General features: G+C 43.0%; 1 protein-coding gene across 6 annotated transcripts; it reads left to right on the top strand.

The window, feature by feature from the left end:
• Positions 1-37,183: 37,183 nt before the first annotated feature.
• HBT (CDC27 family protein) lies at positions 37,184-125,911 on the top strand. Of its 6 annotated transcripts, none has more exons than XM_086780049.1 (19): positions 37,184-37,503; positions 50,285-50,357; positions 60,523-60,632; positions 72,272-72,318; positions 72,843-72,940; positions 105,289-105,581; positions 105,664-105,837; positions 106,555-106,819; positions 108,119-108,354; positions 120,255-120,320; positions 121,037-121,156; positions 123,425-123,501; positions 123,582-123,701; positions 124,238-124,321; positions 124,395-124,530; positions 124,630-124,911; positions 125,004-125,136; positions 125,420-125,474; positions 125,568-125,911. In XM_086780049.1, exons 1-17 carry the CDS (start codon positions 37,399-37,401, stop codon positions 125,055-125,057), a joined length of 2,340 nt encoding a protein of 779 aa, XP_086636175.1. In that variant the 5' UTR covers positions 37,184-37,398; the 3' UTR covers positions 125,058-125,136; positions 125,420-125,474; positions 125,568-125,911. The 6 variants fall into 6 exon arrangements, with proteins under 6 accessions (XP_086636175.1, XP_086636170.1, XP_086636172.1 ...); XM_086780044.1 differs by having other exon boundaries at positions 124,374-124,530; positions 125,004-125,053; XM_086780046.1 differs by having other exon boundaries at positions 105,283-105,581; positions 125,004-125,053.
• The last annotated feature ends 18,268 nt before the right edge of the window (positions 125,912-144,179 follow it).

Raw genomic sequence — 144,179 nt, 5'->3', positions numbered from 1 at the left:
GTTTTGGCATTGGACATAGAAGCTCTTTCTCTTGTTGGTGAAGATGGAGTTGGAGGAGTAGATGCTATATCAGAGTCGATCATTGATGCAAATGGTAGGTCTTTATGTAGAGGGGCTTCAAAGGAAGAGGCTTGTAGATTTTTGCATTCACCATCATATACATCTATTAGGGTTGGATCCTCTTCCCTACAGTATGGTATTGTCAACTTTGTGTCATTGATGACCATCATGATGACCTTATTGCTAGCAAAGCACAATGTGCTTGGGCAGCAATAGTCTTTTTATGCCCTAAGATCAAATCTGCTTCCAACACATACTCAACCACAAAATTTACACATAAGGGGGTTAGTTTCAATATACGTTGTATGTCCAAAGTACCCCAAACTTAGCATGTTCAAGTCTTGTGTGAATGGAATTCTATCAAGAATGAGCCGTGAGTGTTGATTGACCTAACAAATCCCATAACTCAAGGTCGTGAGATTGTGTTTTCATTGTTGTTATGGATGAAGCTGTGTTTGGATTGTGGTGGTTTTATTCGAAAGTTCTAATCCAACCATAATTCTTGGGATATTCTAAGTAAGATATGTTGGAATTTCTAGCTCCTCCAAGGTCTCTCCCTCCCGTTAATAGCAATTTCACAACACAATGCCTACAGGAGTGTTCGAGGGGACTGTTTACATGGATTCATCAATTGAATACAACTAGTCACATACCCAAGTTACACCAAGAATGACATCATGCTCAAGGGAATCTGGGGTAGCATGGAATCTAAATTCCACATTTCCACCAATCGTTTGAGTACCATAGCTAAACCAACCTGGAACTTCAATGTTTTGTCCATTGGCACACCTATCGCAAGACCATTGTCTTTAGGGATGATTTTAGGTTGTCCCAATGTCACCCAAGTGTCTATAGTCATGACATTATTACTAGCTCAAGGGCTAATCGATGCGTATTTACGCTTAACATCATTGCCCGTAAGAAAATCTAACCATACCATGAGAGAATCTTCAAGTGGAACCATGGATAATTCAGTTTTTGTTTCAACTTTAAATTTCGGTTTCATATCCCATTCACATTCATCCTCTTTTTGGCTCTCAGCTTTTTTGTAAGGTTCCCCCCTTCCAAAATAGGGGAAACACTTAAGATAGTCTACTAAGTCACAGAGGTGTCGGGTCTGGGAGTACCCACGAACCAAAATAAATGGACTATCTTCAACTTTTCAATCCAATGAATCCGCTTTAGGTTGGTGGTAAGGTTCCCAACTCGATCTGCTCTGAGGAAGAAATATCTCGGCCCACGACTCCAGAAATCTCTACCCCATCCTCTTTCGATATACGAGATAAATGGGGGACGGACATCTTCTCTAGTATTTGCACCATGGTGTCACAGAACTCGAAATTTGAAGAGTGACAAGTGCACTGGAAAACTAGAAACTTCGAGTAGGCATCTTCCTCTTCCTACAATCATTCAAACATCAATTCAACTTGTTCATTAAAACAGTCTCTTTCCATAGTACAATAATGCAAAAGACAAGATTTATTTAAAAAAACTTTATACAAGAATCAATTCCATACAAGCCAAACCGACTCTCTTATTCTTTTCCTTTATACTGCCCATGATCTAGAATTCGGCCTTCTAGCCTCTACATGCTCGGCAAAACCCTACGAGACCATATACCTCGCGTAAGCCTGGCGAGGACTCAAGCCAGCCTGTTGCCCCCTCAGGCTCCATCACTCGATCCTCCCTTACCTCAGAGGGATGTCTACGTGCTAGGGTGGGCTTATTCACACCGCACTAGCCTGGGCCCTCAAAACTAGACAGCATCACAATCACTCACCTCAATCAGCGAACCTCATTCTCCCAATGTTATGAGGGATACCATGGGTTGATCTCGGGCTTTACTAATGACATTGCCCAGCAACATAAGCACAGAAATGGAGGTAGCATCAAAGCCAAGAGACAAAAACAAATACATGTACTCTTTCTCTTAAAAATGGCAGTTTCAATACAAACCATTAATTACAAAATGCAACATCACTTCAAATAGCTTCATAGAATTTCTAACATTTTTCAATGGGAAAGATACGCGTCCTCTTTCTTGATTTATTGATATTAATAAACAAATAATAATTTAAAACTCCTTTTAAAAGATAATCAAGCTAACCTGGCCCCGCTCCCTTGTGGAGCTTACAACAAGGGAGGGTTGGAGCTGCATTAGGAGCATCTTCTCCAATCTCATTGTTGTGTGCTTCTCTCGAGGCGATATTTTGGTGTTTTTGGGATGGGGCCATCTTGAACACTGCCTTGTATTGCTGGATGCTGCGATCACAATGCTTCAGTCGGAGATCTCGATTTTGAGCTCGTTTGCTCACTCTATGAGCCAAAAACTATAGCGTGCGCCAAGGTAGAAAACCTCTTGCTAAAGTCCACACAAATGGGGGGGATTGTGAGATGTCCTAAAGGGAAGGGCAAAAACGTTTTGTTGAAGGGTGAGGGCCGCTCTATGTCTCCACACAAGGGAGGGGGGGAAAGAGCTAAGGACACCCTCTCCTCCTCACAAGGGTGGGCTGGGCTTATCTGAGAGTTGGCAGATTAGGGGGTGCGTAGAGGAAGGCTGCAGCTGCAAAGTACAGTATGTAGGCGTAGAAGGGCAGTACGGACTGGCGGTACAACCTTGTGCACAGTATACTTTACGCAAAATGGGTGCTGGCCATGGAGTACCCTGGGGGTTTATATAGCTGCAAGGTGTGGGTGCGCGTATTGATGAGCAAAGTACGGTTGAAAGGATGGTGTATGTCAAAGTGTACCAATCAGTGGTCTGCATGGGCCTAGGGAAAGGTACGGTGGTGGTACATAGGCAAAGATGTGGTACGCATGTATCGTTTTGGTCAGAGGCAGCATGGATGTCTATGTGGCGATACATGTGGACCATACAGTGGGCGGTCGGCCTTTGGTCCTTACGCGGCCATGCCCTAGTGAGTGTGTGCGATCCTTTTTGGGGTGAGGTCCCCAAATTTGGGGCATCGATCTCGATTTGTGTGTTGGACCACTCGGAGGGGTGGAAAACTTTTTTCTGTAAAAATGTTCGGGATGTTCTCCTGGTCGTTGGGGTGCACACTGTCCGTCAATCAAACGCCTAGTCGTGCATTTGTTAAGGTTTAAAGGCCATCGTTTTTTTAACTAAAATTTACGTAGTATAAGCTTGATCCGGTGTCTATTTTGGATGTTGTGAAATCTTATATTAGGATAAAATCTACACCTTACGGGTTCACGTCCCCAAAAAAATAAATTTGCGTGAGCCACATGGCTCACGCCATGAACCATGTCTGCAGTCTCACACCTTAAGGATACACGTCCCACTAGACTCCCAAAAAAAAATCCGCGTGAACCACGTGGCTCATGACGTAAACCGTTTCTGCACTCTCACGCCTTAAGGGTTCACGTCCCAAAAAAATAACACAAATACAAAATTAAAAAAAATTCGCGTGAGCCACGTGGCTCACGCAATAACCATTTTTGCATTCTCACGCCTTAAGGATTCACATCCAACTAGACTCCAAAAATAATAATCCACGTGAGCCATGTGGCTCATGCCGTGAACCGTTTCTGCACTCTCACATCTAAAGGATTCATGTCCCACCAAAAACAAAAAAGCACTCCCCGTGTACCAAAAAAAATAATCAGTTCACGTTCTAAAAGCATTTCACGGCATGAACACTTAAATGTTTCACGTTGTGAAACAGCCCCCGTGCAAAAAAAAAAATCAAATTTGATAAAATCCGTGAAGTCTATTTCACGTCGTGAACTGCACCCTACTAGTTCACGTCGTGAAAGAGGTCCGTTCATGACTCTGGAAAACAGCCCTGTTTGGAGGCTCATATCTCCTAGAACGTGAGTTTGATGAATGTGCTCTAATGCTCGTCAAAAAGCCGGCATCGAGCTCTTCGAATTCGGTCTTGACCGTCCGAGGTCAAAATCGATCGTTTTGGCCTCCGATCAACTGCCTCAAAATTCGACCAAAAATCGAGGTAAAAATAGCCCGAAAAGCATTTAAAATCATTTTTAAAAAAATAACACAAAAATGACTATGAATCATATTCCGGTTACTTTTTGAGAGTCTAAACAACAAAATCATGAAAGTCTGAGAGAGAGAAAGTTCTAGTGCTCCAAAAATACTACAACTCTCTCATATAGAGTTTTCCCAAATTCCTTTTGGAACACCTCTGCGAAACATGAAAAGAATTCTCGGGAAAAAAAAATCATCTTCAGACAGTGATGGAAAATAGGTTTTGAGACCTCCTCTTCCATCTGGGAAGCTACTAGCATACACCTTTTCCGGAAAAATATCTCTAAGATCATTCACATGCATGTATCACCTAAGCTAATTAGGGCAAACAAACACTCATTTGATCCAACAAAGATTACGCCATGCCTCTTGAGGCTTGAACGGGCTATGAGAAAATCTAAAAAGCAAAAAAAAACGCGTTTGCTTGCTCATTAAGAAGCAATTGACACCGTAAAACATGGCAACGATAGAGGGACGATGTGGACCGACACTCTCACTGAACCCAATGGCTGACATCTTCGAGCCATTGAGATCCATGCCACAAATGCTCCTCCCAATACCATTCGTCATGCCAACAACAAGAGTGTCATTGGGTTTTGCACCCCCTGTCACTTCAATCCCACCGAGCTTTGGTCCTTTACCTAACATTTTCACAAATCCTATAGGTACCAACCCTTTTTAACCCTGGATGCCCACACCTTGGGCATATTGAGTCCCTACCCATAAGAACACTCACATATGGCCTCAATTACTCATACAAAAACACGGCCGTACAAATTTCCAAAATCATGGGAAAATATGATGGAACAACTAATCCTATTCAATTCATACAAATGTTTGAATAGAGATGTGAAGCCTTTGTAAATCCAAACTGTCTCACCAACAAGGTACATGCATTGAACCTATGTTGAGTGAGAAAGGCTAGTTGATGGTTCATCACATTGATGAACCAGACGGCAATCAAGACCACTAACATTGATGGAAAATAGGTTTTTCCAAATTCCTTTTGGAACCTTGAAAACAACCTTTATCCATGGCTTTTCAAGACAATGTGATCAGTGAAGTGTAGCAAAAGAACTCTATTCAATTGAGCGTAAACCAAATGAAACCATTAGAGACTTTATCCTTCGGATAAAACTCTTGGACTCACGATGTGAGTCATGGGAAAAATTAAACGATTCTCAATTGAAGAGATGTTTCATGATGGGCTTAAAGAAAAACAGCTTACATAACTTGATCATTATATCCAATCCAGAAACATTTGAACAATGTTGTAAAGAAGCAATATGTTTAGATGACACCATGATGGAAGATGATCATGCTACGAGATGTTCCTCATCTAAACCAAGTGAAGCAATGTCAAAAGAAAAATTGATCTTCGAGTTTTTATTCCCTGAATTCTATGCAGCCTTGCTTAAAAACTTACAACCAACATCTCTAAGAGAGGATGAGCACCTCCAAAACCAAACATCCTTAATGCCTCTCCAAATGATAAGCAAGATGCCTTCTGTTCAGTGCAATCACTAACAACCATCCCAATCTCCATTGCGCGTACAAGGCACCTGTTTTTCTATACTACATATATTGCAAAACCTTTGGTCATGACACTACCCAATGTCCCAATTCATCTACAAATAACTCAAAACCTCCATCTCCCGTGCACCAAGCAGAAACAGTCCAAGAATAGAAACTGCTCAAGAAGTAGTTAATCGAACACTTCAATGTTTCTATTGTCGTGGACCACACAAGGTGGCTGATTGCACAATTTGGAATACTTCCATACCCACAATCACTAACACTTAGCGACCCCTGTGTGAACTCTGTGGCATCGACCACATGTTCTGAGATTTCCCAAGGCAAGTTGCTTCACTGCAACCTGTCTCACAGAATACAACTCTAAACATCTAAAGTGTACAAAACGGGCAATTGTCCACAGTACCCTTAAATGTGCTTACACGATTGCAAGCCAAGGAACGAGAAATGATAAAAAAGAATGCAAAATATAACACTTTGAAATGAGTAGAAAAACATGTCTTAAAGTGACCACGGCACTTCCAAGTGTAAAAGCATATCCACTAGTAGACCTCCTATCATATGCGCTACCTACCCAATCAGCATCTGTGTAGCCATGTATGTCCAAGCTTTTACCACTCTCATAAAGTAGACCATAATGTGCTGTGGTCTTCACATATCTCATGATGCGTCTCACTGCATCCAAATGTGGTTTTCTGGGGCTTTACATAAACTGGCTCACTAGCCCCACAGCATAACTCAAACTCGGGCGAGTGATAGTCATGTATATGAGACTACCAACCATCTTCCTGTACATAGAAGGATCATCCAATTCCTCGCCATAATCAGCCCGCAACTTCACATTTTGCTCGAAAGGTGTACTCATAGGCTTACACCCTGTCATGCCATACTTTGCCAACATATCCAATGCATATTTGCGCTGTACTAACCAAGTACCTTCATGATCTTTGACCACTTCAATTCCAAGAAAGTATCTCAACCCACCAAGGTCTTTCATATCAAATTGCCCACTCAAAGCTTTCTTGACATGCATCACATCTGCACCATGATCACCTAATCAAGTCATCCACATAGATGACGAGTAAAACAATCCCATGCTCTGTCTTCTTTTCACATAGAGTGAAGAATCTACTGTAGAAATCTGAAAACCAAGTGAGATAAGATAGCTGCTCATCTTATCACTCCAAGCACGAGGTGCTTGCTTCAGACCATACAATGCCTTTTTCAATCTGCATACGTGAGTGGGATATCTTGGGTGTACATACCCTTCTGGCTGTGCCATGTACACTTCCTCTTGTAGATCTCCATTTAGAAATGCATTCTTGACATCCATTTGATGCATTTCCTAGCCATTAGCTGCAGCCATAGCAATGACTGCTCTCACTGTGCCCATCTTAGCCACTGGACTAAAGGTCTCATCATAGTCCAAACCTTGGGTCTGTGCATAACCCTTTGCTACCAATCTTGCTTTATGTCTCTCAATAGAACTATCAGATTTGCACTTCACTTTGTAAACCCATTTACATCCAATAACATTCTTGTCCTTTGGTAATGCAACCAAGTCCCATGTGTCATTATGGACCAATGCGTCCATCTCTACATCCATTGCTTTCTCCCATACATGCTCTCCAATAGCCTCTGTATAGCATGTAGGTTCCACATGCTTCACCATAGATGTCATGTATGCATAGTGCATAGCAAAATCTCTATATGTCAACCTGTCAAACGGGATATCTGACTCTCTGGGATCTCCGCAATGCCTACAGGTCACTTTATACACCTGTAACTCTAGCATGTGGTGGCACATATCTATCCTGCCTAGCACTAGGTGTGCGTAAAACAGGTATGCCAAGCTCCTCATCCAAACTCTCAGAACTAGATGACTCATAATCTGTGATTTCAATTCCTTCGACTTTCTTCTTTCCTTTATCCATAGCAGTACTCCCAGTGCTCACACTCTCATGCCTCAAACGTCCTGACCATGGACGTACACTGCTACTCTCAGCTTCTGCTGGCCCAGACATAGTAGTAGAACTAGAACTTGCTTGTGGCAAGTTCACAGGCACATCAGCCTCAAGTGACTCAATGACTCCCTCATCTTTTGCTTTGTACCAACTACCAAGCTCATCAAACACCACATCTCGTGAGATGACCACTTGTCTAGTTTGTGGGTTATAACATTTGTATGCCTTTCGATCCTGTGCATATCCAACAAATACACATTTCTCTGCCTTAGGATCCAACTTCCTTCTTCTTTCATCAGGCACATGTACATAAGCTATGCATCCAAAAACTTTAAGGTGTCCAATGTCTGGCCTATAACCTGTAAGCCGCATCTCTGGCGTGCTTCCATGAATGGTTGCTGTAGGTGTTTTGTTCAATATATACACTGCAGTAGCACATGCTTCTGCCCAATAGTAATTTGGCATGCTCTTTTCATTAAGCATCACCCTTGCCACTTCACATATGACTCTATTCTTTCTCTCAGCCACACCATTCTGCTGAGGTGTATACCTGCAAGTCAATTGTCTTCTTATTCCATGCTTCCTCAAGAAATGCTCAAAAGCTTTTGAGGTGTATTCACCACCTCCATCTGTTCTCAAACATTTAATCCAACAGCCATCTTGCTTTTTTGTAAAAGCTTTGAAATCCATGAACTTTTCCAACACTTCACTCTTCTCCCTGAGAAAGTATATCCATGTCATCCTGCTGAAATCATCTATAAATGTCACATAGTATAGACTGCCTTTGATAGATGGGTTTTGTGCAGGACCCCATACATCACTATGTACGATCTCAAGTGGCCTGTTACTCATATTTCCTTCTCTAGGAAACCTCAACCTTGCCTGCTTTCCAAACTGACAGGCTTCACAAACATGCATATGTCCATCATATTTGAACCTAGGCAATCCATTGACAATGCCTCTTATTTGCATGTTCTTTAATCTCTGTATATTGACATGTCCAATCCTCTTATGCCACATATCAATGTCATGTACCACATTTTTACTTTTGGAGAACATGGCTGATTTTAGCTCAGGAATTCCAGCATCCAGCTTAAACAATCTGCCTTCTTTCTTGCCTTTAGCAATAACTCTACATCCATGTTTGAAGTCCTCAACGAAGCAACCATGCTCGTTGAAGCGAACCTGTAATCCCTGTTCCACCATTTGACCAACTGAGGCCAGGCTCTTTGTGATCGAAGGCACATACAATACATCAGACATAGACTTTGTTTGACCATTGTGCATGACCAATGGTGCACTTCCAACATGTGTAATGACATGCTGGGTATCATCACCTGTTTCCACATAGCCTTTTACATCCATAGGCTTCATATGCTCAAACCATTCTCCATGACATGTCATATGGTTTGATGCTCCTGAGTCCATATACCATGTGTCATCCTTCTCAGCATTTGTCGTCATAGAACCCACAACATGCTTCATGGCAAACAAATGATTTGATGTGCCATCATTACTACTTGATGCATAGTTTCCACCATGTTGTGCATAATTTCCACCATAATGACCACCACGTTGTGCTCTTCCCCCTCTCAAATCATTCTGTTTGCGGAAACAATCTCTCGCCATATGACCATATTTGCCACAGTAATGGCATTCCACATCTTGCATAGAATTTTGTTGGCCTTGCCAACGTCCTCTACCCCCACGGGGGTTACCTCTGCCTCTCTGAGGTGCATATCCACGACCACCTCAAGCACCATATGAAGGCTGAAAATTCTGTTGTGGAGGCTTGTCCTGCCATCCACGACCATTACCACCACGTCCACGTGATGCAAATCTCCCCCTGCCTCTAAAGCCTCTCTGCAAGTAGAAAGCCTGATTTATGCCATCATCATGGCTAGTAGATGCATCTAGAAATGAATCACTGAGCTTGATTTCCTCAACCAACAAGAGGGAAACCAACTCATCGAAGTCTGGTAAACTTGTACTCCTCACTGAGATAGATGTATCAAAAGATTTGTATTCCTTGCCAAGACCATGCAAGGTAATATCCACCAAATCATCATCAGGCATGGAGGCATTTATTGTGGCCAATGCATCTGCAAACTTCTTGATTTCTTGCACATAATCATGTATGCTCCTTTTATTCCTTTTCACATTATGTATCTGCTGTCGCAACTGAGACTTGCGAGCACTCGTATCTGTATCAAACATCTTGACCAAAGTATCCCATGCATCTTTGGGATTCTCAGCATCCTGTATGTGTATGAGCATAGCATCAGAAATACATATAGACAGATAATGCATCACTTTGAATGCTCTCTCTGACCATTGCTTATGAGCAATAAGCTGCTACTGTGTAGGTTGTCAAGGTAGCTCAGGCTCTGGCGGCTCAGCACCTGTAATGAGATTCCAAAATCCTTTTCCTTTCAAGAAACTCTTTATCCTGTACTTCCATGCCTGGAAGTTCTTCCTATCCAGCTTTTCACCAACAATCTGAACTAGATTATCCGACATGTTGCTTAATGCATACACCTTCCGCACACTTCAAATCTGTAAATGAGCCTTCCTCAGCTCAACACACTCCAATGAATGTTCCAGATACTCCAAGGTAGCCAAAAAACTCCAAATTTGATGTAGAAAATCAACCTGTAATCATCCAAGATGAACTGACTCACGCAGTCCGAGATACCCTATTTTGATGCGCTTCCATGGCTCCAAATCACAATGTAGTGGTGCAATCAAGTATGGGAAACTTGCATTGACACCTCAACAACCTCAATGTAGAGTATCAACACCATCTGACATGTGTACATACCAATTTGAAAACCCCTTTCTCTGTTTTGGGAAAAAAACAGAAAAACCAAAAAAACCAGTAGGAAAATGGTTCTAATTTCTTCAATATTTGACCAAATTGAGCAACCAGGCATTCATTAGCTTAGCAATAGTGTCCATCAACTCCATGTAAGAGGAATTTGTCCAATTGTATAAGACCAAAGATTAATTGCTCAATTACAATTGCTCTTTTTCTTTGCAACCAGTGGACAGCCTGTTTAATCAGCTCATTCCCAGCTCAATTAGGCATAATTGACCAAAAAAATCACATAGCCCTCTTCTCCAATGTGTGTAGCAACTAATTGCTAAAGCAAACTTGAAACGTATCAAGCAACCAATGATTAATTGGCCTCCTCGCTCCAAAATGAACACAAACTGCCCTATTTTCTCTGTGCTGGCTGTGCCGCCTACATATGAGGCCTTTGGGAGTGATTAGATTGCTAATTGATGAGCTAAACAAGTCCCCAACACACTTGGGTATGTGTGCAATCCACCAATGGTTGAATTTTTACCAAAAACACACTCCAAATGCTTCAATTTTGGGCTTCCTTTTCTTTGTTTTGTGAGAGCTCAAAAACCAGAGATTTTCATACATCCAAATGCTTCCAAAATGCTCCAAAATCACAGTAGGGCTTGCATAAAAGTTGCCAATACATCTCTCATTGTGAGATACATGTTTGCTTTGCCAGATTCACATGTATTTCCACCATACATCAATGTTTCCAAGCTTTAATGGAAAGCTTTCAAAAACCAGAATTTTGCTTTGCTTTGATTTGCTTTGTTTTTGCCTGTATCACCTGCAATCCGCTCAAGGATGTTTAGAAGACCTTACCCGGTAGGCCAAGCTCTCAGATCTGATAGTATTTGGTGTGCTCCAAGCTTCACAGCTCCAATGGCAAGCTTCTCAGCTTCTCTTCACAGCTTCTTCTCCCTCTTCACTCACTCACTCATAAACCCTAATAAACAGCACAAGGCTCTGATACCATGTTGAAAGAACGGTAGAGGGGGAGGAGACACACACACAGGAGTAAACCCTAATGTATATTTCAAACCCTAACCATAGAGGGAAGCCATCTCCACTCTCACACAAAGCATAATGCACTAATCCATAATCCACACAACACACTATGAGTTGTGTCCACACTCATCTAACCCTAGCTAATGTCCACACACTATGACTAGCTGGACACGCGATCATTTATGTCTCACACATGTTCCTACCTAACATGCTAGCACATAGCGTAGCTGGCTCACACTGACATCGAGCTTGAATCTCAACATGCTCACCAGCCAGCAGCGACAATAAACTAGACATTCACACCGTCGATAATCAGCACACAGGGTGCACAATGCTGTAATAGAGGTCCTTCTAGAGGACACCTCGACGACGTAGCTCGTTCTCGACATCGACATTGCATCAAGCCAGTACACACGAGAAATCTGGTAATCCAACACGTGTTCATTTTTGCATCATTCTTTTTGCATAATTTATCATTTGCATTGTAGTCAGTATATTTTTACGAAAAAGATCTAACCCACATAACCTTAGGCATACACCTAAGGAATATAGAGCAGTTGAGACTAGCCTGACTTTGTCAGGCAAGGCATACGAATGGTGGATGAGCCTAGCTGATAGTGCTAGATAGCCTCATACTTGGGTCAAGTTTGAGAGAAAATTCCGTAATGAATTTCTACATATGAGATCAATTTCAAAACTATCTCGTGATAGTTTGAAATATATTGTGTAAGTGTTATGCACCTCATGGAGCGCATATCCCACTCATGAAAATATGTATTCCAAATTTTGAGCAGATTTATACATGGTTTAGAACCTGAATATGAAAGCTATGTGCAACCCAAAGAACCTAAAGACCTCAACAAAGCGATCGAGTATGCTCAAATATATGATGATATATCTCATAGATCATAGCTAGTTTTCAGACAATAGTCTGGGGAGGGTGAGACATCAAAATTTTAGAGAAATTTTTTTCAGAGTGACAAGAGACAAGGGGGTCATGGAGGGCAAGAGAGCAAAGGGAGACAACGGGGGCACTAGACCAAGAGATAAAAAATCTCACAAAGAAAGGAACCCCACACACATGCAAAAGAAAGAGAAGTATGAGAAAGCAAAAAAAGGATAATCTATGCTTTCACTGCTTCAAATCTGGACATAGTAAGGCAGCTTGTCCTAAGCTAAGTGCTCGACATAATTCCAATGAGGCTAAGAAGGATGATAAGCTCTCTAGATGTAAAGTTTAGGGAGGTGAGAATCTATCACACACTGATAGCACCCATGCATGCAGTGTCACGTAGGTGCCATCACATTGGGACCACATGATTTGATCTGAATGCACGATTCCATAGAGTCTTCATAATGATTGATGACAGTGCCACACAATTTTCTTAAATATGCGTTGGTTAAGAAATTGAAATTACCTAAAACCCGTAGTGTGATCATAAGTACATGGTCTCATTGGCAAATGGCTTTGATCAGACCATTTGGGACATGGTGGTTTTAGAAGTGCCTATCTCATTCCAAGATTATGAGAACAAACTTGACTTTCAAGTGATGCACTTGACTAGAGCTGATGTGATACTAGGGGGGAGTGGTTATTCCACTTGGGCCCTAGTGTGCATCATAGTTACCAATATAACAGCTTTAAGTTTATGCATGAGGGTAGAATCAATGAGCATGATGTGCCTATCAATCATCGTTAATTTCTTCCATAGAGTTGCACCATGCCATCGAGCTTGACCAGTTGATCGAGTATATTTTTGTACTCTTTGTTTTGATGATGGTATTGTTTCCATAGAGTTGAAATAGAACATGTTAATAACTTTGGCAAAGACCCATTGTTTGTAAACCATGTTTTATTTGCTTGCGATCAAAACATAAAACACTCTGAAGTTGGAACTGAAAATTTGAAAAATAAAAAGTATGTAATTACTTTAAACTTGTTAATACAAGAATAGGAATGTTTTTCTCAAGACCTGCTAGATGGTGTTTACATTGAGGCTATTGATTATACTATTGAGGTATTTCCTAGTTCAAAACCAATAAGTAAGCCTTCTCATTGCATTAGCCACTCTGAAGCCTAATAGGTGGAGCGACAGTTGACTGACTATTTAAAGAAGGGTTTTATTACTTTGCCTTGGGCATCACCCATTCTTCTGGTAAAGAAGAAAGATATATCTATGCGGATGTGCATAGACTACCATGATCTTAATCAAGTAACGATTAAGAATAAATATACAATGCCCAAAGGCTAGTATTGATGAGTTATTTGATCAACTCACTAGAGCCCGATATTTTACTAAGAGCTTAGGTCAGGTTACCATTAGGTCTATATATAGAAGCAAGATGTTCCCAAGACCACATTTAGGACTCGCTTTAGGCATTACAAGTTCTTGGTTATGTTGTTTGGCCTAACAAACGCACTAGCAACCTTTATGACATTAATGGATAGTGTTTTATGTTCATACTTAGGAAAATTCGTAGTAGTTTTCCTAGATGACATACTTGTTTATAGTCACAGAAAGAAAAATTACAACATTTGCCTCTAGTGTTTGAATTACTTAGAAAAAATTTACTATTTATAAAGAAAAACAAATGTTACTTTTTTTAATTAAAGATATTCACTATCTACACCATATTGTGTCCCACCGGGGAATTCGGATGGACCCAGAGAAGGTTGAATCCATTCTCACATGGCTAGCGTCTAAAAAATCTAGAAGAATTACAAATTTTTCTTAGTTTATCAAGATTTTACCGATAGAATATAAAGGACTATGCAAAGATCATAGTCACATTGATTGACCAGTAAAAAACAAAAGGTAAATCAATTTGTTGGGAAGAACTCCAACAAAAGACTTTGAAAAGCTTAAGGTTACGATTGCAGTCACACATGTGTTAAAAATATTCAACCCAAATGAGTTCTTTATCATAGAAACATACGCAAGTGGGGAGGCTATTGGGGTGGTATTGATATAAGGGGAACGCATCTTGTTACGTTTGAAAGCAAGAAGCTTGACCGTGCCCAGCATAACTACTCGGCCTATGAGAGAGAGTTACTAACTATTGTTCATGCTCTTAAAAAGTGGCTCCATTATCTTTATGGAACCAAATTTGAGATTGTTACTGACCATGAAAGTCTAAAATGGATTTCTAGTTATAAAATGAGTTGAAAGGGAGGAAAGCACATTGGGATGAAATGCTCCAACAGTTTGACTTTCAACTTCATTACCAAAGAGGTAAATTTAACGTAGTAGTGGATGTGCTGAGTCACATGCAAATGGGATTAACATCTCATTCAATTATGCCTTTTTAATGACCCATTGCAATGAATAAGGCCATCACATAATGAATACGCCATGTATAAGCCCATCACAATCGATAATGCCATGAATAAGGCCAATCACAATGAATATGGTACCATGAAAGCGAATAGATATCTTACAGTATATTTATTTATATTTTCATTACATAGCTTATATAGAAATATTATAGACATAAGGGTTTTATATAAAAAAAATACACACTTATTAATACAAACTAAATATAATGATATAAATCATTAATGTACATATGTTTATTATCACATATGATTTAATTAATAATATATTACATATTCCATTAATATATCCATGTGTGTGTATATACTCTCTCTCTCTCTCTCTCTCTCTCTCTCTCTCTCTCTCTCTCTCTCTCTATATATATATATATATATATATATATATATATATATATATATATATATATATATATATACACACACACACACACACACACACACACACACACACACACATATATATATGTAGGAAATTAGCCGAGAGAAATCAACCGTGAGGTCAAGTAAATGGCCAACTCGTAAGGCTCATGACCTGAAGATTGCGGGTTCGAACCCTGCCCCCGCACACATAATGCTGTCAGTAGTAAAAAGGCAAATAAAGATTATCATATAATAATCCATGCTTAAGAATGGGAAACATTCTCGTCTTGCAGTTTGGTAGGAAAGCAGTAAAAAAGCAAACGAAGATTATCGTATAATAATCCATGCTTAAGAACATGAAACTAATGGGTAATCCTTCATGGTTGGTTACAAGTGGTGCCGTTATGAGTGGTGTAGAACCCATTATCATAGAATCTACAATTGTACTAACAGCATCTTGGGTTGGCACCTCTCTACTACGATCTTGGAATGTGAAGTCTATGCTTGTATATTCTTGGAGTCCTGTGTAACCTAGAGAAACAATAGAAATAGTTGGGGCTTGGTCCATTGTGTAGATGGGTGATACTACAAAAGCAGGATCCACTTGGCTCACCGTTACCATTTCTCTCATCATGTGCATGTATAGATGATTTTTGTGAATGAGGCAGTAAATCACATACGGACTTAGAAATTTGCAATCCATGGGCTTTTTTGCACTTGCAAGTGCAGTGTATGCCTTCAATCTAATGGAAATGCCAACAATGGATGCCTTGCATCAAAAAATACAAGTAAGAGTATCACAACTCTTTGGGACTCTATACTCTACCCAATGCCTCCAAGAAGTAGCTTCTATAGGTACAAAAGCATAATGGGAACATGTGATGTATGTGGTGTAAGGAAAATGGAGATTTGTCCAAGAGAAGTTGATAAGCAAAGTATGCAGGCATCTATTAAGTTCTTTGAAAATATAGTGGGTACTGCTGGATCGAAAAATGAAGGCAGGAAGAGCACTATCAAAGATATTGTCCAGAAGAAAATGATACCTAGAGATCTTCTACAGGTGTACAAGGACCACTTGAGAAAGTTCATCATTCATAATTTCATATTCAGGTGGAAAGCCCAGTGGTTCAAGGACTACATCTCTCAGTTTTTCCAGATGACGTAGTTGTCTCTGTAGTAGACTTCACAGAGAACTCCTCCTTTAAGGAGCAGAACGAAATTCAATCGATGCATTGGTTCACTAAGCAGATCACCATTTTTGTGCAGATTATGTATTTTCGCATTGCACATCAGGTGTAATAAAGAAGACCATGCATTTCTTTATCTCAAATGATAAACAACATGACACCTTATCTATGCAACATTGTTCCTCTTACATGCTCAGTGCTTGAAAGATCAAGGGTTGGCATTTAAGAAACATTGGGTGTGGTCAGATGGTGTAGCTTTGCAGTTTAAAGCAAAGTAATCGTGTTCTTTGTTGCTAGATATTGGCATCTCACGGGTATGGAGATGAATTGGAATTTCTTTTGTTCAAGACATGGGAAGGGGAAACATGATGGCGGCGGTTATTAAAAGGGCTCTAACTCATAAAGAATTGTTACGAGACTTGCGCCCGAGGGGGACCCTTGAGTTTTTTCTTGTGTTTTCTTCTTAAGTTGGTGCCCACGTCTCAACGATGTTGAGACGTTAATGTTTATCTATCTGATGAAAACTGTGAGTTTGGATTATGTCAACTATGCATGGATATATGATCTTTTGATATGATGTCTTGGATGAGGTGAATGAGTGTGTTTGATTTAAAAATCATCTGTATGTGTCAGTGTGGGATGACTGGTGTAACTAATTCTACTTCAAATGAGTGACATCTGGACATCAGATCAGTCAGCTGAAGGAGCAGAGGGTTGGCTTTTGCTTGTCTGGGCTTGAGGGATTTTTTTTTGAATTAGATCTGACAGTCAGAGGACTGTTAGCAGTCGCCAGAAGAGCTTGTTGTCTGAGTGGTCCAATGTTAGTTGAGTGACAGTTATAGTTAGATTAATGTCTATGAAGTTCGTTTTTTGTGTGGATAGAGTGTTTTAAAGGTCGAGTGGTTTGTTGACTTAGAGGGGAGTATTTCTGATTGCAGGCGAGTTAGTTGAGTCATAATTATCAGAAGGGTTTGAATTCAGTTAGTTGCAGTCAGTTGTGAGTCCTGAGGATGATGTCTCTTTGAATTTGAAGTAACTTGAGAGTCTGGGAAGGTCACAGTTTAGTCAATTGCAATCAGCAGTCCTGAGGATGATATCTCTTTGAATTTGAAGCAGCATGAGAATCTGGGAAGGTCAGAGGACATGTGAGTGAGAATCCCTGCTTCAATTGAGTCTTCTACCTCAATTTAGTCTATTTTTGTCAATCGGGTTTGGATAAGCCAATCCAGTTAGAAGGGTGTCAGCAAAGGGTAGCAGGCAGGTTCAGAGGCTCTAAAGTCTAGAAGGTGAGGTTAGATGGTGCTGGAGGAAAGGTGTAATGCTTGGAGGAGGTTTGTCTGACTGAGGATTGGCATCAACATTCTGCGTCAAAATTTAGACAGGAGTGGATCAACTGGGGCATATATAGGTCATCAAAAGGTCAATAGAAAGTCAATAGAGGAGAGCTGATAAGGTAGGTGAACCCCTGAAGCAAGTTTTTGAGGTGTGCTGATGATGAAGGACGATTTGTGGGCTAGTCGGATATGTTTCTGTGTGGGATCAACAATCTACTTCGGAAGTAGGCATATAGGCAAAATCAGGCTGTTCTATGTCTGCTGTGCTGGGAGCTAGTTTGGTCAGCTGAAGTCAGTCATGAGAGCCTTATAGATGGGTGTTTAAAGCTTTTGGAGATCAAAGGTGATCTAGGAGGATAGTTTGAGAAGCCAGCTAGACCTGATAGGGAGCTTGGGAGGTGTAGAGGTGTCCAAGTGAGCAAGCTGGAGGGTTGTGGACAACAGGTGTAGGTTTGATTGGTGCCCTTGGAGCTGGGATTTTAGCATTCCCCAATTCTAATCCCTTTTCTTTTTTCCTTATGTGCCTGTTGGTGGTGTATAGAGGCCATCACCTAAAGACCACACAATGTATAATCTCATCTTCAAAACTCATAGATTACAAATAGTTATGCACAAACATTACTAAACATGCATATATTAGTTTATATAGAGATTACAAATAGTTGTGCACAAGCATTACTAAACATGTATACATAACTACATATTTTTTTACATCAAACACATGCACACGATATGTATAACGTGTGCATAAAACTTCAAATGTGCATACATAACTACATATCGTGTGCATCAAACTTCAAATGTGCATACATAACTACATATTGTGTGCATCAAACACATGCCATTGCAAGCCTCTATAAGTTTTATTGAAAAATAAATCACAAGGGCATGGGGGAGGGGCATGTAGGGCATGAACCCTCCCACTATGCCCTTGGGGCTTTTTTAAAACTAAAATTTTAAGGCAAGGATTCATCAAACATGGGCATGGGCATGCCTTGTTATGGAGAGAGGATTTTTTTAATGACATGGATTTCATTATGTGGATCAATAATTGGATTTCATTCTCTATATGGATTTCTTCATAATATATATGGATTAATACACACACACACACACACACACACACACACAAAGTAATGTACTCTGTGTGTGTGTGTGTGTGTGTGTGTGTGTGCCAAATGGCTTCTCACATACTTATCTAGCGTTACAAGTGGTGGCTTAACCATCTTTAACGATGTAGATCATTTGGTTTGGAGAAACGTGCTCTAGTCTTAAACGATTAGCGTGACTTATCTAGTCTTTAACGATTAGCATGACTTATCTAGTCTTTAACGATTAGCGTGACTTATCTAGTCTTTTAGTACTCCATTCAGATCGTACTACTTATCTAGCGATTGCATGACTTATCTAGTCTTTAACGATTAGCGTGACTTATCTAGTCTTTAACGATTAGCGTGACTTATCTAGTCTTTCAGTACTCCATTCGGATCGTACTAGTTATCTAGCGATTGCTTCTTAGCGTTGACACAGGTTTACCTCTTGCAGACATAGATCTACTTCTTAATAGTGAATATTCTTTGCATAAAATCCATCAGTGCCTCGTGCATCGGAAAAGGCTATTCTCACGAATTGTTCGTGGTTCACCTCGTGAGGTTACTTATTTCCTTTCTAAAAACAAACAGTTAGCATCCTTCAGACCTGTATCTGCTTTCTCTAAACACATATCAACAGTCAGTTAAGACTGCATGCTCATCAACATATATACCTTCTATTACTGACTCAAACAAACTCTGATCTAACTCAGCTTCCTCATCTGATTCATTAGAAGACTCTGCCGCTTTCATAATAGCTCCAGCAATACTCACATTATTAAACTGATTTGAGGGTTGCTCTTTGATCCCAATCAACTTCCAGGATATCCAGCATAGCATCATTCAAAACTCCAACCTTCTCAGTCAACCTATGTACCTCTTGATACCAGACCACTTTGCCCTTTACTTAGTTTCACAACCCTTGGGTCTTCCACATAGGTCTCCCTTTGTACATGTAAATTCATTGGCAAAGCTGCCACCATAGGCCTACTTGCTTCCCTCTCTTTTCTTGCCAGCTCCTCCTGCTTCCTCATTTTCTTTTTCCATTGCTCAATTGCTACCCTCACAGCTTCAACAAAGGTTCTTGGATCTTTCAATTCCACCTTCACTGATGCTTTCATGTAGCACTCCAATGAATCTTTCTTTTCTTAGAAAATCAGGTAGCACCTGATTTCAAAAGCTTTCTCCAAACAGCCTAAAACCTACTAACCAAATTAGACATCCCTTTATCCTCTCCATATTTCAGCCTTCTCAGCTCTCTCCATAACTCTTCTAGACTGTCAAGTTTCCCATAATTTCTTCTCAAGGCTCCCTTCAAACTATCCCAGCTTTCCCTGTCAGCATCCAGGGCTTCATATTCAAACCATTCCTTGGCTTTATCTTCCAACATCAAATCTACCATCCTCAGCTTATAGGCATCTTCCTCTTTGCCATTGCTCAAAGCCACCAATTCAATCTTCCTCAGAAACAAAGTGACATCCTCACCCTTCTCACCTCTCAATACATCATATCCAAGATAATCCAATGGCCTTGAGTTGATCAACAAATGGACTCCAACCTGCTATGACCAAAGCCCTTAACAAGAACTATTCGATCCTTAATGGGAGCACCAAAACAATGTGTGATCTCTAGGTGATGGACTCTATACACCACCAACACGCACACAAGGAAGAAGAGAAAAGGGATCAGAACTGGGGGATGTTGAAATCCCAGCTCCAAGGGCACCGCCTCAACCCCATATGCCATCTTAAATGGTGTGCAACCAATTATAACTTTGTAAGAGATTCGGTAAGCCCATGAAGCTAATGTGAGCTTGAATTCCCAATCATTGTGTTGAGCCTCAATAGTTTTTGTCAATATGGAAATGAAAACTTTGTTGGTGCTCTCAGATTGACCATTTTCTTGTGGGTAGTATGGAGTGGACTTGCAATGTGAGATCATGAACGTTGTGGTGAGATGTTGGATTACATCATTTATAAAATGTTTCCCCAGCTCAAAAGGACAACCAAAGTGGGTAATGATATTCTCATAAAGAAATTTAGTTGTTACCATAGCATTCGCTTTTCTTGAATCTCTTGCTTCGGCCCATTTTGTGACATAATCCATAGCTATTAAAATGTATCTTGCTTGGGTGTAGCCGAACTAATGGGTCCCACAAAATCAATGCCCTATTTGATAAAGGGTTCTAGAACTTTAATAGGGTGCAAAGGCATCATGTTCTTCTTTTGTGGTTTAGCACATCATTGGCACTCGTTACATCCTTTGACATATAGTGCACAATCCTTGAAGAGCGTGGGCCACCAATACCTCGATTGGAGTATTTTTCTTACCGCCGTAACATCTCCTATGAAGTTCCATTGGCTACCCCTTATTGTGCTTGTTCGATGATGTATAAGCATTCATCCTCCCTGGGGCAGCGCCTTAATATGTCATCCTTACCTCTTCTATAAAGAATAAATTGGTAAGGTTCTGCTTCTTTAAGGAACTTCCTTGCTAGATATTTCCTTAGCTTCTTTACCTCTAACCATTAGCTAGAAAGGTAACACTTTTCTCACTCCACCCTCGTATAGCCTCAACTTTAAAGAGTGTAGCGTCACGTAGATCATCATCTATTTCAGTTGGTATACCATTCCTAATCCTTCACGCTCCGTGGTGGTATAATTTATCTCAACCTTGCATAACTATCGTTTGGCAAAATTTTTGGGGTAGTTCAGTTTATGTTCACCTGGTTGGACGCATCCAATTGCAAAGCTAGAAGTATCAATATGCACATGGAAGATAACACCCCAGTTTGGCACTCATTGTATGGGAGCACTAGCCAAAGCTTCCTTCAACATGTCATAGGCTTGATGGAATTCTTATATCCACTCAAATATAATGAGAAGCTTGTACAAGGGACATGCAATCTTGGCATAGAAGAGAACAAATCACCTGTAGTAGCCTATATGTCCCATAAACCTTTGGACTCCTTTGTAGTTCATTGGTGGGGGTAATTCCAATATAATTTTGATTTTACTCTCATTTGTGAGAATCCCATTTTTGGACACTAAATGTCCTAAGATGCCTCCATGTTTTGTTGAGATGCCAAGTTCAACATGAGCTGACACTCATGAGGCACCTGCATGACCGTTCAACATTTATATCACTGGTGGGTTTGGTAACTAGTACCGACATATCTTCGCCAAAGATTCTACAGCTGGACTACACCGACTAGACCACACCTACCCACTCCTCTTACCATGTTCACATTATGGACTGCTTGTATATACTCTATTATGTGTGTTAGTCACTTTATCTTCTTTGTAGACCTCTTTTGTTGTGTGAACAAGAAGAAAAAAATTTTAGCCTCTCACCTTGTGTGTTCTCTTATAAGGTTTGTGTGAGTGTGTGTGCTTGCAAGAGCTCAAGCTCTCTTGCCCCCTACGTCTTTTTATGATATCAGAGCCTGGTTCATGCTAAGGGCTAAGCAGCAAGCAAGAGAAGAAACAAAGCATGTATTTCCACATGACAAAAATGTGAGCAAGAATGTACTAGATGTCGTGCATTCAGATGTATGGGGTCCTGTGAAGACTATATCTATAGGTGGCAGCAGGTACTATTATGTAACATTCATTAATGACCACAGAAGGAAAGTGTGGGTGTATTTCATGAAGGAGAAGAGTGAAGTGTTCACTTATTTTCAAAATTTTAGAGTGATGGCTGAAAAACAGACAGGAAAGCATGTGAAGTGCCTAAGGTCAGATGGAGGGGGAGAATACCTCTCCAATGAGTTCTCTGAATTCTTGCGAAAAATTTAGAGATAATTTACCTGTAGATACACTCTGTAGCAAAATGGAGTTGCTGAGTGGAAAAACAAGCACATTGCAAAGATAGCACGAGCATTGATGGCATAGAAGAATATGCTGTGTAGCTATTGGGCTGAGGATGTGTCTACACCAATCTATATCATGAACAAGACTCCTATTGCAACCATACATGATGTAACACCAGTGGAGAAGTTTACTGGCAAGAAACCTGATTTGTCTCACTTGAAAGTTTTTTGATGTATTGCATATGCGCATGTGCCAAATGAGTTGCGTACTAAGCTGGATTCAAAAGCAAAAAAATGTGTGTTTATTGGGTATTCCCTTGAGCAAAAGGGATATAGATGTTATAATCCTGCTACACGTGAATTGAGGGTAAGCAGAGATGTTGTATTTGATGAGATGAGTAACTGGTATGCTGTTGAAAAAGATGATGTTGGGGCTGATGTAAGTGGAAATGTGGTTGCATAGAATGCAAGTCAGCACAATCACAGTCATTGAGTGGACCAAAAGAGTCCCTATCCAGTGGTTCTGTTGATAGACCATGGAGTGGCAAGATGCGTCATAATACTAGTCCTGAAAATGTAGTTGGTACATCACATAAAGGAAAAGAGAAAGTGGTTAAGCCCCTTGGTATGCCAGATATTTATGCAAGGCATTCTCTTGTTGATGGAGATTCTAGTGGATCGGAGATGAGCCTTGATGAGGAGTTTGGGATTCCAGCAATGAGGACACCTGGTGTGGGCTATGGAAGCCATGAATGCAAAGTTACGAAGCTCTGCAAGAGTCAAAAAGCCTATGTAGAGGTTAACTTATGATGGTTATGTGCACATCACTATGTGCATACTTCAATGACCAGATATACATGCATTGCAGAAACAAGCCAAATTTCTTGTTTTCAACTATGTCGGGTCTAGTTTGCAAAACCCACACACATAATGTAGGGATTGTGTCCCCTTGAGTGTTACACATCCTCATGAATTAGAGCTCATCATGTGCACTTACTAACCAAAACTTTTGGTGAATCTAGGGACCATTGCTAGTACTGCAGGCATTCGAGCTACTTGCACCATGAGACATAGTTTCCGTTTAAGAAAGCTACAACGTCGTCTCAGCAGCATTTTGAAGAACTACACCATCAGACTTGAGTTGTTTGTGCGTTAATGTCCTCTTCACTACTGCACCATTGTTGAAAGAACGGTAGAGGAGGAGGAGACACACACACAGGAGCAAACCCTAATGTATATTGCAAACCCTAACTATAGAGGGAAGCCATGTCCACTCTCACACAAAGCATAATGCACTAATCCATAATCCACACAACACACAATGAGTTGTGTCCACACTCTACTAACCCTAGCTAATGTCCACAAACTATGACCAGCTGGACACGCGGTCATTTATGTCTCACACATGTTCCTACCTAATCTGCCAGCACATAGCATAGCTGGCTCACACAACAGCCCCTCTCAAGCTCATGATGTACTGCCGATGAAGATGTAGATGAGCTTGGGATATCAAGACTCTCAACACTCCCCCTCAAGCTCATCCCATGTACTCCTAACATAGTCCGGAAGTACTCAAACTTCTCCCTGCTAAGTGGCTTCGTAAAGATGTCTGCCACCTGCTCATCAGTCTTCACATAGTGAAGATCAACTGTACCATCCAGCACTTTTTCTCTGACAAAGTGATAATGGACCTCTATGTGTTTGGTCCTCGCATAAAACACTAGATTCTTTGCCAACTGTATACTGCTCATGTTGTCACAATCAATGACAACTTTCCCATCAAGAGGCTCACATAAATCTGTCAAGAGACTCTTTAACCATAGAGCCTCACAAGTAGCAATGGCTGCACCCCTGTACTCAGCCTCTGTACTGGATAAAGCAACTGTAGGTTGCTTCTTGCTACTCAACCTCACCACGGCACTTCTAAGTGTAAAAGCATATCCACTAGTAGACCTCCTGTCATAGTTTGGATGAGGAGCTTGGCATACCTGTTTTACGCACACCTGGTGCTAGGCAGGACAGATATGTGCCACCACATGCTAGAGTTACAGGTGTACAGAGTGACCCGCAGGCATTGCGGAGATCCCAGAGAGTCAGATATCCTGTTGACAGATTGACATATAGAGATTTTGCTATGCACTATGCATATATGACATCTATGGTGAAGCATGTGGAACCTACATGCTATACAGAGGCTATTGGAGAGCATGTATGGGAAAAAGCAATGGACGTGGAGATGGACGCATTGGTCCATAATGATACATGGGATTTGGTTGCACTACCAAAGGACAAGAATGTTATTGGATGTAAATGGGTTTACAAAGTGAAGTGCAAATCTGATGGTTCTATTGAGAGACATAAAGCAAGATTGGTAGCAAAGGGTTATGCACAGACCCAAGGATTGGATTCTGATGAGACGTTTAGTCCAGTGGCTAAGATGGGCACAGTGAGAGCAGTCATTGCTATGGCTGCAACTAATGGCTGGGAAATGCATCAGATGGATGTTAAGAATGCATTTCTGAATGGAGATCTACAAGAGGAAGTGTACATGGCACAGCCAGAAGGGTATGTACACCCTAGATATCCCACTCACGTATGCAGGTTGAAAAAGGCATTGTATGGTCTGAAACAAGCACCTCGTGCTTGGAGTGATAAGATGAGCAGATATCTTATCTCACTTGGTTTTTAGATTTCTACAGCAGATTCTTCACTCTATGTGAAGAAGATAAAGCATGGGATTGTTTTACTAGTCATCTATGTGGATGACTTGATTATTACAGGTGATCATAGTGCAGATGTGATGCATGTCAAGAAAGCTTTGAGTGGGCAATTTGACATGAAAGATCTTGGTGAGTTGAGATACTTCCTTGGAATTGAAGTGGTGAAAGATCATGCAGGTACTTGGTTAGTACAGCGCCAATATGCATTGGATATGTTGGCAAAGTATGGCATGACAGGGTGTAAGCCTATGAGTACACCATTGGAGCAAAATGTGAAGTTGCGGGCTGATTATGGCGAGGAATTGGATGATCCTTCTATGTACAGGAAGATGGTTGGTAGTCTCATATACATGACTATCACACGCCCGGATTTGAGTTATGCTATGGGGCTAGTCAGCCAGTTTATGCAGAGCCCCAGGAAACCACATTTGGATGCAGTGAGACGCATCATGAGATATGTGAAAACCACAGCATATTATGGTTTATTCTATGAGAGTGGTAAAAGCTTGGACATACATGGCTACATAGATGCTGATTGGGAAGATGACTCATAACCTGTGATTCCAATTCCTTCGACTTTCTTTTTGCCTTTATCCCAGTGCTCACACTCTCATGCCTCAAACGTCCTGACCATGGACGTACGCTGCTACTCTCAGCTTCTGCTGCTGGCCCAGACATAGTAGTAGAACTAGAACTTGCTTGTGGTGGCAAGTTCACATGAACATCAGCCTCAAGTGACTCAATAACTCCCTCATCTTTTGCTTTGTACCAACTAGCAAGCTCATCAAACACCACATCACGTGAGATGACCACTTGTCTAGTTTGTGGATTATAACACTTGTAGGCCTTTCGATCCTGTGCATATCCAACAAATATACATTTCTCTGCCTTAGGATCCAACTTCCTTCTTCTTTCATCAGGCACATGCACATAAGCTATACATCCAAAAACTTTAAGATGATCAATGTCTGGCCTGTAACCTGTGAGCCGCATCTCTGGCGTGCTTCCATGAATGGCTGCTGTAGGTGTTTTGTTCAATATATATACTGCAGTAGCACATGCTTCTGTCCAATAGTAATCTGGCATGCTCTTTTCATTAAGCATCGCCCTTGCCACTTCACATATGACTCTATTCTTTCTCTCAGCTACAACATTCTGCTGAGGTGTATACCTGCAAGTCAATTGTCTCCTTATTCCATGCTTCCTCAAGAAATGTTCAAAAGCTTTTGAGGTGTATTCACCACCTCCATCTGTCCTCAGACATTTAATCCAACAGCCATACTGCTTTTCTGCAATAGCTTTGAAATCCATGAACTTTTCCAACACTTCACTCTTCTCTTTCAGAAAGTATATCCATGTCATCCTGCTGAAATCATCTATGAATGTAACATAGTATAAACTGCCTTTGATAGATGGGTTTTGTGCAGGACCCCATACATCACTGTGTACTATCTCAAGTGGCCTGTTACTCATATTTCCTTCTCTAGGAAATCTCAACCTTGCCTGCTTCCCAAACTGACAGGCTTCACAAACATGCATATGTCCATCATATTTGAACCTAGGCAATCCATTGACAATGCCTCTTGTTTGCATGTTCTTTAATCTCTGTATATTGACATGGCCAATCCTCTTGTGCCACATATCAATGTCCTGTACCACATTCCTGCTCTTTGAGAACATGGCTGATTTTAGCTCAGGAATTCCAGCATCCAGCTTAAACAGTCTTCCTTCTTTCTTGCCTTTAGCAATCACTCTACATCCATGTTTGAAATCTTCAACGAAGCATCCATGCTCGTTGAAGCGAACCTGTAATCCCTGTTCCACCATTTGACCAACTGAGGCCAAGCTTTTAGTGATCGAAGGCACATACAGCACATCTGACATAGACTTTGTCTGACCATTGTGCATGACCAATGGTACACTTCCAACATGTGTAATGACATGCTGGGTTTCATCACCTGTTTCCACATAGCCTTTTACATCCATTGGCTTCATATGCTCAAACCATTCTCCATGACATGTCATATGGTTTGATGCTCCTGAGTCCATATACCATGTATCATCATTCTCAGCATTTGTTGTCATAGAACCCACAACATGCTTCATGGCAAACAAATGATTTGCAGTTCCATCATTGCTACTTGATGCATAGTTACCACCATGTTGTGCATAGTTTCCACCATAATGACCACCACGTTGTGCTCTTCCCCCTCTCAAATCATTCTGTTTGCGGAAACAATATCTCGCCATATGACCATATTTGCCACAATAATGGCATTCCACATCTTGCATAGAATTTTGTTGGCCTTGCCAACGTCCTCGACCACCACGAGGGGTACCTCTGCCTCGCTGAGGTGCATATCCACGACCACCTCGAGCACCATATGAAGGCTGAAAATTCTATTGTGGAGGCCTGTCCTGCCATCCACGACCATTACCACCACGTCCACGTGATGTGAATCTCTCCCTGCCTCTAAAGCCTCTCTGCGAGTAGAAAGCCTGATTTCTGCCATCATCATGGCTTGTAGATGCATCCAGAAATGAATCACTGAGCTTGATTTCCTCAACCAACAAGAGTGAAACCAACTCATCGAAGTCGGGTAGACCTGTACTCCTCACTGAGATAGATGTATCAAAGGATTTGTATTCCTTGCCAAGACCACGCAAGGTAATATCCACCAAATCATCATCAGGCATGGGGGCATTTATTGTGGCCAATGCATCTGCAAACTTCTTGATTTCTTGCACATAATCATGTATGCTCCTTTTATTCCTTTTCACATTATGTATCTGCTGTTGCAAAACTGAGACTTGCGAGCACTCGTATCTGTATCAAACATCTTGACCAAAGTATCCCATGCATCTTTGGGATTCTCAGCATCCTGAATGTGTATGAGCATAGCATCAGAAATGCATATAGACAAATAATGCAGCACTTTGAATGCTCTCTCTGACCGTTGCTTATGAGCAATAAGCTGCTGCTATGTAGGTTGCCGAGGTAGCTCTGGCTCTGGCTCAGCACCTGTAATGAGATTCCAAAATCCTTTTCCTTTCAAGAAACTCTTTATCCTGTACTTCCATGCTTGGAAGTTCTTCCTATCCAGCTTTTCACCAACAATCTGAACTGGATTGTCCGACATGTTGCTCAATGCGTACACCTTCCGCACACTTCAAATCTGTAAATGAGCCTTCCTCAGCTCAACCACACTCCAATGAATGTTCCAGATACTCCAAGGTAGCCAACAAACTCCAAATTTGATGTAGGAAATCAACCTGTAATCATCCAAGATGAACTGACTCACTCAGTGCGGGATACCCTGAATTGACACGCCTTCCAAGGCTCCAAATCACAATGTAATGGTGCAATCAAGTCTAGGCAACTTGCATTGACACCTAATGAACCTCAATGTTGAGTATCAACTCCATCTGACATGTGTAATTATCAATTTTTGAAAACCCCTTTTTCTGTTTTTGGAAAAACCAGAAAAACCAGTAGAAAATTTGCTCTAATTTCTTCAATATTTCACCAAATTGAGCAACCAGGCATTCATTGTCTTAGCAATAGTGTCCATCAACTCCATGTAAGAGAAATTTTTCCAATTGTAAAACACCAAAGATTAATTGCTCAATAAAATACTCTGTTTCTCTGCAACCAGTGGAAAGCCTGTTTTAATCAGCTCATTCCCAGCTCAATTAGGCATCATTGACCAAAAAAATCACATAGCCCTCTTCTCCAAAGTGTAAAGCATCCAATTGCTAAAGAAATTGTGGAAGATGTCAAGTACCAAGTGAGAAATTGATCTCCTCGTAGGCAAAAAACCAGAAAAATGCTCTGTTTTCTCCTGTCTGGCTGCGCCGCCTGCAAATGAGGGATTTGGGAGTGATTAACTTGCTATTTGATGATGTATTTGAGTGCCCAACACACCTAGGCATATGTGTAATCCACCAATGGTTCAATTTTTGCCAAAATCTCACTCCAAACGCATCAATTTTGGGGTTCCTCTTCTCTGTTTTGTGAGAGCTCAAAAAACCAGTAATTTCACTCAATCAAATGCATGTAAATTGCTCCAAAAATTGTTCAAGGCTTGCACATGGGTTGCTAATACATCTCTCATTGTCAGATACATGTTTGCTTTGCCAGATTTAACATGTATTTCCACCATACATCAATGTTGCCAAGCTTTAATGGAAAGCTTCAAAAACCAGAATTTTGCTTTGCTCTGATTTGCTCTATTTTGCTTTGCTTTTGCTTGTATCACCTGCAATCCACTCAAGGATGTTTAGAGGACCTTACCCGGTAGGCCAAGCTCTCAGATCTGATAGTATTTGGTGTGCTCCAAGCTTCACAGCTCCAATGGCCAGCTTCACAGCTTCTTTTCCCTCTTCTCTTCACTCACTCATAAACCCTAATAAACAGCACAAGGCTCTGATACCATGTTGAAAGAACGGTAGAGGAGGAGGAGACACACACACATGAGCAAACCCTAATGTATATTGCAAACCCTAACCATAGAGGGAAGCCATGTCCACTCTCACACAAAGCATAATGCACTAATCCATAATCCACACAACACACAATGAGTTGTGTCCACACTCTACTAACCCTAGCTAATGTCCACACACTATGACCAGCTGGACACGCGGTCATTTATGTCTCACACATGTTCCTACCTAATCTGCCAGCACATAGCGTAGCTGGCTCACTCTGACATCGAGCTTGAATCTCAACAACCATCATGCTCCAGCACTAGTGTGTTAATGTCCTCTTCACTACTGCACCAACACCATCATGCTCTCCCTTGCCATGGCCTAAAGCAAAAAAAATTCCAAGTCATCCACAACTGTCAGTTTGTAAAAGTGACCAACAAAATAGAATGGTCGGGTAGCTTTAAATTGTGAAGCCGCACCATCATACCACACCCAATGATTTTGAAATTTCAAACCCTAGTCTTCAAGCAACCGATTTGTGAAGTTGGAAGCAATGCTGCACAAAGAGAAGTATATATGTAAGCTTCGTAAGGCTTTATATGGGTTGAAGCAAGCTCCATGAGCATGGCATGACAAGATTGATGAGTATCGCTATTGGTTTTCATATGGCAGATGCAGATCACTCTTTGTATGTGTGCAAGAGTGATAAGGGTATTGTGATCATCACCAGATATGTAGATAATCTTATTGTTGGGGGTGACAACTTGGATGAGATTCAGCATGTGAAAAGTTTTCTCAAAAGGAAGTTTGAAATGAAGGATTTGGATCTGTGCTACTTTTTGGGAATTGAGGTCATTCGCACACCTGAGGGTATTTGGTTGTCACAAAGACAATATGTATTGGACATGTTGTCCAAGTATGGGATGGCTGATTGTAAGCCAATCTCGGTGGCATTAGATCAAAATGACAAGCTTAGTGTGGATGCAGGTTATGTGTTGGAGGATCCCACTACGTACAGGAAGATTGTGGGGAGTTTGATATATGTCACGATCAACAAGCCAGATTTGATATATGTCACGATCAGCAGGCCAGATTTGAGTTACACTGTTGGCTTAGAGAGCCAGTTTATGTAGGTTCCGCGGCGCAAACCACATCTTGATAGTGTGCAACGCACACTTCGGTATTTGAGGGCCACTGTTGATTATGCATTGTTTTATGCAGCAGGTGTATCATTGGAGCTATACGGGTACACAGATGCAGATTGGGCAGGTAGCATCTCAGACATGAGATCTACCAATGGATTTATGTTTTCATTGGGGAGTGCTACTGTGATATGGAGCAGCAAGAAGTAGCCCACAGATGCCTTGTTAAGAAGTAGCCCACAGATGCCTTGTCAAGTACAGAGATAGAGTACAGAGGAGCTGCGAGACGGTGACAGCGTGTGAGGTAGCTTAGTTATACAAGCTACTTGTTGATTTGGGGTTGCATGTGGAGAGAAAGGTTGTCATATATTGTGACAATCTTAGCAGTATACAGTTAGCCCAGGAACCGAGTTTTCCATGCATGGATGAAACACATTGAGGTACATTACCACTTCATCAGGGAGAGAGTCTTGGTAGGCGACATCGACTTGGCCTACGCTAGCATACAGGATCAGGTCGCTGACATTTTCATGAAGGCCTTGGGAGCTGAGAAGCTCCACAAATTTCGAGATATGCTTGGAGTTCATGAGATGGAGTTGAGCTTGAGGGGGACTGTTGAGATGTCAAGCTCAATATGAGCTGACACTCACGAGGCGTCTACATGACCGTTTGACATTTATATCACTGGCGGGTTTGGTAGCTAGCGCCGATATAGCTTCGCCATAGATTCTACAGATGGACTACACTGACTAGTCCACACCTACCCACTCCTCTTAGCGTGTCCATATTATGGACCGCTTGTATATACTCTATTATGTATGTTAGTCACTTTATCTTATTTGTAGACCTCTTTTGTTGTGTGAAGAAGAATAAAGTTTTTTCAGCCTCACCTCATGTGTTCTCTTCTAGGGTTTGTGTGAGTGTGAGTGTGTGTGTGCTTGCAAGAGCTCAAGCTCTCTCCTCCCTTGCATCTTTTCATGTTTAACCCAGAATTGGCATTTGAATGGGTTTAGAGATAGGGGATAAAGCCTGCATTATTCAAATACCTTTCATAAGCAGGATAAATTCTCTTTCCATGACAAATGAATGCACAAATCATCTAAGAAAGCTTCAAGAAACATCCTTAGAAAATATTTAAAGGTAGTGTTCATAAGCCGTTGGAATGTGGCTGGTGTAATTGTCAAGCCAAATGGCATAACTCTATAAGCATAAACACCATCTTCTGTAATAAAAGAAGTTTTAGATTGATCCTCCGAAGCAATTAAAATTAGGTTATATCCTGAATACCCATCTAAGAAGCTGTATGCTTCCTTGCCAACTACTCGGCCAACTACTCGTTCGAATACGTGTTCTGAATACGACATAGGGTTCTGAATACAACAAGGGGTAATGATCTTGTCTTGTTTACTACATTGACCTTTTTGAGACTGATGTAATAACTGCCTTCCTCATTCCTTCTAAGGGGAACAATGACCATTGAACACCATTAAGCATTAACAAAATATCTTCTTGGTTCTCCCCACAACAAAGTCTTCTACTTGATCATAATGATGCAATCGATAATAGGAAGAGGGGAATGTTTAACCCATTTTGGGGTTAACAAGAGTTGCCATTATAATTCTACCTTTAGCAAGATGAAGACACCACAAGCATGTATGATCGATCTCTGAAGTAATGATGTATGTTGATCTTGCTCCAAGAGCATGTGGCAACAAGCTAAAATGGATTCTCTATGAATACACTTCACGCATGTAATATGAGATTAAGCATTGTACAAGAAAAAGGTCACTTATGAGCCTTAGGCGCCTAGTTGGCTCTAGTTTAAGCGTGTGTGAACACTTATGGCCTTGATATAAGTCTCTCATAATACAACATACTCTCCCATTTTTTAATCGAGCCTTGATCTTACCAATCCTACCTCTTATATTCTTCTTTAATGTATGCTAGTGAGTGTGTGTGTGTGAGTGGTGTGAGGTGAGAAAGGCCTATGTCTAATGTGACGGTGTGAAAATGTTTGCAGGAGAGATGGTGACGAAAATTGCTACCCAAGGAGGCATAGAGCTCTTGAAGTGGTGTGCTCAAGCTCGGCCATTGGAAACGTCCCCAACGACAGTTGTAGCTTGCTAAGGTAATCTCTTATGAATGTGTTTCTAAGAGAAGTTGAAGTGAGCATTAACAACGGTTAGCATAATTAGTGCAATTAGCTCAAGCTCTCTCCTCCCTTGCATCTTTTCATGTTTAACCCAGAATTGGCATTTGAATGGGTTTAGAGATAGGGATAAAGCCTGCATTATTCAAATACCTTTCATAAGCAGGATAAATTCTCTTTCCATGACAAATGAATGCACAAATCATCTAAGAAAGCTTCAAGAAACATCCTTAGAAAATATTTAAAGGTAGTGTTCATAAGCCGTTGGAATGTGGCTGGTGTAATTGTCAAGCCAAATGGCATAAATCTATAAGCATAAACACCATCTTCTGTAATAAAAGAAGTTTTAGATTGATCCTCCGAAGCAATTAAAATTAGGTTATATCCTGAATACCCATCTAAGAAGCTGTATGCTTCCTTGCCAACTACTCGTTCGAATACGTGTTCTGAATACGACATAGGGTTCTGAATACAACAAGGGGTAATGATCTTGTCTTGTTTACTACATTGACCTTTTTGAGATTGATGTAATAACTGCCTTCCTCATTCCTTCTAAGGGGAACAATGACCATTGAACACCATTAAGCATTAACAAAATATCTTCTTGGTTCTCCCCACAACAAAGTCTTCTACTTGATCATAAGGATGCAATCGATAATAGGAAGAGGGGAATGTTTAACCCATTTTGGGGTTAACAAGAGTTGCCATTATAATTCTACCTTTAGCAAGATGAAGACACCACAAGCATGTATGATCGATCTCTGAAGTAATGATGTATGTTGATCTTGCTCCAAGAGCATGTGGCAACAAGCTAAAATGGATTCTCTATGAATACACTTCACGCATGTAATATGAGATTAAGCATTGTACAAGAAAAAGGTCACTTATGAGCCTTAGGCGCCTAGTTGGCTCTAGTTTAAGCGTGTGTGAACACTTATGGCCTTGATATAAGTCTCTCATAATACAACATACTCTCCCATTTTTTAATCGAGCCTTGATCTTACCAATCCTACCTCTTATATTCTTCTTTAATGTATGCTAGTGAGTGTGTGTGTGTGAGTGGTGTGAGGTGAGAAAGGCCTATGTCTAATGTGATGGTGTGAAAATGTTTGCAGGAGAGATGGTGACGAAAATTGCTACCCAAGGAGGCATAGAGCTCTTGAAGTGGTGTGCTCAAGCTCGGCCATTGGAAACGTCCCCAACGACAGTTGTAGCTTGCTAAGGTAATCTCTTATGAATGTGTTTCTAAGAGAAGTTGAAGTGAGCATTAACAACGGTTAGCATAATTAGTGCAATAGTATGAAGATGACGACAAAGTAAGCACTAGCATCAACAATGACAATCATTAACTGCAGCATTAACATTAGAGGAGCGGCAATATCATCAAAAGTAGAATCAACATCAAAATGATAGCATGGTGAAGGCATCAACATCATCATCATTAGCAGTGGTAGCAAGAGTAAAACATAATGATGATGGTGACTATAGAGCCCCGAGTAGTCCAATAGAAAATGCACCATGGGCACATAGTGCTCCTTTTACTCAACCACTTGCTGGCAGCACAGTGTGCATATCCTCTCCTCACGAGGTATTTGCATGGCTCTCCCTGTCTCTATCCTCAAGCGGTGCGATGACACCCGCAACTAGCCCACTGCAATCCGCATGGCATGTGACATGTATATGGAGAGAGAGAGAGAGAGAGAGAGAGAGAGAGAGAGAGAGAGAGTTGTTGCATAGCACAAGAATGACTATGATAATACTTCCACCAAGTACAATGCTTTTATAGGCATCAAGCCTCATCTTATGTTCTCTCAAGAAAAGAACATAAGATGTTCTCTATAGGCTTCAAGACTTATCTTAATAAGAGAACATAAGATGTTCTTTTATAGGCATCAAGCCTCATCTTAATAAGAGGGTGGTCACACCACTCGACACACTACTAGACTCCAAAAATATCCAACACTCATCTATTGTGGAATTCACGAATATATTGCTACATACATACCATAATTTGGGTGCTATAGATGTAATGATACAATGGGGCATATTTATCGATAACTCATTGCCATAGATGTACAAATAATCAAGTTTAGTGGACATACTAATTCATTACCACTGGCATTGCCATATACGTACCATTAGGGATTGATGAGCATATATCGTTTTGGCTTTATAGATATACTAATGCTTAATGCCTTGCATACCACTATAGTGAAATGTGTACAATAGCAAAATATGGATGACAATATAATGTACACAACACTCCATGTGTACCAGCACTTCGCTACCTAATAAACTTTTAGAGTAGCTATTTTGCACTCAAATGTTCAAAAATGATCATCAACTCTACACATTCTAAAACGTTTGCATTAAAATTTATTTTTTATGAAAATGGATTTTATTTATTTATTTATAATTACAAGTTAAAAGTTGGACTCTGTCAAAAAAAGGGTAGTTGCACAGTCATGCATAACTCCCATATTAGGGAGTGCATAGACTAAAAGACTAAGGAAAAAGTGGCCAAGAGGTTTTAAGGAGGTCAATTAAAGAAGGCACATAGACCTAATCCTAAGCACTCACATGCACTCGATGCACCCACCTTTGCTCAGTTGGAGTTATCAAGAATGATACCCAACCCGACGAGAGTGCATCCAATGATGTTAAAGCGAGGTTGAAGACAACTAGCCTGACAGTGGAACCACATTATCGAAAAAGATCGATTTCAAATATTTAGCAAAGGTTCACAAAAATGTGAAGGTTGAAGGACCTTATATATATGAAGGTTCTAACAAGAGATATGGGATAATTTATTTAAACTACCCTATCATATAATTAAGCTATGATAAGTACCCAAAACATTGTTTTGCCTCGATTAATAAATGAATATAGAAAATCTACAATTAAGTTATAGGATCTATTTATTTAAGTTATAAGATCTATCTATCTATACAAGATTAACCACAACCCCACCTCCCTCCACGTGGGCAAAGGAGGTGGGGCTAATTCAAAATAACCACTCCTCCTGCAAGCGTGAGGAGGAGCCAAATCTCACATCTTCCAATGCAATTTTGAATTTGAATCTAAGAAGATCTCATCTCACATCTTTCAATGAAATCTTTGTACATATGCTTACATACCTATAGATACACACACGTATATATATTATGTATGTATGTGTATCTATAGGTATGTAAGCATGTATATATAAATAGATTTATATGTATGTCGAAGCACACACATGTATGTTCATGCACACACAAACACCAGCACACGATACGTACACACACACATACACACACTCGCACGTATGGACACACGTGCAACATAGAGAGAGAGAGAGGATTTCTACGTAGGAGATAGTTTGTGTGGGAGGAGAGAGTGTGCATTTAGATTAGTGTATGTCCGGTGTGTACATGTGTGTGTGTGTGTGTGTGAGAGAGAGAGAGAGAGAGAGAGAGAGAGAGAGAGAGAGAGAGAAAATAAAAAGTAGCTTTTAATACAATATAAATTAAATAGAAAACATATATGTATATGTGTGTATACATGTGTGTGTGTGTGTGTGTTTTTATTTACATTTATATATACATACATACATACATATGTATGTATGTATGTATATGTATATATGTGTGTGTGTGTGTGTGTGTGTGTGTTTAGATGTGTGTATGATATATCTATCTATATATCTAAAAGTGACCACAACTAATCACCCATCTCTGTATATTAAAATTTAATATTAATTAAATTATGTCGATGTTTGTATTTATATTTTTAAATACATGTTTATATGTATAAGTATATGTGTCTATGTATAGGTTTATGTATATAAAACAGAATGTTGTATATACTATATATTTACATGTGTATGTGTGCGTGTGTGAGAGAGAGAGAGAGAGAGAGAGAGATTGAAAGAGAGAGAGAGAGAGATCGCTTCTATGTGTGGGAGAGTGTAAGAAGAGAGAGAGAGTGTGTGTGTGTGAGAGAGAGAGAGAGAGAGAGAGAGAGAGAGAGAGACAGAGAAAGCAGGTGTGTATATGTGTGTGCATGTGAGAGAGAGAGAGAGAGTTTCAATATTTGAGAGTGTGTGTACGTGACAGAGAGAGGGAGAGGGTCATGTGCATGTGCATGTGTGTGTGTGTGAGAGAGAGAGAGAGATGGTTGTAGAGAGGGAATAGTTATTTTCTGGAACCTTGGTAGGCCGCAGCAATGCGCGGGTGCAATACTAGTTTATTTTATTACCGATAGGTGTAGTTGATTAAAATTTTTCAACACCCCTCTTTAGCTTTGGCGCTCCTCCACAACGGACTCTCACATCTTTTTTCAAAAGAGGGTTTTTACACACTCTGTCCTGGCACCCGACAGGCACACACAGAGACGCACGACATGCTCAGGGTAGCAGCGTAGCAAGCACAGGAGAGCTATGGAGGCCTTCTTGATCGACTGCATCACCTCTTCCCTGCAGCTCTACATGTACCGCAACGCCACTTTCCTCTGCGAGCGTTTGTACGCAGAGTACCCATCAGAGGTGGAGTGCCCTAATGGCCTTACAGAATCTAATTATATGCGTTAATCTTACCTCTAAACTTCGGTTTAATTTTCTCTCTCTCTCTCTCTCTCTCTCTCTCACACACACACACACACACACACACACACACACACACACACACATGCCCTTCTTATACTCGATCATCCAGTCGTATGTTGCCACATTGCCCTAATCCATCAACACCCATAATTCACATCACCTGGACGCCTTGTCCGATCTGGCACCTTATTTCTAAGCCCAATTCATTTGGACATTGTCCAAATCTTTGTTAACCACACTCTGTGGGCTATATTGTTCTATTTTATTTGACTACATATGTGCCAAAGGGATTTAAGTGTGCTCCAATGGTGTACAACTGTATGTTTACTTACCAGAACCCCTTTCTCTTATAGAGGTGGAGATGCTCTCACTGTCCTTGGATACCAAACATCAACCACAATTCAAGACAGAAATCCACACAAAGCACATGCCAGCAGGTCGATACGTGCCACAAAACTATCTTGAGGTCCTCCCATTGTCCTTTGAGGCTGTGAATAGTATGAATCCATGTTGTGCTGAGTGCCCATGGGCCTTGTGGAGGCCCATGCACTGTCACTGCTCCTCTTTAATTTTCCAGTTGAAACACACACTAGAAGATTAGAATTCATTCTTATCTGTATATTATGAGGTTCCAACCAGATTTACGATGTATCCATTAATCAAACACTGTTAGGAAAATTTAAGACTACCAAAGGAGCACATCACCCATCCGTAGCTCCACTTGGGAGCTCGCCTAAGTGTGAGGCTAGATCAATACATAGCTGTGACTCCTTACCGAAGGTCTTGTGTCCCAAACAAAAGTGGCATGATTGAGCCCTTTTAGTTGTTAAAAATTTTTACTGAGTAAGGTATCCTTAATTTAAATGTTACGTGTCTGCATGATCTTGTTGCCGTCTAGAGGTCATCCTCCAAGAGCTTCCTTTGAAGTCGAGTTACTGTCCTGCTGGGTCAAAAAGAGACTCAAAAGCTTTGGTGAACTCCTTGATAGAAAGGTGTAGGAGATATTAATGCCAAAGGATAAACTTATGTCGATAAGCGTAGAAGATATTCAATATGGAAGTTGATTGAGCACCTTTGGTGTGCAATTGAGGAAGATGAAAGAACGAACTCGGGCATTAACACGATCCCATAACTGTGCTTGTGCCTCCCGTTCCTTCCGAATAGAGGGTAACTCCCCTTCTTCCAACTCCAGCCGTGGAACCCCAACAACAATGAAATTAGCCAAGTCATAGGACTCCAAAACAGATTCCATCATTACCTTCCATATGTCGTAGTTGTTCTCGTCCAATTGGCGGTCCACCGGGAACGTGGGGGGTGTCGGGATCTTCATGTGCTTCTCAGCCATCTCAAGCAAATCTGCCATCTCAAGGGTTCACAAGGTCTTGTGAAGGGAGGGTGGGTGGGAAAAAAGAAGAAGAAGAGGCTGCAAATAGAATGCAAGGTGGCTGTCCAACGGTGATGGTCGCCTTCTACCTGATCTCGAAGTCCCGTACAGTCCAAAATAGTCTCCAATCAGCACCTCAATTAGCAAACCCTCGACATCCCACTGTCTCCAAGCTTCAAGCCACATGGGGCTCTGATACCATGTTAGAATGCACAACGGAAATGAAGACAACTGCTGTAGAGAGCAATACACAGATGAAAGAGAGAGAGAATCTTGTGTAACTCTGCTATATACACCAATAAATCCCGGAAATATACAATAATGGAGTGTGTGTGCAAGGGGCCATTTTATATGGCCCCTGGTTGGTCGGCCAGCTTAGAGACAACCGACAGCAGCCCATGACCAGAAATATCCAGTCCACCAGATCAGAACCAGCCGATTGTAGCCCTGGTGCCCACGACTTGTAGAAAAACTCAGTCGGCCATCAAATTTGTAGTCGGCCAGCAGTTGGATACAGTAATACGGAGAGTGAGGAAAATGGGAGGACACCAAAAACGGGCGGGCACACCCAAACAGAGGCCCTGACATAGTGTACAGATAGGAGATGACTGCTAACACAACCCTAATAATAATGTCCAACTAAGTGTGTTCACACCAACCCAATAACTCTATCCACACTTGGCTGCTCATTGAGCCTCTGCACTATATCACAATGAACTGGCACAATAGCCCTTACAAACACATGAATGTGGCCATGTACTCGACCTTTGAGCTGGCCAATGGGTAGAAGCAAGTCCATGTCACACCTGGTAAAGTGTGCCTGTGACACGACATCTGCTCTTGCTTAACTTGGAGCATGGGTGAAAATGATGCTCTATCTCTCCAACTTGGTACGGATCTTTAAGCGAACACGTTCTTTGCTCCACACATTGATACAAACTCCAAATAGCACGGCTATTGGACTAGATGTCTCCAATGTTGTCTCTGCCATTGCCTCCTTGGAAATTGTGGGCACTGGCACTAGCCCCTTATCTTTGGATGCTCGATTACTAGCATGGTAGACACCTCTGCTGAATTGCTCACCACCTCCTCCTCAATGGATTTCGATAGAAAAGTCTGAAACTCATATTTGGGATGGGTTGTCTTGATCACCTCCAAGTTAGGCAGTGTATGCTCCTTGGGCTTAGCCTCCAGAATCTGCTCCTTGGGAACTTTGTCATTGCTACCACTTCCTCTCTTGATAGCTTTCCAGCATTCTCAGACACTCCCTCTTGTTGATCGACATCTATGGATGGACTCACCTCTGTATTTGTTGCCTTTCTTGCTTGGATCTTGTGTCGGCAAGTTGCCAACTTTGTTGCATGCGCGGAAACCTTTGCTATAATGATCCACATCCCTAAGCCTGATTAAGAACTAGATGCTGAATAAACATGATTAAGACATAGGAGAGAGAAGGGAGAGAGACTGGTGTTAGGGTTTTTCTTGGATTTAATATTGTACAAAAAGGTTGTTGAATGTATGTACATGGCTTAGGCCCTTGGTCAGCCCCAAAGTGGTTGACCTCTGGCCCTACATATGACGTCTACTGATGGCTTGATGTATGAATGATGAATGAATGACTTGCTTACTGCTGAATGATGCCTTTTTCTTACATATGAGTGGAAAATGCTGGTTGACCAGCTATAGAAGCTGTTGGCCAGTAGTGGACCTAAATTAAAGGGATTAAGTCCCATTTAAATGCTGCGACTTGCCTTTGATGCTGCCCACTTTGTTGCCATGCCATCTGTCGCCTGCCACCTATTGCCTTGGAGCTCTGCTGGCTGCCGACTGGGTCTTGATGGCTGTTGACAGGTCTCCAATGCCCTCCTATTGATGATGATGATGATTATGATAGTGATAATGCCGAAGATGATGATGGTGCTGATGGTTCTGCTGATGATGATGATGATGATGCTGATGCTACTGATATGATACTGATGGTAATGCTCCTACTGTTAATAATGCCCTAAATGTTGAATTAGAGCATATAGAGATACAATATCACTTTGTTCGAGAGAAGATTTTGGATGATGACATCTTGCTAGCCTTTTGTTTGACGGAGGACAATGTGGCGGACCTTTTCACAAAGCCTCTTCCTTAGCAGATGCTTTGTCAGCACTCTAGCTCACTGGGATTGGTTCCACATCCAAGAGCTGAGAGGGGGTGTTAGCATTCATCTCCTGTCTGTACCATACTATATTGTAGGGAGTGAGGGCGTGTGATGTGGGTGTGCCCCGCCCGCCGCGGGAGGAGTCTCTGTTTTTTCCATTTCTTTCCCTAGTTTTGTAGGTCATGGGGGGTTGTGTTTTCTCTCTGGTCGGCTTGTAGGAGTCGGTTGGCCAGGAGGGGCCAAACTAGGGGTTGGCCAACCAGGTTATGTTGGTCATGGAGAAAGCATCATTCAGAAGCATATAGTTGTCAGCCATAGTAGTATTTGCATATAGGCATTTTAGGTCTCAGAAGGGGGCAGCCCCAAGGCAGCCCAACATGGGCTAGCCTTGCAAGGGGCAGCTAAGACCCTTTTGGATTCATTCGGCCAGCCCACGTGGCCTTGGCCATGCAGTCGGCCAGCCCATGAGGCTTGGGGTCCAGTCGGCCAGTGTCTGACCAGCCCCACAGCAGCCGACTAGGCACAGTTAGCATCTGACCACGCATTGGATCAGCCGACAGCACTCGACCAGGTTTTGGAGCAGCCGAGTGGTCATTTCATTCAATCGTGGGACCTTTGCACCAGCCGACAGCCTTCTAAGGCAGCCGACTGCTGTCCAGAGGTGGTATAAAAGCATGACCTCAGCCCACACAAATTCCATTCAGGTATTCAGCAAAGTACCCTCAGTTTGCAGCATCCAATCACTCTAGGCTAAGAAGGAAGATGCTCTTCACATTCAGCCAGCATATGTGCAGTCCTACAGTATCTGGACTTGCATTAATGGCCAAGGAGAGTCTTCAGCAGAGCCTCGGGATAGGTGGATACTCAGCCGACATACGGTCTTCCTCGTCCTTGTGTTGGCCATTCATATCATTTGTACTTAGCATTGTACAACATTTCTCCAAAGAATAATATAAGCAAATACTCCTGCTTGCACCGGGGGGGGGGTGGGGAGGGGGAGGGGGGGGGGCTTTTCAGTGGGTATTGGGACCCAATACTGTGTCGTCTTCTATATTCTCATTCTCTTCTCTCTCCCTACTTTCTAAAGTTGATGCTAAAGATTCTCACCACATAAAGGTATAAAGAAGGCCTTGTGCGTTATCACGATCAAGCTCAGTGCATGTAACACCTAAACCCTGTGGAGCTTCTCTGTGCCCAATGCCTTCGTGAAAGACGTCAGCCACTTGATCCTTTGTGTTGACATATACTAGATCTAAATTTTACATCACGTGCTAGAACCTTCTTTCTCACAAAGTGATAATGCACCTCAATGTGCTTCGTTCGAGCATGGTATACTAGGTTATTGGTCAACTGAGTGCTGCTCATGTTGTCACAAATGACAACTACCCTATCCACAAGCTCACCCATATCACCAAGTAGCTTCTGAAACCAAGCTACCTCACATGCTACCATAGCAGCACCCGTGTACTCGACAAAGCAACTGTTGGCTGTTTTTTACTGCTCACAACAGTACTCCCAAACGAAAACATAAAACCACTAGTAGACCTCCGGTGTGCGACACCACGAGCCCAGTCAGTATTTGTGTATCCATGTAGTTGTATCTCTGTACCAGCCTCATAGAAAAGTCCATAATCAACTGTGGACTTTATGTACCTGAGAACCCGTCTAGCCACAGTCAAGTGTGGCTTCCTAGGGGCTTGCATAAACTGGCTTATAAGTTCAACAGCATAACTCAAGTCTGGCTTAGTAATGGTCATGTAGATCAAGCTACCCACTATGTGCTTGTACGTAGTGGGGTCCTCCAAAAGCTCACTTGTATGTGTGGAAAGCTTTGTGTTTTGCTCCAATGGCACTAAAATAGGCTTACAGTTTCTCATACCATACTTGGACAACACGTCCAAGCCATATTGTCTCTGCAATAACAAAATGCCATTAGGTGATCTCACCACCTCTATGCCCAAGAAATACTGGAGCTCACCCAAATCCTTCATCAAACTTTTGTTGCTTCAAAAGCCTCCTGACATCATGTATGTCAACATCACTATCACCAGTGATAATCAAGTCATCCACATAAATAACTAATAGCATGATCCCTTTATCTGTCTTTTTCACATAAAGTGAAAAATCTGCATTGGATATCTGAAATCCAATGGTAACAAGATACTCCTCAATCTTGTTTGACCATGCTCTAGGTGCCTGCTTCAAGCCATAGAAGACTTTGCGTAACCTGTACACAAAATCTGGGTGTGCATCACTCTTATAACCTGGTGGTTGCATCATGTATACTTCTTCTTACAAATCACCATGCAAGAAGGTATTCTTTATATCCATCTGATATAAAGACCATAGTTGCAATGAAACACGTTTCATTCAATTTGAATGAAACGAAACGTTTCATACGAATGAAACGCGTTTCATTCATGTCCACCTGGGAACTGTACGATTTAAGCGTTTTTAACCCAGATTCTTTAGTTTTTACTTGAAAACATGTTTTAATGTGTAAATGATGCATGTTTAATATTGTTTTGGAGGGAAGGCAACATATTTTTTACATATTATAAACTTATATATAAATTTTGGGGCCTGTAACCCCCCTGTTTTGTATGAAACGTATTTGAAACTTCTGGGATTTGAAAGAAATGTTTATGAAACGCGTTTCATGAAACGCCTAGCAACTATGATAAAGACCAACTCTTTGCGGGAGCCATAGCAATGACAACTCTCACGGTTGGCATTCTCGCAACCGGGCTGAATGTCTCCTCATAGTCAATGCCATAGGTTTGTGCATAGCCTTGGCAACCAATCTTGTCTTATACTTGCTCACTGAACTATTTGCGTTATGCTTGACCTTATACACCCACTAATATTCAATCGTCTTCTTTTCCTTTGACAAAGGCACCAACTCCCATGTTGCATTTGCATCCAATGCTGCCATCTTCTCATTCATGGCATCTTTCCATTTTTTATTTCCAAGTACCTGCTCAAAACAAGAGGATGTATTGCATTAACCATATAAGCATAATGATAGGATGTATATCCATCATATCTCAACTTGTCAATAGCCCTAATCCTCGTAGACTTGCGTACACCTGGATCATTGCCAGGTGTCCTCAAAACAATCCAAGTTCTCTTTACACCAGGAGTAACCACAGATGGAATGCCAAGCTCCTCATCAAGGCTCTGCTTAGAGCCACTAGAGTCACCACCCACATATGAGTGACCTGTTGACAGATCAAGTACAAAAGGTTGATTTACCTTTTCCTTCTCTTTGCGTGATACATGTGTACGTACATCTGTCCTTAACCTGCGTGACCATGGACTAACACTGGATCCACTACTAGAGGACTATCCAGGTCACTAAGCACCTGTGATTACTGCTCTACATGTAGTGCAGTATCAATACTTCTTATATCTGCATCTTCTGCTGCCTTCACTGTTGGTGCATACTAGCTACTCATCTCATCAAAGATAATATCTCTGCTTACTCGCATCTCATGAGTGATAGGGTTGTAACATTTATAATCTTTTTGCTCCAAAGCATAATCAATGAAGATGCATTTCTCTGTCTTTGGATCCAACTTTATTCTCACTTCACTAGGAACATGTACATATGCAATACACCCAAACACTTTTAAGTGAGACACATCCGGTTTTATGCGTGTAAACTTCTGATCAGGCGTCATACCATGAATAACTGCAATGGGGGTTCTATTCATACTGTATCAACAATTGCTATTGCTTCTGTCCAAAAATAATGTGGCATATTCTTTTCAGACATCAAGATTCCTTGCTTTCTCAAGAAATCACTGAACTCATTGGAGAAATACTCTCCACTATCACAAAATTCCTCACAGCTTCTGTTTTTCTATTGTTCATGTGTGGCATGTGGAGCATGACCTGACATACATGTATGGCTGGTGGAGCCTGACATGGTGTGTTTGTGTGGCATATGGAGACTGACATGACAGTACATGTGTGGCTCATGGAGCCTGACATGATGGAACATGTGTGGCTTGACATGGTATACATGTATGGTTGATGGAGCTTGACATGATGTGATTCCGTGGGACTAGCTATCCTAGAGATTTTCTGTATTTATGTTTTGGGAAGGTTCCGGAAGGATCATGAGCCATGGACAGTTTAGCTTATACAACTGAGCAGATGGGTGTTTCTTCTAGTCTAGTTGCACTCATGTGTGTGCATGACTTTGATTTTACCTTTGGATGACTTGTTTTGTTTGCCTGGACAATGCTAGAGATTTCTGCCTGTGTTGTCCATGGGGTCGGGGACGCGTGGACGTGTACGTGCACACCTGTTTGGGACTGACAGGTGGTCTACATGTGTTTTGCAGGTGGTAAGTGTCCCCAAAAACCCAATTTGCAACTTTATGGTTTCACATACTATTAATTATGGGTGCAGGTTCACACACACTTATAAGTGATCGGACAACTTATAAGTTGTACACACTGGACAAGACTTATTTAATACATGTGGCAGCCATAAGGCGGGCACCGGACTAGATTTGTACCAACCACATGTAGGCGCCCCCTTTTTCATCATCCTTGATCTATATCACCTAATCCTAGATTGTAATGCCTGGACAACCTCATCATACCTACAATCTCTAGAGAGAGGAGGAGGAGTGAGGTGGTGCGTTCTCCAATGTAGGTGGCAGGCAGGTGCTTTGTGGAGCAAGCTAGAGTAGACACATGGTTGGTTACTCCCTTTGTACAAAGGGGATAAGGTCTGGGCGGTGGACATTGGGTTATGTCCACCTCGGGACATTAGTGTGTGAACACCGGGTTGGTCATAATTTATAAGTGAGTTTTGGTCGCCCAAAACTTAATGAAGTGTGTACACAATCACTTATAAATTAGTGCTAACTCCTAAGGCTAGGTTTATGACCAATACTTACCACTTGTCACATGCCACATAACCATGACAGCAGACAGTTTCACACACACGGTTCGCGGGCGGGCGTCCCCTTACCCGGAGTGTGGTGGTGGTTGGGCTCCTTTTCCTTATCTCTTGGTTCGGGTGGACGACTTCTACATCCCTATCTTTGCAGATTGCCTACTAGGTCTAGTGCCTCGCTGGCAACACTCATCAAAGATGTAATGTCTAGTCCTGTAGAGATGGTCATGAAGCCATTGCTCTTGAGACCGATCATGAATCGGTCAATGAGCGGTTAATGAGCGATAGGTCATCTAGCCTTTACTTGGGATTGCATCTCATATGGAGATACTTGGCGCTCACAATGTAGTCCCGGATGGTTTCCCCTTCCTCTTGCTTGAGGTTATGGACTCTATCCGGCTCCACTCGGTGAGAATCCCTCAATGAAATTATGTCGCAAACAAGATCTCATAATTGGCCTTTTCAAGTGGATTTAGTATCCTAAACCATTGGCTTGCTTTGCCTTCAAGGCAAAGTCTGAATGAGTAGATCTTGATGGGATCATTGATCCTTGATGGGATCATTGATATTTACAAACTTCATCGAACTCTCTAGGTATTGAATGGGATCTCGAGTTCCATTAAATTTGGTCATCAACCTTGAGATGTGGATTAGCTTGGTTTCTCCCAGATTTGGGCTCGTGGGTGCTACATTCATGGCAACCCCCCTTTCCATTTCAAACGCCATCCTTAGCATGCCTTCCGCGTATTCATGTGGTGGTGGAATGTAAGGGGATGGTTATACGTAACCTTTTGTCAATGGGTTTGGGGTTTCATGTTGTCGGAATGCACAGTGGAAAGTGAGACAAGTGTTGTGAGAAACAAAACGCAGAAGTGTAGAGAGAGAGAAGCTGTATAAACTCTGCTATATACACAAGGATCCGATACAAAATAGGTGTGGGGGGCTAGGGTGATATTTATACCACCCTCCAGTGCTGGTCGACCAGGTCTAAAACAGCCGATAGGGTGCAGATGATGTCCACGACTGAGAACAAGTAGTCGTCCAGCATATGTACAGTCGGCCAGCACACAGGATAGCAAGTTGGCCAAGACAAAAGTAGTCGGCCAGCACAAAATTGCCCCCATGGCCAGAAAAATAGGGAGAAACAAGGAAAAAATAGGGACCCACAACAAAGGCCCTCACTGAGTAATATGTATAGACAGGAGATGAGTGCTAATACCCCCTCTTAGCTCCTGGATGTGGAACCAACCCGAGTGAACTGGAGTGCTGCTGGAGCATCGCTTGAGGTAGGGACTTTGTGAAGAGGTCCGCCGCATTGTCCTCCGTCGAACAATAAACAAGCAAGATGTTACCAGTGGAAATCTCCTCACGAACAAAGTGACTCTGGATGACCTTAGGTTTCGCCAGTGGAAACCCAATCTTGCCAAGTAACCTTTGGAACCTCACCACTTCGCAAGTAGCACCACAAAAGCCCGATACTCTGCCTCTGTAGACAACAAGGCAAAAGTTGGCTCCCTCTTGCTCCTGTGCCAAGGGTAAAAAAGTAGCCTGATGTAGATCTCCTCGTGTCTGGATCTCCTCGTGTCTGGATCACTCCAACCTTGGAGTCTGACTCCATCCGTCGTTCCCCCTCTAGTGTCATAGAAGAGTCCAAGCTCCTTCGTGCTCTGCAGATACCGCAAGATCCGCAACCTTGCGTCCCAATGAGTCTTCAAGGCGTCTGCATGAATGAGCTCAATAGCCCCACATGAAAGCTCAAGTCCAATATGGTGTTCAGCAACCAAATCAATGAACCAACAAGCTTCCGATACAGAGAGGCATCAACCTGCTCACAAGGATTAGTAACTGTAACTTTGGTATGCCAAGTCCTGGGAGCTTGCTGAGGACCATACAAGGCCTTCCGTAACCTGTAAACCATCCCCTTTGATCTCGGAACCTCAAAGCCTGGAGGTTGCTCAACATACACCTCCTCCTGCGTTTGCCACTTGCATAGCTTTCCTCCAAGTCTCTTGGGAAAGAGCTTTCTCAACTGACGTAGGCTCTTTGTCGCAAATGATACGAGACATCAAAGCATAGTTCACCTTTAAAGGCTACTCTGATTGACGAATGCAAGAACTGGTATGTCCCTGCTTGCTGCCACCATTTGGCAAGCCATCCACCATCTGGTCCCGGAGAGCCTGCCGCCGTAGCGTAACCATCTTTAAGTGGTCATGGGCCTCAGAACCTCTGCCCTGTGGACGGTTCATAAAATGCTCTTCCTGGTCCAAGACCATAGGCATAAGCTCCTCCCATGTGATGGTGCTAAGCCTCCCACTGGTGATCGAAGAGGAATAGAAAGCTGAGTACTGAGAGGTCAGATGAGACAGCAAAGTGATGGCCATGTCCTTTGAATATATCTCCTTCCTAGCATGAAGGACCTCCTGCTAAAAAGCCTGCAACTTGTTGATGTGCCCCCGCATCGTCGAAGACTTTGCAGGATTAATCACCCGCACTGCACTTCCAAGGAAATCCGCTTCATGGGTAATACCCTGTTATACAAAGAAGCCAAATGCTGCCAAATCCCTCTGGCCAGCGTCATATGTTTGATATGATTAATCACCTATGGTGTGCAATTAAGGAAGATGAAAGAACGCACACGGGCATTGACAGGATCCCATAACTGTGCCTGAGCCTCCCGTTCTTTCCTAGTAGAGGGTAAAAGCTATTCGTCCTCCAACTCTGGCCGTGGAACACCAACCACAATGAAATCAGCCAAGTCATAAGACTCCAAGACACACTCCATCATTACCTTCCACATGCCATAGTTGGTGGTCCCGTCCAATGTCGATACACTGGGAATGTGGGGAGAGTGGGGATCTTCACGTGCTTCTCAGCCATCTCAAGGGTTCACAAGGTCTTGTGAAGGGAGGGTGGCTGGGAAAAAAAATGAAGAATAGGTTGCAAACACTATGCAAGGTGGCTGTCCAACAATGATGGCCACCTTTTACCCGATCTCCAAGTCCCGAGCAGCCCAGGAAATCTCCAATCAGCACCAAAAATCAGCAGACCCTCAAGCTCCCATTGTCTCCAAGCTTCAAGCCACATGGGGCTCTGATACCATGTCGGAATGCACATCGGAAAACGAGACGAGTACTGTGAGAAACAAAACGCAGAAATGTTGAGAGAAAGAAGCTGTATAAACTCAGCTATATACACAAGGATCTGATACAAAACAGTTATGGGGGGCTAGGGTGGTATTTGCCCTCCAGTGCTGGTCAGCCAGGTCTAAAACAGCCGACAGGGTGCAGATGATGTCCATGACTGAGAACAAGCAGTCGGCCAGCATATGTACAGTTGGCCAGCACAGGACATCCAGTTGGCCAGGACAAAAGTAGTCGGCCAGCACAAAACTGCCCCCACGAATAGAAAAATAGGGAGAAACATGGAAAAAATGGGGAAAAATAGGAAAAGCTCCTGGGCGGGCACACCCACAACAAAGGCCCTCACTGAGTAATATGTACAGATGGGAGATGACTCCTAACACATGCCCCATGGGGTTGGGCTGTGCGGTTTCCATTGGCACTGGTCTTGCGCCTGCCTGGCTTTGAAGTTGCGGGGTTGAGGCGCGTAACTAGAGGCGATCAAATGCGGTTGTAGACCACAAGTTTTGAAACAGGGTATATGAAAAGGGGGGAGAGGAAAAAAACTCGAGAGGCAATGAAGGGGACCGAATAGAAGATATAAAAAATGGAAAAACCTTAAAGCTCAAGGAATGCACTGCATGGGCCAGTAGGCAGCGACAACGATCATATGGGCAGTGGTAAAGGGGGGGAAAATGTGATGAGTTGGGTTAGGAAAATTGAACTGAGCTGGCAAGACGAGGGGGAGGCAAGGAAGGGAAGCACATAAGGAGGGGGAAGTGAGCTGAGGCGGAAGTGTTGTGAGCATGACAAGTGCAGCTGGGAGAAACTGGAGAGAGGTGCAGCTTGGAAAAGGGCAGAGCAGCATGCATGCAATGCGAGGAGGGGATTGCTTCAGTCCTTTTTCCTTATCTTCATTCTGACTTCGGTTGGATCCAAAGGAATTCAATGTACCCCAATGATGTTTTCAGTAATTAAAGCGAGTTGAATTCAGTAATTGTTAAGCTGTGGGTAGGGGTTTCTTCTGTTTTTTGAGCATGTAGGATGCACTAAGAAATGACACCAAGAAATGCCAGTACATGTTCAATTATTGTCTTTTTTCTCTTTTTTCAAGTAACTACTTTGACATGACTGACTTTTGTGTGTTATTTCCAGAGCAATCTACATTTGCTTGCAACATGCTACTTCAGAAGTAACCAGGCGCACCGAGTCTATCACATCTTGAAAGGCAGGTTCTGATACTTCTTTGTCAGTTAGACTGCCTATGTGCGAAAGGAGCTTTTAAGTGAAATGTTTCTGTTGTGCCACCATTTTCACAGTCCAACAAATATGTGTCAAATGAACAATATGAAGTGGTTTGTTTGGATACATCTGCCTTTTGTTTGTAGGGAACTTGCACTGATCCTTGAGTAAGTAGGCTTTTGTTCCTGCACAGTAAATATTGGCATTAATGCAAGGCTGCCTTTAGTAGGGCTTCAATCTTTTAATGGCAATCTGCACAGGAGTTTGGTGCTCAAGGCTCAGAAAAGAGCTAGGAAAGATGTGCCTCAATCAGTCTTTCGAGAAATGAAGGTAGTCATGGATGCCCTACTTACATGCTTACATACGAGAGAGAGCATAACATGTCATGTTATGTGGGAAGTGTTCCTGTGATGACCAATTGACACTGCCTTTGTTAGTATAACATGCATGGTTCTCAGGAGATATGGGACAGAGGCTCTGATGCAGCAAAATCAAAATGTCAAGGGAAGCTATAGTTAGGGTTTGGCCTAGTTGCCTTGTGTTTTAGGGAACTTTTGCGCTGATCCTTGAGTATGTAGGCTTTTATTCCTGCACAGTAAATATTGGCATTAATGCAAGGCTGCATGTAGTAGGGCTTGAATCTTCTAATGGCAATCTGCACAGGAGTTTGGTGCTGAAGGCACAGAATAGAGCTAGGAAAGATGTGCCTCAATCGTTCTTTCGAGAAATGAAGGTGCAGAGAGAGAACAGAAAGAAAGAAAGACACATATATTAAGCGTCTACTAAATAGTAAAGACCCAATGGGCCTGTGAGACCAAAGTGATACAATAATGTCCATGGCATATCTCATCATGGAACGGAAAATAAAATAGAACAAATCAAAACTATCTCACTGGAGTGATACAAAACTGTCCATGGAATACAAGCAACATGAAACATGAGAGGATCATCACCACCCAATAGATGGTGTACCACTCTCCAAAATATAAAGCATAAGGCTAATGAGTATGGCCAAGAGGTCTCCCTCAGCTAAAGGTAGCTCGATGGCGATGACGCATGTCCTAGATCTGGAGCTGATAAGGGGATTGTGGCAGACATCTGGGGGCGTTGGGCATGTTGGAATGCGGAGGCCCGATCCGAGGTAACAACTCTCGGGCGAGGTGGGTCCCCAGCAGTCCAAGGTGAGTCTGTGAATCCACTGTATGGGTGTCCTTCTCTTGGGTCTGGAAGAATGGCTAGTTGGCAAGGGATGGGTTGAGGTGGCTGGGGCCGAAGCTCTCTCAAGAAAGTCTCCTTGTGTCTGTGGAGCTCGAGCAGAAAGAGCCCTAGGCAGCGTTGGTCTCTAGGAAGTCAATGATCCTGGAAAGTGGGCCAAATCCCTCTGGAACACAGTGAAACCTATTGCGGATCTCATAGTATACTGGGCAGCAGCGACATATGTAATGCTCCTCTGTCTCAACTTGTGTGTGGCATAATTGGCAGATCCTCTCCTCCTTGGGTCTCTATATGAGCTTCCCGGCTTTGAAGACACGCTCAGCTCTCCCTATCTCCACTCTAAGCAGTGGGATGAAACCCGTATCTGGCCAATCGCAATCCTCATGGCATGGGACATGTGAACACTCAGGTACCCTGGCTGCTGCTGGATGAATCCATCCAGAGTGAGCGTGAGGAAGTGATCTCTATAGAAGTGCATCTTCGGTGGGAGCTTCGAAGGTGTGATCCATGTGCAGTGGGTGTAGAGGTTGAGAAAATCTAACCGAATAACCCGGTTGGTGTCCTCATGAGAGAGCTGAAGAAAAGAGGAGTCCAAATTGTATAGAAGGGTGGGAGGCAGTCCATGTGGAGCCCATATCCTGAGAATCAAGTGGAAACACAGGCATACCATACTCTAGGGTGGCCCTCGAGCGCTAGCTGTTGCGATGGCGATCTTTTCGACGATTTTGTTTCAAAATCTGATTTTCAAGAGTTTGAAGTTGCTTTCGAAGCTTCTTTCTCGGAACGCCAGGCACAAGTTGCCGCACAGATGCAGGCTTTACAGAATTCCATCTCTTTATTGACCACTACACTATCTACTCTCTCTGGTATGGATACCTTGGCATCTGCTTTGGGCCCCAACATTACTCCGGAACAGTTTGGGGGCGAGCCAAAGCAACGTACCAAAGATATAGTGTAGATTACAAGAGATTGAACAAGCTGACAATCAAGAACCGTTATTCTCTCCCTAGATCAGATGACCTGATTGACCGATTAGCCGGAGCGAAGTATTTCACAAAGATAGATTTACGTACTGGCTATCACCAGATACGTATTCATGAAAGGCATGTCGAAAGAATCGCCTTTTAGACTAGGTATGGCCATTACGAGTTTCTCGTATTACCTTTTGGGTTAACCAATGCTCCCGCCACTTTTCAGCAAATGATGAACGATCCTTTTCGGGAACATTTGGAGAAATTTGTGGTTGTGTTCCTAAATGATATTTTAATATATAGTCGTACTCTTGAGGATCACGTTAGACACCTCACGATTGTCTTAACTATTTTAAGTCAGAATCGACTGTATGCTAAATAAAGTAAATGTGAGTTTTTTATGACAGAAGTTATTTACTTGGGACAGAAGATCACTAGAGACGGGTTGAGCATTGACTATGACGGAGTTCAGAAGGTTTTGGCCTGGCCTATACCGTAGATTGTCTGACAACTTCGTTCTTTTCTCGGTTTTGTTGTTTTTCTTCGGAAATCTGTGCGGGAGTACTCACAGCTCACACTATCGATGACCGACTTATTGAAAGGTCATGGACGTAAGTCGAATAAGCCTATCACTTGGAATAACGATATGGATATGGCCTTTAGACTTTTGAAAGATAAAGTCAAGAAAGTACCTATCTTAGTACTGTCCGATCCTAGTAGGCCTTATGTTCTTGAGACTGATGCCAGTGACTATGCAATCGGAGCTGCTCTATTCCAAGATGGTAGACCTGTTGCTTTCGAGAGTAGAAAGCTGCACGACTCTCAGTCTCGTTGGCCAACCCTTGAGAAGGAGCTTTACGCTGTAATTCACGCTCTCAAGGTTTGGAGACATTATTTATATGGCTCCAAGTTTGTGGTATTGACTGATGATACTGATCATCAGTCAATCAAGTATGTGTGTGATGCAGATGATTTGAGAGGAAGGAAAGCTCGATGGGCTGAGTTAATGCAAGATTTTGATTTTGAGATTCGTTATCGAAAGGGGTCCATGAATAGTGTTGCAGATGCGCCTAGTCGAATTAGAGAGGTGAATACTTTGTCGTTCACCGAGATTTTTACTGACTTATTTCAGTCATTGAGAGGGCTTTGCAAGACTGATAGTTATTTTGGTCCATTTTGGCAGAAGATCCAAGACGGGAGCTCATTGATTGACCAAGATTCAGTGACTGAGTAGCCTACCATTCAGGTTGCAGGAGGCCAGTGGATGATTCTGAATGGTTTACTATTCCGTAATGACAAAATTTGTGTACCATAGATCCCGGACATTAGGTCCAAGATTCTTAAGGAGTGTCACGATGTCCCTTCTGCTGGACACCTTTGGGTACACAGGACATTAGCTTTAGTGAAACACATTTTTTATTGGCCAAAGATGAAAGGATATGTAGAAGATTATGTTCTCAAGTGTTAGGTTTGTCAAACAAATAAAGCTGAACGCTTTCGACATCCCGGGATGTTGCATCCTTTGCAAATCCCAGGTAATAAATGATCAAGTATTTCCATGGATTTTATTATTGGATTACCAAGAACACGTCAAGGCCACGATTCTATTTGGTTTGTAGTGGATCGCTTGACAAAAATGGCTAGATTTTTACCGACAAGGAAGACCATTACAACTACACAATTAGCAAGGCAATTTATCGAGCAATTGTTTAGATTGTACGGGTTACCGCAGGACATAGTCAGTAATAGGGACTCTAAGTTTATAAGTGACTTTTGGAGACTTGTTTTTGAGAAGTTGGAAACAGCTTTGAATTTGAGTTCCTCGTAGCATCTTCAATCTGATGGCCAGACTGAAAGAGTGAATCAGATTTTGGAGGATATGCTTCGAGCATGTGTCTCCAAAAGACAGAGTTCATGGGAGGATTATCTTCCTATGTTAGAATTTGCATATAATAGTACTAAGCATACGAGTACAGGTTTTAGTTCTTTTATGCTTATGTATGGTTTTCAACCTAGATCACCTGTTACCGTGGGATTTTCAAGATTTCAGCATGATGCAGTGTGTAATTTTTTGCATATAATAATACCAAGCATACGAGTACAGGTTTTAGTCCTTTTATGCTTATGTATGGTTTTTAACCTAGATCACCTGTTAGCGTGGGATTTTCAAGATTTCAGCATGATGCAGCGCGTAATTTTTTGCAAGATATGCAAGAAATGTTACAAGTTGCGAAGGAATCTATTAGAAGTGCTCAAGACAGAGACATATTTTATTCTAATAGACATCGTTCACCAAGAGAGTTCTCTGAAGAAACGATGGTGTATTTGCGAGTTCCCAACGATTCCGAGACTTTACGGACAGGTTGATCTCCGAAATTATCCCCTAGATACTGTGGGTCATTTCGTATTACACGACGGATTGGTTCAGTTGCATATGAATTGGATTTGTCTTCTCATGTGAAAGTTCATCCCGTATTTCATGTCAGTAGACTTAAGGAAATACTGGGTGGAACAGACCAATTAGTTACTTCTCAAGAAATCATAGATGTCGAGAACATGACATTTGTTCCACACGAACCGGAAAAGATCCTTGGATTTCGTGAAAGACGATTGCGTAATATACTTCTCACGAAATACAAGATCAAGTGGAAGGATCGTGTTGAGGAGGATGCTACATGGGAGACATTGACTACCCTTCAGAGGGATTACCTTGGGTTTTTAGTGAGCTCAGGAGTGAGCTTATAGAGGAAGGGGAGTATGTCATGTGCACAGTGTGTATCTACCGTGTGCTACACGCACACAAGACGAGCTTCGAGGCTTGGGGAAGCTTAGAGCTAGGCAGGCTGATTGGCGAGTTGGGCTAGGGATAGAGTAACGGGCGGGCACCCAAGTATGGACGGGCGGGCGCCTAAGTGTGGACGCTCGGTGACCGGCCAAGAGCCTATAAAAGGGTGGCCAAGGTTAGTCAATAGTTCATAGAGTCTCGCGTGTCTTTGTGAGAGCTCTATGGTCAGGAGCTTGGATCTAGTGCGACGTGCATTTGCTTTATGCAGCCAAGGCCGGCAGTAGTCTCGAGGCCCGCGAGGGTAGCTTCGTGCCGGTATGGGACGTCATGAGGTAGAGATTGGTCGGTACGTCCAACTAGTTAGCTCAGCTCGTGGCTCGGTGGGGAAAGCCAAGACTTGTGGGTCTTGCTCACGGCTCTCAAGGTTGGGAGGTGAGTTAGGCCTACATCCCCTTCACGTTGGTTGGCTTTGTTTCGCAGGTTTCGAGTCTTGTATCAAGAGTGTTCAACGAGGTGATCCTTTGGGGATTTTACATAGCCTCCGTGCATCTTGCTCTCCAGATCTGCCATGCTGTAATATTGGCAACAATCTCCCAATTGGTGCTAATCCTCTGTCTGGGGGTGTATAATTAGAGTGAGGGACATGCTCTAACGAACCATGCTAGGCAATACCTCTATGAATGAAAATAGCAGAGTCAAAATAGCAAGAGTCTGTACCACTGCCCTAAACACTTTTCTAGGAAGAACTTGATGCAAAACGCATACAGAAGATGGAGTGAAGAGAGAGAGAGAGCTGTATTTTCAGTATATTAATAAGGTACAAAAAGGGTGCAATCTTGGCAAGCCCCAGGCTGCCCCATAAAAAAGGTAATCGTGACTCTACAAAATCCGATCCTATGATCCAGTCCCTCTGCAGGACTGAGATGATCACAATGAGCCTAGCCTTTTGCTATTTATAGGCCTTGAATGATCGGTGAACTGGCTGACCTGTTGTTGGTGTGACTTGGTTGAACACAATGCTAATCAATACACTTAAATACACCAAGATTTAGTAGACAACATGCTCAATACAAGAAGTCATTTGCTGAATTGACAAGAGATGCACAGTGAGCCGGAATGGCCGGCTCCTCCCTCAAACAAAGTATATTGATTTTGGGAGAATCAAGTATAAAGTGTCATGGGCATTTTTGACCAGATTTCCATACCAATGCATGTGAAAACAATATTGCAAACAACGTAGTTGTTGGTGTAGACTTGCAACTCACACTACTCTCTCAAGTGCCCATGTTTCCTACCATCTGCTCTCTATTGTTCCACCAACACATGGTAGCAACAATCTGCAACAAGAGAGCTCGTAGGACAAGAGAACACTACACAAGGTATGTGAACATGGAGTCCGGTTCCTCCCTCTAGCTACTTGCTTCCATATTTAAGCATCAAAGCTTACCAAATTGCAAGTAGAGTTGGTGATAGCAGAAGTCTTCGCGATGGAAGCGTTTGGTGTGTTGAAATCTTCGATTTGTTGCGATCCTTCGCGACAAAAGTCTTCAAGAGGATGATGGGAACCTTGGGAAATGGTTTAACTTGAGAAACGAGGCTGAAATTAGGGTTTTTCATATAAAAGACCAGAAATCACAGCAAAAATAAGAGCTATTTTGCTGAATTTCAGTCATTGGGAGTGTGTGGAAGAGTGTACACCACTTGGAAACACTCTTGGAAGCTTGGAAAACACAGTAGCAAGCTTGGATATGGAGTTGGAAAGAAAGTACAGAAAATACAGCCAAAGAGGCCTCATGAAGGGGGCGCCTACTTCTAGAGAGAGAGAAGAGAGAGAGTGAGTTGTCCACTCTGGGTGTCAGGTAGAGAGGACAAGTGGCTTGTGGTGCAAGTTAGAGCGGACACATGGCTGGTTTCTCCCTTTGTACAAAGGGGATAAGGTCTGGGCGGTGGGCATTGATTTTTGTCCACCTCGGGACATCAGTGTGTGCGAACACAGGGCTGGTCATAACTTATAAGCGAGTTTTAGTCACCCAAAACTTAATGAAGTGTGTATACACTCACTTATAAATTAGTGCTAATTCCTAAAGCTATAAGTGTTCTCAGCCAGTTCTCTTTAGCCACTCGAAGGTCTCATTGGCAGGCTGCCTTGAGAGTTCTTCGTTATCTTCGAGGTACTTCTGATTATGGCATCAACTATTCCAGTGGTGCTGATTTGGTTGGTTTCACTGATTTTGATTGGGCAGGCTGCATTGATACTCGGCGGTGTACATCTGGATATTGCTTCATGCTTGGTACTAGATTGGTTTCTTGGAAGTCTCAAAAGCAGAGGACTGTTTTTGCTTCTTCCACCGAGGCTAAGTATAAATCCTACCTTCTCTCCTCCATTGAGGCACGTTGGATTCATCAGATTCTGGAGCATTTGTGCTGTGCCGACACTTCCCCGGTTACTACCCTGGTTACTATCTTCTCGGATTCTTAGAGTGCTATTGCTCGACCTCAGAATCCTGTGATACGGGGACGATCCAAGCATATTGAAGTGCATTATCATTTTGTACCCGACTGAATCGAGTTGGGACTTCTTCGGCTGGCCTATTGTTCTACCAAGGACAATGTGGCTGATCTCTTCACCAAACCACTTCCGAGAGCTACTATGGAGGTGTTACTTCAGCGTGCTGGTATTGAACTGCCCCTCTGACGTTGAAGAGGAGGTGTTAGATAGATTATATATCATCTCCAGAGGGTCTACTGCATCATTTTCATGCTTGTACTGGCCATTTATGAGGCCCTGCATAGGCACATTTATTTAGGCATTTTTTCCATTTTTTATGCCTTTTAGAGCATTTTTATGCTATTATTGAGCTGTCAGCTTGCTATAGCTGGCCGACCAGCTCTCATGAGGAGTATATAAGAGTGGCTCCCCGTTCGCCTCATTTCACTTCATTTTTCAGCATCCTCTTGAGGTCATTAGCAACTGCTTCTGCTTTTGCTTCTTATCATTGTACAACACCTACGGGCTTCCCTCGTGCTTAGTTTTCAGCAATAATCATCAGTTTTCAGCATTTACAGGCCTTGTACCTGGGCCTACACCTGTGTTTTCTATTTGCTTCACTTTTTTTCAGGTTCACGGGCGGGCGTTCCCTTACCCGAAACTACACATTGGTTAGGCAAGCATGAAAACAACATGCAGTTTCAATTGCAAGCAAGCACATAAAGATGCTATGCAATGCAGCATTGGTATGGACAATCCCCGTTCATGAAACTATACCAAAATAGACGTGCTCCAGGCAAGTACACGAGGTACTAGACCCAATGGAACACCAATCCTCCAGGCATTTCTGGGCATGCACACACAGGCACAAGTCCCAACGGAAAGCCAAGTCCACAGTATCACATGAGTGGTATCAATCCCCGGCATATGCAACTGCCATGGACGTCAGTCCAATGTACATACATAATTAGAAAACACGGGTGGACCAATTGGGTGGCCCAATGGTGACAGTCGGCCAGTTCTCTTGGACATAAAATCACTCCTAGCTGCAGCTGACACCAGAATGCTTTTTTTTTCTGTTGGCCGACAGCACCTGGTCCATCCCAATGCTTTCCCTGCCAATAATAGTTGCTCCTAAATCCGGTCCTGAATTTGGTCTTTATCTGTTGCCCTTCAGGGATTAGCATGTACATGTGCATGCACATGACAAGTGCACATGCATATGGAGTGCTCCTCTGACTTGACCTCCGTTGGCACATAGCGCATAACCTCTCCTCACGAGGTATCTGCATGGCTCTCTCTGTCTCTATCCTCAGGTGGTGCGATGACACTCTGAACTGGCCCATTGGAATTTGTATGGCATGTGACATGTGTATGTCAAGATATATGGCCCTCAGTATGAAATCATCCTCTGTAAGCCTCATGAAAGTATCCATGTAGTACTGTCATTTGTGTGAGAGTTGCTCATGCGTTGTGATCCAGGCATCCTATATGTATAGTCCCAATAAATCATATATGATCACCCGGTTCCTCTCATCTTGAGAGAGCTTGATGAATGGGGAGTCTGGGTCATACTGGAGTGGGGGGAGGCGATCCATCTTGAGTCGTGTGAAAACGCTCAAGGAGCTGCTCAACGTATCTGCGCTGAGATAACATGATACCCCCCTCAAAAGGTATAAACTGTATGCCCAAATAGTAATGTAAATGCCCCATGTCTGTGACATCAAATGCATGTTGCAAATCAGCTTTAAAAGCTGAAATATCATCCTCTTTAGGGCCAGTGACGAGCATGTCATCCACATAAAGAATAAGGATGAGAACATTGTTCCCAATGTGGCGAACATAAAGTGTACTCTCAACTGAACTATTCGGAAACCCTTTGGCATAAAGTGTACTCTCAGCTGAACTATTCTGAAACCCTTTGGCAATCAAGTATTCATGAATCTTGTGGTACCAAGCACGAGGAGCTTGTTTAAGACCATATAGTACTTTATGTGAACGGCATACTTTTCTACACAATGTGCTTGAAAGAATGGCCCTAGGGCCATTATACTCTCCCTTGTGTCAACTCCCTAGGGCCAATCTCTACAACCAGGTGCATACTTGGCTATACCATGACTTGTGCCCAGTTGCTATACCATGACTCGTGCCTAGTTGCTGCTAGTTGTTACCACTAATTTTCCCAAGGCAATGTGATGTGCCATACTAATAAATGTGGCCTTTCTAAACTTGTCAACCAACACTTTCCAAACTTTGTTGTCAACAAGCATTGGAAATTTTTTCTGGCAACTTGGGATGCAAACACCTCAAGTTTATCAATTGCTCCTTGTGGGCAAAACGCTAGAATGGGTTTGGGACTTACCACTACCGAGTTCTGACAACAGGCAGATATGGAGAGCTAGATGCATGGTTACCGACCTTTCATGTGATGTCATTATCCACACCTTGTCTCCTCTTTGGAGGAGGATGCAAAGTAGTTTTAGTACAGCATGGCATATAAGGAGAGAGAGAGGTGCATTGAGTCATTGTCCATATTTTGTCTCCTATCGAGCTATCGAGAGCATAATTCAAAGTAGTTTTAGGATGGTAGGACTCAAAAGGAAGCTGTGTATTCTATACAAACTTTATTCACGTGTTTCATTGTGCATCTTCTATTATTTTGAATCTATTGCATCCGTTTTGTGTACTGTAGGGACTAAATCGGCACAATTGCGATATCTGTTTGCGCTGGCATGTTTTGAGATGGGTAACTTGGCAGAGGCAGAGTCAGCACTATTGCCCCTTGGTGAACCAGGAGTAGAGGTGTGCAAAATATTTCTCTCGCTCTCTCTCTCTCTCTCTCTCTCACACACACACACACACACACACGCGCGTGTGCGCACGTGCGCACTCACACACACACACACACACACACACACACACACACAGGTATGTTTTCTCCAGCTCTAGTTGGGTATTTTATATTTTTTTCATGATTTAGTCACTTCATGGCATAGACCCTTGGGTCTTTTGTAAACATAAATAGAACTTTCTTTCTTTCTCTCTCTCACATGCCTAGATAGGCAATGCTGGCAAGCACAATTCCAGCCGGTGCAAACAAATTCTCTCCTCTTTGACTAGCAGCCATATATGCAGCGCATTTCTGGGCAATCGATTTCACATCTCTTGACTGGAGTTCAAAAGTTAGGTTGTAGGTCATGATGCTCTCTCGTCTCATTTGTAGCAGACCCTGTATCCTACATCACATCATTCTAGCAAAGTTTGTAGCCCGGCTACTGCACATAGATGCCTCATTTTAGCTTGTCATGTATTGTTGGGTATTCGGAGCCTCTTGTGTGTGTGAAGCTACCCTTAGGTGGCATAGTGTGTTTAGTGTGTTTATTTGTGTGAATAACCTCTTAAAGCCGTTTTATGTGTGAGTGTGATAAGCAGTGATGTCTTATGTTTAGCCACGTGTCATTGCCCCCATGCATGTGATGTGTCAAAGATAACCTCTGAAAGCTGTTTTATGTGGGTGTGATAAGCAATGATGTCATATGTTTAGCCATGTGTGATTGCCCTAGTGTATGTGGTGTGTCAAAGATAAGGCTTTTAATCCTATAAAAGGCATTGTACTCTTTGAAGCTTGTATCACATTAATCAATACAAGATATCATTAAGTCATGCATATGCTCTCTCTCTAGAAGTTTTGTTTCTCTCTCTCTCTCTCTCTCTCTCTCTCTCAGATGTCTGATTGACCAAGCTAGGGCGCGGGAGAAGAGATTATACTGCTGCTTTGTGGATTTCCGCAAAGCATTTGACACGGTGCCACGAGAGAGACTCTTCCAGTGCCTACAGTCATTGGGGATCCCATCAGAGATGGTTTGGGGCATCTATGCTTTATATGAGCAGGTCCTCGGACGTATACGATGCCCCGGGGGCCGGGGGGCTATCTGATGTTATTGCTAGCACCATAGGTGTGAAGCAAGGATGCCCACTCTCTCCTACACTATTTGGGCTATACATCGATGAGGTGGCTGACTTCATTGGTCACGGTGGTGGGGACGGGGTAGACATCTCAGGTACCACAGTCCACACTATGCTATATGCAGATGATATTATTCTGGTCTCTGAGTCGCAGATGGGACTACAGCACCATCTCCATGCACTCGAGGACTTCTGCACACAGAGGGGGCTTACAGTGAACCTTGGAAAAACCAAGGCCATGATTTTCCACACCTCAGGGCCGGTTCGATGACAAACCATCTTCACACTAGCAGGAGGACAGGTAGAGGTGGTAGACTCATATGTGTACCTGGGGACTACATTTATGACTCCGCTAGGAAGATTTACTATGGCACATGCAGCCAGGGATAGACTCACACGAGGGTATGCAGCTCTAGCCATGCTAGAGAGAGAGAGTCACCAGGCACACTTCCAGGAGCCCCGCACGAAGGGGTGGTTGTTTGACACACTAGTCACCCCTGCTTTGATGTATGCTACAGCAGTATGGGCACCTGGGCTCGCCACCTCCACATGGTCTTAGATAGAGAGGCCTCAGATTCTCATGCTCTCACGGATGATCCGCAACAAACCCTCCGTCCCACATGACATTGTCCGGACGGAGTTTGCTTCACCTCCTATGCTAGGAGAGGCCCTCTTCCAGACGATCTGCTTCATACAGAGGATTAGAGATATGCCATCAGATCGACTCTCACATAGAGCTTTTGAGGTGTCCAGGCAGCTCGTAGAGAGTGGAGATAGGAGATCATGGTATTCATAGATGATACAGTGGCTCACTCACCTGCCACCTTTCTAGTATGATATACATGCACCACACATCCAGCTCTCTCACAGTGAGAGGAACAGAGTCCTTCGGCAGGATTTATGGCAGCGATACACTCAAGAGACTTGGATTACACCCAATCAGCCTCTACCGCCGAAGATGCTATACTTTAGAGATCAGTTTATGCGTATCTTAGCAGATGGATTCATACAGAGACCTGGATACATGGATAGAGACCTGGATACATGGATAGAGACCTGGATACATGGATGTGTACATGCCTCACAGTGCCCGAGTGGCGATTGGCCAGCTCAGAGTGTCATCACACCAACTTGAGATTGAGGCAGCTAGGGCAGCACGGATCCCCAGAGCAGAGAGGATATGCAGACTATGCCAGGAGGAGGTTGAGAGTGAGGAACATTATGTATGCAGATGCACAGCATATAGTGTCATTAGAGAGAGATACACCACCATCTTTAGTGGACATCCCTCACTCCGCCAGATCATGGAGTCCACAGACCAGTGCAGATTTGGCCAGTTCTTGCTAGAGACACAGCGCCACAGAGAGACACTGCTACGGACTCATACCACAAGGAGAGGTGGGCGATAGCTCTAGCTCATTGATTTCTTCCAGAGATCTATCCCAGTGCCTACCTGACACAGGAGGGGGTTACACTTCAGCGCGTTGCGGACCTCCGAGCCAGACGGAGACCGAGAGCACCAGGCTACCAGACTCCCAGACTACATCAGAGGGAGATCACAGAGATACGGGCTCGACATCAGCACCATATCTAGGAGCAGCTAGCTCACTTACACTCACACCCGGAGATCATGCTCCGAGGTATTTTTGCCTTGCCATCGCCTATGTATCACATATTACACCCCCATTATGGTACTGGTTGGAGCTAGACAGATCTGCATTGCATTCTTGTATACCCTACGCATATAGGTTGCATACTGAGCATCTAGTAGTAGTGCTCCATCCATCACACTCCCCCACTAGCTCAGTACTTTCATAGTTTATTTCATGTTCATTTTGTCCTTTTTTTTTTCCGGACATCCAGAAGACATTGACAGTTGTACATTGATTTGTTTCATAGGTCGAGTTCCGCCTCTAGTAGACGTTAATTCAGCTTTCTTCCTTCTTTCTCTCTCTCTCCCCAGCCACCCTGCCCCCTCCCTTGGCAGCCAACCATCACCAGTTTCTTCCGGACCCAGGAGGTGGACACTGACATAGTGGATCTTGTGGACCCTCCACGAGCTGCTCTAGACCCACCTCGCCCGAGAGGAGTTACCTCGGACACCGAGCTTCTGCACTCCAGCGTGCCGGACGCCCTTGACCCCCCCCCCGGTCGGCCACGATCACCTCATCAGCTCCAGATCCAGGACATGCTCCACTGCCATCAAGCTACCTTTCCACGTGACATAGCTGAGGGAGACCTCTCGGCCATACTCGTCAACCCCATGCTTGACATTTTGGAGAGTGGTATACCATCTACTCGGAGCTGATGTTGCTCCCATGTTTTTATGTTTTTAGTATTCCATGACGAGTTTCCATGGACAGTTTTGTATTACCCCAGTGAGATAGCTATATTTATGTTTTCATTCTGTTTTATTTTCCATTCCATGATGAGATATGCCATGGACATTATTGTACCACTTTGGTCTCATAGGCCCATTGGGTCTTTAGTAGACGCTTAATATATCTTTCTTTCTTTCTCTCTTTCTACTCCACTGTGAGTACCTTTTATCCACCATAACGTTGCTGACCTGTCAATGAAATATTCTCCCAAGGCAACTCTAGGACGGCAATGGGAGAAGTGTCAAATCCCCATAGGATCTCCTCGTGGAACGCTCTTGGTACAAGACTCGAAACCTGCAAACAAACGAAACAAACATGACGGGGGTGCATGCCTGACTCACCTCCCAACCTCGACAGCCGTGGGCAAGCCCACAAGTCTTGGCTGTCCCCACGGAGCCACGAGCTGAGCTAACTAGATGGACGTACGGACCAATCTCTACCTCGTGACGTCCCATACCGCCACGAAGCTACCCTTGCGGGCCTTGAGATTGTTGCCGGCCTCGGCTGCATGAAGCAGGTGCACGTTTGCACTAGATCCAGGCTCCTGACCATAGAGCTCTCACAAAGTCACGCGAGACTCTATATGACTAATGACTAACCTTGGCCACCCTCCACTCTTTTATAGGCTCTTGGCTGGTCATCGGGCGTCCACACTTGGGTGTCCGCTCGTCCATACTTGGGTGCCTGCCCATTAGTCTATCCCTAACTCAGCTCGCCAATAAGTCTGCCTAGCTCCAAGCTTCCCCAAACCTCGAAACTAGTCTTGTGTGCGTGTAGCACACGGTAGATACACACTGTGCACATGACATACTCCCCTTCCTCTAAGAGCTCACTCCTGAGCTCAGTAAAAAGCCAGGGTAATCTCTCTGAAGAGTAGTCAATGTCTCCCATGTAGCGTCCTCCTCAACACGATCCTTCCACTTGATCTTGTATTCTGTGATAAGCGTATTACGCAATCTTCTTTCACGAAATCCAAGAATCTTTTCAGGTTCGTGTGGAACAAATGTCATGTCCTCGACATCTATGATTTCTTGAGGAGTAACTAACCCAGTACTTCCTTAAGTCTACTTACATGAAATACAGGATGAACTTTCACATGAGAACCCGAAGACTTTCCTTCAGTCGTGCTAGCCATTGTTGCGGAGAACTTCCTTTTGTGCTTGTTCCCTGCTTGGTAACGGGTTTAGACTTGGAAGAGACCATTGTATCATCATAGATATGAGCGGAATGAATGGCCTCATCCAAAGTTTTGCATTTGTTGTTTTTAACCTGGAAATGTTATGAGTCGGATAAACCGGCTACGAAGAAACCCAAAAGAGTGGTGGGATCCATCTTGGTAGCTTTCATCTACAAGTCCCTAAATTTCTGGAGATAGACCTCATAAGTGAGGTTCTGCGAGGTCATGGTGAAAGTAGTAAACCGGACAACAATATCATAGTCATCCTCCTTCTTGAGGAATTCTTTCTTGAAGACGTCTTCGAACTGTGTCCTAGTTGTTGGTTTAGGGTTGAGTTCCTTCCACCAAAGCAAAGCTTTGCCTGAGAGGAAACCTGCTGCTAATTGGATCTTTTTCCCATCGTCATATGGATGGAACTGAAAATGGACTGGCCACTTATGTAGCCAAGTGTCCACTATTTCCTTGGTACGCTGCTTTTGCTCGCCCCCAAACTCTTCCAGAGTAATATTGGGGCCCAAAGCAGATGCCAAGGTATCCATACCCGAAAGAGTAGATAGGGTAGTGGTCAACAAAGAGATGGAGTTTTGTAAAGCTTGCATCTGCGCGGCAATTTGTGCTTGACGTCCGAGGAAGAAGCTTCGAGAGCAACGTTAAATTCTTTGAAATCTGATTTTCACACATAATCGTCGAAAAGATCGGCATCGGTGTCTTCCGTAGCCAGCAGCTCCTCACGTTTGATAAAGGGCTCCAACTGGATTCTTGGGTTGACATCTTGAAGAGGGCAAGGTGAGAGAAAAGATTGATCTTGCACAAATAAGAGTGCTAGAGAACTCGAGAGCTTGAGAACTTGAGAACTTGAGAGATGTGTGGCAAGAAGCCCGCTTAAGGGGAATATATAGGCTTCCCCAAAAGCTAACTTTAGCTTTTGCTTTTGTGTTTTTTTTTGGCAAAAAATAAATAAATAAATAAAAATATATATATTCTGTTTTCTTAAAAAAAAGAAAAAAAACACTTATAAAGTAATACTTGGGTTTAAAAAAAAACCCTTTTTCCAAAGTGTGGGTTTATAAAACCTTAGGTGCATATGAAAATACCAAAAGCAGGCGATTGTTTTTTTTTTCTAAGAAAAACAAAAGCTAAAAAAAAAAACAACTTGTCAACTGCTTTTTTGTTAATTTTTGCGCCACCCGTTTGCTTGTCGACGGGCATCGCCTGCACTCTACTGTCGCCAGCGCTCAAACTTGTGCGCCTACACTTGTTGCTGCGCATACAGTTGGCCGGTTATGCTCACACGTGCCAGCCTACCTGCCTGCGAGTTCGGGCCCGCCTGCCTGCCTGTACTTGCGCACTTGTGCTTGTGCACACCAGCGCACCTGCGTTGGCCTGCACGTACTAGCCCGAGTGCAAGAGTCGCCTGACCACGTACACCAGCCTGCCTACGATGCACCACCTGTGCCTGGCTGTGCATAGCAGCTTCTTGGCATAAACGGCTGCGCTACCACCACCAAGCGTCACCTCTCTCTCTCTCTCTCACGTACAACAAACTGGTTTTCTCTACTTTTCTCTCTCTTGAAACTGTTTACACAGTTGAAAACACATCTAGCCCTTCTTCTTGCTAAGCAAACCAACCCATACAAGACCAACCCTTCTTCACGGATTCCCACGATGAAAAAGCAACATACTGAATTTGAAAAAACAACAGTATGCACAGAAAAAACAGCAAGCTTCTCGAACTCATACCTTTGCTTCGACCTCTTTTCCTCTACCTACCGACTTGCTCGTTCACGAGGCTTGCTCTGATACCACTGTCAAATCCCCATAGGATCTCCTCGTGGAACGCTCCTGGTACAAGACTCGAAACTTGCAAACAAACGAAACAAACATGACGGGGGTGTAGGCTTGACTCACCTCCCAACCTCGACAGGCGTGGGCAAGCCCACAAGTCGTGGCTGTCCCCACCGAGTCACGAGCTGAGCTAACTAGATGCACGTACCGACCAATCTCTACCTCGTGACGTCCCATACCGCCACGAAGCTACCCTCGTGGGCCTCAAGACTGTTGCCGGCCTCGGTTGCATGAAGCAGGTGCACGTCTGCACTAGATCCAGGCTCCTGACCATAGAGCTCTCACAAAGTCACGCGAGACTCTATATGACTAATGACTAACCTTGGCCACCCTTTTATAGGCTCTTGGCCGGTCATCGAGCGTCCACACTTGGACGCCCGTCCATCCATACTTGGGTGCCCGCCCGTTAGTCTATCCCTAACTCAGCTCGCCAATCAGCCTGCCTAGCTCCAAGCTTCCCCAAACCTAGAAACTAGTCTTGTGTGCGTGTAGCACACGGTAGATACACAGTGTGCACATGACAAGAAGCTACGCAACTGCTTTTGTGGTGTCTGGCTTTGACTTTTGGTAGACTTGGCAAAACTATACATATAGTGATGCACATCATGCTTCATTCAAGGCCATCAAAAGAAATGAGACTTCTTCTTGCCTTTGGGATTGCCTGAAGGCTCAGCTGGCCTCACCAAGATGTCACAAACTAGAATGTCACGTGCTTCCTCTAAAAGCACCCAACAAAAGCTCTACAGGGTCTTGGGGTCTTTTTTTCTTGTTGGCGGAAACAAATTGTCAAAACTAAGCTTCATTGTGCAGTCACAGGTTGTTTGAGTGTTTCCCAAATATCCAGAGTTGTTTCCGGGTCATTTTTTTTTCTGGAAAAGAGACTTCTATTAAGTTTGGAAATTTTAAAAAGGGAGATTTCAGACTAAGCAAGGGGAAAATCTCAACCAATCGGGTGCCTTGTGCTGCCAGCATATCATGGGATATAGGTCATATAGGGGCATCATTGAGGGAGATAGACCATACCTATGAGGATGACCTTAGTGACCTTGGGGATTCTATGATTAGCGATTTGGTGGATGATTCTACTTATCTCTCATGTGTGGACACATTGTCACTATTTAGTGTGATGATGATGCTTATGGTTATCCTGTCGATCATGCTTTTGCCTTGGAGGATTATACACATATTGATGGAGTGATCTTGCATGATGTCGATCGTGAGTTATGCTCCTTTCGCTTCCATGGTTGTGGATGCAATCCTATGTTCTTTGGAGCTAGAACATTCATCTTTGGATGCATCATATGTCACTTGAGATGTATGGTAGATGATTTTGTGGCATGTCATTTAGATACACATGTGATGCATCTTGGTCTTGGTCTACACGGTGATTATGTGGCATGTCATCTAGATACACATGTGACGCATCTTGGTCTTGGTCTACACGGTGATTCATTCATACCAAGACCATTCGACATTTTAGCCATGAGTTATGGCTTCATTTGGTGGATACCTTGGATGTTGGCTTTACATTATGGTCGCAAGGATGGACTTATAAGCTTTTCCTTGAACTTAGCTTTCCTTTTGACATGGGAGCTATTATTACATTGGCTTCAAGGGTCCGTGATGCATACTGCAGCTATCCATTTGTCCCAGGAGGACTCATGGCTGGCCTCTTCATCGATATTGGCTCCCCACATCTTCCATTTGATCTTGGGGGATATATGGCTACCTTCATCATCGGTGGTGGTTCCTCAAACTGGGAACATGGTTAGCTTCATCTTCAACAATATTCCATCGTCCTTTCCATTGGATCCTGGGGGATCATGCAACTTTGGGGATTCATGTTTGTCCTCGGCATCGACACCTAGTTATGGTTGATTTTTGGCTTTTGTATATAGCATTTTGTATATGGTTTTATTGGTGCACGACCACCCATTGATTTCGAGGACGAAATCATTGTAGGAGGGGATGGTTTGTACTGAAGGAATTTTAGTATGCACATGCACATGGGCATAGTTGTTACGAGGCGCGCCTCTAACGGTTAGAGGCGTTCGAGGCGTTTGAGGCGTACGACTGCCTGATCGAGGCATCAACATATTTTTAATTTTAATTTTTTTGCTGGTTTGAATCTTTAGACGGGGGCTTTAAGGGCCCAAGGCAGCCCCTCTCACACACACTCTCTCTCTCCCTCCCTCCCTCAAGCCTTTCTCAAGACCCAAAGTTCAAAGTTCAAACTTCAAACACACTAGGATGATGATGTTTTTTATACCCACTTTTGGAGCTCTCTCTATACTACCGGTTCATTTCATTTTACTTTGTACCCTTGAATCTTGATGATGTATCTAGATGATGATGATGGACTATTTTGGTCTCATAGGTCATTTTGGCCTTTTGCAGACGTTTAATACAACTTTCTTTCTTTCACACACACACTCTCTCTCCCTCTCATACACACTCTCTCTCTCCCTCCCTCAAGGCTCATACATACACACTCTAGTCTCTCTCTCTCTCAACTTTCACTATATATATTACATCTATCTATCACTATATTATATATATGTGTGTGTGTGTGTGTGTGTGTGTGTGTAAATAAATAATTTATATAGATGTAATATACATAGACGTCTCTAACACGCCTCTAATGTCTCTAAAAAATATGAGTCTTTCGAGGCGCGTACCATACCCGCCTCGTACCAAACGCCTCTGACGCCTCTAACAACCTTGCACATGGAGCATGGCATATGGGATTAGGGCACATGTGGCCTTGGGACTATAAAAGGCACGTGGCCTATATACTTTGTACTTTTTTAATACCTTTTGATCATTTGACATCTATACACTTACCTTTCTTGGAGCTTATGCTTCTATGGCTGATTCATGGCAGTCTTTCCATGTCTAGGTCCTACTTTCTATGATGAGTGGATCTATGGTGTACTTCGACCTTTGAGCTGGCTCATGATCCCTCATGTGTGGGTTATCACCTGGCTTTTCATGCATATGGCTTAGATCCATTACCAAATCTGAACTTGGTTATGCCCCTTTCCTACATGTTCCATGAGCAAGGTAGTCCCAAAGGAAAGATACTTCGATGCCAACTTAAAATTTAAAGGAGTACTAAGCTTGCACTATGTATAATGCTAATCACAAAGATGGTCACTAAGCAAGATTAGATCCACAAAGCAATGAAATTAACACAATGTAATGAGGTCACCACTAAGCATAACACATGAGTTCCACAAAGCAATTCACTACGTTGTATTATCACAAAGATTGTCACAAAGTTGCGTATTTCCATGGTCCCCTACCTTTTCTCCACCTCCCTAAATTAATGGAGTGAGGGTAGCTTCCACCTACACACTCACCTAGCTACTTTTACAAAAGTCTTTTAACCTTAGCCCATAGTTGTTTCTCGTACGCGTACGAACCTATTCGTACGTACGAGTCGTACGGTACGATACCGTACGATACCGTACGGTACGAGTTAGGTTCCCCCCCCCCCCCCCAAAAAAAAAAAAATTTCCTTGAAAAAAAAATTCCAAATGCTAAAAAAAAATAGAAACCCTGCTTTACGAAGATCCCAAATGCTCGCAATACTTCGCAACGTTCGTGTCCACTCAGTATTCCATATGGGGTTGTGGAGAGACCTAAAAAATCTGGCGAGGTAGACTGGTAGTGTACACTTGATTGGTAGGATGAGAGAATCTTGCTACATCACTTGGGGATCCCTGGTATAGGTAGGCTAGACAATTAGATTCTCAAGTTATGCACGAGGGAGAACATTTGGACATGGCCATTTTGATCTAGAGAGGAGTCCCTAAACTTATCACCCTAGATGCACTCCTCGTATTTGTGCAAGGACGGTCCCTTAGTCATAAACGCTACACTGGGAGACCTTTGGTATTGCATTACCCATCCAGGTTCTTTTTTGGAGACAATCGGGAGATCCAACCGGGAGAGACACATATCCATGTACTGGTTTCTCAAGCACTGTAGACTCCTCCCCTCCCAACCTTCCCTCACATTCAAGCTTGAAGCTCCATAGCTTGTAAGTGTAAAAAATAAAAACCGTATTTTATCGTACCGTATCCCAAAATTTCATATCGTACCGAATATTCCCGTACGGTATCGTACCGTACGGTATCGTATTTTCGTACCGTGACAACTATGCCTTAGCCCAAGGACCCTTCGTCCTCACAAAGGATATTGTCACCTAGACAGACACTAAGGTTAAGTGGCACCATGCATCTCCAATACATGGATGCCATAGTTGCAATGAAACGCGTTTCATTCTGTTTGAATGAAACGAAATGTTTCGTAAACGTTTCAAACGAATGAAATGCGTTTCATTCATGTCCACATGGGAACTCTACGATTTAAGCGTTTTTTACCCAGATTCTTTAGTTTTTACTTGAAAACATGTTTTAATGTGTAAATGATGCATGTTTAATATTGTTTTGGAGGGAAGGCAACATATTTTTTACATATTATAAACTTGTATATAAATTTTGAGGCCTGTAACCCCCCCGTTTTGTATGAAACGTTTTAAAACTTCTGGGATTTGAAAGAAACGTTTATGAAACGTGTTTCATGAAACGCCTGGCAACTATGATGGATGCACACCCAACGCATGGATGTAAGATCACTCATATATTTCAACAAGAGGCTCGCCATATCCACTAATAGTGGGGGAGTGTCCCTATGTTGCTGGTGAATCTTCTTGATCTGGAGCTGTCGTGTGGAGGGCTGACAAGGTCCAGGGGATTGCAGGGCTATAAAGAGGAAAGAATTGCTGAAAGACACCAAACTATGGATATTTGGGGAGTTCACATCTCAAATAAAAAGGAGCATAACTGCAAGTGAAGTGTAAGAGAGGGATATGTCATCACAGGCACTCACTTGTGAATTCCCCTTTCTCCCCACAAAAAATTTGAAGAGACCTTTGTCTTCTGTGAACTGTCTGCTGGACTTTAAACCACCTGACTGTTCATGATAAGGCATGTTCAGAAGAGTTTTGGTTTAAGTATTCCAATTTTTGCACTGCAGACCTCTAATAAACAACTCTTTATTTGTAGGTGCCCAATGGTGCAGCAGGCTACTACATGCTAGGATTGATATGTCGGTGAGACTTTGTATGAATCACTGGTGCTGTATAGATTGCTAGCTTTTCCTATCTTTAAAATACTGTGCACAAAGGTTGTTTTCCTTTGATCTTACATATGAAACAGATCATTGACAGTAAGTGTTTTGACTTCAGAGGTGTAATAGATTGTCTGTTATGAATTTGGAATACATACAATGGCCTTGGCTCGTGATTTTCTTCATCACTCTCTTTCTCTCTATTTGTATGAATGTGTCTATGTACACGTGTCTATACAAAATATGCATGCACACACATACGTATGTACGCACATTCATAAATGCATGCATGCATTCATGTATTCACATATGCATGTGTGTGTGTGTGTGTATGTATGCTTGCATGCAAGTATGTTCTGAATGGCATGCACATATGCATGACTGTTTTCATGCACGTATGTATGCATGCATGTAAATAAGTTTATTTAAGCATGTGAGTGGATATGGTTGTGTGTATCTCACGACTTGCCATCTCTTTTTTGCTCTTATGCGCGCTTTGTTCGACAGGCATACAGATCGAAGGCAAGCAGCCATAGCACATTACACACAGGCTTTATCATTGGATTCGTTTTTCTGGTCGGCCTACGAAGACCTGTGCGTGCTTGGTTAGTGAAAATCTCTCCTGGTTACTGAGTTTCTATCTATTCCTTAAGAGTTGGAAATATTACTTTTGAAAACACTTGTTCCCTTCTTGATTTGTAATCAATGTGAGCATGTGATCTAATACAAGCCTTTCATTGGACTCAAACATGTAAAGCTTCTTCACATCTTGGGAAAAATGACTATTTTGTGGGTTTGTGAATGTAGTTTCATAGTTTAGTTACGTTTCAGAACTGCATGGCCAACATGTGGCAGATGTAAACACATACATGGGCACAAAACAAGATGAAAAACAGATGAACAACCCACCGCTTACATCAAACACACCCATGTCTGTATGTCTCTGTTGTGCACACACATGCAGCATGCATAGACACAAAGATGCAATGTCAATCTCTGAACGAGCTTTCAATCTCTGAACGAGCTTTGGACCTGCGATGAGCTCCATAGTTGAGCCATAACAAACTCAGCCTCAATGGCCCAAGTGTCAGTGCCCTATGAAATGATATGGGTCGAGGTCCTGTCCATTGTGAAAATGCGGCGAATCTGCTGCCAAACCCGTTGAGCCTTCGGACAATCCCAAAGACAATGTCGCTGAGACTCCTGAGGGTGGTAGCACCTCGGACAAGCCGCTATTTGACCGCCAATGGCAGCCAAAGAAAGAGGGTGTTCTTTCGAGGCTGAAAACTGTCCCAAAGCCTCTTCCAAAAATTTGAGAGAAACTGTTGTGAGAGGCTGTAACCGCTGGAGGACCTGGAACAATAGACAAACACTTCAAATATGCAAACTGACTTCGAAAACACAGCAGGAAGCCACAATAATATAAAAACACCTCACTGAGCCAAAATGGCCGGCCCCCCCGTAGGAACTTCTTTATTGAGATAGAAGCCAAGATGTAGGTGCAGACTTGCACTGGATTTTCCACAAAGCATCGGCAACTTTTCACAGAGCATATATAATATTCTAGCTTGTCTCTCCTTGCAGATGACAAGCCACAAACCAGCGCAAAGTTGTCACAAACAGTCCTAAAAGAACTTCAATCACCGCTTGTTGTACGGTGTAATCCGTCAGAGAGAAGAGCACTGGCTGAAACCACGTGTGGGAACTGTACAGTTGTACGGCTGCTGAACTGAAGCTGCTGTACGACTGTCCAAACTGACCAGGTGGGGGAGGACAAGGAAAACAACCAGCTGCAGTGTACTGTATGGCCAGCGCAAGAGGGAGAAAAGGAGTGGGAAATCAGCACTGTATGGTTATTCTGAATGGCCAGGGCACAGAAGAGAGAGAGAGAGAGAGAGAGAGAGAGAGAGAGAGAGAGAGAGAGAGAAGAAAGAAAGAAAGAAAGTTGTATTAACGTCTTCAAAAGGCCAAAATGACCTATGAGACCAAAAGGTTACATCATATCCATGAGGTACATCATCCTGGGTACAAAATAGTAATAAAGAAAGATAACAAAAATCTAGAACTTTAAAATCTGATCTAGGTACATGAGCAGAGAGCTCTCATATCACCCTAATACATCCCTCATGGGCCGCTGTGACATGGTGCTCAAGGTGGTAAAACTGAGCTGGCGCGAAAAGGTCCTGCGATGATGGGAGATGATGGCCCGGATCCTCCTGTGGTGGCGTGGCCGTGGACGAGGGCCATGGGGTCTGGGGCGTCGAGCTCTGCATAACTCAGTGGCTTTATCAAGTGTCACAGCTCTCGGCCGAGCTCCTACACTACCCTGTGGTCTGGGTATGATGGGTGGATCGGCCGGCCCTCGGAGTGCTGGTATGGAAGAAGTCGGTGAGAGCTCTCTGTGCTGGTCCTTGAGCAAGTACAGCTAATCTGGATCTCACTAAGGACTCCCTGTGTTTGCGGAGCTCTAGAAGAAAAAGTCCCAGGCATCTCTGATCCAGGAAGTCCATGATCCTGGAAAGTGGTCCGAACCCAGCTCGGAAGAGGCAGTGGAACCTCCCCCGAATCTCATAGTATACAGGGCATTGGCATATGTAATGGTCCTCTGTCTCGGGCTCTGTGTGACAGAGCTGGCATATCCTGTCCGTTGGTGTGGCTGCACTAGGTCCATATCTGGCAGTCTCCACTCTCAGTTGGTGGGACGAGGTGCGGATTTGGCCGATCGCACATCTCACCCCAAAGGATAGGTTATGTCCATGTAGCGTGGACGGATGATGAACCCATCCTCTGTCAGGCATAGGAGGTGATCTCTGTTGAAGGCCATCTTCGTCCCCAGTAGACGACTAGGTGAACTCCATGTCCTCCTTGTATCCAGTTTGACAATGTCCTTCCTAATAACCCTGTTCCGCTCTGTGCGGCTGAGAGCAAATGACGGGGCCTCTATGCTGTACTGGAATGGGGCAAGGTGGAAAGGTACGTAGTGTACGGCACGCTATCAGTACATACGGAACGTACTTCTGTACGGAACAAATTTCAAGGTACGTAAACAATACGTACCATTTGTAAACAGTCCTAGAAACTTGAATATTTTGTAGACATAGCGACCAAAATACTTAAAATAAAGAGTGAACCTCATTACTTAAAGTTTAAATCAGTTGCCAAGCCCATTACACAATACCTCATGTCATAGTGATATAAGCAAGAACCATGAAAGTCATAGATGATAAAAGAGAGTACAAATATCATGTCTACAGCACATGTCCTGGTCCACAAGTGCAAAAAGCAAAACAATGAAACACTACAGTTGTCTAGACGCAAGAGTCTCAAATCTCATCATCAGATGAAGATGATGAGTCTTCTGAAGAGAGCATGCCTCCGTCATTGATACCATTGCCCTCTTCATCGAACTCTGGCTCAACAACAACAAGCTCCAGTGCATCCTCGTCATGTGCCTCGGGAATCTGAGTGTGAATGAGTTGGACGCCTCTGTTGGGTGCGACGAACTGGAAGCTTTCCCCTGCGAATGCTCTCTCGTCTCGCAGAGCCTGGATCTGGAGCTGCCTGGCTTAGAGGAATGCTGAGAGATCGTGCACATGAGCGGGCACACAACGATCCACACTCTCAAGCTCTCTATGTAAAGCTCTCAAAATCTCATCTTGCTCATCTCGATTTTGCAAGTACACACAAAAATGCCCAAAATAAAGTGCAACGTGGTCGCTTATCTACAATTGCCTGAATTTGGGCCTCGCCACACACGCTTCATATTTTTTATTTTTTTTAAAATGACTGCGTATGGATCCGTACAGTACGGTACGGCACCGTACCGTACGGCTGTACCATAATGTATGGATCCGTACGTACGTACGGCAACAACCCTGGAACGGGGAGTGTGCCTCCATCTGCATACCGTGCATGCCAAACCAAGTGCCTACTTGTGCATACCAGCACTCTGTATCTCCCTCACGTGTCAACTGTCGCGAGGACTCCAGGGCTAGCTGGGGGTATCTATCAAGTGGAAGCTCCCATAGCCTATGCCTGTATGTCACTGTCTGGAATAGAGCCTCTATCACTATCAGTGCAGCCCCCATCTTTGCTCGCACAATCTCATGTGGCACTGATGGCTTACTCCTAATCATGCGTGAGATCATCGTCGCCACTAGGGGCCTCTCCATCGGCTTCCACCCATCATATACCTCCTCTGTATCTGTCTCGGCTTGCTCTCTCCTCTGTCTCCTCCTGTGGTATAAGCTAGGACCCCAGATGGGGGCACCATACAGTGTACTCTCTAGCGAGCCAAGGGCTGCATATCCCCCCATCAATCTAGCGTCGGCCGCCTTCCACATCGAGAACTGAGGTCCATAAAAAGTGATCCCAAGGTATACATATGAGGTAACATACTCCACAGGCTCTCCACTGGATGTAAACTGTACTGTAGATCTACTTATCCACTGTGAGGAGGTGTTAAAGATCATGACCTTGGTCTTTGCAAGGTTCAAAGTAAGGTCCCGGTCCTTGCAAAAGGCCCGTAATGCATCCAAATGCCTCTACAGCCCCTTTGGTGAATCAGAAATAAGAACAATATCATCTGCATACAAGAGGATCGGTACTAGGACTCCTGCCAAATGTGCTCCTGGTCCTCCTTGTCTGTCTATGTAATCCGAGATCTCGTCAATGTATAGACCAAATAGAGTAGGAGACAAGGGGCAGCCCTACTTCACCCCAATAGTGCTGTGTATGATCTTTGAGTCACCTCCTGGAGTTCGTACTTTGCCTGTGATGACTGACTCATAGAGTGTAATGATCCCCCACAGCATCTCTGTTGGCACTCCCATATCCTGCAGTCTCCTCACTAATCTGGCCCGTGGGACAGTATCAAAAGCTTTGCGGAAATCCACAAAGCAGCGGTATATCCATTTCTCGTGAGCTCTCCCCTCCTCAATGATCCCCCGTAGTGTAAAGATATGATCTAGTGTGGAGTGCCCTCTCTTGAAGCCTGCCTACCCCAGTGCTCTGAGTCTACTCTCCTTAGACCATCTAGGCTGCCCACCACCAGCTGCGCTTGCTGTACGGCGAGATGTTGGAGAGAGAGAAACTGTAGTCAGCTGTGCATGATGATAAAAACAAAAGCCTCTCCTTTTTCTTTTTATAAAGTTGACCAGCTCTATATATGAGTTGCCCGCTTTTCCTTTTTGCCAAAAGAGTCTAGAAGTGCTCAAAATATCCCTTTTTATGCTTTTTCCAGCTTGTAGCCCAAGTTTTCTCTAGGTGCCTCCTTCTGTCCACCTGTTCATAATAATATGTCCAGCCTATCGTTAATGATGTGTGAATACAGTGACTAATAAACATTATACGTCACTTTAATGAATAAAATCCCATGGTGCTTGTCACCATTTTGCCACCCATTTGGTCCATCTCCATTGCTGGTGCCACTTCTATGGGACCGTCACTTCATAGAGCGGCCATATTTGTGCCATGTTCACTTGAGGCCAGGCTGGTGTCTTATGTGAAAGGGCCAGTCACTTTGTGTCACATGGACGGGAACCAGTTTCGTGCCACGCGTGTGTGACGAGGATCGTGCCATATGGACGAGAGCCTAAATCGTGCCACCCGTGAATGACCAGGACGGTATCTTGTCCATGGGACTGTCACTCCATAGAAGGATCCGTGTTTGTACCGCATCTTGCCTATGGGACTGTCACTCCATAGGAAGGCCAGGGTATTCACATTCTATCGCTCCAGATTTGTGCCTGACTAAAATGTTTTGTACAAGTTTCATGAAAGGAAGATTTTGTCCATTACGTGTGCACGTGCATTCATCTTTGCATGTCTGAAACTGTTTTCGTGTGACTTGTATTTGTGTATTTGTTTGCTTTGATGTGCCACTTATTGAGCGGGGACGCCTGCCAGTGAGCCGTGAAGCTTGCCCTGTATGCTGACATGTTTTGTTGCATGTGAATAGGTGGTAAGTATGGTGTATTCATTTATTTTAAGATTGTTATTCTAACCTTTAAATTTATAAGGCTTGCAGGTTCACACATAATAATAAGTGGGTGAACAATATTCTAAAGTGACCAAGGCCCAACTTATTGGGGTGCCCAAAAAAAATCCATTTGAAAAAAGTTTAGTTTAAATGAAACTTGCCATGAAGGTTTGACACGAGTGAAGGCTGGACGGAGGCCACGTAAGGTGATGGCGTGGTGGAAAGAGCCTTCACGCCTGCCCGACTCTCTCTCTCTCGGTGGCCGACGTACTGAAGAATCTCTCTCTCTCTCTCTTTTTTGTGACCTTCCATACAGCTAAGAGAAGAATTCGATTAGATTGGGGGTGTTGTTGGAGCAGGCCGATCAGCCCCGAGGCTTTACTGGAGCAACTAACCAGCCTTGGGGCTTGGTTGGAACAAGTCGACCAGCCATATGACCTATACTGGAGCCAGTTGACCAACCCTAAGATGTGATTGGAGAAAGTCGGCCACTGCCCTATACTTAGGGAGGAGAATCGACCAGCCCCTCTTCTATTTCTGAAGAAGCCGACCAATACCTATACAGTCTCTCGAACAGCCGACCAACCCTTATGTAGTGCTGAGAATCTGAAAGTACGGGATTCGGACAAGAAGTTGGGACTCGGAAGCGAAAGGTTGGGAGAACCAACAATCCAGTCACCGTGGTTGAGCTAAGCTAGTGTAAGTACGGGAGTGTTTGTATGTGCATGGTCCCGGAACACCAGGTGAGGGCCTAGTTCAACCCAGGTAAGGTGAGGATTGTTCGTGATTGACCTTCTACAATGGATTTCTATGTTGACAAATCCTTGTCTGGTTAGTGATTTCATTATGCATGGATTCTATTGTGACAAAATCTGGCTAAGTGTAAGTCCATGTACCTTGTACTTATAAATACTCCAAGAAATACATTAGTATTGAGGGGGGGGGCCGTTTCCGGCCCCAGTGGAGGTGTCAAGTTGTGCATTGTCATTTTCAGATTTGTGGATACTTATGTTGTTCATAATTGTCAAGATTAAGTGATCTAAGTTAGAGCATTTGTTTTCCGATTGTGGTTGGTCTCCTGTGGGAAGCAGTTGCATTGGTATCACAACTTGGTTGTCTCTCTTTCTCAAGAGGGAAGACGGTGTTTTGAAATCGGAAGCAATCACATAGACACTTGAGTCAATGGACAGCCAAGGCAATCCTTTGGAAGTGCCAAATTCAAGGGGTCAATCAAGTGCCTCTCAAGATTCTGATGGATTGTAGGGAAGGCACAAGCCCCTTGAGAGGGTTTAGGACAGTGCTTTGATGGGACATCCATTCCGTGGGAAAGAGCCTATGCATGTGGATGAGCCCGATGCATTGAGGGTTGAATTGGAACACATGAAGAAGCTTTTGCTGGCAAAGGAGCAAGAGCTGAAATTTTTGCATGAAGATTCTCATGTGCAAAGTGTCATTGAAGGAAAGAAAGCTGAAGCTATGGTGGATATGACCTTTGAGTCTATGGGTCGTGAAGCGGGCAAGAAGCCAAGGGATTTGGTCTCATCCGAAAGGGTGATCTCAAAGGAGGAGAGGATGGAGAGTTAATGTTCAAGAATCCACCTCGTTTGAAGCATGGAGACCCAACATCTCAACTGTTGAGGTCTTGTGTGCACAAGGAAGAGGTGTTGGTCACTTCTCGCCATGCATATACTCCAAATGGGACAGGAGGAAACAAATATGTGCATGTTGGAGCTAGTGGAAGGCACGATGGCCTAGTGGATTCAAAGCATGTATTTCATGGTGAGAGTGGTCGGCATGCAAGCCGAAAAACTTTGAGGTACTTTTTATCTCAAACAAAGCTCTCAGAGAAGTAAATGAGAATGGCAAATTTCCTTTCTATGTTCCATTTTCAGATTATACACACTCCGGAAAAGAAGAATGTAGTGGCAGATGCCTTGTCCAGGAGGCCATATGTGACTGCTGTTTCAGTGGCCTCACATGGGGATTTGACTACCATGTGTGATTTATACTATTTGGATGCTGATTTTTGCCATATTTGGGCTGATTTGATGGGTGATCATACACATGCTACTTATGTGAGCAAAGAGGGTTATCTCATGAAGGATAACTGCGTATGTGTGGTGAAGGATATGCGTCCAAAAGTTATGGAGGAATGTCACGCTCCACCTTATGCTGGTCATAGAGGTATTTTACCTACGACACGCATGATAGGGAGATATTTCTTTTGGCCAAGCATGCGTCAAGACATTGAGGCTTATGTACGCGCATTTATTACTTGCCAGAAGGTGAAATTTGATCGGCAAAAGCTTCCAGGTTTGCTTCAACCTTTGCCTATTCCCTCGCAGCCATGGGAAAGTATTACTATGGACTTCATTATGGACTTGCCTAGATTCCCACATGGGAATGATGCTATTTGGACCATTGTGGACAGGTTCAAGTCTCAATGTCTTGACGCATATATATATATATATATTTTCTTTTGGCCAAGCATGCGTCAAGACATTGAGGCTTATGTACGCGCATTTATTATTTCTTTTGGGGCCAAGCATGCGTCAAGACATTGAGGCTTATGTACGCGCATTTATAACTTGCCAGAAGGTGAAATTTGATTGGCAAAAGCTTCCAGGTTTGCTTCAGCCTTTGCCCATGGAAAAGCATTACTATGGACTTAGACTAGATTCCCGCATGGGAATGATGCTATTTGGACCATTGTGGAAGCAAGCAAGCTCACTTCTTGCCCGTCAAGAAAACCATTAAAGCCGATCATATGGTGAAGCTTTTCCTTGCTCAAATATTTAAGCATCATGGTATGCCTAAGTCCATTCTCGGGGACAGAGATCCCAGGACTACGAGTCTCTTTTGGAGGGCTCTATTTGACAACATGGGCACTGAGCTTGAGTTCTCATCCACCTATCACCCGCAAACAGATGGTCAAAGTGAGGCTGCAAATTTAGCTGTCTTGGATTTGCTAAAGTGTTATGTGGCAGATCAAAAAATCCATTGGGAGAAGTATCTTCACTTGTAGAGTTTGCCTACAATAACACGGTACATGTCTCCATAGGAAAAGCCTGGTTTGATCTTGCCACCCATCCTTCATACAAAGGATAGATTTTTGCAGCCGATGAGTATGTGTGTGATTTGGATGTGGCCTTTGCTCAGGTGCGGACAGCCATTGCATGGCCTCAAGACAAGCATAAGAGGACTGCTGAGAAGCATAGAAGGGACATGCAAGTCACATACGGTAATTGGGTATTGTTGAAATTTGAGAAAGCTAGGCTTCGGAAGAAGCTAGGACGAGAGGGATCATACCCTAAGCTTTCTACTCGGTGTTATGGACCCTTCAAGGTGATTGAGAAGATCAATGAAGTGGCTTACCGGCTTCCTTTACCCAATCATTGGAAGATTCACAATGCCTTTCACATGAGTCTTTTGCGGAAGTATGTGGGGCCATATCCTAACGAGCTTGTCACAGAAGATTTGCTAGAGGTTCATGAGCTTGAGGAGATCCTCTAGCCAAAGCAGATTGTATTTCACAAGGAGAAAAGGCTCCCAGTTGGAAAGCTTTCTAGGAGATACCTTGTGAAGTTTAAAAATTATTTACCCATTGATGCAAAGTGGGTAGATGAGGATTATTTTGCTGATTACCCGCAACTTTTGCAGGCGTATCTTGAGGCTTTTCATTTGAGGTCAACTGTTTAGAAGCCGGGGGGGATGTGACCATTTTGCCACCCATTTGGTCCATCTCCATTGCTGGTGCCACTTCTATGGGACTGTCACTCCATAGAGCGGCCAAATTTGTGCCATGTTCACATGAGGCCAGGCCGGTGTCTCATGTGAAAGGGCCAGTCACTTTGTGTCACATGGACAAGAACCAATTTCGTGCCACCCGTGTGTGATCAGGATTGTGCCATATGGTTGGGAGCCTGTATCGTGCCACCTGTGTATGACCATGACGATATCTTGTCCATGGGATTGTCACTCCATGGAAGGATCCGTGTTTGTACCACGTCTTGCCTATGGGACTGTCACTCCATAGGAAGGCCACGGTTTTCACATTCTCTCGCGCCAGATTAGTGCCCGACTAGAATGTTTTGTACAAGTTTCATGAAAGGGAGATTTTGTCCATTACCTGTGCGCGTGACTTGTATTTGTGTATTAGTGTGCTTTGATGTGCCACTTACTGAGTGGGGACGCCTGCCAATGAGCTGTGAAGCTTGCCCTGTATTCTGACATGTTTTGTTGCATGTGGACAGGTGGTAAGTATGGTGTATTCATTTATTTTAATATTGTTATTCTTAACCTTCAAATTTATAAGGCTTGCAGGTTCACACATAATAATAAGTGGGCGGACAATATTCTAAAGTGACCAAGGCCCAACTTAAGTGGGGTGCCCAAAAAAAATCCATTTGAAAAAAGTTTAGTTTAAATGAAACTTGCCATGAAGGTTTGACACGAACGAAGGGTGGACTCAGGCCACGTAAGGTGATGGCGTGGTGGAAAGAGCCTTCGCCTACCCGACTAACTCTCTCTCGGCGGTTGACGTGCTTAACAAAAACCCGACGTTCTCTCTCTCTTTCTTTTGTGACCTTGCATACAGCCGACCAGCCGTGTGGCTGTTCATACAGCTAAGAGAAGAATTCGATTAGATTGGGGGTGCTGTTGGAGCAGGCGAATCAGCCCTGAGGCTTTACTGGAGCAACTAACCAGCCTTGGGGCTTGGTTGGAACAAAGTCGACCAGCCATATGACCTACTGGAGCCAGTCGACCAACCCTAAGATGTGATTGGAGCAAGTCGGCCACTCCCCTATACTCAGCCAGGAGAATCGACCAGCCCTTGTTCTATTTCTGAAGAAGCCGGGCAACACCTGTACAGTCTCTGGAACAGCCGACCAACCCTTGTGTAGTGCTGAGAATCTGAAAGTATGGGATTTGGACAAGAAGATGGGACTCGGAAGCGAAAGATTGGGAGAACCAACAATCCAGTCACTATGGTTGAGCTGAGCTAGTGTAAGTACGGGAGTGCTTGTATGTGCATGGTCCCGGAACACTAGGTGAGGGCCTAGTTCAACCCAGGTAAGGTGAGGATTGTTCGTGATTGATCTTCTACAACGGATTTCTATGTTGAGAAATCCTTGTTTGGTTAGTGATTTCATTATGCATGGATTCTATTATGACAAAATCTGGCTAAGTGTAAGTCCATGTACCTTGTACTTATAAATACGCCAAGAAATACATTAGTATTGAGGGGGGGGCCGGCCCTTTCTGGCCCCAATGGAGGTGTCAAGTTGTGCATTGTCATTTTCAGATTTGTGGATACTTATGTTGTTCATAATTATCAAGATCAAGTGATCTAAGTTTGAGCATTTGTTTTCCGATTGTGGTTGGTCTCCCGTGGGGAGCAGTTGCAGTGCTCATGTTCTATAGCCATCTTTCAGGCCAAACTGTGCCAGTGAATGCTTGAGCTTTCTTCTGTGGAAAATCCCCGTTCTCATCTTGGTTCTGTTTTGTGTATGGGCTTGGTCCAAAACACTGATCAAGATTGGTGAAGTGACATCCCCTCTGTCTTATAAAGTAGTTGTCCCAATTGTATAAGCATGATACCACTGGAATACTCTTCAAGTATAGCATATCCACTGCTAACCAATATAATCCGGGCATTAAAGCCATAAGTCCGGATCTAGTGTGGCCGAAGTTAGATACAGGCACAAGAGCCAACTGTATCGAGAAAGAAACATTAGCCATATCCCAAGTCAACAACTTTGATAATAAGCAGACACAAGCACAAGAGTCAACTGTGTCATAAGTATTCATAAATCCAAGGGTAGCTTTGAGTACCTACAAAAAGAGAATAAGCAAAATACATAGCCACAAAACATCTTGTCATGCCATTGGATTGCATAAGAGCATCACTCCTATGATCCATATGCTTGCCCAAGCCGAACATGCTTCACATGTCCATATGGTTCACTAGGGCAACGACCCTTCCATGAAACCATAGATGCTCGGCAGAGTTTCCTCTTTCCTTGAGATACCATGAGTTCATGAAATACTCACTGGACAGAGTCACCAACTCTTCCATGAATTCATGAAATACTCACTGAACAGAGTTACCAACTCTTCCATGAGTGCAAATCATGGTCACCATGAAACTCGTTTCGGTGGCTTTGAAACTCGTTTCACGTTTCAGTGTTGAAACATTTCATTTGCACATTGAAACCATATTGTTTCATGTGGGGAAAAGGTTGTGATTTTGTGAGCTTTTTAACTTTTATAATTCTCTCTCTTTCCTTCTTTCATACTATTTGTTGTTTTCTCTCCTCTTTTGTATGTCTTCTTTGTTTGTTGATGAGAAATATGCTAATATCATCTTATACTTATTGGCCAGTACCTTCACATTTTATGTATATGATCATTTCTGTCCAATGTTTCACTGTCCATCTAGTCGGTGTTGAAACGTTTTGTTCCAAAATAAATCGTTTCAGCATTGTTTCGTTTCAATAGTAAAAAGTTTCGCGGTGACCTTGGTGCAAATACTCACTCACTAGAGTCACCAACTCTTGCATGAGTGCAGTATAACATAAGATAAGAATGATTCACAGGCATAGAGATCCTTATTCTCTATAAACATGTTTGCGATAGATAGTTTTACATGCATTTCGGCCGATAATTGAAATCCATAGAAAAATCCTCAATCCATAAGATATGCGCTGCATCCCATTGAATAGGGAGCGAGAAACTTGATTTGAGAATTGACGCCAATATAATCAGGGTTAGTTCCGTACGTCGTACGACTGAAATCGTACGTACCTGCTGTACGGTACGGTACCGTACGGATTCGTACGATACCGTACGTTTTTTTTTGGGGGGGCGGTGGTGTTGTTGTTGTTGTTGTTGCGTGGAGCAATTTCAGTCTTCTAGAGAGCCATTCATCGCCCTTTGCAGCCTATAGGAAGCTGTTTGTCAGGAGCGCATTGCCATATTAGGCAAGCGATCATATTGCCTGATAAGGAGGAGGAGGCAATCTTCATGGAGCTCTATAGTGAGCTTCCATTGCCCCCTCATGATGATACCCCATTGCCTAGAGAGCCCTTGTTTGATGATGATGGCAACCTACTTAGCGAGAATGATCCCCAGAGTGTCTCGTCCACCTTCGAAGAGTCCTCTTCAGAGAACTCTCTTGATGGACACTCTAGTAGTGATCATGTTGATGATCATGCAGATGTTGGTGATGATGTAGACTTTTGATATGTTATAGCTCTCTAGGCATTGGGCATCTATCTCCTTCTAGCCCATCGATGATGTATTGTAGTATGTAGTATACTGTATCATGTATGTACGCATGTTGGCGGTCGCCCATGCCATGAGTTTTTGGCCTATCCTTTTGTAGCAATTTTGTACTCTAATGGCATGATGACATTATGTTCATGGTTCTACTATTTTGTAACTTCTTGTCTACAATTTTTAAGTTTAGGAAGTATTTTTTATAAAAAAAACGTACTAATATCGTACCGTACCTCAAAAAATTTTAAGGTACCAATTAGTACCGTATTTTATCGTACTGTACCGTATCGTACCTTTCGTACTAACTAACCATGAATATAATTATCATGTCTATGCACATGCATAATGACAAAAACATCATAGAGATCCTGTAAATCTTCATTGCAGATAGATGAATGAATCCGTACCCATAGAATACTAAAATCATAAATTAGTTTAGTAGCTTTGCGTCCAAGAAAAGAGATAGATATATGAATTGCTCAAAGTATCTATCCTGCAGCACACAACAACAAGCATAGGATTCTTCTTGCACAAATATGCAAGAGCAAAAATATATGTTCAACTGAAAAACCGAATATATATTTATTTCAAAAGAATTACATATACAATGCTAAAAATGTTTAGCTGATAAAAAGGATATTAGCAAAAATACACAACTGAAGTGTATGCAAAATAGCATCTTTGATTCTTTTGTACAAAATTATACGCCTTGATGTGAGGCTGGAATCCGCTAATCTATAATTCAGGCGAAGCCTCGGTATCATTATAGTGCGTGATCTTTGGTTGAGGGCAAAAGGCTGTCATATGACCTACTGCTCCACAATCTGTACACGTAGGCTGCCACAGATGTTGTTTCACACTAGCTCAGGGTTTCCTTCCAAGTGCTACTCTTCCCTGGAACTCAGGAGGAAGAGAAGGAGCTGGGTGAGGATCTTTAGTCTTCAGATGTTCTTAGGAGATGTCACAGAAGGCAAGTGGGGCTTCTTCTTCACATAGCATGAATGCTCATCCAAATCCTTAGGTTAGCGTTTCTTGTATTGCTCGGGAGGTTTTGGGATGAGGAATTCACCGTTAGGCTGTACCTCGTTGTTGCCGTTCCCTCAAAGGTACCTAAAATCCAAATCTGTGGGATTTTCAACGTACATGTGTGCTAGATCTTCGAAGATACCAATCGATCACAAGCTACCTTTCCAAATAATAATCTTTCTACGTGCGGATAGCGTTGGTATTTGCTCAACAAGGATAGCGTTGATATCTCGTCTGACCAATTGTTCTAGAAGCTTGTCCAACTGCTATGAATAAAACTCCTTCTGGGCATCCAAGATCTTCTAGAACCCTGTAGCCATATGCTCAAACAATGTTTTGGTGTCGTATCCCAACAAAGCTATTCTGTCCATCGTATAGAAGTGAAAAATCTTCCGAGTCTTTCCCAAAATCTTTGCCTTTTTCCAAACAATGTGGAAAAGCTGCATTGTGATACCACTGTAATAACCGCTCGGGGACCCGGAACAATACATAAACACTTCAAATTTGCAAATAGAGTATGAAAACATAGCAGGAAGCCACAATAATATAAAACACCGCATTGAGCCGGAATGGCTAGCCCCCCCTAGGAACTTCTTTATTCAGATAGAAGCTTTTACAAGAAACCAAGATGTGGGTACGGACTTCCACCGGATTTGCCGCAAAGCATCTGCAACTTTTCACAAAGCGTATATAATATTCTAGCTTCTCTCTCCTTGCAGAAGATAGTCCACAAACCAGCCCAAAGCTGTCACAAACAGTCCCAAAAGTCAGCCTTCAATCACCACTTGTTGTACGGTCAAATCCGTGAGAGAGGAGCACTAGTTGAAACCACATGTGTGCGAACTATACGGTTGTACGGGAGAAACGTCCCACGTGTCTGAGGGGGGTGCGGGGATCAAACGCCGCACCTTACCCTTCCATCGCTCCACGTTCGGCCGTGTTCCCGTCTCAAGTGAGCACCAACACCCATACAGAGGCAAACTTTTTGGCGCGGGCTAGCACACCTTGAGAGCACCACACCCCTCTGGATAGAAATCCTTATTCCCAAGGGGGAAGAGGGGGGGGTTGGAGCATGAAGAAGGGAAACACATTAACAAAGATTTTGTTGATGTCAAAGAAGTTTTTAAGGTCGTGGAGTTTCCTAGGCAATATAATAGTGATATTGCATTTGAGTTCCCAATAAATTGCCTTCCCTGGAGTGTGTGAGAGAAGCCATTGCCTAGGTAGTTTGAAGTGTGTGAATGGGTGCTGAACTGAAGCTGTTGTACGGCTGTCTAAACCGACGAGCCAGGAGAGGACAAGGAAAGTGACCAGTTTCAGTGTACTGTACAGCCAGCGCAAGAGAGAGAAAAGGAGTGGGAAATCAGCGCTGTATGGCTGTTCTGTACAGCCAGGGCACAGAAGAGAGAGAGAACAGTTGGCTTCCTTGCTGTACGGTCAGCACAAGAAGTACCACTAGCTGCGCCTGCTGTACGGCCAGATGTTGGGGAGAGAGAAACTGCACTCAGTTGCGAACGATGATAAAAACAAAAGCCTCTTTTTTTTCTTTTTATAAAGTTGACCAGCTCTATATATAAGATGCCTTCTTTTCCTTTTTGCCAAAAGAGGCTGGATGTGCTCAAAATATCCCTTTTTATGCTCTTCCCAGCTTGTAGCCCAAGTTTTCTCTAGGCACCTCGTTGTGTCCACTTGTTCATAATAATATGTCCAACTCGTCATTAATGATGTGTGAACAGAACACACTGACTTATAAACATTATAAGTCACTTTAATGAATTAAATCCCATGGTGCTCATGCTTTTTAGCTATCTTTCAGGCCAAACTTTGCCAGTGAATGCTTCAGCTTTCTTTTGTGGAAAATCCCCATTCTCATCTTGGTTATGTTCTGTGTATGGGCTTGCCCCAAAACATTGATCAAGACTGGTGAAGGGACCAAATGGTGACAGAGGCCCTGTACTGCCAGTGTACCGTTGCTATCGGATTACCCTGGACTTTGGGCATCTGGATCCTGTGGCCTAGCTATGCGGTGTATGCGAAGAACAGGGTACCCAACGTCTCCTCCCTGTCATCTTGATCACACCAAGTTCACTCTCCTGGGTCCCACTGGCGTGTGAGGGGTTGGCTCTCCCAAATCCATTAACTCCAGTCTCTTCCCGGCCACCTTGGCCAGAGGGGGGTCAATGTGCCACTTGTGGCTGAAATCCGATCACCCTCACCCTCTGTAAGGTGCATCCACTGAAGTCATCCAAAGGGGGCTCTAATCTCTCTAATTTGTGATGGGGTCCAATCGAAAAAGTGAGCAAAGCACAGGTCTCATCCGTGCCATGAACTGCCAAGAGACCTAGTAAACACGCCTAGCCACTGCGGGGGGGTCGAGTCAAGGATAGGGGTCAACCACTCCTAAGGAATAGTAGAGTCGATGTCAAAGCTGAGTCTATGTTTGTCCCGGATCCCAGCCAGGCCTCTCCTCTGAGCCTTAGGGGGAGGCTGTCTAAATGCAAGCCAATCTCCAAGGGATCTGGTAGGTCCTATGCTCAATGCTCCCCATGATACATGAGGCCGGGCCCACAGCATGTGGCCATTGGGTAAATAGATTTGGGGGTTCCAGATCAGGGGCTACCAAAGACGCTCCTTGGAGGCTATCGGAATTGATTGCTAAAGGGCCGACCTAAGGTGATCCTAAGCTCAGAGTAGGCTGGCGGAAAATCTGTCTTCAAAAGCTGGGCTAAAGCCGTTTGCCCGCATCCTGTGAAGTGCTCTACGACCAAGGGCCCCCTTGGCTCAGAGGACGGGCTAAAATCTTGGCCAAGAGGAAGTCCTTCCAAGGCTCACCACCTGGGAGAAAGTCCTCTAACAATCAACTTGCCCAGCAGGGCAAGGCTCTGAATGGAGGGGTTGATGATGCCTAGGCTCCCTCTCTGTCGTGGCTAAATGCTCCAGGCCACTTTGGCCCGGGTAGGCTTCCCATCGTTGCCAGCCCACAAAAAGTTGCGGATCAACCGGTGTACTTGACCAATGCAGGTTCAAGAGAAGGCCGAGCAAGAAGTAATATACCACATGGTGGCAAGGACCTGGTTCGCCGCCACCACTCGGCTGGCTAACTCCAATACAAAAGCTTCTTTCGAATGCTCAGAAGAAGAGGGACTATATGTTGCTTTGGGGAAATATGTCAAATGTGGGGGGGGGGGGGGGGGGGGGGGGGGGTGTGTCCTCAAAAACAACAGCTCCATCATGGCCTCGCAACCTGCTACGATCTCTCCACTTGTTAGGGCGTGCAATCTCAAAGAGATCCCCAGTGACTCTATCTCCGGCCTACGTCCAGAAGGAAGCTTTGGCATGGTATCTGTACTCCACCCTCCTCTCCTCTATGGATCCGATTTTTGCACGGGCGGCAGTAAGGTGACTCTCAATCCACATGGTATCGGGGGAACTCTCTTGAAGATGCTAGAGAGAAGCAAGACCCTGCCGAATGCTCCTCTCCTACTCACGGAATCCCGCCAATATGCTCTTTGCTGCCTCTTGTAATAAGTTGCTGATCTCGCCAGGGTCATGTCATCTAACTGCCACGATCAACTCCTTCCGAGCAGAGCACTTTGAGCTTGAGACTGTAGCCGTGCCTCCTCCGAGTCTATCCTCTACTGACTTGATCATGTTAAAGTCTCCACCCATGTACCAAAAGTCGGCCTGAGGGAGGGACTGACGGATTGTACTCCAGAAGGTGGCTCTGCCTACAACGACGTTCAGGGCGTAAACATTGAGGAAGCCCACACCATGCTTTCCAATCCTAATGGTAACCCATTGAACTCGTCCAATGACACCATTGCCACTAGGGTGAATTCAAGAGTAAGTTTTATGCACAGTGTTTGTCTCCCAATTTTGCCCAAAACATATGCAAAAATTGGAATTGACTGGATCAAAAAGAGGGGGAATCTATCATTTCTTTTGTATCAAAGTTTTGGAAAGTGCTATTGGAGTTAATCCCCTTTGTGAAGATAGATGAAGAGGAAAAGAAAGAGAAAGTTTGAGTTAGGTCTTCAACCCATCTTTCAACATGGGCTTGAAATCTACGCGAATCAATCTTTGCAAAGCAACTACAAATTCAGCTTTGGCCTCGAAGCAACGCAATGTCAAAGGGGTGCAATCCAAAATTGATATAAGCATGGGAAAAGGCAAGGACAAAGCTAGTTTTAATATGCATGAGGGTAGAGAGAAGAAGCCATTGAACAAGAGGAGCACATATGGGTTGTCTCAGCAACAAAGAGCACAGTACATGAGAGAAGGTAAATGCTTTAATTGTGTAGCAAAGACCACATATCTCCTTAATGTACTAGTAGGAGCTGTCCTAAATCAAGGACATGCCATTGCATTCTCTCTTGGCATCTATGAAAAAAAGCTATTGGTTGTAATTCATGCTCTTACAGTATGGAAACAATACTTATTGGGAACTGAATTTACAGCAAGACTGATCACCAAAGTTTGTGGTATTTTTTGGTGCAAACTAAGCTCTTAGAGAAATATATGAGGATGACCAATTTCCTCTCTATGTTTCATTTTCAGATTTTGCACACTCTTGGCAAGAAGAATGTGGTTGGCTGATGCTTTATCAAGAAAGCCATATGTGGTTGCAATTTCAGTTGCCTCCCATCATGACTTGTCTAGCATGCAAGACATGTATCATTGGATGCTAAATTTGCAATTATATGGACTGATTTGATGGCTGGTCATGCACATGCCTCTTATGTAATAAAAGGTGGCTATCTTATGAAAGACGATTGTCTATGTGTATAATCAAACATGAGGCAAAAGGTTTTGGATGAATGCCATGCTCCTCCCTATGCAAGACATAGAGGAATATTGTCTACCACTCAAGTGATTGAGAGATATTGCTTTTGGCTAGGTATGAGAAATGACATAGAGGCTTATGTACGTGCATGCATCACGTGTCAAAAGCTGAAATTTGATAGGCAAAAGGCATCTGGTTTGCTTCAACTTTTACCAGTTTTGAACTAGCCATGGGAAAGCATTGCTATGGATTTGCCTCGTACACAGAATGAGAATGATGCAATATGGACTATTGTGGGTTTAGCAAGCAAGCTCACTTCTTACCTGTTAGAAAGATCATAAAAGTTGAGGATTCGCTCGCTGAAGCTGTCGCCCCCCCCCCCCCCCCCCCCCGCTCGAGCTGTCTTCACCTTTTCCCGCCTGCTCGCACCTCCTCTCCCCGCCTTCGAGCCTTCACCTCTCCCCGCCTGCTTGCACCCCCCCTCCGCGCCCTTGTGCTTTTCGCGCCCCCCACCCTCCCTTTCGCGCCCATCGCCGCCTGCCCCCGTCTCCTTCGCGCCCCCCGCTCCCCCCTTCCTCCGCATCCCGCCCCCCTGCCTTCCCCCCCCCCCCCCCCCCCCCCCCCCCCCTTTCGCGCTTACCCCGCTCCCCTTTCGCCCCCCGCCGCCCGGTTTTTCGCCTTTGCCTTCCGCCCCTCCCCTTCTGTCTTCCGCCCTCCTCTGTCTTCCGCCCCTCCCCCTTTGTCTTCCGCCCTTCCCCCTCTTCCCCTCCCCGCTCCGCTTTTTCGTGCAGCTTGGTTCCTGCAAGACCCTCTGTTTTTCACTTCGCCCTCGACTCAGCTTCAGCCCCCTCGCCCGCCCCTGAGGATACCCCCATCAGACTTTCTCTTTCGTCAGAAGTGGAAGCGAGCCTCGCCACAGAGGTGGAACGCCTCCAGGCACACTCCACCATCTGCCGTATAGTTGGCACTCGCCCCAGCAGAGGGGAGATCCGGGATCTTCTCCAGGCCCGCCTTCTTGCAGATGTGGGCAAGATCCTAGACGTTCAGCTATACTGGGCCGCGGACACTGCCAGATTGAGTTCGAGACAGCCCAGAACGTGGCCCAGGTCCTAGCCATGAGTCCCCTTGACATCAGGGGCGCTCGGGCCTTCTTCAGACATTGGCAGCATGGTTTCGACCCAGCAGCAGCCGAGCAGGGAGAGCGCCTATTCCATGTCACAATTTGCTTTCCTGGACTTCGCCGCGCGAGTACCTTCCGCTCCTTTCTAGGATAGGATCATTGGTGGGCTCGGTGCTTGAGACTGGCCCCACAGCAGCTTCAGTGTGGCTAGAGCAGCTGGCCTGCCTTCGGTCAGAGTTTTGGTTCTTGACATCTCCTCCCTTCCGAAGGTTATTCAGCTACCTAGGATAGGGAGGGGATGGATCGATCAGAGAGTGGAGTTTTCGGGGCTCCCGAACCAGTGTTTTATATCCAGGCAGGTCGGGCATGCTCTCGCAGGAGACCCCGACCTTCACCGCAGCATTAGACCTCCGATGGCCCGCCCACAGATGCGGCTCGGCAGGAAGCCTCTGGGACACTTGCTCAGCCCACAGAGACCTCGGATTGGCAGCCTGGGCAGGGGCGCCGTAGAGGGAGACAGCCACAACAGCATGCCCAGAGACCGACGCAGCAGCAGACATAGCCTCATCATCATTGGGTTCCAGTGAGGAACAACTTTGCTCCCCTCCAGGAGGAGACCCCAGCGCAGACTGAGGATCAGGAGATGCCAGCACCTCCCCCTTCACCCCCACCCCCACCCCCCCCTCCCCCGTCCCCCCCTCCCGCCTCGCTTCCTCCTTCGCCTCCTCCTGTTCCCGCTCCCGCATTTTCAGCGGCTCCTTCCCCACCCCCTTCTCCCCCCCTCCTCCCCCTCCGCTCGCCTCAGCTCCCCGGGAGACACTGGCACTACCCTGGTGCTCACCTGCATTTCGGCGGGCACTCAGCACCGACCTTGCTCGCGCACCACAGAGGAGACCTACCATGCCGATTCGTGCTTCACGGATATCCTCTATCCGCAGTCGACTGAGTAGTCTCGACACTAGACAGCGTTGGAGGCTTTCGACTACTCCTTTACACGCCTTTTTGGAGCGGAGGGCCCCCATGAGCCAGCACCCATGAGAGCTCATGTGGTGATACCTCCAGCCCGAGGGGAGGAGGCACTTGATTCAGCGGTGGCCTTCTCCTTCCCTCTTTGCGGCACTAGCGACCGGGAGTGGACTCTGGATCTCGCTCTTAGTATTTTGAAGACTCAGGCAGTTGAGTTTTCTCACCATGTGAGCGATTTGGAGATGACAGACGTGATAGGCCGACTCTGGGAGTTGGCACACTTCTTTGATACCGAGAGTGCGGATGCCTCCGGGAATCGACATTTGGTGGTTCGCATAGTGGCAGACCTAGCACGAGACCTAGGCTATGTATGCATACATGAGGTTTCTCTCTCCGAGCGGGAGGCAGTCGCTATGGGACAGCCACTGGCACCTGGTCCGAGACTCTTGCAGCACACCGGGTGGGCAGATTCGTAGCCGCTCGGATGGGGATTACTCTCCATCCAAGCCGCTTGCGAAGGCCCGCCATATGGCTGAGAGAGCCTCCACCTCAGCAGGTCATCCATGAGGATCATCTCATGGAATGTACAGGGCCTTGGCGGCGCACACTATGTACGTTATCGTGGTTGCTTGAGGTAGGAGCTTCAGAGATGCCTGGTTGGGGGCAGTATTGATATTCTGATAATGCAAGAGCACCATTTGAGTGAGAGCAGGATTCGGAGATATGGCTCGGTGATGCCTGGTAGATGGGACACATTTTGGTTTGCAGGTTTTGGCCCCTTGGGTGGGCAGGGAGCAGTATGTATGGTCATTGCAGATGTAGGCCATTGTGGATCGCGGGGTCATTGTGCCTGGTAGAGCGTAGTATGTTATTCTGAGGATGCACGATGAGCACTTTGGTGTGCTCAATGTCTATGCGCCCAACCATGCTAGTGCCAGAGCAGAGTTCTGGACCCTTGTTACAGATGCATTGCCCGAGGCCGCACATTGGTGTGTCGGGGGAGACTTCAACATGCTTGAGGACTCAGCCGATAGGGTGGGAGGCAGTCATGTTACAGTGCACGGCACAGAGCTTGTAGCTTGGGAGCGATTTTGTATGACACTGCGGATCGCTGATGCATGGCAGCATGAGGCTTTCTCCCGTTCTCAAGATAGTCTTAGTTTTTCTCGGTCGGATCGCCGGCAGGGAGGGACTAATCTATCACGGATCGATCACTTCTATGTGGGCGATAGGCTCGGGGAGCGTGGTGGCTCCGTTGGCATTCTCGCTGGCACATCTTTTTCAGGCCATGCGCCACTTATTTTGACACTTGAGGAGAGGACACGGGAGACCAGCTTGCAGTTGAGGATCCTAGAGAGGATACTTACAGATCCCAGTCTTTTTGAGAACATTGAGAGGATATGGCATGATAGCCAGAGCTCTGACCTGGATACAGCAAGCCAGTGTGCCCAGGGACTCATCGAGCTCAGCTCTTTTTTGCACGCTACAGCCTTGACACGGCTGGGAGAGACACGAGAGCGGGAGCGTCGCTTGAGATGTAGCCTTGCTTCGCTCTAGCGTCTTCAGGAGCAGCTGCCTACATGTGAGTGGGTGGCGTCCCAGCTGAGCCAGGCACGCCAGGAGGTTAGAGAGGCAGAGGAGCAGAGACACGAGTTCTACTATCATCGCCAAGCCTCTCAGTGGACGCAGCTTGGTGATAGAGTGACTGGGAAGTTTTTTGAGATCACCGGACCCCGCCATGCTCGAGCAGCAGTACGCCAGCTCAGGAGGCAGGACGGCTTGTTAGCCACTGAGCTCGGGGAGATTAGAGCTATTGCCACTGAGTTCTATAGAGACCTGCTTTCAGCGGAGCCAGCCACAGAGGCACATGATGCTTGCAGACAGACTGTGTGAGCCCATGTGCAGAGGAGGGTCACAGATCGTATGCGCACGGTTTTAGGTGAGCCCCTTTCAGAGGATGAGCTTGTTGAGGTTCCTTCCGCGTCATAGTTGCCCTGGGGAGGACGGATTGACGCCTACCTTTTTTATGCGCTATTGGGACCTTTTGGGGCCAGGCCTCCGCAGGCGCTTTCAGTATGTTTTGGACAAACGGGGGATGCCACAGAGTTTTTCAGAGGGCTTGATCTTTCTTATCCCCAAGAGGGAGGGAGTGTCAGATGATATTCGGCATTGGAGGCCTATTATGATCCTCAATACTGTCTACAAGATCCTAGCAAAGGCCTTGAGTTTGAGGATCCAGCCCTTCCTTGGGGAGTTGATTCATGTTACCCAGACAGGATTCGTCAAGGAGCGCAGTATCCTTGACAACATTTTCACCTTCTGGGAGGCGACGGCCCGAGCTAGATTTCTCGGTGAGGACTTGGTCATTATGCTTCTCGATTTTGAGAAGGCATACGATAGAGTCGATTGGGGTTTTCTAGAGGGCACTATGCTTCGCCTTGGTTTTGAGCCAGACTGGATTCGAGGAGTGGCGGCTCTATATTCCACAGCTCGTAGCCAGGTGTTGATGGTAGGAGGACGGGGGCCGAGTTTTGAGTTGACCAGATCAGTCCTTCAGGGATGCCCTCTCGCCCCGTTCCTTTTTCTTTTCTTTGCAGAGGCTATGAGCATGTATCTGACAGCAGAGGAGGTTGAATTGAGAGGACTCCAGCTTCCAGTCCGGGGTGAGGACCTGCTCGATTCTGAGTTTGCTGATGACACGGGATTGTTTCTGCATGGCCAGGAGGCCAATCTACAGAGGGTAGAGCAGTCGCTACAGGTTTTTGGTGTGGCTTCGGGAGCATTGATCAATTGGCGCAAGACAGTGGCTTTTTGGATCAGTAGCGCTCTCGCTCCGGCATGGAGCCCAGACCCGGGTTTTAGATGGATTCCTCCTGGCACAGCAGTGCGGTATCTGGGATGCCAGATTGGACTTGATTTGTCACCTGAGCAGCAGATCGCCCCGCTTCTTCTGAGCATTCGGAAGAAGCTTTTATATTGGAGTACAGCTCGGCTATCCTATTAAAATAAATCCCCCCCAAACAGAAGCTCAAAAAGATTTTCAGAAGGTGCATTAGAAATCAATTATAATCTATTCAAAAGGCCTTATCCTAGGGGTCCGAATTTTCGAAAAAAATTAAATTAAGGTTCTGAGGGGCCAATCAGATTTATCCAAATGTAGGAAGGAGATAAATAGAAGAAATAAAGAAAATCACCCCAAAAATGAGTAAATACTCACATAAGATGAAGAGTGGACTAAGGACCAAAGGAAATACTAAAAAAATAAAGTTTTGACACCTCAAGAGTGGGGATCCCCCCTAATGAAGGAGGCGCCTATTTCACATGTGTGGTAGAGTTTTAAATTCTCAAATATTGAGATATTTCATCTCTCCTCTCTCTTAATTCAAGTCTAGTTCCAAAAAGTAAGCTAAACTGACCCAAAAATGCTCAAAAATTGACCAAACTGATCTGGAAAATTCTAGAATCAGTTTGCTTGGTTAGAAGCTCACTTTTTCCTATAAATAGAAGCCTCCTCCTTTGTAGAAACTTAATAGTGTTTTATGCACTATTACTTTACTCCTCCCCAGAGCCAAAAAGTAAAATGATGCTATGCCTTGTTGGAAAGGCAATCAGGTGCTTTTAGCGACTATGTGGTACATCACGTCTTGCTGGATCTTCTCGAGCTCTTGCATCAGCCAAGTATAGAGGCTGATCAGGAACTTTCTTTGGTCAGCCAGGTACAGAGGCTGATAACGAACTTTCTTTGGTCTGGGCGGGATGGTCAGCCGGCTCGGGCTAAGGTTGCTTGGGTAGTTATTACTCTTCCGCTGGCCCAGGGGGGCTTGGGCATTATAGATTCAGCTGATCAGAGTGGAGCCTTGTTGGGGAAGCTTATTGTTCGGGGGCTGCTTCCAGGCGCTGAGCCCACTTCATTGATCTACTCAATGACTTTGACTGGTCTATCATACCTGGTAGAGAGCTTCGGACACATCCCTCTTCTCCGAGCCTTCTTTTGAGTCTAGCTTTCCCGAATGACTTTGAATGGTTCATAGTACTTGGTAGAAAGCTTCAGACACATCCCCTCTTTTCCAGGCCTCTTTCTAAGTCTGGCTTTCTCGAATTTCAGCAGTACCCAATCATTTTCTTTAATGTCCAATTTCCTTCTATACTTATGTGCATCCTTTTTATGCTTCGCTTGAGAACACTCAATGGTTGTCCGCATCTGTGCAAAGGCAATATCAAGGTCCCTAACATATTCATCGCGGGCAAAGATCCCATCCTTTGTACAAAGTGGCAATACCACTTTGCCATACATGATCTGTACAAGCATGCACTGTGTTGTTGTATTCAAATTCCACAAGCGGCAAATACTTCTCCCAAGAAGTTTTCTGATCAGCCACATAGCATTTAAGCAAATCCAATATGGCTGAATTTGTAGCTCCACTTTGCCCATCCATTTGAGGATGATAAGCTGATGAAAAATTCAGCCTAGTGATCATATTGTCAAAAAGAACTCTCCAAAAGAGACTCGCTGTCCTAGGATCTCTATCCCCCACAATTACTTAGGGATATCGTGATGCTTAAACCCCTGTGACAAACATTTTGACCATATGCTCGACTTTTCATCACAAGTGGGAGGTCTCTGAGAAAGCCCCGGTCTCAGCAACTCCCAAGCTCGCAGGATGCTCAAGGCAAATCTGTCCTCCCATCCTCCTCTAGTCACATTATGCACCTCCAACTCCTTGGAGATTCTCCACGATGCCAAGGGTTTTGAGCAATTCTGTCACTGCCAATTCTTCCAAATGTTGAAATCCTAATTTTGCAAAAACCCTAATTTACAAAAACTCTAATTTAGCAAAAACCCTAATTTCAAGAAGGTGTTTATGAATGGCAACCAATTCGGGTAAGAGCTTCTTGAGTTCTGTAAACCTACTCTATATCTACGTTCTTGGCCATTAAGGTCTCCTATGTCTCCACTTGAAAAGTGTATGGATCTCAGTGGAGCATAGCTGGCTATTGCATGATATTGGGGATTGGGGAGTGAGGTCCGTTGTTGCGATTGAAGGAGTGGATTCAACCTCTTCAAGGACACAATATGTTTGGAATTTTTTTCATATGCATGAATGTCGTTGGAATCTGGCAAGCATTGCTCATGGAGCTTGTATGTAAAATTCCTTGATAATACAAATCGTGTTACAAGGGGGGTCGGTCCTCTCTAGTCCTCAACTCCGACAGGGGGAATTACACAAGTGTACAATTCACAACCACCCTTGATCTCTATTTGCCTCTATGAGTCCTTACCTCATAGCCAACACCATCATTCATAATTCCACATAGGCCATTCTTCTCCATGCCATTTGCCAACCAAACCCCCTCTTGTCTCATAGCCTCAGAACGGATGGTATGATGAGTGCCAAGCCACGTGGCTTCACCTCTTACAGTAACAGGCTCGTGGAAGGATCTTTGCATTGAAAACACAGAGATCCTTCCATTGCCTTACCCTGTAGGAAGAAGTGAGCATTCTTGGCTAGGTGTGAAGAGGAATTGTACTATCTTTTCTCGAGTGCGGACAGCTTGGATACCTGGGGTATCCTTGTGAAAAAGAGAGTGCTTACAATCATGGGAGTCTTATGTGCAGCAATTATGTGATACTCTCAATCAGCACTTTCCCAACCTATCCCATGTTCCTTACCGCACATCCGCCATGCTTTTTACCACAATGGTAGAGCCAAGTTGTGTAGAGCACTTTGCACATGGATGTGACACCTTGGCACCTATCCTAGATCAGATCTTTACGAGCACTTTGTGTGAAGTCCTGCCTACCTCTTAAACCAATAACACCATTAGCCATACCTTGGCCAAGATTTATGGCGTAGTATTGGAGATCGAGATTGGCTTCTTAGCAAAGAGATACATATAGAGGGCCATTGGTTAGTTAGGGTTCAACATTGGACCATATTTTCACCCGTATAGCTATCATTGAGGAGGCCATGCCTTGAAGACAAGAGGTTTATTGTTTCTTTGTGGATGTCGGGAAGGCTTTTGACTGAGATCGCCATGGCATTTCGACAGGTTCCGAGCACTTCTCTTTGACGGGCTCCTCTTCTTTGACAGGTTCCGAATCCTCTTTAACTGGGTTCTCCTTGACAGGTTCCGAAACCTCTTCCTTCGTTGAGTGATAATTTGCCGTTGATTGAGGAAATGCCGTTGATTGAGGAACCATCGGGAGCTTATGTTCTTCGCGGACAACGAAAGGGCTCCACCGTTAAGTTAATCAGGGCTGGGGTCGCTCTATGAATGGCCGGGCTACTAGAGGTCCAAGTCTTCAAAGGTGCTCCCCTTTCTTCGAGGTTACCGTGCTGGAAACCGAACTTTGCGTGACTCCGTCCCTCACATATTTCCAGCTTATTGAGCGTGCTTCCTTTCCTGGGGAACAAACGCGAGGCACCTAACACTAGGACAGAAACGAACATGGCAACGAAATTGCGTAGATGATTCTGAGTTCCTGCAGCTCGCACCCCGTGTCCACGGCTACACGCCAAACTGAGGTGGAGAATTCATTAAGCCACCCTTGGACATGTTCTTAGACCGGCCTACAGAGCTCCATTTTTTGCCAAAGATGATGTGAGGTGTGATGGCATTGTATGAGTCAATGACGGGATGGGCTTGGGCACCGAGAGGTCTATCCAGGGAGATATATAGCACTATTAGGGTCAATCAAGATTGCCGACTATCGCCTATCCTGTTGGGACTATATATAGAATATGGGAGTTGGTCTAGGCAAGCTGTAGTCCAAGAGATTTGAGTAGTCTAGATTCTCATATGAGTGGTGTAGAAAGGAAGATATTGACTCGATATTACATTTGGGACGGATTATTGTTTAAGCTTCACAAGGTCCCAAAGATGTGGACATCTTCACAAAACTTTGTAGAAGTGCCATGATGCATCTATTGCAGGGCACCCACAATATACAAAGTATCTTAGCCTTGGTTGGCATGCTATTTTACTGGTGCATATGAATTCTTTGTGGAGGATTATGTGCGGAAGTGTACCCAATGTTAGCCCAATAAAGTGGACGGGCTTAGAGCTGGTGGTACAATACATTTACTTTAGATCCTTGAAAATAAGTGGTAGATATCTTAAAGGATTTTGTGGTTGGGTTACTATGGACAAGCAGGATCATCATCAATTTGGGTTTTTGTGGATGGATTGACTAAGGTGGCTAGGTTTATACCTACTAAGTCATCAATGAAGAGCTATGTGTTGGCTCATATCTTTGTTGAGCAATTGTACAAGCTCTATGGATTGCTTGAGGAGATTACCAATGAGCGGGATCCAAATTTACTGCACAATTTTGATAAGCAGTGTTTACTAAGTTGGAAATATGGTTGAGCATGTTGTCATTAAGTCATGGCGGGATCAAGCGGACTAAGTTGGAAATATGGTTGAGCATGTCGTCATTAAATCATGTGGCTGGATCAAGCAGACTAATGAAACTATGGAGGAAATGCTGAGGGTATACATCTTTGGGAGATAATTTGAGTGGGAATAGTGTCTTCAACTAATAGAGTTCGTGTATAACAACAGTACGTATTCGGCTATTGGATTTAGCCCATTTATGCTTATGCATGGTTATCAACCCAAGTCATCCATAGTTGTAGGACTAGCGGAAGTTCAGCTATAGAATTTTCGACAAGATATGTTGAAGATTGTAAGAAAAAGTGTGAATAGTGCTAAGGACCGAGCCTAGGTTTATGCTAACTAGAGGAAAACTCCTAGAGTCTTGCCCAAAGGACTCACAGACAATGAGAACCAATAAACACTACAAGTTGTCTTCTAGGTGGTGTGGTCCTGATTTAATCACAAAGAAGATAAGTGATGTAGCCTATCGGTTAGCACTTCCTTCAAGAATCTAGATTCACCAAGTGTTAAACATCAATTGTTTGAAAGAACGGCGATGAAATCGTTTCAATGGAAGAGATTTGACGGCATCGGGGAGATTGGGGCCTGTATTGGTAAACAAGTTTGGAGTCCGCCCTAGGCCCAGATTTCAAGTGCGCAAGAAGCTTGCTTGGCATTGTTACATCCAGTGCAAGACGTCTGGATGACGTCTGTTCAAATTTAGCAGATAGTTTGTGTAGGTGGGGTATTGGAACCGTTGATGCCTTGCTGCATACGTCATGCTTGCCAGATGGCAATGTTGTTGAGCTCCCACCTCTTGCTCACACGGGTCTATGTGGTCCATTGAGATATTGGTACTGAGGAGGCATGAATGTTTGAGATCTGAAAGTGTGAGCTGGAGGGAAAGACTTGTACTGCCCTCCTCGTAAAGTAGAGATGCTCCTACTTCCGTGACCCAAGCAATCATTCCTCAAGTGACGTCCTAGTTTAAGAGGTGAGCAAACATAGAGTCCTCCATGAGACATGCTCTGCCTTAGGAGAATCCCAAAGGTAGTGATTCTGCGACTCTTGGAGGGCGCCACAACAGGTGCAAGTAGCTGAGTTTCATGCATTTCTAACCACGTGCTCACTGCAATGCTCTTGTAAGCAAGCAGTGAAAGGAGAAGGGAAATCTTCAGAGGCTGAAAACTCTCCCAAAGCCGGTGCCAAAAATTCAGAAGAAAAGTTGGAGAGTGGTTTTGGGCTCACCATAGGCCGTAGCAAGAGGAGTGCCATCGATCTCTTGCAACAAAATGCAGTGGCCCAACTTGGCCAAATACAGGAAGAAGGGAATGCTTGGGGCCTCCCACTGAATGGTGGGGTCTGGCTGGTGGCACTCTCCAGTGTTGCACTGCAGCCAGGCAAGAGGGGTGCCACAAAGGTTGTTTGCAACCTCAACTTTCTAGAGGAGAGGGTGATGTGTCATCTGCGGTTGTGGAAGCCAACTACCCTTGCGTGTTCAGCGCGGGCTAGATAATTCCCCTTCGAGAGTGTTGAAGTGGGTTGTAGCGTGCCTTGGTTGTCAACTACAAAAGCCAAAGGGTTGAGCCCTTCTGAATGCTAAAGATCTCTAGGGGAATGTTGATCTGAGAGATTGAGGTGACCCATGTAGAACACTAGTCATGCCTTTGTGCTAGGGTTTGAGAGAAGAGAGCAACGGAATCAAGCACGCACGGCACACACACGAGTCCTAAAACTATTGTTCTGTATTATGTACATGAAAGAAGTGTTACAAGTGGAATTTTAAGTACACGAGATGCTTAGAATGAAGATATCAATTCACAGCCCATGCTTTGCTGAAGATTTCCATGGCAAGCATGTACTCAAGGTTGTTAGAGGCGTCAGAGGCGTTTGGTACGAGGCGGGTATGGTACGCGCCTCAAAAGACTCGTATTTTTTAGAGACGTTAGAGGCGTGTTAGAGGCGTCTGTTTTATATATATATATATATATATATATATATATATATATATATATATATATAGTGAAAGTTGAGAGAGAGAGACAGAGAGACTAGAGTGTGTTTGTATGAGCCTTGAGGGAGGGAAAGAGAGGGTGTGCATGAGAGGGAGAGAGAGAGAGAGAAAGAAAGAAAGAAAGAAAGATATATTAACGTCTACGAGAGGCCAAAGTCGGCCTATGAGACAAAAAATAATACAACTGTGTTCTTCCGGTCATCGGAAGAAAAGAAACAAAAGAAAAAGTGTGCATGTGTCTGGATACAACTGTGAATCATCATGGATCGGTGGAGCCCATATACAAACAATATAAGGGGGGTGGGGATGTGGATGGAGTGCTAAGGCAAGATGCATCTCTATATGCTGAAGGGGTAGTACAAGCATGCTACAGAGGCGTTTGGTACGAGGCGGGTATGGTACGCGCCTCAAAAGACTCGTATTTTTTAGAGACGTTAGAGGCGTGTTAGAGGCGTTTGTTTTATATATATATATATATATATATATATATATATATATATATATATATATATATAGTGATAGATAGATATAATATATATAGTGAAAGTTGAGAGAGAAATGAAATGAAATGATATATTAACGTCTTCAAAAGTCCAAAATGACCTATGAGACCAAAAAGGTTACAACAATTGGTGGATCTGATACAATGTCTGTGTAAGAAAAGCTAAAAACAACTAACTGAAACTGAAATAACTGTGAGGAAAAGTACGGTACTAGGAGCTCCTAATGGATAACATCTGGGAGGAAAACTCTAGCAACAAAGGTAAGCATCATACACATCACTATCCAAAGATGTCTCTCATCGGTCGATGGCGGATATCCTCAATGTCCTCCATGGTGAGTACTCTGACTGGACGTCTCCCATGCCGTGCTAGTATGGTCCTGATCCTCTATTGTAGTCTCCGCCGGTGTCGAGATGGGCCTCTCATCTTGGGGCGCCTGGACCGCCCCAGCTATATAGCCCGATCAATCAGTGTACCTCTAGTGCGGCTATACATAGTGATAGATAGATATAATATATATAGTGAAAGTTGAGAGAGAGAGAGAGAGAGAGAGAGAGAGAGAGAGAGAGAGAGAGAGACTAGAGTGTGTTTGTCATATATATATATATATACATAGTGATAGATAGATATAATATATGTAGTGAAAGTTGAGTGAGAGAGAGAGAGAGAGAGAGAGAGAGAGACTAGAGTGTGTTTGTATGAGCCTTGAGGGAGGGAAAGAGAGGGTGTGTATGAGAGGGAGAGAGAGAGAGTGTGTGTGAAAAAAAGAAAGCTGTATTAAACGTCTGCAAAAGGCCAAAATAACCTATGAGACCAAAGTAAAATGAAATGAACCGGTAGAGTATAGAGAGAGCTCCAAAAGTGGGTATAAAAAACATCATCATCCTAGTGTGTTTGAAGTTTGAACTTTGAACTTTGGGTCTTGAGAAAGGCTTAAGGGAGGGAGGGAGAGAATGAGGGAGAGAGAGAGTGTGTGTGAGAGGGGCTGCCTTGGGCCCGTAAAGCATAGTTACCACGGAACGGGAACGTTCCGGGAACGTCGGATGCTAGAACGGGAGCGGGAACGGGAACGGGAGCGGATCGGGAACGTCGCAGAACGCCACGTCATATGACATGTCAGCATATGACACAAAAAAATGTAACTTTTCGTATACGGATAGCCAAATATGCTTCCTAATATTTGCTCCCCCAAGACATGAACATACATTTCTGCAAGCAAACAAACGTTCCGCATTTTTTTTTTTTGGCGGAACGTTCCGGCGTTCCGGGAACGTGCCTTCGCCCGGAACGGCGTTCCGGCGTTCCAGGAAGGCGGAACGACGTTCCGTGGTAACTATGCCGTAAAGCCCCCGTCTAAAGACTCAAACCAGTAATATATATATATATATTTTGGTGGACGCCTCGATCAGGCGGTCGTACGCCTCGAACGCCTCTTACAGGCGCGCCTCGTAACAACGATGCCTGTTCTACTGCATTGAAACACTCTGTAGGCTCCAAATGGTGGGAAATGCAGATGTTTTTGACAATTTTCCATCGCATGTATATATATATATGAGCTTGCACATCAAAGCTTTGCTCTGAATCGTGGGATCATGAGCCCTCCTTTGTCGAGGGGAAAGGTAAGTTGCAATGTTATCAGCGAACTCGGTATCCAAAAGCTTCTACAGTGTAGAACACTTGTGCTTATGTGCAGTAGAGATAGAGAAGAGATCAGCAAAATCACATGCACAACACACACAACAGTCCTAAACTATTGATTTGTATTATGTACAAGAAGAAAGTATTACAACTGCTACTTTCAAACCATCATGTCTTGCTGTGTTGAGAGAGAATCAGCATTGGACAGTGTTCTTGATCATCAGGAAACTATGGTTAAACTTAGACTACCATGCAGGTGCAGAAGACGAGGCTGCTACATTATATGGTGACTTGGCCGTCTTACACTTACAAAGGCAGCAACTACAATGGGACTCTCAGTCTCAGCATCTTCCTCAGGTAGAAATGATGGATTCACCAACTGCCATGAAGCCTAACAGATCTCTTTACTTAAACGATACAAGTCCAAAGCAGACTAGGCTGAATTCTATCAATGATATGGGAGCAAGCACAGTTTCTACGAGTGGAGTTGGAGTCCATACACCAGCTTCAGGAGGCATATCTTTGTACACTACACCGTCACCTGGTCCTTCTCAGGTATGCATCGATATGCACGGGTTTTCTTTCAGTGTTTGATAGGGCTTATCAACATCTGCTATTCTGCTTTATTTCTTTACAGGTACCAGCTGGACCTCCAGCTCTGAACAGAGCAATTCATGGACTGTTTGCAGCCTCTACTGCTGGTGCCTCTAGTTATTTGGCATCCCAAGTGGGAGAGGTATCACCAAGAGGTTTGAATGCGCCTGCACAACAGCAACGGCGGAAAGTAATGGATGAAGGAAAGCTAAAGAAGGTTATTTCCTGCCACCTGTTTATTTTTTCTTTTAAACTTTGTCGCATGAATTTGGTTTCTAGAGATGCTTGGATCCAGGGGTGTTGTAGGACCCATCTGCCAAGATGAGGCTCTTCTTAGTTGCAATTTGTATGAGGTGTTGTATGGTTGAGTGACGACTCATGTGTGGATGGAGCCCTTGAACAGCAGAAGATGACATGCTCCACCTTCATGCTAGGTGATATGTGTGCATGTGCTTGCCTGCATGCATGCTTCTATGCAAGACCACATTTGTAACCCTGTATGTGCATTCATACACGTGTAGCATGTCCAATGTTACAAAAGGTACATATATACTTAGAGATATACACATGCGCATAGGCACGTATGTTCATGCATACAAGCATACATATATTGTTGGCATGCCCATGTATGTGCACCTATATATATGTATACATACATACACACACAAATACACAGAGTTTTGCACATATCAACACATTCTTATATGCATGCATATCTGTGTGTGTGTGTGTGTGTGTGTGTGTGTGTGTGTGTGTCTTTATACAGTAAAGAAATAGAAAGTTTGGTTTTACAAAAAAAAGAAAAAAGACTGTGTGTGTGTTTACCTAGCATGCAATTTGAACATGACTTTAACTAAAAACGAGAAACTGTTTATGAGCTGTGAATGGCATGGTTTTGCTACTCTTGAGTTTCATATTTTGATGCATGGTATAGGTATCAGGAAGATTGTTTGCTGCTGAGCCAATTCCTCGAAGAAGCACAAGGCTTTCGGGTGATTCTAGTGCTGGATCTGGCCAACAAAGTTCATCAATGGGGGGTGGCTTGCTAGGAGCATCAGGTGGGAATGGATCCGGCCATTCTCCTGGTGGCGGGGCAGGAATGGCAGGGCCCACAAGTAGGAGTGCAGCTGCAGCTTCTTTTCGCTCGAGTACATCCCGAAGAAGTGTTGTTGGATTACCTGAAACCAATGTTGACAATGGTAATATCACTGTGATGCATAGTTTATGCTTTTTAAGGCCTAAAGAGAGCATACATATGCCTTCTTTTGAGGGCATGGTGGGAAAAGAGGGTGGGGGGTGGTTTGAGGTGGGATGAGTTTAGAACAGGGGATGTTGTTGTGTAGAATGTCCATATACTACTTGTAACCTCTCTACCTCTCTACCTCTTGAATCATAAGTAAGAAAACTTCAGCTATTGGGTAGACCGAAGGGCAAGTGCTTAAATGTTTGGTCCATAGTGGTAACAGAGAGTGTTGTTCTTGTGCAGAATGTCCATGTACTACGTGTAACCTCTACCTCTTAAATGAAAAAACTTCAGGAATCAGGTGGGCTGAAGGGCATGGTCCATAGTGATGACAATGACTCATAATAAGATGATACACAGGAGTGTAGGGTTGAAAATGACACCCGCTATGTCCTGATGCGCATGCCCCCCCCCCCCCCCCCCCCAAAAAAAAAAAAAACACACCACATGCACATGCGTGCTTGCACGCGTGTGTGCGCGCGCACACACCGGCTCCCCTCCCACTCCATGCTGTGTAGGTACATTATTGATGATTAAAGAAAGGCCAAAGGCTTCCTTGCTGTCTGATTAGGAACCTCATTGCGCACTCACTGGTGTTGGAGACAGTAGAGCCACCTGATTCTGGATACTGCTGCAAATGATGGACTGCCTCCAAGATCTTCTGGTGTTGCAAAGAGGACTGCTAGAGGAATGTATGCAAGCTGGGATCTCATCTGCAGAAGTTAGGAACCTTTCAACTCTTAAGTGCAAATGGCATTCAAAGAGAGGAAAAGGGAAGGGAGAGTGGGCTATTCTTCTGCTTGGATTTCACTTAACTCTCAAAGCATGCCTGTCAAAGTGTTGCCAATTGCACTGGATTTGGCTTAACTCTCAAGGAATGCCTGTCAAAAGTTGTCTATTGCACTGGATGCTTGAAATTTGGGCTTCCTGAGTACTTGTCCAGAATCTTTCCATGAACATGAAAGGGACTTGCTTGTTCTCTACCTGTCCAACTGCTGTGCAATTGTTACTGCTGCTGCTGTTCATTTAAAGCTTGATAGTTCCTGAAGCACTGATAAGTTAGCTCTCACATGTTCGAATGCATACATTTATGTATCCATTGCTATCCATAATGGTGGCAGATTAGGTGAAGATCTTACATTCTTTCTGGCAATGTTTTGGGAAGCTTTTTTGTTTTGTTCAAAGCACAGGTTTTTTGCACGCTTAATGATTAGCTGGTTACTTGTTTTGATGGTATGGTATGTGCTATAATCAGGGCGGAGAAGCGGGGACGCTTTTGATGATACAGGTATTGATGAAGGTGGCATGGTTAGTGGAAGGCGTGGTTTCACAGGTGGAACAGAAGAGGATTCACAGGGTCGTGGCAGGGCAAACATTAACAGTACTGCCCTTCCTCGTGGGAAAAGGTCTATGGAAGGCGCTATGGAGCTTTTGAGTTTGCTCAGACTCTTAGGAGAGGCCTATAGGCATCTTTGTATGTATCGGTGTCAGGTGAGTGAAACTACCTGTGTGCTTTTCTGTTGTTTAGGTTTTTACATTGCTCTAAAGGTAAGCCTTGCAACTAGTATGAGAGTTGTGTGTATGTGCGTGCGTGCGTGTACTTGTGTTACACAGACTTTGAATTCAAGATACTCTAAAATGCCAGTTGCTTATGCAACAGACATCTGATACTTCAATCTACCAGTTTTGGTGAATGGCTCCCACACACCCATGCATTTGAGGCAAAGCATGGTATTATTGCTGGGTTGTGGACTTGCCAAACACATTCTGTGTCACTAACTTCTGGCTAATGACATGTGTGTACATGTCTGGCCTGGGTATAGGTATGGATCATATGGGTGGTTCCCATATGGAGTCCAGGGGCATGACGATGATGTTTTGGATGTGTGTACGGTGCCCATAAGGAGTCCAATGACATGGTTTAACGACTCATAAAGAGTAGCGACTCTTTGAGTGTCATATGATTGATGGGCAGTGCTGGTATGGACTTTGGGCGGCGCTTGTATGGATACTGGCCATGTAAACACGGTGTAATGTGATGGCCAAGCGGTATCTATGGTGTACAGTTTAGTGGATGGTTGATTTCCAAGTCAACAAGTGCATATGCATATTTGATGGGTGCCTGGATATTATTTTTCTTTCACACTTTTTGTGTAAACATTGCTTGGTATCACAACCACAAAATAATTTGCACAGTACACCACACTAGGGGCTGAAGATGGGCTGACCCTGCCTTTAGGTATTTTATATCACCAGAAGGAGTCTGCTCTACTAGCCATAATGGACCATAACTATAGCTACCAGCTATAGATTTCTGGCTATGATTTCACGACGGTCGCATGGTACCTAATGCTTGTGTTTAGGAAGCTCTTGGGGGGATGTTATAGTTAGTATCAGGGCTTAGAGCTTAAGACATGCATAAAGGCTACCCTTATGCATATAGGCACGGCCTTACGCATAGAGCTTAAGGCCATGCATAAAGGCACGCCCTTATGAATGTCCTTGAGCTCTATGCATAAGGCTACTTTATGCGTATCCTTAATGCTGCCTCAAGCACTATGGTCCATTCAAACCCTGAATGTTCCATGAGACAATCCACATATCGAAGAGCGGTGGGATCGGATCTGCCCTCCACTCTTAAGAGTCTTGGGCGTGGGTTTGGATCTTGAGTAATCACAATCTGTCCTGGGGCAAAGATTTGCCAGGTGGTCACAAATCTTGCCCTCCAGGTGGAACCACTCCCGCCGGGCCCTAGACTCCATCTGTCACTGTGAAGGTATCTGTAGGAGGGGAACCGCCATCGAGACATGAAGAAATACAAAGAGGAGCACCTCCAGGCTAAAGGACACCAACTCCCTGCCCTTATCCTTGCGGCTGGAGCCACCCAACTCCATCTGCACCAGCGGCCGAAAATGAGTGAGCATGTCAGTAATGTGGAGGTCTTACAGATGGTGGGAGAGCTCTACCACCTGCCCATAAATGGCGGCAAACACGGACTCTAGGGCTCCATACCATCCCCAGAGCCGCGCTCAAGGGGAAAGAAAAGAACATCACACCACTCTCCGATGTGGAAGGCCTGAAGTGATGTAGAACTATACAAATGCGGATGGGAGCCACAGTCTTCTCAAAAATACTGGCTTCCGCGATGGCCCCTAGGCATAAGTGGCCCCTAGGGATAAGTTTTAATAAACTTGAAAGGGCCTTAGGGCCTTAGAATTTCTTATGGATAAATTTGGGGGGAGGCTACTCCATTTTTGGAGGTACACACCTCTCTCTCTCTCTCTCTCTCTCTCTCTCTCTCTCTCTCTCTCTCGCTTTTGGAAAGGGGAGGGCGGCTGGCTCCGTGGAGAAAAAGACGTGCAGGTCGGCTGGTACAGGTCGCCTGAAGGGGAGCCGTACAGAACAGCTGGTGCAGGTCGGCTGGTGTAGGTCGGTGCAGGGAAGCTGGTGCAGGTCGGCTACAGGTCAGCAGCTACAGGTGGCTGCAGGTCACAGCAGCTACAGGCGGCTATCAGACAGTTGGTGCAGACGGCTGCTGCAGGTCAGCTGGTACAGGCGGCTACTGGGCAGTTGGCGCAGGCGGTTGCAAGGGACAACTGGTACAAGCAGCTGCAGGACAGCGGGTACAGAAACAAGAGAAGAGTGGTTGACAGGACAGCAGGCGCAGCCTGAATCCCTCTCTCTCTCTCTCGTGTGAGCTCTGGAGGGCAAAGGCGGGTGGCTGCAATTCAGGACAGCATACTCTATACTCCTAGGGCTGGTGTTTTTGAGAAGGATTGGACTGAGGGATAGCAGTGTACCTGCTGAATATCTTTCTCTCTCTTTCCACTGGCTTACGACTGCTTCCTTCAGAGTTGTTTCTTCTAGCCCTTTGTGAGAGGAGGGTGTGGCAGTTTGAAGGGTGGAAACAGAGTTAGATGGTGGACTTGTTCTTTGGCTGAGTTTTAGGCTACGATCATGGAACAACCAGATGCGTGTTCAAGGCTTCCCTGTTGCATTGTCTTGGTTGAGTAGAGGAGACAGCAGTGTGTTGCTTTTGTGGGACACAGATCTGTATGTGTATCCTCTATGCTAAGAGGTCTTGAGGGTTGCCAGATTGGACATGCAGGTTTCTTTTCCTTGATCGGCTTTGTTGTAGTCAGTTAAGCTTTTCCATTGAAATTGAATAAAGAAAGGGGCGCCAAGCTTTGGGGTCAACAGGTGTCGTTCTTCTTTTTTTTTTGGAGCACTCTAGCTCTGGTTTATTTGTTTAATTGTTTGGACTACAACTGGATAGGTGATTGCTAGTCTACCGCACTTTGGTTTCTACCAGAGGCCGGTTTCAAGGTTCCGTTGCCGAGACCCATCATCAACTTTCTTAAGGGGGGTGAGCTCGTGGTTGTCTCGAGGAAAGCGATTGCTGAAAATTTCAGCAACATGTCAGACACAAAAGATGACTATTTTTATGATGAAGAAGAAGAGCAGGAGACCTCTCTTGAGAGAAATGAATCTGAGGATATTCTTGCAGGAGAACAGACTGCAGAAGATGCACGTTATGAGGATGTAACGCAGCCAGAAGACATGCCAAGTCAAGAGGAAGAGTGATGCCCAATTTAAAGCTCGCTTGGCAGGCGTAGTGGATGTGTTTATGCAGCTCACACAAAGTGAGAAGTTTGCTGAATTCATGAGAGCCCCTTCTGAACATAAGAAGAAGAAGAAGAAAGAGTGTTCTAGGAACCCACCTCAGGGCAATAGTGGTGCCTTCCCACAAGATTCTGCTTTTGGGCCGTTTTCCAACATGCAGAACACTTTTGGTGCAAACCCACAGAGTTCCTTTTTTGGACAGCCACCTATTCCGCAACAGTCTATGCATCCAGGCTATTTTGGTGGTGGTTCCGTGTTCCAATCAATGACTGGGGAATACCCTCAGGGAGGCATGGGAATACAAGGGAATTTTGGAGCTAATTTTCAGCTTGGTATGCAGGGGAATATGTATGGTGGTATGCAGCCCGGAATGCAAGAAAACATGTATGGGGGCAGCCCGGTATGCATAGTGGTATGTTTGGAAACATGGGGGGATCAGCAGGATTGTATGGTATGCCAGGTGTGGAAACTGGCAATGTTGACCCTATGATGGGCATGAATGCTGGGGGTAGCAATCTTGTGAAGCCACTTCCTTACGATAATCTAATGCCTATGGGTAAGGCAAAGGATTATGAGGAAGGGGGAGCTGCAGTGAAATTTGACACGTTCAGCGGGGCCAAAGACAAGCTAAAGGCACTTACCCTATTATAGCAGTTTGATCTACTTTTTCTGGTGGAAATTACACGGAATCCTCTAAGGTGAGAAAAGTTGCGACTTTTCTCAAGGGCAATGCATTGTAGTGGTGGTCCACTCTTCTTTTGCAAGGCATAGCACCATCTACTTGGATACAGTTTAAACATGTGTTCTCTTCCGTGTGGCTCACATCTACTTTTGAGGTGGATGTAATGACAGCATGGCACAAGTTGGATGCATCGAAGTGTGAAAATCTTGAGGATTATAATAAGAAGTTTTGGAAAGCTTTACTCCCAGTTACTTCTTATCGTGCAGTGCCTTTGTCTGAGCAGGTTGAGGAGTATTGTTGTGGGCTGCCCAAGGAAGTGCGTGACTATTGACTATTGCATAAAGACTCGAGTAACTGTCCCAAATGATAGAGAATGCTATGACGGCAAATGCATTACTCACTGGAGTCTCATCTGGATTTAAAGGAAGTAAAAGCTCAAGCAAGAAATCTGAAAAGTCAGGGCATGCTTCGCGTGATGCAAAAAGGTCTACAGAGAAGCGGTATAAGAAGTTACCAATGCCCAAGAGAACTCCTGAGGATCGACAGGCTTTGATGGATGCTAGGAAGTTCTTTTTCTGTACAGAGGAGGGGCATATGTCTTTTAATTGTCCCAAGCGTAAGTCCCAAAAGGACTCTGACACTAAAGGGGAGTCCAAGTCTAAGAAACCAAAGCCTTCTGCAGGGTTAGTTCCTGATCTTGTTGGGGAACAGCCAGGTGGTGAAGAGACTGGGTTGTGCAGGGCATGGGACAAAGTGAGAGATCAGAATGCCTTGATTTTCTTTGACATAGGTGCTAGAGCCAACTTTATCTCACCGGATTTGGCTGGCCGATTGGGGATCCACACAGAGGAGATGGGGCCTTTGTATGAGGCTAATATGGCTTGTCTTGGGTATGCAGAATCCGTTACCCCTATTATTGGGAAGCTTAGGCTTCATGTGCAGGGTTATGTGGATAGTGAGGAGTTCTTTATCATGCCACTTGATGGGTGTGATGTTTTGTTGGGTATGCCATGGTGCCATAGAGTACATGCGGTGGTGGATACATACAACAGGAAGATTAGTTTGACTCATAGAGGGAAAGAGCATATTTTGGATGTAAAGCTTAAAGGGGAATCTGTTCCTATTGTATCAACTTCGGCCATTTCATCAATAATGAAAAAGCATCTTTCCGCGTACTTGGTTTTTGTAAAGGATGCAAAAGACGATGAGTCTAAATCTAATTTGTCTATGTCAGATAAAGACAGGACTGGTTTCGTGAGCCTCTTTCAGAGGATGAGCTGGTTGAGGCTCTGAGGGTCCTTCCGCGCCATAGTTGCCCTGGGGAGGACAGTTTGACGCCAGCCTTTTTTATGCGTTATTGGGACATTTTGGGGCCAGGCCTCCGCAAGGGCTTTCAGTATGTTTTGGACACTGGGGTGATGCCACAGAGCTTTTCAGAGGGCTTGATCTTTCTTATCCCCAAGGGGGAGGGAGTGTCTGATGATATTCGGCAATGGAGAGCTATTACGATCCTCAATACTATCTACAAGGTCCTGGCCAAGGCCTTGAGTTTGAGGATACAGCCTTTCCTTGGGGAGTTGATTCATGCTACCCAGACAGGATTCGTCAATGAGCGCAGTATCCTTGACAACATTTTCACCTTCTGCCCGAGCTAGATTTCTCGGCAAGGACCTGGTCGTTATGCTTCTCGACTTTGAGAAGGCATACGACAGAGTCGATTGGGGTTTCCTAGAGGGCACTATGCTTCGCCTGGATTTTGAGCCAGTCTGGATTCGAGGGGTGGCGGCACTAGATTCCACAGCTCGTAGCCAGGTGCTGATGGCAGGAGGACGGGGGCCGAGTTTTGAGTTGACCAGATCAGTCCGTCAGGGATGCCCTCTCGCCCCGTTTCTTTTTCTCTTCTTTGCTGAGGCCATGAGTATGTATCTGACAACAGAGGAGGTTGGTTTGAGAGGACTCCAGCTCCCAGTCCGGGGAGAGGACGTGCTCGATTCTGAGTTTGCTGATGACACGAGATTATTTTTGCATGGCCAGGCCAATCTTCAGAGGGCAGAGCAGTCATGTTCGGGGGATTTGGCAGGAGCTGATCCACACCCTGCGCGGACAGTATGACCGCATCCGGGGCGACTCAGATGCGGTGATCTTGCGGCGCCAGGCCTTCCACACCACTTGGCGCAACGGCCCCTTCTATACACTACACGCGGGAGCCCCCCGCTGGCATTACAGGCCACCTGTTTGGCTTTCCCCCCCTCCTATTGTATGATATAGCTCTCAGTTTTTTGTACTGATCTTTGTACCTTTTTGCACCTAGGGAGAGTCTCCCTAGCTGCCTTGATTGGATCTCTGCTCTGCCTTCTTATGAGCAAGAGAGGTTTTTTGTAGCCCAGTGGACGGTTTTTTAACTAATGAAAGGATCTTTTCTCAAAAAAAAAAGACAGGACTGATTTCTTACGTGAGTTCCAAGATTGTTTTTCCGAGTCATTGCCAAGAGAACTTCCTCCAGACAGGCCAAAAGATCATGCTATTGATCTAATTCCGGGGAGTACCCCACCAAATAGACCGCCGTACCGTGTTAGTGCAGCCCAACAAGAGGAAATTATGAGCTAGGTACAGGAGTTGTTAAAAAAGGGGTTGATCTAGCCTAGCTCATCACCCTTTTGCTCACCTATGCTCTTAGTGCAAAAGAAACATGGTTCTTGGCGCATGTGTATAGATTACAGGGCGCTAAACAAGAACACCATCAAGAATCGATTCCCTATTCCGAGGATCGATGACATATTGGACCGCTAGGGCTCCACAGTCTTTGGTCGGATAGACTTGAAAAGCGGGTATCATCAGATGCGCATTAGACTCGAGGATGTGCCTAAGACAGCACTTTTGGGCTATATGAGTTCTTGGTCATGCCCTTTGGTTTGACAAATGCTCCTGCCACATTTAACAGGATGATGGACAGGATTTTCCGGCCTCAGAGAGCATTTGTCGGCACATTCTTTGATGATATGATTGTGCATTCACGCACAGAGGAGGAGCATAGGAAGCATTTGGCCATTGTGTTTGAAGAACTCCAGAAGCATAGGTTAGTCATTAATGGCAAGAAGAGAGTTCTTCTTGGAAGAGATACACTTCTTGGGGCATATCATGTCTAAAGATGGAGTCCGTATGGATCCTTTGACAGTGGAAGCAATTATCAATTGGCTAGATTTGAGGACCGTGCATGATGTACGCAGCTTTTTGGGATTGTGTTCCTATTACATGCGGTACATACGGTATTTTGCTGAGATTGCTTCGCTCCTTTATGCTTTAACAGAAGGGAACTCTGTTTCGATGGGCTGATCGGGAAATTGCAACCTTTAAAAAGCTTACTTTGGATCCCGTATTGGTATTACCGGATCTCCGAAAGGCTTTTGTTGTCCAGTGTAATGCATGTGGGAACAGGATTGGGGCAGTTCTCATGCAGGAAGGACATGTGATAGCCTATGAGAGTCGTATATTACAGTATGCCGAGAAGCATTTACAGGTGTTGGCTGTAATTCATGCTCTTTCTACATGGAAACACTATTTGCTTGGGGCTGATTTCACTGTGCAGACAGATCATCAGACCTTGCGTTATTTCCTCACGCAAACTAAACTTTCTGAGAAGCATATGAGATGGGCCAACTTTTTGTCTATGTTCCACTTCCAGATTGTACATGTGGAAGGCAAAAAGAATGTTGTGGCAGATGCTTTGTCACGCAAGCCACAAGTCTCAACAGTTTCACTTGCTTATCATCATGAGCTTGATGAGATGAAAGAGCAGTATGCCCAGGATGAGGATTTGGAAAGCTCTATGATCAGATGTCTGAGGGTCAACGGCATGATCATTATACTCTCAAGGATGGCTTTTTGTCGATGCATGGTAGACTTTGCGATTTGAGAAAGCTAGGCTCAAAAAGATAAAGGGTAAAGAGCGCTTATTTCCTAAGTTGAGCATGCGCTATTATGGACCTTTTCAGGTATTGGAAAGATTGGTGAGGTGGCCTATCGTTTGAAGCTACTTGTGGCATGCGCTATTATGCTTTGTCACGCAAGCCACAAGTCTCAGCAGTTTCACTTGCTTATCATCATGAGCTTGATGAGATGAAAGAGCAGTATGCCCAGGATGAGGATTTGGAAGGCTCTATGATCAGATGTCTGAGGGTCAGCGGCATGATCATTATACTCTCAAGGATGGCTTTTTGTCGATGCATGGTAGACTGTGCGATTTGAGAAAGCTAGGCTCAAAAAGATAAAGGGTAAAGAGCGCTTATTTCCTAAGTTGAGCATGCGCTATTATGGACCTTTTCAGGTATTGGAAAGATTGGTGAGGTGGCCTATCGTTTGAAGCTACCAGATCATTGGAGGATTCACAATGCATTTCATGTGAGTCTACTTAGACCTTTCCGTGGGGATGTGCCTGAGGATGTATTAGATGAGGCTTAGTCGGAAGTTGAGGAACTTGATGAGGTTCTTATTCCAGAGCAGATACTGGCACATAAGGAAAGAAAGGTACGAGGTAATGTTTCCCGTCGCTATCTTGTGAAGTTCAAGAACTATTCACCGATGGATGCAAAGTGGATGGAGGAAGGTGACTTAGCAAATTCACCTCAGGTTTTGCAGCTTTATCTTGATGCCTTTGAGTTGGAGCCGACTCTTGTTACGGCTTATTCAGGTTCAGCAGAGCATGGGTTTGGAGCATTGCCTGATGCTCAAGAGGGGGGTAGCACCTCCGCTCCCTTGATACAGACAGGCTCAGATGACATCTAGAGGTTGCTTGGTGCAGCTTTTGTCTCACCCGAAGGTACTAATGGCCGACAATACATCTGTTTATGGGACTTCTATGATATATGTGTACTAGTCACATTGGATGTTGTGGTTGTGTATGGTTCACAGTGGTATACAACTTGGACTATTACTCCACCATGGGTTTGCAGTGAATGTTGCTACATATGCATGGCTTAGAGAGATTGGGAAGTTGATCTTGCCATATTGTACTTTTCACTTTGGATATCTTGCTGTATCACCACATTGCAATCGAGGACGCTTGCCATTTTTCAAGAGGGTATGTCATGACCCTGTGAAATTGGAATAGCACAAGTGTGGGCATGGTGGTCGATGAGCAAGATAAATATTTCACGATTCATACTTGGGTGCCCGGACAAATGGTAACATGTGTGGAATCCCCAAGTGTGAAGGGGGACCAAGGGATTTAATATTCTAATGTTTTAACCTTGGGTGGCCCCTAGGCATAAGTCGCCCCTAGGGATAAGTTTTAATAAACTTAAAAGGGCCTTAGGGCCTTAGAATTTCTTATGGATAAATTTGGGGAGAGGCTACTCCATTTTTGGAGGTACACAACTCTCTCTCCTCTCTCTCTCTCTCTCTCTCTCTCTCTCTCTCTTGCTTTTGGAAAGGGAAGGGCGGCTAGCTCCATGGAGAAAAAGACGTGCAGGTCGGGCAAGAAAAAGCTTTACCATATGATCAGCTTTAATGGTTTTCTTGACGGGCAAGAAATGAGCTTGCTTGCTAAACCTGTCCACAATGGTCCAAATAGCATCATTCCCATGCTGGGATCTAGGCAAATCCATAATAAAATCCATAGTAATACTTTCCCAAGGTTGCGAGGGAATAGGCAATGGCTGAAGCAAACCTGGAGGTTTTTGCCTATCAAATTTCACCTTTTGGCAAGTAATACATGCACGTACATAAGCCTCAATATCTTTACGCATGCTTGGCCAAAAGAAATATCTCTAAATCATGCGTGTAGTGGGTATAATACCTCTATGACCAGCATAAGGTGGAGCGTGACATTCGTCCATAACCTTTGGACGCAAATCCTTCACCACACATAGAAAATTATCCTTCATAAGATAACCCTCGTTGATAACATAAGAGGCACGTGGATGACCAGCCATCAAATCAGTCCATATATGGCAAAAATCAGCATCCAAATGATACAAATCTCTCATAGCAGATAAGTCCCCATGAGAGGCCACTGAGACTGCAGCAACATAAGGCCTCCTGGATAGTGCATCGGCCACCACATTTTTCTTTCCTGGAGTATGCACAATCTGAAAATGAAACATGGAAAGAAAGTTTGCCATTCTTATCTGCTTCTCTGAAAGCTTTGTTTGAGATAGAAAGTATCTCAAGCTTTGATGATCTGTCTTGACTACAAATTCAGCGCCAAGAAGATAATGTTTCCATATCTTTAAGGCATGAATTACAGCCAAGAGCTCTTTCTCATAAATATCCATATGAAGCTCACCATCATGCAAACGACAGCTCTCGTATGCAACTGCATGCCCTTCTTGATTTAGGACAGCTCCTATGCAATCACCACAAGCATCACATTCAACTACGAATGACTTGTGCAAGTCAGGAACAATCAATACTGGACCACATATAATAGCATGCTTGAGTTGTAAGAAAGCATCCTGTTCCTTTGAAGTCCATTCTGACACAGAACCAGTGTGGATCAAGGTAGAGGACATATGTGAGAAACCATACCAAGGTTTCCATAGACCTGAACGTCAAACACGTCATGTGACTGCGATAGACTGTGGCTAGCAACTCACCACCCAACCGTAGGTTCGGTACCTCGAACCACCTGTGAGCCTGCTGGTCAACGATGACCCCAACCTGGCGTCCCATACCACCAAGCTGTAGTTCCAGCTCGACATCAATTCTCTTACGGCAATCAATCTCTCGGCCAAAAAAAACTGGATCTAATTTCCCCTTCTTCTCCTTAGGCGACAGTTACATAAACAGAGTGACCTTGAGAAGTGATTTTCAATACTTCGCCAAATATGAGGAGACATTCTCTCCCTCATCTTGAGACAGCCAGTCCCACTCTTTGTATACATCCTTTGCAAAATTTGATGGCAAAGACCGAGCATAAAGTTGATTTATCCTTCAGATGCATGCACACATGTCTTAACATGGACTTCTTCGAGAAGTCTTCATCACAGAAAGCAACCTCAAACTGTCTTAACAAATGCAAGATCTTTCATAGTGTCAATGGAAGTTTCAAACTTGACATCTTTGTCTACCGATGCTCAATACAGCCCCATGCAGATAGTGATACACCTTTTCTTTTTTCTTTTTTTCTTCATTCTCCTCTTTTCCTTTTGTTAAAACCTTCTTGTTGATTGGATCGTACCATCTCATAGTGCTTGTTTTATTTTGTAGAGCGCTTCTTGATCATGCACATTCAACCAAGAATTGTGAAACCTAACATAGATATCCTTCTCAAGCTCTTGGAAGTCAAATCCCTTGACTTCTACCATCGGTGTGCTTCTCAAGCTTCATTCATGAAAACAGACTTGACTCTGATATGGTATACTAACCACTTGGATGCCAAGACACATGGGCTGTGGTTAATGGGGCTGTTGGTTCAAAGTCTTTTGGAAGTCAAATCCCTTGACTTCTACAAACCAAACAAGCTTTATATTTATTCAAGCCTCATGGCATTTTTGTCCAAACTCCACATTGACAAGTTGGGAGGAGCCGTTGTTGACCCTGTTGAAATGTTTCCATTCCAACCTGCTATGCTAGGCAACACTTTTGAACACTGTTGAGAACTGCATTGGCAAGCATAGGTTTCCATTACAACCTGCTAGTCAACACTTTTGAACACTGTTGAGAACTGCATTGGCAAGCATAGGTTGAAAAGTCAGGACGGGTACCATTATTTAGAGATGCCACATCATCTAGTTGTCATATAAAGAGGCCCGAACTGACGTCTCTGAGGTGTTCAAATGCAGCCCATTGTTGTGCACCTTGCATTGCTTTGGCTACGTGAAGTGTTGGCACATAACTAATCCAATTACATGGCATGATGATGTGGCATCCTTGATTCATGGAGTACTCTTGGTAGTATGGAGGATTTGTAGCATCTATTGGAGTTGCAAATCACACATGGGTGGCTAGTTCTGTTCTGAAAACTTTTCATTTTCTTTTTGTAAAAAAGAAGTTGCATATGTGAGCTAATCTAATATTGTGCACTGCTGGCCAGCACATCCAACATATTTAAGATTATGTCTCGTGGCATGATTTTGTGCTTGTTCAGGAGGCTCTACAAACATTTATGAAGCTGAGTCAACAGCAATATGCTACTGGATGGGTCCTTTGCCAGGTTTTCCCATTTGAATCAATCTTTTGCTGCTGTTTCTTCAATAATTTTTATGTTACAAATTAATTAAAAGCATTGTTGATGCTCGATTCTTATGGAACTTGAAGAAGGTTGAATTCAATTTGCATGACTTTTCGGGTAGTTGACTCGATTGGTCAATGATGTTGAGTGGTTTAACATCCTCTTTCCACTGACAACCCAAACGTTTGAACCATTGGAGAATTAGGCTTGTAATTGACAATCCAAATCATCTTGATCACAATTTGCATGATGCACAAACTTTCAAGATGACATTTTCAGCTCTGAGCATGTCTGCAAGAAAGAAGTTACACCATCAGCCACAAATACAAGGGGACAAAAAATGGCATTGGTGCAAGAACAAAATTACACTATCAGCTACAAACACAAAGGGACAAAAAATGACAAGGTTCAAAAGAAGTAGACAATACCTTCTTGGCAACTAGTTATACAACTGACATAATGATCCACATATTGCTATGATTTAGTTGATCACAAGGAAAAGGGAAAGTGCATCTACATACATTTGCCCAAGGCAAGTGAGAAACTTGCTGTGAGAGGTTATCCCACCCTTATTTCAAGAACGTGTTAGTTATTGAAAATGTTTAAGAAATTTAAAGTACATTGCTTCAGACTCGATTTCTTTTGAAAAGGATTTGTCTGTCATTTTGATTGATGTGAATGCTACCTGTAATTTACAGGTTGGTAAAGCATACTTCGAGATGGTGAACTACCCTGAAGCAGAGCGAGCTTTTACTTGGGCACGTCGTGTGTCACCTTATCGTCTTGAAGGCATTGATGTCTATTCCACAATTTTATTTGTAAGATTTTTAGTTTTCTTTTTATTTTATTTATTTTTGTGGGGACACTTCAAGAATTCAAGATTATTGATATTCTCGAAAAAGTCGATCTACACATATAAGGGCTCTTGATCTATGCATTTTAGGGATACAAGTTTAAGGCTTTCTTGGAGTTAGTGACGAGGCTACAACACATTTGGGAAATGGAAACAAAAACGCAAATGAAAAACAGAAGTCGATTGAGGGGGCTGAAATGGGAAAAGCCATTCCAGCATCGTGGGACAAAAGAGGATGGGAGGGGAAGTGAGTGAATTGAAAGGAATGGAGAGGAAGAGAGGAGAGCAAAGGGGAAGCAAGTGACTTGACCTAAACTAAATGTAAAATCCAGGTTGCAAAAGGAAATGGCAGGTGTTGTAGGGAAGCAGGTGAAATGGCAGAGGGAGAATGGCAAAGCAGGGGAAACACACCATGTTTTTTCCTCCAGAAATAGATCCTTCTTTTAGTTAAAAAAATGGTTGCATAAAGCAAGCTGCAACCCTCAAAAGAGGTTAATAAAAATCCTCCGAGGACAAGCAGCCATGGCTGCCCCCTTGGCTGGATGCTCCTTGAGAGAGGCTACACTGGGAAAGAGGAGGAGCCACCTCTCTAGGGGACAAAATTAAAAAGGAGCCATGGCTGCCCCCTTGGCTGGACACTCTTGGAGGGAGGCTACACTGGGAAAGAGAAGGGGACACCTCTCTAGGGGACAAAATAAAAAGCACCACCGCCCTCACGGGCAGGAAAGAATCCTGGGAAAATGCTGTGCTGGAAAACACTAATTGTGAAAAGTTGATCGGTGGATGCATGCCTAGGGGAAAAGCTTGCGGGCTTTACTGGAGTCCCTGTCGGCTTTCAATGTTTTTGGAGCTGGTTTGGACGGTAAGTAGTGGCAATCTGTCCTGACACGGAGACCCTTCAGTTGGGAGGGAATGCACATTGCTAAGTGAAACCACTCAGAACTTGCCAGAGTTTGGGCGACTGCTAGATGAACGTCCTTGCAGTGAAGGTATCAGAAGATACACTATTCCTTCAAATTTGATGTGGAAGAAGACGAGAGGTGTCTGCCACCTGCGCCTGTGTAGCTGGAACAATCAAGCTCAAGCCTCGGTGTTCTTAGCCTGGCTGATAACGTCCGTGAGGCGAAGATCGACATCAAAGTTGGAGAAGCCAATGACCTGAATAGTGGTAGCCATTGACAAACTGTCCCACTCCCTGGGGCCACGCTTGGTGGGAAGGAGAAGACCAGTGTCCTAACATCATGATTGGTGGGTAGAGAGTGATGCACAACCACACTAACACAAAGAGAGACTACCACCTTGATGAAATTGCCATGGCGCACATTAAGAAACCACTAAATTCTTTGCTTTGGCTACTCTCATGTGATAAATGCGAATGATGGTTCACCGTAGAAACCGCTACCTCGCAATCTGCACTGGGAGCGCTACGCCCCCCTTCCCGATCATGGGGGCCAGTCAGGGGCATGTCCCTCCAGCTTTGTGGCCATTTGCTGGTGGCTGGTGGGGCTCTGAAGGGTGGGGAGTCCTGCTGCCCGAGCCCCAGGCATCACCACTGCCATTCGGGGGGACTCCAAGACCTGGCCAATAAAGGGCTCAATCACTGGGGGGAGCTCAAAGTATTCTTTGGGAAAGCAAGCAACTGTCACCAGAGCCAGGTACACTCAGCCGTGGGTCAGTGTCCAGGGAGAAACTGTGCCTCCATCTGACAGAGTACACATAGCGGCACTCTGTACTGCAACGGAACATCACGGTTGTTGTCCATGAGAGAAACTGAGTTGAACTTGATCCAGATGTACCCATTGCCAAGGAACTGGATGTCAACGATGCACCTCTGGTCGCCAGTAAAAGCCCCTTGCAGAAGTTGTGGATCTGGCCATGTTCTGGTTTGCTACTGACAAACTTGTAGACCAAGGCGATGGCCTCCAGAGAGGCCACGAATGAGGACACTGGTTGGATGTATGCATCAGAAATAAGGCAGTTGAGGGCGGCTCTGGTCAGGGGAGATGGAGCGGCTCTTAGAAGGGTGCTCCCTTATTGTGGCTGTAGCCAATGTGATGAAAGTGCAGCAGTTCTTATCTTAAATGTAAACATAGAGAAGACGACTCCCAAGTATGTACTTCTGTTGATGAGCTGCTAAATGGGCATGAAAGGAGTGTGAGGTGGTCAGAACTGATTCTTTTGTTTATGAAGAAAAAGGTGCTGATGTGGTGTGTGCAATTTCTTCACTCTACAGCACATGAAGAAGGAGGTGGAGCTAAGCTATCTTGCTCAAGAAACAGTGGCCATGGATCGTCTCTCACCACAAGCATGGTGAGAATATGTACTCCCTCTTTCATATGTTAAAGATCTTTTATTTATCATGCAGGTTCTTTTAACATATGAAATGGCAGGTGTGTCATGGGCAATTGTTTCAGCCTTCAGAAGGACCACGAAGCCGCTCTCAAGTATTTTCAACGGGCTCTTCAGCTTGATCAATATTTCACTTACGCTCACACCTTGTGTGGCCATGAGTATGCATTGACCCTTTTGCAAGTTGCCAAGCGTAGGTTCTTATGTATGTGTGTGTGTGTGTGTACATACAGCTTCTTGATCTGTATGTATTTATGTATATATGTACATGTTCGCCCCTGCACGTTTGCCCACCCACATGCATGTGCCCACATACCCACACACAATACTTATACCTACGTACCTATATGTAACATACATACAATACATGCTTATACATGTACATACGTACTATGCATACATATGTATGCACTTACTATACGTACATACGCATGTACATCTTAGCTTGGTCCCATTAGAGAGGTTAAATTAAGCTTAGAGTTTGACTGTTGCAGAAAGGAGCTGGGGGAAAAAAGTATTTAAGACCCGTATGTAACACTCTTGTGCATTGTTCTATAACATCCTTATTTAAGTATGTATCAGGGATAGTTGTATGTAAGTCAGTTTCCTTTAATGATTGTGTGTCTATCTTATGCAACTTAGGTCAACTGTAGACATACGAGTCAGAAATTCTCCTTAAAAATGCTTTATACCACAGGTATGCAGCCATGGAGGATTTTAAAGAAGGCATCTCCTGTTATCGACAGGCGATACGAATAGATCCCCGACACTACAATGCTTGGTACCTAATTGTTTATTGGTTTGTAAGTCCTGTGAAAACATCTCGTTAAAAGGAGCCACATTTTTTTTGGTAGGTATGGGCTGGGCACTATCTATTTCCGGCAAGAGAAGTTTGAGTTTGCAGAGTACCATTTCCGGCGGGCGCTTATTATCAATAACCGCTCTTCTGTGCTGCTATGCTATCTTGGGATGGCTCTACATGCTCTGAAGGTAGAGTGCAGCACCACTTTCTGAGCTTCTCATGTTTACCTGTTCTCTCTAATCCATGCTTGAGAATGTTTCTCAACTATCTTTTGTCCATGGTATTAGAATAATGGAGATGCTTTGAGCCTTCTAGAACAGGCTATCCTAGCTGATCCCAAGAACCCTCTGCCTAAGTACCAAAAGGCTAGTGTTCTCATGAGTGAGGAGAGATATGATGATGCTCTGAAAGAGCTCGAATATCTCAACGAGGTTGCTCCCCGTGAAAGCAGCGTGTTTTTTCTCATGGGGAGAATCTACAAGAGACTGAATAGGCCGGAACAGGCCATGCATCATTTCTGTATTGCCCTTGATTTGAAGCCGTCAACTGCAGACGTAAATCTGATTAAGGTATAGTAATATATGCCTCAATAATTTACTTATGTTAATTACAAGTGTATGTGCTTCGAAGGGTAGCTGAACTTTTCTTCTCTCTTATGTAGAGCGCAATTGAGAAGTTGCATGTGCCGGATGACCTTGAAGATGAGAACTTGTAAGCTATGGTGCTCGATGGTTCTGTTGCCAGCTGTACTCCACAGCAAATTGTGGCTAAGATTTATATTCTGGTTTTCCAATGTAAGCTGACTTACCTGTTATCCATGGCAATTCCATATGAGCATCTAGAATGTATTAGTGTGAGGTTATAAGCTTAGACTGTATCAATCTTGTCATTGATGGCAATCCTCTTGTTTCATTAAGAATTTAGTAGGGTAAGGTTAAGAGTTACGACTGCAGATAATCATATGTTTAATGTAGGCAATCATATTCTCTAATTCAAAGAGCCATGGGTGGACTTCGTGCTGGCATCTTAAAGTTAAAAAGCTCTTTTTGGGCTACTGATGATGTTTGTGATTGTTAGGGTTTCATGGGACATCATACCTCCAATTCTGCTTGCTGTGAGTGTAATTTATCAGGTATTCTCTCTTGGTTTTCATGTGGGCAACTTGTGTTGTGAGCGTTTTTGTGTGTATATGTGTCTCATTCTCGGCTTCTGTATATGGTATCAGGACGACGGCAAGACATATTCAAGCGGATTTTGGAAGACGACAGTTTTTGCTGTTTATCCATCATGAAAGTACCACCCTTGGGCCCTTAAGAAAAATCAAATACTGCAAACAATATTTTGTATCATATCTTACATCTTTCTTCACCTCTCTTCAGTCTCAAACGTGGTTCAAAGCAGGAGTGTAGTGCTCTACATTACCTAACCAAGCCAAGTGTGAAGTCTCTTGGGTTCTCATGGCACAATATATACTATGGCACTAATATGTTCTATGAGGTTAGTCCATTTTTTGAAGGAAAGGAGTCATGGATAATTAATTTATAATGCTTGAATCTCTTTTGTGCTTGAATATAGTTGATGACAAAGCAAGGATGGTATGATAGGTAGCTTGGTGTGTGGTGCAAGATTAGAATTGCTATTGAATTGAATAGTGGCAAGTCATATTAGCTCAAAACTTGGCATAATGAAAAAGGTGTAAGATGATATGATCTAAATTGTAAAGCTTGCTTGAATTTTTTCCATCTAAGCATTGTAGATATCCACTTTTGTCATTGGGACTCTCATGAGTTATTAAACAATGCCTCCATATAATGTCATGCGCATAGTTGTTAGGTAATATTAAAATTTGTACATTCCATTGTGTGTGGTAGAGGATCATGATGGTGAAACATTGGTAGACGTTAATAACCTAAAGAGCTCTCTCTCTCTCTCTCTCTCTCTCTCTCTCTACATACTTATAGTATGTGTGTGTGTGTGTGTGCATGTATGTGATATATGTGTGTTTGTTGTGTGTGTGTGTGTGTGTTTAACATCCCCCCATATTTTTGCAAATTTCATCCTTGGACTTTGGTTATGGCTTTAATGCCAGGTCGTCGAGTTTGTATTTGTAATGGTTACGGTGGTGATTGGAGCCTCTTGAGTGTACGTCAGTTGGTGGGTAAGATGTATCTCCACCATATCTTAATGCATGTAAGATTGATGACAATAATACCTCCTTTGTTGGGCCTATGCTCATGTCAAAGCAGGATCATACTCTTCACATCTTTCTTTACTTTGGTCGATGAGAACTACAATCAGCTTTATGAATTGGCATGTGACTATTGCTAGATCAGGGGTATTTTCAGCTTAACTTTAACCCATAATAAAAGCTTTTACCTATGTTTTTGTAATGTGTCGAAGACAACGGGATGGAAGGAAGAATGGAAAGTTATAACAAATATTTGAATCCCATGCTTGCACACCTTGAAATTTCAATGGGGTAAACCTTCTCTTCATTGACATGTAAGTGGGTTTCCCCTTACGATTGGTATCTCGTACATAGAGATTCTTATAAATTTATTCGACTAATTATTTTCATAGAGTATATGAAACCTTTCTTGCATAAATTTAAATTTTGATGCAAAGGTTATAAATATTATTGGGTCAAAGGTAATCACCCAAATTTGAGAGAAAGACTTGTACATAAAGGAAAAAAACTATTGTTGTATTGAGCTTCAAAAGGTATTTTGGGGAATAATCGAGCAAAATATACCATGAGGAAGTGTGGGCTCATTCATGTGGGGGGAGTGAATTAGACCCAATCTTGAGTATCGTCTATGCTTTGTGCAATTTTATATGCTTTGGTCTTTATCTTCGAGTTGTGGTATTAGAGCCATCGACAAGGTCGATTGTTGGAGGTGATTGACAAAAATTTTGATGAAAAATACCGAAGGTTGAAGGGTAGGTAGGATTTACACAAAGGGTAAAGATTAAAGGTTAAAAGAAGGGTAGAAAATCATCTCTACAAGACCAAAAATCAACCTTTCTCAAAAGTGGTTTTTCAATTCTTCATGAGAAGAGCTATGGATGGAATCAACATGTTGAGGAGGTCAATAAACAACTCTTAAAAGAAGAGTTTAGAAACGGTTTCTCTAATTAGTAATTGGAGGACTCACGACCTCTCTCCCAGCCTCCATGTAGAAAAGTGGTGGAGGAGGAAAAACAATATCCACACATTTTTTATTATTAGGGAGGTTTAAGTCATAAGTCCCTAAGTCTTAAAAGCCTAAAAACTCTTCAAATTTCTTTAAAAAATCATAATTTCTTTAAATATTATCTAAATTGATTATTGTAATTTTTCTCACTTCTCAAAGTGTTCCAATAAATTATCCACATGTTTTATTCTTTTTGTCTATTTTTTAAAAATAAATTTAGTCCTAAAATTATTAAAACACAAAAATTACTTAAAAATCTTAGAAAAAAAAGCATGTAGGTATGATGAAGAGCATTATGACGCGGCTTGTAGGTATCAAGGCATCCATGGATGAGAAAGATGCAATTGCGGTCTTAATCAAAAGCATGCCTCAAGAGTTTTCTTTATTGGTAACAACTCTTACTAATCTTCCAAGTCTTACTCTTGAAGGTGTTGAATCCTCTTTACTTGAAGAAGATAAGAAACTTAAAGGTGTACAATAAAGCTCTACAAACATCAAGGAGACTGCATTCTTTAACAAAACTAATGTCAAATGTAACCATTATGGAAGGATTGGAGATGTAATGGCTTAATGTTGTCATCGAAACAAGCCAGGCCCCCCAAGCTTCTATGTGATGCATGTGGCAAGGTAGGCTACCTTGAGAAGAATTGTTGGTCAAAGGAGAAGCAACAAAGCACCTTGATGGTACAAGCAACTCATGAGGATGCTCCACAAGAACACTTATAATGATGTATGAGATGATGTTTTATTCATGTCTTATATTGATGTCTATGTCAACCTTGGGATTGGACAACCCTTGGTCAAGATATGCTTATGTGTGTGGATGTGATGTTGTCTATGTTCATGTCCATGATGTTATGTCATGTTGATGTAATCACCTCTAGCCACTAATGATGTAGGCTAAGTGATGTATGTGTGTGTCTCCATTAGGGGGGGCAAATGTCATGTCTATGTATGTCACATTAACATCTTGGGATAAGATCCGTATATGAGCACCAAGGGGGGTGGTTGAAATATGGTGCCTGCCATGTTATGTATGGGACACATGTATGTGGGAATAAGGTAGAAGAAGATAAGGATGCTATGAAATCGCAATGGATGTAAGCTAAGGTTATTTGGGGATGTGAATGGATGAATGTAACAGGTGGTTAATGGTCAAAAAGTAGGCACATGGAAGGTGCAAGGATGCACAAGGCATGTGAGCATTTATGAACACATGGATAGCACAATTGTGCATAAAACATGTGGATGAGAACTATATATGAATGCAACAAGCTTCTTCTCATAATTAAAAATGGGAGCCCTTGAATAGTGCTGATTTCATTCTTAATATTTGTGATTAGGTTAACACTATGCCCTAAACTATGCAACTCTCTTGTGCAACCTTCTCATAGCTCATATCACTCTTTTTTATGGATTTCATCATTGACAGTCGCATTTCTTACTACTGCTTAAGTGTGCAGTAGTGAAAATTATTTAACACAGTAGCCCCCTCATCAATCACTTTTAAGCTACGATTCAACAATCTAGATGCAAATCAAACGATCTAAAATCTAGACGATCTGGATCCTAGTCGACAATCCGAAATTTTCATAGAGTAAAAATTAGACTATTTAAAATTTTCACGGATTTTCTTAATGTTTTTTAGGTTTTTTGACATGATAGGGTTAGTTAGCAACACTCTAATATGTCATGATTTTCAACTCAATTTTATTTGAAAAAAATAACAACTACAAAGATTAATGCCTTGATTAGACGATCCAGATCCTAGTTGACAATCTAAAATTTTCGTAGAGCAAAAATTCGACTATTTTAAATTTTCAAGGTTTTTCTTAATGTTTTTTTTTGGATTTTTTTGACATGATATGATTACTTAGCAACACTCTAAGGTACACTAATTTCTTACTTAATCTCTCGTAGTAATAATGAAATCAACCAAGTGGAGAGATAACCTACCTCATCCACACCAGGGAGAGCTTATTCTTGATTCCATCGCTTCCATGAGACAAATTATAGAACAATTTCATCAATATAAAATGCAAAAAAGTTTAAGGTTAGAAGCAAATCTACATAATCACACAAAACCACTCATAAACACCCAAATAACACTCACAATCATATTAAAAAACTTAAATCCTACCATAGAACACATATGCTCATTCTACCAAACACTTGCATCCAAGGGTAATATAGAGTGAATATAATAGAAGATTTTTGAGTAGACGATAACTCTACTTCTTAACCTCATCCAAGACTAATTCGATCCCCAGAAACGGTACCATTTATTCATGTCAAGAACCTTCTTACTCTCCAGCATAGTGGTAGTTGTTAAACCACTTGTATCATGGAAGTCCCTATTGAAGAGGCTAAAGAGGCCAAGAAGTGTGTCAATCCCTCTTGTTTGGCCTTTCCTCTACTCTCAAATCAACTAAGTAGTCCTTCCAAAAGGTAATGGTTAAACTAGAGAGCTTGAATCACATTCTCCTCCACTCAAGCTAGCAAGCATACACACAAGGATGCATTCTCTATAACTAAGCAAGCAAGAAGGTAAGAGCTCAAGATAGAAGAAGAAAGCTTTGCACTTGAGAAATGATTGAATTCCCCTATTCACATCGTGAAAAGTTATATATTTACAAATGGGCTTTTCCTGGCCACCCAACTTAAGTGGATTCCCATTACCTATCTCTACCCATATATATAAGGCTTATGGATGGCTTTTGATACATCATTAGATCCACAATCGTACATAATGTTCACATCCTTAGTGGAATAAAATTTCCTCTAAATAGTGACTTCGGAGATAGCCGAATTCCTTAAAGTCTTCTCCCATATATCCAATATCTTTTTAAGATCAGTATAAAACTGAAATTAGCCACTAAGTTTTATATCATCATCATCCAATACATAATTTTCATCTAGTATATTTTTTTTTTAAAGAAGACCCGACATGGAAGCACATTACGAATTTAAAGATGTGGAGGCAATAGAAAGTTCATAAGCTTGATCTCCTACCTTCCTTGTCACAACATAGGGACAATAATACTTGTTTTCCAACTTCCTATATTTTTCTAAACTTAAAGTACTTTTCTTAGGCCTTGATCGTAAGAAACACCATGTCTCTTTCCTCTCAAAAGTCCTTACACTTCTCTTCAAATCTACATAACTCTTTTGGCCATCCCGAGTTGTCTTTAAATCTTGCCAAGTAAGCTTAACTTGAGCTTGCATCTTATCTAATATTTATTTAGTCAATTTTAACCTTAATCACAAGATTTGACCAATTTGATGGGAGAATACATTCTTGGCCATATAAATCTTTGAACAAGTACAATGAGGCTAGGGGAGGTTGGCATGAACCCAATGAATTGATTGCAGAATATTAAATACTAGGCATAAAATAGAATAAAGAATTGCTCGACATAAGATTGGGTCCAATTTTCCCCCACACAAAAGTGAGCCCACGCTTCCTCTTGGTGTATTTAAATATATTGCTTAAAATAACTTGTGGGGCTCAAAATAGTTTCCTTTTACAAATATGTCAACTTCTTAAAAAATAGCTTGCTTTATTGGACGTGCAAACTAATCTACTATAAAAATAGATGTGAACCTAAAACCATATAATGTATACATATCTTATAAAATCAAATATGCACAGGGAGCTTTCACATGTCCTAAATAATTTATATACATCACATAAATATGGATGGTTCCCAAAATGAATTAATGGCACTTGTTGTCACAAAATCAAATAATATTTGTCGACACTCAAAATCGACTATCTCAAAATATTCCTAACCACCACCAAGTCGTCTCTATTATCTAATCAAAAGATTTGTAGTTACATCAATATGAAACTTATAGCATCACGACAATGTAACTAATACTCCCACATATGTACAGATTCAAAAGGCGTCTCACTCTAAACCCATCTAGGAGAATTTATAAATAATGGGAATGTAAAAATATAAATATTCCATGAATTAACTCCTCATAACATGTCTTAAGGGTGACAAGCAGCTATCCTTAGTTTTCACAACATCATAAACAATCGTAATGGGCTAGTATGAATATAAGATGTAATCAAGGATGGATAGATAGTAAGGGCATGATTAGGTAGCCATTTTGAGAATCTTTGATGGGGTGTCCTTTATACTTGACTAAATATCGATGATAAATATTGCATTTTCTTGTTGTTGTTAGAATTCATAACAAAAACAATTAACAATATTCAATAAAGAAATATCTAAATATTATGAACTAGTGTGATGCTAAAGTGATAGTGCGACAAACATCTTTTCAAGTGAAAGGTGAGACTGAAGATAATTTAAATGAGTGTGCTATCATCTTTGATTCTATACCCTCCTCAGAAGGTTCCATGTTGTTCCATAAGTTGACAAAATTGAATGTTAGGGGGAAAGATACGAGTGTTGCCACCAATGGAGATCATGACAAAACATGCTTCATGATCTTGCGTCCAACTCTTCGACCATTCATCTTCGGGTTTGTTAATTGAAGGTTTGTAGCAATGCATTAAATAAGTGTGAATTACATTCGGTTAGAAAAGCTAATCGAAAACATTCCACCATAAGGCATAGGATTTTGGATGGTTGACAACAATTGTGAGGAGATGGAAGACTCATTTTATTGCGTGCAAGATATTCTAACGAAAAGAAACTCTCAAATTTAAAAAGAAACAATGGCTTGATTAAAACCCGTACGTGATTCTATTGGTTAGAGTTGAAGAGGCTTAAATCAGTTTGGTTGTGGCTGGAAATCTGTTCAATTACTTGCAAAAACTATGGGAAAATTTTTAAAAACTTTCAGGGATATTTTTGGGAATTTTTGTGAAATTTTTGGGCTCAAAAGGAGGAATTTTGGGTTAAAATATTGATTTTGGAAAGAAAAAGCTCTCTGGAATTTTTTAGAATTTTTTTGAGAAGGAAAGAATCTGTAGCATTGTGATTGGGTTGTGGGCAGGGAGTTAAATTTTTTTCGAGAACTTGAGAGGTTTTGAAAAAGGCTTTTAGATAAGCTTTAGAAAGCTATTAAGGCTTTAAGCTTTCTAAAGCTAAAAAGCTATATTTAATAAAGCTTATGGCTCTTCTACTCGTTAGAAAGAGAGAGAAGATGAAGTACAGCCAGAGATTAAAGTAAGAGATCAAGTTGGGGCCTCTAAGTTGGGAGAAATAGATCTGTGGTGTCGAATCAGGACGAGCGAAAAAAAAATGGAAAAAACACTTTTTAAATTTGGGTGTTTTTGGGAAGTGGTTTTCTACCTTTCTTTAACTCATGGGTAAAAGAAACATGGAGATTTGTTATCCAATGGACATAAACATGTTTCTCTTTAAACTTTTGCATTTCCTTGTAAATTGATAAATGAAAATTACCTCTTCTTGATTTCGAAGGCCTCTTTGTCTTGTGGTTCTTCACCGCTTTCAATTTTTGCAATCAATATTGGCTCTAATACCACTATTGTGGGAGGTTAACATGAACCCAATGAATTAATTACAAAATATTAAATACCAAGAATAAAATAGAATAAACAATTTCTCAAGACACAATGTTGGATCCAATTTTCCCCTACACAACAGTAAGCCCAATCTTCCTCTTAGCGTATTTAAATATATTAATTGGAATAACTTGTGGAGCTCAAAATAGTGTCCTTTTACAAATATGTCGACTTCTTCAAAAATAGATTGCTTTATTGGACATGCAAGCTAATCTACTTGAAAAACATATGTGAACCTAAAACTATATAAATGTGTACATATCTTGTAAAATCAAATATGCATAAGGGAGCTTTTACATGTCCCAAATAATATATATACATCATCAATAAATATGTATGGTGCCTAAAATGTATGGTGCCAATCAATTAATTGATTAATTAAATTAAAAATATAAATAATAATATGAAACTCATAACATCAAAACGATGCAACCAATGCTCCCACACATGTACGGATTCACTTGCATAGGCATAAAGTAAGCTAGATCACTAAAATTTAGAAAGGCATCCCACTCTAAACCCATTTAGGAGAATTCATAAATAAATAATGGAAAACATGGAAATATAAATATTCTATGAATTAACTCCTCATAACAAATGAAGAGGCATTGTAAGCAAACTCTACTAAATGTATGTATCTCATCTATTTACAAGGTTCTTGACTACAACAAATCTAAAGCATATCCTTAATAATCTAATCTAACCATCGATATGAGGATGATAGGCAGTTCTCATATCTAGATTAGCGCCAATAGACTCAAATAAGGTGATCCTAAACTTGGATGTGAATTTTGAATCTCGATCATTGTCTATTTGATATGGAAGATCATGTAAATGCATGATCTCCCTAAGGAACAAATGAGGCAAGGTAATATCTGTAGTTGTAAAGATATTTTTAACTAGCACAAGATGAACCACCTTGGTTAATCTGTTCACCACGACCATGATAGATCATATTCTGGACTTTGAAAAGTACTATAATAAAACCCATATGAGTGTATTCCCACTTCATCTATTGGTAAGTCCTTCATCAATTTGACCTCTCTCAACGTTAACCTTTTGTGACAAACTAAACAACTCTCGACAAAGTCTAGAACACTCTTCTTCATACCATGCCAAAAGAAACTTATCCTTAAAGGAGCATAAGTTTTGTGGTAACCTAGGTGTGCAACCATGAGCCTCTCTAAGAACAAACAATATTTGATGGAATTGGAGATCTTATTTTGTACTAGAGAGTACCTAGAGTTTGATCAAATTTGATGGACTAAGTTCATGATGATGACCAAATTTGATGGAACTAGAGATCCCATTAATATAATGAAAAAGGTAAGAGAGTCATCGTATCCACAAAGGATCACTAAGATATATATTACCACAAAGGTGTAACAAGCCCAATAGCTCTCAAGTACGATGTGGTGCTCACAAAGAACTTGGCAGTTCTTATATAGGTTGAGGATAAGATGGCACCTAGTAAAGCCTCCACATGCTCCCCTGTCTCCTCATCCATATAAAGTGACCTTTGGTTATCCCCATAAACCATGGGAAGCTATATACACCTTCCAAAGATTATAACCACCTCCACTAAGGTTCTCCGTACAACATATGATGGAGATCAAATTAGTTTCAACACCCTCCCTTGATCTCCATGTGATGGTTTGTAGTAAGGGAGGTGGCCACTCAGGATTTCTACTATGAATTATATAGAAAAATAACCCTACTGGCTATAAATCACAAAGGTACGTAACAACAACAAATGTTTAAAAAAGATGGTCCTCGCAAAAGTTAGCATGCTAAGACTTCTCCTCTTTGTCCTTTCCTTTTCCTTTGTCTTTTTCCTCTTCATCTTTCTTCCTTTTGAAACTATCTTTAATCATGTGTCCTTTCTTTTTGTAAAATAAAAGCAAGATCTAGGAGTTTTTGGCCTCTTCTTCTCCATCATGAAAGCCTGCTCATGCTTGCATCCTTGGGGGTTGTTGATGAAGATGTGATGTCCTCTATCCTTTTTTTCCCAAGATCAAGTAGTATTCCATTGAAGAATTGTGAGACAAAGATACATAACTGACTCCGTGTATTCCTTCTTCTGCATGCTTAACCATCATCACTTTGCACACAAAATAACCATTTGGATCGAGAAACAAAGCGTTATCTCCAATCTGACATGCTTGTTGAGATCTTATTCTTCCTAAGCTACCACTAAGCTAAGGTAAAAGTAATAGTAAAACTAAGGCAGGTTATTTCCTAAGCTAATAATTGAGTAGGAACCATAGACTCCACGACTTGAAAGTATCCTAGACACTACTCTAAACTCTATTCTAGAACCATTTGATAGAGCCTATAAGGGAATCTCAAATTATGTCAAAGACCTTGGCCGAACCTATAACCATCCTCAAAAGGCCTCATATAGCTTGGATGATGAAGAGGAGGCTAAGTGCAAAAAGCTATACATTATGCAACATGAGGGCCAAAGAGTGCCTAACCTCTCTCTCATACATCAAGCAGGATAAACTACCTATTGAGGTCACACAAGGAGTGTTGACATTAATACTTGAAGGTATCGAGCTTCACTTCCTCTTATGCAAACAAGACCCATGAAAATTGGATAGTAGAGTGCGAAATTCTATCAACATATCTATGGATAGAATCATACTTTACATAAGCAAATGATAATCATGCTAATGGACTCCCTCAAAGAGAAAGAGTTGGATCTTCAAAAGGTGGTGCAGAGAAAACCGCACAAGCACAAGTAATAGAAGTCCAAGTCCTCAATGATAAGGTCAAACAATTAGAAGACAATAATGATTTGATAAGTGCCAAGTTTTCTTCATGGGAAAAGGACATTGATTCTCAGAGGGGTCATAATCGAGATATGTAGTGGCAACTATAGAGAACAAAGAAAGAGAACTCACACATGCAATTTTAAAAACACCTTTAAAATTTAACATAAAAGACCCAATATGATGTAGCAAGGTAACACATGCCAAGGACAAAGTAGAGGTCTATTAAAAGAGGTTCATGCAATTAGAAACACGTTTCAAACCTCACCTAGTAGCAAAAAAGCAAAGAGAAATACTAAATAAGTGACATGCTCAAGTCGTGAGGATATTACAAGATATGCACAGACACAAGAAGAAAAAGAGCATATGCTTAGGAGCCACCAAGATGTGGCTAGACATCTGTAGGAACAAAAGTAAGAAGCACATGAAAATGTAGTAAAATTTCAAGACGATCTTACACAAGCAAAGCAAAAAATGTAGGCACCTGCAAAGAAGGCCAAAGAAGCTAAAAGAAAGTATGCGAGGAAGGCTAATAAAGAAGCTGAAAGAAATATGTAGAAAGTATGCGGGGAAGGTCAGCAAAGAAACTAAAAGAAAGAAGCTGAAAGAAATATGTAGAAAGTATGCGAGGAAGGCCAAGAAAGAAGTTGAAAGGAAGTATGCGGGGAAGGTCAGCAAAGAAACTAAAAGAAAGTATACGAGGAAGGGCAACAAAGAAGCCGAAAGCAAGTATACGAAAATCCAAGAGGCAAGGACTACAAGAGAGGTGACCATCACCAATGGATAAAGTCTAAAGAGTATGGCATTATTCAACTACAACAACAACAACTTGCTCAACAAACTTAGCCACAACCCACAACGAGAGACCATAGACTAATTGGACAAACTCATTGAAAGGGTGTCTCCACACAAGCTACTCTGCCACTAACTCCAAGGGCCCCTCCACAAACTTTCTTGTTGTATTTTGCTACACTAACCCTCTCTATGTTTCAATTGAACATTGACATTGTCAAGGACCTAACCCCTTATGACATGGTCAATAAAACCCAAAATATAGATAGGTTTGTTGACCCTACCATTGTTATGTCTATTCTTCACGCTAACCTCTACACATCTCACCCTTCGGCTATTTATAATTTTGCTTTCCATCCAATAGTCATAAACTTCTGATCTTGATGTAGAGTGTTACAAAATTGCACCATTTTAGATGATAGAGAAGATTTTCTTGCATTCAGTGTGCATGCTATCTTAGATGTCATATATGCTAGTCTAGAGTGGTTCTAAACATATGGGTGGTTAGAGACTTATGATACATTTTTATACCTCAAAAATCATGAAAGTTTTCAATACTCCCCACATAGCACTATTAAATTATACTAGTATATTTATAAACATCGTGTTGGGAGACAAAGACCCCAAGCATATTAAATTGCACAATGCGTATGAAATCAAATTGCACAAAGCATAGAGAATATAGTATATATAATACTCAAGAATTGGTCCAATTTAGCCCCACACATGAGTGACTCCCATGCTTCCTCATGCTGTATTTTAATTGATTATTCTCAAATATAACTTTTGGGGCTTAAAATAGCTCTCAATACTAAAATAGCTTGCTTTCCTTTACATGCAAGGCTTTCTCTCAAAATTGGGTGATAACCTTTAACCAAAATAATATTTACAACCTTTGCATCAAAATTTAAATGTCTACAAAAGACCTTTCACACGCTCTATGAAAATAACTATTTGATGCAAATAAATAATATAGACTCCACCCAAAATAGAGTAAATGAAGGGTGATAGGTCTGTCTAAACTTCCTTTTGCTGTTGACTTGTAGACTATTGTTGCATTTATTGTGCTTGTCAAGCTTCAAATACTAATGCTTTCTAAAAACTTTGAAATGGCCTAAAACTTTGAAATGACTTGCATAAGTCTTGCATTGGGTAAATCATAACACGTGTCCCATAAGAATTGTACTTGCATCATATGTTTGCAGGTTAGGGAGCCCTATGGTGTATGGGGGGACACATTGGCTCACACCAGTGGACTGGGTTCAATTCCAAAAGGGCCATACTTGTAAACATAATTGTTAGCAAGCTAAGTTTCTAAATTACTGCACTTAAAATTGTTAAGCTTGCATACTTTTGCATCAATTATTCGTCAACATGCTCTCTAGATAACACTAATGCCTAGATCTATAATAGAACATCATAATGTACATTTTTTAAATGAAAAATGTACTAAAATGCTATATTCCAGAATGTATGCTTTCAAACAGTATCTTCTTAACACTTTTCTTGCTGCTTTTACTTGCAATACATCAAGTTTTATACTAATCTATATAGATCTGTACCAATCCAATAGATTTGTAGTATTTGTCCAACTTCTTTGCAAGAAAGTGACAAGATTAGAAGGATTTTGATCAAGAATCACTTACTATTGATGTTCTACATCAAGATTTGATTTGAGCACAATAAACTTTGCATAATCTAATCTATTTTGCATTGTAGATCTACAAACAGCATAGTACTCTGCATTATAATCTTCAATTGTACACTAATCTTGAAACATATCTTCACTATTCTTTAACATAATCTATAAATTGCTCTATTCTGCACTGTAGATCTACAACAGAATAGTACTCTGCACTATAATCTTCAATTCTACACTGATCTTGAAATAGATCTTCACTTTTCTTCAATTGTGCACTTAAATCTTTAACTCTACACTTGAAATTGCACAGCAATGTATTCTATAATTGTATTTTGAAAACTTTCTTGAAACTCCATCAAGATTCTACACAACAACCTTCTTCTTGCAATATTTCTTCAACAAGAACTCAAAGATTTGGTAATCTAGGGTTTTAACCTTGAAGAAATAAGGGCTCTAAGGATTAATCTTTGAAAAAGTGTGCTCCCTAAGCAAGATAATGCAAGAAATCACTCAATAGTGGTTGCTAAAATTTTTGTAAACCCTAATTTCAAAAATCAAGAAAAATTCAAGAAATCAAGATCAACAAGATCACGAACTTCAAGAAATCAAGCAATAAAGTGGATTAGGGTTCGGAAATTAATGTGATTAATAAAAATTCAAAATGATTAACAAAAAAATCATTTCTAATCTTCTTAAATTAAGAAATTAGCAAATCTAAAAATTGTATAAAAATTAATTTTAAAAATGATTAGCACTAATTATGATCAAGAAAATATATTTTAAAAAAATAGATTAACAGTAATTCGAAAATGATTAATCTCCTAATCAAAGCATCAAGATCTAAGACAAAGATCTGATACCAATGAAAGAAAGTAACATCTAGATTAGCTTGAGATTGGCCTAATTAGATTGGATTAAGAAAATCTTAAGAGATTAACACTAAGAACAATGAAAAGTAAAGTGTAATGATAGTCCAAAGATATCAAAGGTCATCAAAAGGTATATCAAGGTACAATAGTCCTATAGCACATGCCTTTTATAGTCCCAAGGTCCATGTGCCATAATCTCACGTGTAAATGATCCTAAGCCCATGTGACTAGGGCCATTCCATGTGCATGTGCATCCTAAAAATACTTTGTTACAAGAAAACACATCCTAGTACTCATTACATGGAATGCACACAAGGGTGGACTACCACCATGGATCCTTGAGCTATAAGCTTCAAGTGGAGGTTATATATCAAAGATATCAAAAATGTAAATTTATCCCATAAATAACTTATATAATCACTTACTCCTAGGAATATTCACATATGGGCTGCCCATAAACCCAAGTCCTATGTCCCAAATTATGTGCCGAGGCCCTCATCCCACATATACATGTGCAATATATCCTAGCACATAATTTCCTACATTACAAGCCATCCCCTCCTACAATGATTTGGTCATGCAAAAAGCCAAAATTGGTTTCATCCTCAAAACCTATATGATGGATCCACGGACATCTTCTCGAGTGTAAGGCTTCTTGCACAAGGTCATGAAGCCTCAAATCAGCCCATAGAGTAATGCATCTCTAGAAGAGCTCAAATATCCATGAATGGTATCCAAAATTGCATGGCCATAATTCTCTCACTCAGTCTCAAATGCATGTCCCATGTATGCACATACTTCTTAGAAATCTTCTAAACTATGGGCATCCAAATCCACCAACCACATGAGGTCTTCAAAACTATGAATCCAAGAATTTCTAACAAGTAAACACTTCATACTTACCTCCCAAATTCACCATATGATTCTTCTACAAAATCCTCGTAGTTTCTTTTAGCATGAGTGGGTTTACCAAGGAACCTCGCATGGATCACATAGCCTCCGGGATCAAATGGAAATTGGGCATCACCATCATTAAAAAAATAGCTATCCATGTATCGTCCTAGTTCAAATGGATACCTTCTACGTGCACCTTCTACGTGCACAGTGCTCCCATAAACTAAATGTGTAACCACTTGAATCAATTACATATGCAAGTAGATCCATGCTTACATCCTCCTCCATCACAATGCCGCCCAGGTCACCCAAGTCAAAGGGAAAACTGAAAAGCCCATTGTACGACCATAGTAAGGATCGTCTCATCAACATCCACAATGTCATTCACAATGTCACGAGCATCCATATTAACCACATCAATGATATGATCCACGTAATGCTCAACATCAATGATATGATCCACATAATGCTCAACATCAAGACCACTATCGTGATGATCCCCATATACATAAGCACCATCCAATACTTCATAATCATCATGTACATAAGCATCATCTAATGCTTCATGATCATCATCTAATGCTTCATGATCATCATGTAACATAAGCATCATCCAATGCAAATCCATGAATGTAGGCATTCTCATAGATGTTTCACAAGAACCACGTGAAAATCCAATAAGGATCGCATCAAGGCAAGTAACTCCATATCATGCAAAGATGAAAGCTCCTTACAAAAACTATCCAACTCATCATCACTCACATTCTTGCCTTGTATGTTATGTAACGAAGAGAATCTCTCTCGATTATCCAACTCATCATCACTCACATTCTTGCCTTGTATGTTATGTTAGAGAGAGAGAATCTCTCTCTCTCTCTCTCTCTCTCTCTCTCGATTATCCTTCACCAAACGGAAGAAACAAGATCAATATTATGAGGCAGTCGAGAGAGAGAGAGAGAGAGAGAGAGAGAGAGAGAGAGAGAGACTCTCTCTCTTGAGAGAGAGAGAGAGAGAGAGAGAGAGAGAGAGAGAGTCTTAGAGAGAGAGAGAGAGAGAGAGAGAGAGAGAGAGAGTCTCAGAGAGAGAGAGAGAGAGAGAGAGAGAGACTCGAGAGAGAGACTCAGAGAGAGAGAGAGAGAGAGAGAGAGAGAGAGAGAGAGAGAGAGAGAGAGAGTCTCAGAGAGAGAGAGAGAGAGCTCTCTCTCTCTCTCTCTCAAGAGAGAGAGAGAGACTCTCTCTCTCAAGAGAGAGAGAGACTCTCTCTCTCTCTCTCTCTCTGAGACTCTCTCTCCTCTCTCTCTCTCTCTCTCTCTCTGAGACTCTCTCTCTCTCTCTCTCTCTCTCTCTGAGACTCTCTCTTTCTCTCTCTCTCTGAGACTCTCTCTCTCTCTCTCTCTGAGACTCTTCTCTCTCTCTCTCTCTGAGACTCTCTCTCTCTCTCTCTCTGAGACTCTCTCTCTCTCTCTGAGACTCTCTCTTCTCTCTCTCTCTCTCTCTCTGAGACTCTCTCCTCTCTCTCTGAGACTCTCTCTCTCTCTGAGACTCTCTCTCTCTCTCTCTCTGAGACTCTCTCTCTCTCTCTCTCTCTGAGACTCTCTCTCTGAGACTCTCTCTCTCTAGTCTCTCTCTCTGAGACTCTCTCTCTCTCTCTGAGACTCTCTCTCTCTCTCTCTCTCTCTGAGACTCAGAGAGAGAGAGAGAGAGAGAGTCTCAGAGAGAGAGAGAGAGTCTCAGAGAGAGAGAGAGAGAGAGAGAGAGTCTCAGAGAGAGAGAGAGAGAGAGAGAGAGAGAGAGAGTCTCAGAGAGAGAGAGAGTCTCAGAGAGAGAGAGAGAGTCTCAGAGAGAGAGAGAGAGAGAGAGAGTCTCAGAGAGAGAGAGAGAGAGAGAGAGAGAGAGAGAGAGAGAGAGAGAGAGAGACTCTCTCTCTCTCTCTCTCTCTCTCTCAAAATTGCCCTTCACCAAACGGAAGAAACAAGATCAATATTATGAGGCATAAACCCTATAGAGCTTCCGCCCATGGAGCCTAGTATTCATGAGTGAATCCTTAAGTGCAAGAAAGGGATTGCACTCAATAGGGATGGATTACTGAAAGAAAGTAACATCTAGATTAGATTGAGATTAGCCTAATTAGATTGGATTAAGAAAATCTTGAGAGATTAACACTAAGAACAATGAAAAGTAAAGTGTAATGATAGTCCAAATATATCAAAGGTCATCAAAAGGTATATCAAGGTACAATAGTCCTATAGCACATGCCTTTTATAGTCCCAAGGCCCATGTGCCCTAATCTCACATGTAAATGATCCTAAGCCCATGTGACTAGGCCCATCCCATGTGCATGTGCATCCTAAACATACTTTGTTACAAACCATCCCCTCCTAACATGATTTCGTCCTCGAAATCTAAGGGTGGTCGTACATGAAAAGACACATACAAGAGGCTATATACAAAAGCCAAAAATTAAACATATAGTCTGTATACATATCCAAATGTGGAAATGAAGATCAGGGTGACATAAATGGTGTAGAGGCCTCCCGGATCAAATGGAAAACCAAAGAGTCGCACGATCAAGGACATAAATCTCGTGCCACCCGAGTTGAAAGGGTAGGTCGTATCTTCCCTCGCCACGAAACCACCTGGGTCAAACGTGAAGTGATGCTACCCCACCATCAAATGGTGATCTCCAACGATGCTTGGATTGAATGGAAAGGTCAGTGGAGTATCATTAACAATCAATCAATAGAAATTAAGCTAATTCAAGATTAAAATTACAAAGTTGGGTTCATTTAAATCTTGAGGAATCATAATTTAAATACTAAGCCTCTTATAATCTCTCTCATTGCATTAATCTTTGTATTTGCACTCCTTATCTAATTTTTCACCACATTAGCACGTAGTTTGCATATAATCCATTGCATTAAGCATTGGGAAGTTCATTAGAGAAGGATTACATATCCTTGGGCAAATGAAGCACCTTAAAAAGCAAAGCATGGATGCACAAAGCACAATTCTAAGCATGCTCAAAGCACAAGTGTATGAGATGACCACAACACATAGCATGGCATCCACACTTAATGCATCAAAGGCACATAAAGAAATCAAGAACAAAGAATGAAAGCACTAAGCAGAAGCATCAAATGGAATTAGAGATAAAGTCTACACCAAAGGCATAATGAAGAAGACAATGCCAAAATGTGGACACAAAGCCAAGTAAGGACAAGCAATCAAAGAGCCAAGAGTCAAGCCAAAGAGCAAAGACCAAGAGCCAAAAAGCATCCAACAATGCAAAGAAGGACAAGACATCAACATAAGGCATGAAAGAGCAGCAAGAGTATTGATATTTTAGTTAAAAGATGAGTTTCCATGATAATTGAGAAAAGATGGATTTGAATTTGTGTTTTCAATCAGAGAAGAAGGAAAAGAAACAGCCTAAAGTGTTAAAGATGTATCAGGTATAATCATGGCCTCGCTGGCTCCCCTTTTTTTTTTTCAAAGGAGAGTCTTCTATTAACTCGCTGGCTCTTTTGGAAATAAAGTGGATAGCAACATGCGTACCTTTCTTTTGGGAATGGTTTTTTTTTCTCTTTCAAAAAAGAGACTTCTAAGTAATTAAATGGTAAAAGAGGAATTTTTGATAAATTTATTTTATGCAAAAAGAGGAATTCCCATGATATTTGAGATGAGTAGGCAAATCTATGTGTTTGTAAGCATGCTTTACCACCTAAGAGTAGCTAGAGAGCACCTAGGGAAAGTGATGCAAATGTAAACACTCCTATCACCTGAGAGTAGCTAATCAAGCACCCAAACTATTCGATACCGACGATATTGGGTAAACTCAATAGCCATGAAGAGATAGGATTCAGAGCTATTAAGCCTAGGCTTTTCCTCGACAATTGAGCCAAATATGTTCATTAATAAGATACTACCTTAGCATATTTTGAAACAAGTGTCGTTTGGTACTTCACCGTAGAGTCACAAATGTAGCTTCCCTTATGGGTGCGCTAGCTTGTCGTTCATATCCTCTCCTTTTCATCACACCAAGGAGACTCCATGGCTATGGGAGTAAAGGTTGAGCTATGTTTGGATAGATGGAGGCAAGAAGAGGATAGCCTTCGTGGTGGTTCTCTCTCACAAGAAAGGGATAGAGGAGAAGCTAAAGCAAGGGA

This window comes from Cibotium barometz, chromosome 41, assembly GCF_041138505.1.
Source record: "Cibotium barometz isolate CiBa-2024 chromosome 41, ASM4113850v1, whole genome shotgun sequence".
NCBI classification, from domain to species: Eukaryota; Viridiplantae; Streptophyta; class Polypodiopsida; order Cyatheales; family Cibotiaceae; genus Cibotium; species Cibotium barometz.
Note: the sequence above shows the minus strand (reverse complement) of the source record. Positions and strands in the feature narration are given on the sequence as shown.

Bases quoted from the DNA above. Each gene is read 5' to 3' on its own strand.
- HBT (XM_086780043.1), top strand. From the start codon at position 37,399: ATGGAGGCCTTCTTGATCGACTGCATCACCTCTTCCCTGCAGCTCTAC. The intron at 123,502-123,581 runs GTGAGAATATGT...ATGAAATGGCAG, and splicing joins CGTCTCTCACCACAAGCATG to GTGTGTCATGGGCAATTGTT. The intron at 124,322-124,373 runs GTACCTAATTGT...TCTCGTTAAAAG, and splicing joins CCCCGACACTACAATGCTTG to GAGCCACATTTTTTTTGGTA.